A 106,877-nucleotide genomic window follows, 5' to 3' on the forward strand; every position below is an offset into this window, starting at 1 on the left:
TGAGTTGACTATATCTAATACTGCAGTCTTCTCTTTACTATTATTTTGATATTTTCTTTTGGCTGGTTTTTAAAAAAAGCAAACCTTGTAGTCACTCAACCATTAGATATTAATATCTTCAAATTATTTTATTTTATTTTTAAGAAATGGAATTCATTCATAGAATAGAAATAGCGTACATTGAACGATATTAATATCTTCGAATTTTGTTTATTTTGTTACTGTTATAGTTATGTTTTTATTATATTGTAGATCGATCATTGTTATTAAAACACACAATGCATTGCAATTTATATTTCTATAGAATTAGTTTTTGTTTGCAATTTAGGTTTTTGTTTTTATATTTGGAATTATGAAAAAGGAACTTCTTTTGCATAGACTGCATTGCAGTTTTGCACACAGTCATTGCAGTTTCCATTTAATAACAATTGGCTAAATTGTTTTATCATTGGATATTGGTATGATTTTTGAAGTTAATGGAAATTATTCAATTGTGTTATCAATGGATATGCCTTTTTGACTTTGTTTAGTTGCATGTTTTCATGATGGATTTGATTTTTTACATTGTAGATTGATCATTATTAAAATACACAATGCATTGCAGTTTATATTTTATAGAATTGGTTTTTGTTTTTGTTGCAGTATATGTTTTTTTTTTTTTTTTTTTTGCAATTTATGTTTTTGTTTGCTATTTTTGTTTACATCATTGATATGTACATTGTTTTGTTATGCATAACTATAGAGCATGAAGGATTTGGTACAAATCTTGCGCGAATCAATGTTGAAATGAATTTTTTTTTTTAACTGTTGATTGTTAATATAAATATTGCGTAACTGAACAAATATCACAAAAACAAGGTTAATGTAGTGGTTTGTGAATGAGGATTTTCTCCTTTGAGAGTCAAGGTTTGAGTCCCTTCAAGCACACAAAATTTTCTATTTTTTTAGGGTGAATAAAGAGCAATGAAGTGAGAGGCGGCTAGCTGGTGATGGGCAAGAGGCGGTAGGTGGCAAGTAGTGGTGGCTCGACAAAAGGGGTCGCTGGAGGTGGACATGTACCATAGTATGATTGACTTAGAAGGAGTGGCATTTTATGTAATTTTGAGGTTCTTGACTTCAAATGAAATTATGAAATTCTTTAAATAAACTTCAGTTGCATTCCTTGTAATTTATAGGGATTAATTTCGTATCTATCACAATAGGAAACTCTATAATAGCTATAAACCAAAACTCCCTAAAATATATTGTCTTCAGATTTTTTGAAGTGCCACTAATAGCTAAAATAGTCATCATATACTATTTTCGTCCTTGAATTCGAAAAATTGTTATGGTCGTCTTTCAACTATATACCTCGAGTTTTAGACCTTTATGTCAATTCTATCAACTTTTCAATTAAATAGAGGGCTACGTTTGTCTTCCCATGTGCTGGATTCTTAATCAGCAATGCCCTGTCAATTGCCTCTCAATTTCCGTCTAATAGAGTGTCAAACTCGAACCCTAATGTCATGTCAGCTGTCTGTTTAGGTTTGGGTTCTATCTTCTGTCTCATTTAGGTGGATTCATTTCATCTAAACTTTAATTTTTTTATATTATTTTATATCATGTTTAGTCTTGTAAATTAAAGTTAGTCTTGTAACTCTTTATTTATCATTTAAGTGCTCCGACTTTTGTCCTCCTTAATATTTAGCATTAATCTAATATTACCAACTCCTCAACAATATTGTCACCGCATCCACCCCCACAAATATCACCATTTTAGTATGGTCGTCATCGCACCACCACCATCATCGACAACAACCCCCAACAACATGATCACCACAACCACTCCCACTATCATTATCGTCGTCATCATTTCAAAATTTCCACACCCAAACGACTGTTCAGAAAATAATAATAATAATAAAAAGAACCCACGAGTTCCACACCCAAACGACTGTTCAGAAAATAATAATAATAATAAAAAGAACCCACGAGTGAAGTCATTTTGGTCAACCCTCCTCCATAGTCATCCATCTATCTTGAAGTCAAAATTCAATGGTTGACATTCAAATTTAGATCAAATATCCTAATAGGGTATTAATGTCAACCATGGAATTTTGATCCGCTAATTGGCTATAAACTCCGGTACCAATAATAGATGTTGTTGTGCCTAACACACTATTCATGTCCACTTTCTTTGAATCAGATTCTTGCTTAAGGTCTCCTTTGAATCAGATTCTACTAAAAAACCATCAATAATGTAAGAATATATATATATATATGTATGTATGGTAGTGTTTTGGTGCTACCTAAACATAATATGTTAGTTTATGTAGATGGATTAATTACCAGCACGTAACTGCGACGACCATTCGTCTTCGTCTCTCTCTAAATTCCTCTTAAAACAAAAAAATAAGAAGAAAAAATTAAAAATTAAAAAACTCTCCGCTTATACTTTTCTCTCCGACTTCTCTCAAAATCTCCCGATATGGACGAGCCCGACTCCGACCAACCCGCGGCGCAACGCTTCCAAAACGTCGTCGTCATGCGCCACGGCGACCGCATCGACAACTTCGAGCCTCTCTGGGTGTCGCAGGCAGCGAGACCATGGGACCCGCCTCTGATCCAAGCGGGCAAGGATCGGGCCTTCTGCACTGGCACGAAGCTCCGATCCGATCTCGGATTCCAAATCAATCGGGTCTTCGTCTCGCCCTTTATACGCTGCATCGAGACCGCCGTCCAAGTCGTCACCGCTCTCTCCGCCAGCGAACACCCTAGTCTCTCCAAATACGAAAGCGACCAGCCCCTCCCTGTCGATCCTTCTAAGCTCAAGGTGGGCCCCACCATATTTTGTTATTACATGTTAGGATTGTGTTGCTTATTGAATGAAATTTGTATATATATATATATATGTGTATTCGGTCCTGTTCTGATAGTTTGCGTGCATAATAAGATATACAGTAATTTTTCTTTTTGGGGCACAACAATATGTGACGTAGATCGATTGAGAGAGTTTTTTGCTTTTAAATTTTTAAATTTTTTATTTTAGTTTTTATATAAGCGATATTGAGGGTGGGGGGATATGAACACATAATCTCAAGCGCAGGGTGACTGTTCTTAATTGGGAGAGTTATGTATATAAATTGACAATCATGTATTAGATGTCTCACATATTATCTTATCAGACTCTGAATCAAAACTTATGTTTTAAGAGTTGTACTTTATGTTTTGACAACATAACATGCTAGATATTGATGAGGCTAAGAAAAGTGTTGTATAGACACAAGCTTAGTATATTTAAGCTTGGTGATAATAATATGTGGAGTAACAATGGCATGTAGGATTCAATCTGTTTGTCCATTTTACAGGTCTCAATTGAATATGGGTTATGTGAGATGCTGAACAAGGAGGCCATCCGTGGCGACTTGGCTCCAAAAGATGGGCAACGATGGGGTTTCAATATAGCAGAGCTTGAGGCTTTGTTCCCTGCTGGGACAGTGGATCAAACTGTGGAACGAGTGTACAAAGAGGTATATGGAAATTTCTTGGTGTATATAAGGACATAAATGAATTTTGCTTTGCCTAATGGAACCTCTTCCTGTGGTTGACTCCAGTTGCCCCAGTGGGGAGAGAGTGTGACGGGTGCACGGGCTAGATACGCTGAGGTCATTCAGGCCCTTGCAGATAAATACCCTACAGAAAATCTGCTCCTTGTCACTCATGGTAGGCCTCATATGTGGTTCAACTCTTTCTTGAATGTTTAGTTTCTCTTTTATGTTTTTGGAAATTTTCGGCAGCTTTTCATATTTGTTCGTTAGTAACTCCAGCAATGTGTTCCTCTTCCCGAGGAAACGCCTTTCGAATCTAAGCTAAAAGCATCTTTGTGCAGGTGAAGGAGTTGGTTCATCAATTTCTTTATTCCTGGAGGGCGCCACAGTTTATGAAGTAAATTACTGTGCATATTCAGAACTAAGAAGGCCTGTCTTCGACAAAGACCAGCCAACAACTGCTGGGAAGTTTGAGGTAGTGAAAAATCTTCGCCAGACTGGTCTCAGTTACTCGCTTGAAATTGCGGATACAGTTGATTTAAGCTTACCATCAGAGTAACGACCGTGTAATATTGCCTTCTTTCTAGCGTGCTTGACTGCATTTTTACACCAAAACTCCAATTATTGGAATTCATTCCAGGGCTGGATGGTTTACGAATTGATCAGACAATAGTTTCTCTTTTACGTTTTCTTTTGCAACTTCAGTTCCATGTCTTTGCGACCAGGCTAAGAAGGCTCAGGTTCGAAAGAACTGAAGCAAAAGCTTCTTTTTTACTTCAGAACAAGTTCCCTTCACCCCTCCGCCCCCCCTTCTTTCTCCTTTATCAATATGATCATGTGCTGCTTCAATCACTAACTGAAAAATGACTGAAACCTTCTTCAAAGAAAGTTCTCATAAGTGTTTGAGTTACATTACATGCAAGCATAGTACCTTTCTTTAAGAAGCAACTATCATGCCTGTTGGACAAAGAATGGCAGAGGCAATTTGACTTGCTATTATATGTAGTTCAATGTCTAGTACAAATAATGGCAGTAACAATAAATTATCATGCCAGTTAGACCTTGTCAATTTCTAGCTAAAGAAACTAATACAAAGTTAGTGTTTAGTTTCCACATCCTACATGCAAACTTGAAGTTACAAGGTTACTGTCATTCAATGCTGCTCTGGTGAGTTTGGAAGCAGTTCAATCTGATCAAACATGTCTACTGGTAAGTCGTCGAAGACACAGTCCGGGGTCATGGGATTGCCAATTTTGTCCCTTTCACCATTTCCACAACTTCCTACCGGTTCAAGAAATGGGGGCTCCATGAGAAGTTGTTCTCCTCCATTTCCAAGTTCAGAAGCAACCAGAGGAGTTAACATGTCGAAATAGGGATCAAATCTTGCCAAGAGTTCTTGGGTTTCTAATGAGAATTCTAGGTCTGTTTGGGGTTGTGGGTTCTGCAGGAAAGGGATTAGCGGTTGGGGCTCAATCCATGGATTCTTCTCAGTTGGGGCAAGCTCTTGTTGAACAGGGTTTGCTTCAAGAGCAAGTAACTTGGGCTTAACAAGATCTGGTAGTGGCACCATTTTGATAATCTCGGAGTTCCCAAAGCAAGTTGGTGATGAGCATGATTGAGCCTGTGATGATGATTCTCCCTCTGATGAACAACTGAACTTCGGAGCCTAGAGAGGAAGAAAAAAAAAAGATCCAATTACACAATTAACAATTAATTAAAACTTAAATTTGTAGAAACCGTAGGTCCATAACAATAATAACGACATCTTTTCGTCAAGATTTATTCATCTGGCTTCCATTTTTTTGTTCTTGTAACTCTAACTACCAAAACTTGAACAAATTAAAACGTCTAAATGGGCTAACATGAAAATGCAATCAATTCCAGACAGAATATTTCAAGTGCATAAGTAGAAAAACTTATTTTCTTTCTGTTAAAAACCCTTCTCTAGATGTGCAAATGACATCAATTGCAGTCATTACCAAAAATGATTAAAGAAAAATGAAAGATAGTTGTCATTTACACATCCAGAAAACCAATATTAGGTTTTTCTTCTTTCTAGAAGTAACATGTCATTTACCTCCAAAGTGAGAACCTCATCATAAACAGGGCCTTCCCTTTTGTTTTTGTGTGACTTGGAGGGTGTGGGTGCTGATGCCTGCAGAATCCTAGCCAGCCTCTTCTGCCTGCTACTCCAAAAATTCTTGACATCATTGTCAGTCCTCCCAGGCAAATAGGTTGCTATTCTTGCCCATTTGTTCCCAAATTGTGCTTGCAAATCTATCACCACCCTCTCCTCCTCTAATGAGAATTTGCACCCACTGAGAAACAAACACAGATTCCAAATACAATTAGCTAAAAAACCCAACAACCCATTTTTAAAATCTTAATCACCAACAAAAACCCAATAGCCCATTTTTAGAAATCTTCATCATATTATCACATAGCATGCGCATGAAACAATGTACCAGAAGCAACAACTAAAACAGAAAGAGAAAATGAAATGGTGGATGATGAGTTGGGTTACTTCTTCAAGTTGGGTCTAAGCTTATTGACCCAACGGAGACGGCAAGACTTGCCAGTCCTCTGCAAGAGGCCTTTGGATCGAATGGAGCTCCAGTCTCTTGGGCCACACTTCTTCACATGGTTTAACAGAACTTCATCTTCCTCTGCTTTCCATGGCCCTTTCCTTATACCCTCTTCTATTCTACCCTCCATTCAGAATTCTTTCTCCTTTCTCAGACACAAAGGGAGTTACTTTGGTCACTTTCTTTGCAAAAGTTTTTCTATAAGTTGTGCAGCACTCTCTGTAATTTTCTTATCGTTTGTGTAGTGGCGGTTAAGGCAGTTACTGATGCCATCGTCCACTAATTAGCCCACATTCGCACTTTTTTCTCTGTTTCAAAAATCATACCGGTGAAGTTACGAAAATGGCCCTCTCTTAGTTTTTAATTTTAATTTCCAACCATCAAAGCAAAGAGCCCTGTTTCTTTTGACATTTTTACCTCAAATTTAAAAAAAAATCAAATATCAAATATTTCCCGGGAAATTAAACATTTATTTGGTAAGACTGCTTGAAGATTTCTAAGAAGAAGCCAATGGTGGCTTCACCCCATGGCACCCCAATTTGAACCCAGGGTCGAACTCCAATGTAACCAAACAAACAAACAAAAAGATTTCAAAGAAGAAAAAAACAGTTTCAAAACCAGCCATTATAATAATTTTCCTTTTCCTATTGACAGTGGTTCACATGGCTAAATGCCATTCCTTCACAAAAATAATATAAAGAGATACATTTACTACTTCCACTGGGCCAAGATATCTTGGCTTTCAAAGTTTCCTTGAAATGTTGTAAAGCTCAATTGTAAGTTAGCAGCCATATAACTTGGTACAACAAATCAGGTCAACGAACAAAAAAGCTTCAATTGGATCTATTGAAGAGTATATACATGAAGAAAACCCTACAGCTAACTAAAGCACTAATATTTTAGCTCATCTGTCACAAGTTTGTTGGATGCCATACTCGTCAAAAGGCATCAGCAGTCTCCATTGAAGTCGTTCCCTCAGCAGAAGTAGTATTGATGCCTTTGGCAACTGGTTGGCTGATCACCCCATTGTTACTGTTAATGCTTTCAGCACCGTTTTGAAGTTTAGTCCTAGTAAGATGAGATTCAGTAATTAAAGACGGCTTCTCAGAAGAAACAGTTTCAGTATCCCCATTCTCAACAGGCAGACGTTCGTCGTTGTAACTTGATGTTGATGAGCATTTAAGCAATGATTCTCCTGGTACAACCATCAAAGTGCCAACTGCATTTGAATACTGACTACAATCAGAACCATTTATCAAGTTGTCACAAACCCCATCAATTGTGATAGCATCATCAACTGATGATTGGTGATTACTTGTGCTTCCATTCTTGCTTTCAATTTCTGTTCTATCACTTTCTGAAGCTTCAGACACTTCAACCACTTGTGATTCAACAGGCACAGATGCAGATGGCAAAGTCTTGCTATCTACGATATTGTTATTAGATGCTCTAACAGTGGGCTCAATATCATTGCAGTGGAGATCATTTGGATCGGTTACTGTGCATTGTTCTGCAAACTCCATTCCATTTTTTCCTTCAGTTTCCATTCGTTCATTTCCTGTTATGACACCTGAAGTTTCAGCTACTTCAACCACTTGTGATTCAACAGGAATGGATGCAGATGGGGAGATCTTGTTATATACAGTATTGTCATCACATGTCTTGCAAATAACAGTGGGTTCAATATCATGGATGTGGTCATCATCCGGATGGGTTACTGTGCATTGCTCCACAAACTCCATTGTTGAAGAAGGGATATCAATGTCCTCATCCATCGCATTTTCTTGCCTATTTCTATTTAAGATATCATCCTCATATCCAGTTGTATTAGTGAGAGCATCATCTGCGGAAGCTAAATCTTCAGTCTCTGCGTTAAACAATGACCTTTGTCTGCTTCCCGAGAAGACACTGCTAGACACAACCTCATCAACAGAATATAACCCAGGTGGGGAAATACAGATGGATGATGGGTCAACATCCATCTCATCACAAGATACTTCTTCTCCACAACTCTCATTACATATGCCATTTCCACATGCTACCTGATTACTCTGTTCAGTACCCAATTTACCCTTGGTTCTCTCAGCAGTGACATGTTCATCCCCACAATTATTCTCGTTATAAGATACTACTTCCTCATTTACTAATTCTCGATCTTGATCAGCAAAAGATGTCACATCCATTGTGGTATTGCAGCTTTCCAAATTAACTAGTCCATTTAATTGATTCTGTACAAAGACGGCTAAAGAAACAGCATGATCACGAATCAAAGAATCATGAGGTGGGCAGTGCAGCATATCAATCAAGGCCTGGTGGTACTGCAATAGGCTTATAGATGGCATAGCCGACTTTTTCCGACAGACACTGATAACTTTCAGTACATGCTCGCACAGGTTGCCCATTTCTGCCCAACTGCAGTTGCAAATACCGAACTGTGAACCAGGGTTCCAAACAAGATAAGCCTTATCTTGATCAAGCTGGTTAATAACTTTTGCACATGTACCTTCCATGACTACATTGGAGTCTGGAATCTTCAATGCTTTACGCCAAGATGTTAAACCACTCACCCATTCATCTTTCCAATATCGAGCAAAATCATCCTTCTCAGAATATTCATCAAGCCAGAAGTAGGAATGTACTTTTGTACCCAGCTTATCAACCAACCAATCAACTCGTGTGTACACACTAGGTTTCTTCTCGTTCAGCAACCTAAGCTTTAGTTGGTTGTGGTAGAACTCCATTGCTGCACAGGTTTCCTGGCTAGCAAGAGGAAGATTTTGTAGAGCAGAGATCCACATCCCTATGTCAAAAAACATTTTTCTTGAATGAGTAATTCAAAATAAAGCAAAATTAAAAAAAGGCTCTTTTAATAGAAAGGGGAGAAAGAAAACAAAAAGGCCGCTATCTGCAAGACTAAATATTATATTGAACCGACGCAATAAATTGATCTTCTGCCAAATAAAGACTGCTTTACAATCAGCAGGCCAATTCTTAGCATATCAAATTCCCCTGTATACAAATGGATATATATTACACGGAAAGCATATACTAAATTATATATTACACAAACACACGCACACATGAACATCCACACATTTATGCGATTATATATGTAAAATTTATGAACATATGTATGTATGCATATATATGCATGTTAACCTGTACGCATGCCACACAATCAAGTCAGGGCAGGTCTTAAGAAATACATACATAGACATAAATGTAAGTATGTCAAGATGAAAACCAATTAAAAGGGACATGTTAGTTCATATCACAGGGCAAAATATACCTCTACTTAAGATGATAGTGACCAACCTATTCTAGGATACCAGGTTGCCTTAAAGTAATCCATAAAATCTGATTCATCTAGAAAATCTTCTATGAAGTCCTCAAACAAACCCTCAGTTCCTCGTTGCTGACAAATGTTATCCATTGCCTGATGAAACCTTCTTGATATTGTAGCTCGCATCTCATTGTCCACACATTTCTTTACTAAGTTTTTATGCCATGCATGACGAACGCGCCAAAAGCTTATCAACACCGAGCACTGAAATACATCCCTGAATACAATGAAAAAACATTATTCATTTAGCTTCAAATCATGCAAGTATTTATCCATTAAAACAAGAAAAAGAAATACAGCTCTAGATCATGTCAAAGTGGCCTGCTCCATTTTGAAATAGTTGCGGCTATTGCCACTGGCCCAAACCCCAAAAGGTCACCTCATAAAATTGGATAAATAAATAAGATATATTTATAGCCTTCAACCTTGATTTTAAACATCGTTTGACAATAGCAAGGCTATGTGTTGAGATTAAATCACTAGTTGTCAAAACCAAACAAATCACACAATACTAGTGCATCGACTGGACAGTCTGATCAAGTCAAGAGATTGGGCATTAATTTCAAGGAGAGAATCCCACCTGCTTATAATATTAAACTGAAAACAAATCTTCTAATCATAAGTAAACAACTGAAATGGAATACATGGAAACAGGTTAATAAGTGGTGATGTAATTGGGTTCACACTGCCACTTCTATGGAAAATGATCTATGGACTGTGATCAGCGAATACAATCATCTATTGTCAGTTTGAAGTTTGGACAAGGACTGAGAAGCCAACCTGATAGTGAGCACATCAGCTAGCGGATCATCCACTATGAACCCAGCCAACTTCCATGCAGGATCTTTCGTTTGAACTCTATTGTAAAGAGCCCTCATCCATTTATGGGCATTGGAACTTTCGAACTTTGGAGCCACTATCCAAGCTACTGGAATGGCCTTGTTGTCGTCGTTAAATACAAGGAGACTGTGAACTGAATACTATATAACATCCAAACATGAACATATTCAGTTGCACATTCTATTAACAATTGCAGTTAACAATAAAAGGTTACACAAACTAAACGGACCTTCAATTTGTTTGTTCCAAACCTTGAATCTGAAGCTAGAAGGCTACGATTTCCAAAGCGAATCATCTGTTGCAACTGCCAATCTGTTTGAATTCCCAAAGTGAAAGGGTCCACATCAGAGAAATCCTCATAGTAGAAAACATTACTCTGATGGTTTTCCACCCACATGCTAATGCTAACCGCATCATCTGCATCCAATTCATATCTAGAACGTCGAATGATCCTCTCCTGTCTCCGAACGTACCTATGGGTTAAAAGATCATCACGATTAGATGGACCGCCCTGTTTCTCTACTGATTCATTGTGTCTCTGCATTATAGTCTCCACAGAGACCCCCACATATAGCAAAGATAGCACACGAAGACGTAGGTCCTCAGAGATGTATGGGGCAAACATAGCACGCGTTCCAGCAGCCATCTTGTCTTGCGGGCCATGACATGGCGCCCCTTTCTTATCCACATGCTTATCCTGATTATATATGACAAGCGCCACTGAGGGTTCAGCAATTAAGCGTTTCACGATAAAGTGGCAGGTACATCCTCTCTTGGTGTTTGGTCGACCAGCATTTTTCTTCTTTGGGAGATAAGTAGTCCTGCTAGGTCGTACAACCCCACCCTTCCTATGGTCATCAGGACCAAAGGAACACCAATATCTACACATTTAAAGAAGATAATTTAAGATGATAGAAGGCAGGAACGCTGGCTAGAATGGACAGAGGAAAAAATGTGGAACTTACAGAATATATTCAAGAACACCATCAACCTTTGGTTTGTAAGGCGTCTTTGCCTGCCGCCGCCTCCTTGCTTCAACATGAAATCTTGTTGGACATTCTTTGTTCGCTGATTCACCCCTCAAAAAATCATCAACTCTAGCAAATGGAATTAGAGCAACTCTATCTTTATTGTCACGCCAACCTTCCACCTTTGACCACACAATATCAGCAGAAGAAAACTCCAGTGTTGGTGGACTCTGAACAGGAAGGGACAGAATCTCATCCCATCTAGCCATCTACCTACAATGGATAAAACAGAAATGATACACTTAATAATGGAACACTAATACACCAATGTTCATGCTACCAGAGCACTCAATTAGCAAAAGCCAGATGTTAACCTTAAAAGCCCAACTTTAAAATAAACTACTTCTTAGGCAACAGTGAATTCGGCTCAACTCAAGTAAACCAATCAGTCTAATTTTAAGTCGAGAAGAAGAGGCTGAACCTGGAAATTCCTTCCGAAATTTCTTTTCGTGTTCTTCCTTCTTCTTGAGTTGGTGCCGCCGTTTCTTTTAAAATGGGGAAAACCTAGCCTTCTCCTCCCTGTCCAGAGGAAGAGGCTGGGTGTGATTAAAAAGTTTTAAATTTTCATTTTTAACAATGATTACCTGCCGCCCTGAGCTCAATTACAAATTATCTATGTTGAATTAAACAATTACAAGCACACCCCAAACCCGATTAAAAGATAAAACCAAAGAGCACAGAAAGATTACTTTAATTCATGCAATAACTCTCATGCCAAATAAAAAGTCCAAAACTTCAGCAAACTTTTCCTGTTCCTGTAAATTCTTTCTCAGAAATTTCACTTCTTTTATTTTCAGGAATTCTCATAAATCGAACACAGTTGAAAAGCCCAAATAAAAGAGAAAAAATGTAACTTCTTTTCAGATAAAGCGAGCTCGCTAACCTTCGCAGACTCAAACTGAGCTATATGGCTATATGCACACATCACGCAATATACACATATGGACAACTATGTATGCAAATATGTTTATACTTTCGGGTTAGGGTTTTAGAATTAGGGTTACCTCGTCGGGGAAATGAAATAGAAAGGGAGGTTGCGCTGCCTGTGGAGATTGCAAACGGACGGAGAAAAGGACTGAACCCCAAAAACCCTTTCGTCGTACACTTTTTTTACTTCTTTTTCTACTACTTGTTATTTTATCTAACTTTGTAGTATTTGCAAAACAGGTCAACTTTTCTCAATAATTCATTAAGCGATCTCTACACATAAGGGTTCGTTCGTCGTTTGCTCGCGTCCTAGAGATATTGAACTTTTTGGTGCGTATTAGTCAAGTTTACTTGATATTAACATAAATAATTAGATGTAAAATGAGTCATATAATTAAAATTAGGTTGAATTGGATTTGAAAAAATTATCTCAACTTTTATCCCATTTCTCTTATATATTGTGGTCCTTAAATCATAAAACCATGTAGAATTCATGTAATAAATATTTTCCTTTAATAAATATTTTCTTAGATTCGTTTTTATTTATTTATAAATAGAACATTAATGTGGTGAGATAATGAATACTTCTCAATGAGTTTGGGAACTTCATCTTACAAATGGAAAAGAGTGATTATGTGAAGAAAAATATATATTCAAGATGAAAATCCAACATAAAGGTGTTGGTTTTATATAATAAAATTGAAATTGAATTCGAAACCTAAAATTATTACAACCAAACAATGAAAGGTTATTCGTCTCTTGTCCTCTGATGTACCCCAAGTCCAGTTCTTATGTTTGCACCCAGCTCTACTAGATCCTCCACCTGTAAAACAACTTACAGACTGTGAGTACATGTATCATTTGAGGTACGCATCACAATAGCGGATCCGAACACATCACAGCAACCTAAACGATAGGATATTCACAAATCTGCGTTAACAATGGGCCCGATAATTCACCCACAACAAAGCAATGCCGCTACAATGGGTTAGCTACAATTATGTATCTAACTCACCACAAATATATATCATTCTCGCATTCATGTGAGTCTAATACGAGACCTATTTGAACTAAGTGGAGACAACTCCCATTGAATCAAAGGCTCGTTGGTAATTTCCTTGACTTTCCACTGGATATCTAACTATATGATCAATTTTCTAATCTTTAGACAGTAAGGATTTATGTAAGACTTTAAGGTGTTATCTCAGCTCTTTTAGGACACCTTCATTAATTACTAAGTAGCGTCCATGTTTTTGAGAAAAGGTAAAACAAGTTGCAGATAGAATCAGGACCGAACAGTCTCAGATATCAAACCTGATAAATTGTTCCACTCTCGGTATTGCAACTAGGAAACCTATTCAGATCAGGGTAGAGGGCTGAAAGAAGTTTAAGAGTAAGGTCTAAACTTGGCAAACTTACACAAGGTCTAAACTTAGGTAAAGAGAGGACTCCAATGGCCGTGAGGTTTCAAAGAGAAAAAGGGATAGACAGTTTAAAGGATCTACTCCACAAAACCGCTAACAAAAGCTAATAAATTCAGCAACAAACCTGGCTAAGTTAAAACATAATGAATTCGGCTCAAAGGCTCAATGATAAACTGTAAAATAGTCGGTATCCAGTCTCGAGAGTAGCTCAAGTTAAGAGGTCCACACTCTAGATATAAGTTGTACCAAACCTGACCTCCCCCTCCTCCACGAAAATATCTGAAAGGAAGAAGACGACGAATAGCGGATGGAGAAAAGTCTCAAAACCATAAGAACACAAAAGGAAGAGCAATTGTAGGTACATGAGAGGTACAGCCCAAATCCAAAACATCTAAAAACTGATAAAAAGGGAGTCTAAAAGAGAGAAGGATTGCTGGACTAGCTATCCATTCAAAAAGAGCCCACAAGGGAAAAAAATGCTCATATTCATCACAGCAACTCAATGCACCACATGACACAGCCCAATTCCCTGTACTCCTTTCTTCACCAAAATGTTCCTTTCAAGAAGACAACATCAGTCTCTATAACACTACATTCCCATTACCGAAAAATGCAAATCTATTTGTCATCCACTTCCTTTTCTGGTTTTTTTTTTTTTTAATAGTTTTTTTCCCTAAGCAATCAGAATAATCCTTCACTTCAAAGTTCAAAATGAACTGACCCTTACACTTCTGTTATTCAGTAAAACTGCTATTCAAAAGCATTTTGCTTCATTGCATATTATTAATATTAAAATTTGACAAATGAAATTCTGAATATTTGCAAATGCCAATGATAGAAAAACAGACAAATAAGAAAAGCAAGACAAGGGCGTATATATTTGCAAATACCATCCAATCAGAGGGACGTAATTGTAATTACAAAGAAATAAATACACAGATACATGCCACACTGATACAACTTGTAGCAAATTGCAGTGCTTCACTCACAGTGAAAACATTTCCCAAAATGACTGATATACCCCTAAGAATCTGAGACACAGAGAGAGAGAGAGATGAGAGCTAACCTTGCGGATTCCAGAGGCTTGCAGGCCAGCGACGCCGGCGGTGGCGATGGAGCCGACGTAGAGGGACGCAACGGCAAAGGCCTTGAAAGGCATCGTCGTGGAGTTTCCAGCGCAACCTCTCCGGGACGACACCACAGCCCAACCCAACTGGCCCGCGCTGGCCCCGGCCCACCACAAGTGAGAGCGGGACCCACCGCGACCACCACTTCCTCCACTCTCCAGAGTCTCCTCCTGCATCTGCGATGATTATAAAGCAGCTGGTTTTGATTCGTTTGGAATGATTCAATTCAAGTAATGTATTTGATTGTGTTGGGTTCAACTGTTGAAGTGGGCTTTTCTTTATCTTGGGACCAAAAAAGATTGTGGGCACAACTATTGGGCCTACACATAAATATTGTCATGAATTTGGGCTTACTAACGATGTTGTCGACAGGTTTTTATTGGGAAATAACGCTTAATGCCACTGCAATCCAAACTTTATCTGAAAATACCACCTTTTCCCACATATTTTGCAAATATAACCTCTAATAACATACTTATTGTCCACTTACTGCACACATAACACTTTTTCTCAATTTTTGTTTTCTTTCTCAGCTCTCTCTCAGCTCTCTCCCTCTCTCTCTCTCTCTCTCGTGCAGCTCTCTCTCTCTCTCTCTCTCTCTCACGCAGTTCTCTTCCTCTCCCACCGCTGCCTGTTAAGTCGTTCTGCCTAAGGTCGCAGCTGCTTTCAACCTCAAAGCTCAACCCCATCGCTAACCTCAAATAGGTACTGTTGATGGTCATTTTCTTAGAGTTTAGAGGTTTCTCTGAAATTGGTTTAGGGTTTAGAGGTTTCTTTGAAATTGTAAGATTTTGATGATTCCTTGTTTGAAACAGTGAATGGGTTTGTTCTTTGTCGATTGATTCTTGCATTTGATTTGAGATTTGCTTGTTTACTGTTGTTGTTTTGCTATTGTTATTCATGTTGTATTGTTGTTGTATTTCATTGCTACATTATATTCCAATCACAGTATGAAAGAACACCGGCAGATTTGAAATGCGGGTTTGAAATGTTTTTCAAGATATCCCGGACATTGAATGCTTTAGCAAATAAGTTTGGGGTGGTGGTTCTGACCAACCAAGTAGTGGATTTTATTTAGCTAGATGATGGAATCAATAGGGTGAGATTGGGAAACTTGGAGTGCTTGCATACATCAGGCTGACGGGTGAGTCCAACTTTGGGACTGGCTTGGGCACATTGAGTTAATTCAAGGGTGTTCTTGGCAAGACATGAGGAATTTGTTGGGGTTAACAGTCCTAATGTTCCTTTAGCAACTATATCCAGTCAAACACATAGGACACTTCACCTTGTATTTGCCCCACATTTACTTCACCTTGTATTTGCCCCACATTTGCCCCATGTATCGTCTGAATTTGTAATCACAAAAGAAGGTGTAGTAGGAGTATCACGGTAACTGCCTAATAATTGCATTGGAAGGACTTTAATGTTGGGGATCCATTTTGAGTTACATTCTAGGCCCTTAAATTTCGTACATACAAAGTTTACATTACAATAGCAATACCACTACAATAAAAGTACAATATAATGCAATCTTAAGGCAATAAAATGGCAATACGATAGCAATACTATCAATATAAATAGGGAATACACCATGTTGTATAGCAATGCAACCCAAATTATGCAAATTTAACAAAATTCACAATCCACATAACACCAAACCCACCACAAATAAAATTCAAATTGACAGTACCTAACAAACTAACACAAATCATATTGTCTAAGATACATTAGGGAGTGGAATATTGTTTTTACAAGTGATTTTATTGTAGCCTGTGGAACTGCAACTTGAGCACTTTCTTCTAATGGTGCCCTTTCCTTGCGAGGGAATCCTTAGCTTCTTCCGCCTGCCTGGCATGACCTTTGCCATGCGAGGTAGCACAACTCGACTTTGGACATCTTTAAGAATAACCCACATTCCCTGAGGCTGTACCGGGTAGATGGTATCCGAATAAGCATCCAATCATGTATTTCGAGTGTAATACTGAGAAGCCTTGGAGTATACAATTAGTTTTAAGAAGCAGCAAACTGCAACTACATGCTTGCAAGGTAGTTGCTCAAGCTTAAACTTCCTACAACTACAACTGTTGTTCGTCAAATGTAAGAGGCTGTCCATATCACTGTCCACAACATTATATTGTATGTTATTTAGTTTAACGACATTCATCCTTGCAGCATCATCCAACCTATTCCTCAACTTCTTCTGGCCAAAATTAGGGCACAATGTTGTTGTGCATTTCAAAACCAACTCACGACGTTCAGTGAACCATTTGACAAGGAGATTAATAATTTCCCCTATCAAATGAACCAATGGCAGCATCCTTGCAAACCTACGGACTGAGTTGATTGACTCCGCAATATTTGTTGTCATTACATTGTAGCGGCGTCCATCCATGTGAGCTCTAAATCTATTTGTATTACCAATCTTATGCACACGATCGAACAGTTCAGCAAATGTGATGGTCCGTGGTACTATTATGTCTTTTGAGTCACCCCTTTCATATTTGCAGAACAGAGAGATGAGAGGATGAAATGGGTTTCGAGGAGTGGCGAACAATAGAGAGCACTAGGAGAGGAAGAGCTGCGAGAGAGAGAGAGAGAGAGAGAGAGAGAGAGAGAGAGAGAGCTAAGAGAGAAAACAAAAATTGACCAAAAGTGTTATGTGGGCAATAAGTATGTATTTATAGATTATATTTGCAAAATATGTGGGTAAAAGTGGTATTTCCATATAAAGTTTGGATTGCAGTGGCATTCAGAGCTATTTCCTCTTCTTTTTTTTGTCCGGAATATGTTGTCAAAAGGTTAGTGTAAAATATTTGATCACGTGAATGGCGTGAAAATTAATACATGTCATAGGCTGTTCCACTTCCAATTAGCGTTTGGTTTATGTAGCTGTTATGTATGCGGGCTCTGTAATTACAGGTGAAATCCGTGAAAGATTTGTTTCTATCTAAATAAACTTATTTAATTTCGGCATCAATTTTATCGCCCGAATTTGTTATAAATGTCACCCCCAACTTGTTAGATACAAGTCATATTTTGCTCATATAATCTAGTTACTAGTTTAGAACTTGAGAGCCAATTTTCAAGTTTTAAGTGGGATGGTCACCAAAAAAAAAAAAAAAAAAAAAAAAACAAAGTGAGTAAAGGAAAGGGAAAAGAAAATTCGGAAACGATTAAAATTAGTGAAAGAAACTTATTTCATTATAGAAATGGGTGGCATGGGAGAAATTGATGCACGAGGGATTTGGTTTTGTAACATTTTCCTAGCTGGGATGGATGCAAGGTAAATTTATTTACAGACGTTAGTTGCTTGTTTCTTTTTTTCGTGGTTTTTATCAAATTTGTCGAGTGATTAATGCTACTGAAGAAAAGAAAAATTCTTGAGTCCTTATTAGATTTGTAGCACAAATGCAAATAAAAGATTGCTTTCATGTTCACCAAACAGTCAATGTTGTGGCTCATCGATCGTTTGGCTAAGTTGGGTTTATTTTCAGATCATGATATGTTTTATTTATTTATTTTAGGAGCCTCCAGATGTAAACTCATGTTCTTCTCGTTGATCGTAACTCGTCTTAATCTTTCAAGTGTGTTGACAAATTTCCTTAAAAAATAATTGCCAAGATGAAATAAATTTACTTAATTTCTTTTTCACAGATGAAGCGCATGAGCAACCCATAGAGATCAGTCATTGCTTCATCACATTGCTTTATGGAGGAGTTTATATAAAGCAACCCATGCATTCATTTGAGTACCCAAAATGGATTAAGCGACTGAACCTCAAAAAGAAATCATCAAGTTCAAAGAGATTATTATCAAGTTCCGGATCCATTGTAAATCACAATATCTTAGACAATCAATTAGTATTATTTTTTGTTGTTGATAAAAACAATATTTGGGGAGGGGGAATCAAACCTAAAACCTCGGGTGCAGGGGTAAATACTGTTAACCACTTGAGCTACAAGCCCCTTGCATCTTAGACAGTCAATTATAGATATAGCTATAAGACTGGAAAGTGATTATATCACATGTATATAAATACATGTGAAAAGTGTAGCAACAAATAATGGAGATTTATTTACCTACTTTTTCCCAACACAGTGTAAATTCAATTTAAAACTTGAATACTTTTTCTATGCCTCTTTTTTTTTTAATTTCTCATACGTCCGATCTTGATATATAATGGTTGTTGCCATGAAAACTGCTGGTACTACAGAAAATGCTCAAAGCCCTGTTAGGTCACCTGCATATGTTGATACTCATTTAGCTCCTATCATGGAATCTTTTTGTAAATTGTAACTATACTAATTAAGTACAAAGAGTATACAATCTTCCTCTAAAAATATGAGGTCATGTAGAAATCACGGAATCATGTTGTAAGATGAGAACGAATACACCCAATTACACTCAAATAAGTTAAAGAATAATGATGGAGGCCACATTTTTGTAACACATTTTAATACCAAACAATGTGGTAAGACATAAGTCGAGAGAGGTCAACTCTTGCACTCCCTTCCCCTTCCCAAAGAAAAAAGAAACACTAAAATTCTGACTGAATGCATGACAGGAAACAGATGTGTCTGATGATGATGTTCCCCATGAAACTCATCATTTATTTATTAGTCAAATGGTATCTAGTCTTGCTTTATGTTTAGTTCATTAGAAAATAAACAACTACAATGTAACAGCTTGGGAACTTATTAGACGACATATTTAAAGAAAATAAATTATGGTTTTACCGTTGTATGTACATATAATCAACCACCATTTTTAAATAATGTCGTCTTTATATACAATCAACGACGGTATTTAACCAAATATCGTTGTCTTTACCATATATAAGGACGGGTTTCCAAAAAGCGTCGTCTTTTCATCAAAACAACGACGGTTTTTAACAAAATAATGTCTTCTTTATAGACAATCAACGACTGTATTTAACACAATACCGTCGTTTTTAACATATATAACGACGGTTTTCCAAAAAGCATCGTCTTTGCATCAAAATAACGATGGTTTTTAGGAAAACCCGTCGTCTTTACATGAAAACAATGACGGTTTTTAAGTAAAACTGTTGTCTTTACAGATTAACAACGACGGTGAAAAACCGTCGTAGTTTGACATTCAAAAGATGTCGGTCGATTTAACGACGGTTTTCAAAGCATCACAACGATGGTGGATTGTCGTCGTCTATTTCATTTTTTGTAGCAATGGCACCTGTGATTTTGTCTGTATTAAAATCATGGGTCGCATGAACTATACTAGCTAGCTAGACAGCAATCACAAGATTGTTGCTTTGATACCATACTAAAATAAGGGAAATAATTGTGGGAATTTTCTGTATTCTTCTCCTTGTAAAAGGAGCACACACACACACACACACACACACACAAACACACATATATATAGCACATTATGCCTCGAAGGCCAAGTAACCTTGGAGTTTAAGTTAAATTATAACTCCTAATTCTATTTACAGTAGAAAATCAGAAATAGAAAAGGAAACAAATTACAATAAATCAATACAGAAACATCAACTCACGCGCCAACAATTCCCTATAGCAAATGAGGAAATTAAGTTACACCAATATGATTACGATCATTTTTCTTTGGAATGTTTAGGAACATTCAAATGACCTTTGTTTAATCATATTCAAAAATTTCATTATTTTACAATTATTATTTTTAATGAAAATCATTTAACAATAATGACAACAATAGTGGGTGAGATGGAGTCGTGTATTTTCTAGCTAAACTTATTTGAAAGCCTCTTGATGCAGGGGAAGTGCATGCTAAAAATCAAATATAGAATATTTGATCACGTGAAATGACATGAAAATTGATATGTTCTTTCAATTATCTTTTTAGTTTCGTAACAGCTATATGTGTGGTCTTTGTAAATTCAGATGAAACATGTGAACGACTTGTCTGTAGCTAAACAAACTTAACATGTGAACGACTTGTCTGTAGCTATACAAACTTAACATGTGAACAACTTGTCTGTAGCTAAACAAACTTATTTAATGCCATCATCGGCTTTATCGCCCAAATTTATATATAAGTGCCTCCCCAAATTTCTTTCCTAGTACAAAACTTAAATATTGCTCATGTATAAGGTTCTTCCTTCTGTAATGGCTATCATTTTAGAACCCAAGAGCCAGTTTTCAGGTTTTAGTGGAAGGAGATGGAGAACGAAAGGGAAAATAAAAATTGAGGCACAAGTTAAATTAGTAAAAGAATACTCCATTGTAGAAATGAGTGGCATGGGAGAAATTAGGGGCTTTAAGATCCTCCTAATGGGCCTACAAGGTACATTTATTTGCTTGTTACTTGGTTCTTCTTTTTTCTCAGTTATTGTCAATTTGCTCTTGATTCATTATTAGATTTAGCATAAATGCCAAATAAAGATCATGTTTGTGAGACCTTGGAAATTTTATGGTGCTTAAAAACTATTTGTAGAATTTTGAAGAAAATATTTTGGATCTGATTAAAGGAAAGTACATGTGTTTATGAGTTCGTAGTATCTTTTGGAGAATTTTTAGGAATTCGGCTGAATTTTTTATCTCTTCTTTCCCCATGTAGTTGGTGGTTCCAAAGAAAAAAGAAAGGGGGAAAGGATGGTTTTTAGCTGGAAACGTGAGCTCCTACTTCACGAGTTTCTCTTTCCAGAAACCCATTCTCTCCCTTCTTTCTCCTTCAAACTTCTTTATACCATAACTTTCATTCTACAACTCCAATTCTTGCGCCGTTTTCGCCTTTAGGATCGTATGAATGAGCTCTACAAGATAAGGTAAACCATTCTTGGATTTGGTTAAGTTTCGAAAATTTCCTCTTTCTGAGTTAGTGACTGATTAAGCTTTAATCTCTTGTTTCCAAGTGTGGTTTGGGAGAATGGTGGTCACTAGGCAGTTCATTGAAGGTTGAGGATTACTTTGGAGCTGTTAAGGTAAGATTTTGTTTGCCATACTTGCTGCTGGAATTCTAGTACTGTGTACATTGATTTAAGTAAGATTGTGTAAGAGATTTCGGATGTTATTTGATGATATGCGAAGTACACTAGGTGAAGAATCTAGTTAATTAATTGCCAAGATGAAATAACTGTTAAGTGCGTTGACAAATTTCCTGAAAAAATAATTGCCAAGATGAAATAAATTTACTTAATTTCTTTTTTATAGATGAAGCGCAAGAGCAACCCATAGAGATCAGCCATTGCTTCATCACATTGCTTCATGGAGGAATTTATATAAAGCAACCCATGCATTCATTTGAGTACCCAAAATGGATTAAGCGACTGAGCCTTAAAAAGAAATCAAGTTCGAAGAGATTATCAAGTTCCATTGTAAATCACAATATCTTAGACATCCAATTATTATTATTATTTTTTGATACAAGTCATATTAGAGCAGGGAGAGTCGAACCAAAGACCTCAGGTGCACGAGTACATATTCTTAACCACTTGAGCTACAAGCCCTTTGCATCTTAGACAATCAATTATGGATATAGCTAAGACTGGAAAGTAATTATATCACATGTATATAAAAGGGTAGCAACAAATAACGGAGATTCATTTTCCCCACCTTTTTTCCACCACAATGTAAATTCAATTTAAAACTTGAATGCTCTATGACGTTTTTTTTAATTTCCCACACATGTCCAACCTTGATATATAATGGTTGTTGCCATGAAAACTGCTGGTACTACAGAAAATGCTCAAAGCTCTGTTGGGTCACCTGCATCTGTTGATACTCATTTAGCTCCTGTCATGGCATCTTTTTGTAACTATACACTCACTAATTAAGTGCAAAGAGTATACGATCCTCTTCTAACAATATGCGATCATGTAGAAATCACATAATCGTGTTGTGAGATGAGAAACGAATACACCCAATTACACTCAAGTAAGTTTATGACATATGTCTTACCACATTTTAATACCAAGCAATGTGGTAAGACATAAGTCGAGAGAGGTCAGCACAATCAACATTGAAACAACAAACGCTTTATAATTTTAATAGAAAAGTTTATATAGATTCAAATTTTCATTGAAAAGTTGGGTTTAATCCTCGGATTTGGCGACTTTGATACAAGTCCTTTGACTCTTGTGCCACATAGTATTACATTCATTTTTTAATATATTATGATGTAATCTTTTTATTTTTATTTTTTAAAATCTTTTTTTGTTCCAATGCTGCCCATTATCCCTTGAATCGAGTAATAGTAATTTATGTGATAATAATTAGCCATTTATGACTTTTGTCGTTGAATAGAGAAGGAAAGAATTCAAAATTTATATTCAGAAATTCAATTACAAGAATTTAATGCATTAAATTTAGATTTTCAATTTGTTTTCCTTATTTACTTCAAGGGTAATATCGACACAGCAACAAAAGTAATAAATGTCAAATAACTTATATCTAGAACAAAAAACGTGTGGACTAAATCCAATAACAGCTAATCGTTTTGGACCTAGATAAGAAGCCTAAATTGTACCAAGATTGGACAGAAACGAGTAGTTAGCGATTACTAATGAAATTACAATTGGTTAATTAGCATTGAGCATTTATATTTTACTTTATATAAGTTGATATCAAGAAAAGATATCAACTTCCCTGCAATCCTTTATTTTATGGTACATGAGGAGCTGATAGGATTTATGGGGCTTACCAAAGTTCTTGCACGTGCTAGGCTTTGAGTTGATAAAAGAAAGTCTTATTTACACCAATGCCCCCTGAAATTATGATCAAATCTCATATTGCCCCTCAAATTTAAAGTGGCTCACTTACCCCGCTTGACTGAGTTTTGGTAACCCACTTTGCCCCCTGCCGTCAACTCCGTCCAAAAGTCTGATAACTTTGATGACGTGGAAGGGGTGTTTTTGTAATTTCGTACACATGAATCATTATCCACCAATTAAATGGGTGATGTGGCAAGTGGAGCCCACCTCCACATAATTAAATATTCTAGTAATTTAAAATAATTAAAAATTAAAATACAAACATAAAAAATTTCTTTAAAAATTCTTTAAAAAATTTTAAAAATTTTAAACACAGAAAGAAAAAAAAATCCCCACTCTCTCATTCTCATTCTCTCTCTCCTCATCTCTCCCTCCCTCTCTCTTTGCCTCTAGACGCGCCCCATCTTCCGACCATCTTTTCAAAAACAAAACCCCAAACAGCCGCCAATTAGTCCTGTCTACGGCATATGCCCACCCACCACCTTCTGCAACAAATCCGATCCAAACCCCCACCCAATCACACAACCCACAACACACCCAGAACTTGAAAATTTTCTCCATAAATTTCAGCAGCCCCACCCCATCTCCGACCACCTCCTTACCCCAACTCCAACCACCTCTGCCCCCGAAGATTGCCCACCATCAACCTCTAGCACCCAACCCCAAATCACACACCCCCTTTCAACCACCATTTAAGCCATACAAACCCCAACCACAGATTCAACACTCTTCGCCCTTCTCTCTTCTTCTCTCTTCTTCCTCTCTCTCCCTCTCTTTTTGTTTTTTTTTAATAACCAAAAACAATAATTAATCCATATGCAGCAAACCAATGAAAACCTTTACAAATGGAGTGCATATGCAGACTAAAAGGGTGCAAGCATAAGCTCAAAGCCATCTGCAATACTATTACTATATCTCCTGCAAATCAATAGATCCAGATAGACAATTTTGAAATTCAACATTCCATTACATGGGCAAAACAGTATAAAATCAAACCTCATAGCCATCCAATGAGATCCCATAAGAACCTATCGAGTTATCAACTAACCATAACATCTAACCCTCATGTGTCAAACATTACAAACAAGGTCTGAAACCCATTTCCATTTCCTCCTCCACTCTCCCTCCTTTCAAACACATTTCCCATCGTCAATTTCTTCGCAACGCCTCAATCAAAGAGTTGTTCTGGGTAGGTCAGGGCTATTGGGTTTGAGGGTTGGGGAAGTGCGTAGGTTGGGGAGATCGAGGTGGGGTTGTGTGGGTAGGGAGGCGACTGGGGGTTGGGTGTGTAGGGTTGAAACAAGGAGGAGGAGAAGAATGCTGCTGGGTTTGATTTTTTTTTTTTTTTTTTTAAATTTAATTTTTTTAATTGAAGATTTATTTATTATTTATTTTGTCCACATGGAATCCATGTCTTTAAAAAATTGGGCTCCATTTGCCCCTCGCCTGCTCAATTGGTGGATAATGATTCATGTGTACGAAATTACAAAAACAACTCTGCCACATCATCAAAGTTAACAGACTTTTGGACGGAATTGACGGCAGGGGCAAAGTGGATCACCAAACCACAGTCAAGCGGGGTGAGAATGCCACTTTAAGTTTGAGGGGGTAATGTGAGATTTACCGTAGTTTCACGGGGCACTGGTGTAAATAAGCCTAAAAGAAAAGTTCATTGCTAGAAATTGTACACCCAGTTTCTCTCTTTATGGCAGCAACCATTCATGGATTTATAAGGACTGCTAAGAAATATATTATAAAATATTCCTTTGAAAATTTTAAACCACTATACTTAGACGGTCAAACATAAATGGGTAAGATTGCAAAGAAATCATCAAATAAAGATTTCATTTGCATGCTCTTTTTTCCACTACGTTTAATTTATTGGTAATTACACGTAATGAACTAATTCATGTCAGATATCTTTCCTACGAAAATATGCACAAGCATGCTCCACCGTGGGATATGGGTTCATTTGGAGTACATCGCTTCGAGCCTTGTCAAGTTGATCATTTAATCCAACCAAAAAAGTATAAACCCGATATTCTTGAATAATTTCATTATACCTCTTGTTCACCGACTCACACTGCATTGGGTTAGGACGACGAAAGTCAATCTCTCTCCACAAACCATGGAGGGTATTGTAGTACGTTTCAATAGAGCCACATGATTGTCTCAGTCTGGATACTCACCTTTTAAGATCATACATCTGAAATATATTGGTGCATCAAAGTAAGTTGTGGCAATTGCATCCCATATTGCTTTTGCAGTGGGAAGGTGAATAAAATTACTAATCAATTTCGGCTCCATAGAATTGATTAGCCATCCTTTCACAATAGAATTTTCGGTTAGCCATTTGTTGAACCTCGGGTCTATCTGGGAGGTTGTGGTAGTTCTTCATTTATATATCCTAATTTGTCTTTGCCTGAGATATGCATCTCAACGACTTGGGACCATATGGCATAGTTGGCGCCATCCAACTTGATGCCAATCTGTGCAGCGGAAGATTCATAGGTTATAGTATGAGTTGGGATCTGGGTCGGGGCCTGATTCAGTAACTGGGTCATTTTGGAGATCCATTCTTCTAAGATCATGTGGAAGGTGGTAGAGGAGTTGGTGGAGCTGCCTTCATGGGATGTGATTGGCAAGCCTTGACCACCCATGGCGGTGACGGCTAGGATTTAAGTAGAGCAGCAACCATAAGATCGTTGCTTTGATACAATGCTAAAATAAGGGAAATAATTGTGGGAATTTTCTGTCTATTCATCTCTTTGTAGAAGGCACATATATATAGTACATTATGCCTTGAAGGCCAAGTAACCTTGGAGGCTAAGTAAAACTATAACTCCTTATTCTAATTACAATAGGAAATCAGAAATAGAAAAGGAAGTAAATTACAATCAATCTATACAGAAACATCAACTCACACCAACAATTCCCTATAGCAAATGAGCAAATTAAGTCACACCAATATGATTACTATCATTTTTCTTTGGAATGTTTAGGAACATTCAAATGACCTTTGTTTAATCATATTCAAAAATTTCGTTATTTTACAATTATTATTATTAATTGAAATCATTTAACAATAATGACAACACTAGTGGGTGAGATGGATGGAGTCATGTATCTGATACAAAACTTCCAATTTATATGAAAATTTGCTTATCTTCTTAGCTTTCCCCTGACCATTATTCCACTGGTGAGTCGGGATCAAAATTCTGGCCTCCTAACACCCGACGCATTGGATGTATTGCTTGAGTTAATTATGGTTCTGTTAGTGAATCTTTGGTGGGCTATGTTTTGAGGGATATTTGGCTTTGGTTTACTAACCTATAGGTGTTTGGTTCTTCATGGTGGTGATTGGTGGTTTGCCCATCTATAGTCGTGGAGTTTTTCTTTACTGGTGGCGGCTTGGAGTTTCTCTTTGGTTGTGGCGGCTAGGTTTCCTCTTTTTTATTATTTTTTATTATTTTTTTAATGTATTTTATGTTTAATGTGGGGTTTATGCTGAATGTGGGCGTAATGCCTCTTATTGGGTTATATGCCTTTATGTGGGCTAAATTCCTTTTTGTTGGCTTTTGCCGTTTTAGTTTTTTTTTTTTTGCTCGGGAACATGATCTTCATGCTATACTATGATTGTTTTAGCTAGATTTGTTCCTCTTTGTCCTATTGGTTTTCTGGCAGGTGTTTTTGCCTGGCTTTATTTGTATTGTTCTTTGCCCTTTTTGGGGATTGCAATGAATTGGAACTTCGACAAAAAAAAAACCCCCCGACGCATGAATTTTGTAATTATTAATTTGTAACATTTCTTCTTTAAAAAATAGTTTAATGCAGAAGATTCTATGACATGAAATCTTATAGATATTAAGAACGTGACGTATAGTAATCAATTAGCGTCTAAAAAAAATAAAAATTAAGCATGCATTTTCTTTGTGTATTCACGCAAAATTAATTAAGGATTTGTTTTCAATTCGACAAACTTCATTGAAGTTTGTCGCCAAACTAATCTCTTTAAAACAATGGACTTAAAGGTATTTTGAAAATTTTCTTTATCTAGCTAATCTTATTTGAAAGCCTCTTGATGCACGGGGAAGTGCACGTTAAAAATCAAATTTAGAATATTTGATCACGTGAAATGACATCAAAATTGATAAGTTGCTTCAGTTACCTTTTCAGTTTCGTAACAGCTGTATGTGTGGTCTTTGTAAATTCAGATGAAACATGTGAACGACTTGTCTGTAGCTAAACAAACTTATTTAATCCCATCATCGGCTTTATCGCCCAAATTTATATATAAGTGCCTCCCCAAATTTCTTTCCTAGTACAAAACATAAATATTTCTTCCTTTTGTAATGGTTATCATTTTAGAACTCGAGAGTCAGTTTTTAGGTTTTAGTGGAAGGAGATGGAGAAAGAAAGGGAAAATAAAAATTGAGATACAAGTAAAATTAGTAAAAGAATATTCCATTGTAGAAATGAGTGGCATGGGAGAAATTGATGCAAGAGAGATTGCTCTTGTAATGCAGCGCAAGGTACATTTATTTGCTTGTTACTTGCTTCTTCTTTTTCTCAGTTATTGTCCATTTGCTCTTGATTCATTATTAGATATTGCATACATGCCAAATAAAGATCATGTTTGTGAGACCTTAGAAATTTTATGGTGTTTAAAAAATATTTGTAGAATTTTGGAGAAAATATTTTGAATGTGATTAAAGGAAAGTACATGTATTTATGAGTTCGTTGTATTTTTCGAAGAATTTTTCGAAACTCGACTGAATTTTTGGTGAATTTTTGGAGATGTAGGTAAACCATTCTTGGATTTGGTTAAGTTTCGAAAATTTCCTCTTTCTGAGTTAGTGACTGATTAAGCTTTAATCTCTTGTTTCCAAGTGTGGTTTGGGAGAATGGTGGTCACTAGGCAGCTCATTGAAGGTTGTGGATTACTTTGGAGCTGTTAAGGTAAGATTTGTTTGCCATACTTGCTGCTGGAATTCTAGTACAGTGTACATTGATTTAAGTGAGATTGTGTAAGTGATTTCGGATGTTATTTGATGACATGCAAATACACTAGGTGAAGAATCTACCTTGGGCTGAACCTACAGAGAGAACTCAGAGTAATTTTGGGTTGAAGTGGAAGTTGGGTAAGTTTCTACTTTCAAGCTTGTGGCCTTGGTAGTTGCGTGTGTTGGATAATTATGAGTTTGTTGAGGATAATAGTCATTTTATCTTAAATTTGGGACTGTTTTGGTGTTTAAAGCTGATTAGAACTGAATGCCAAAGAATGAGATGGATGTTGATGAAATCTGCATTTATGCAGAAATCCGAGTTATGTATTCTGTTCTGGACAAAAATAGACATTTCGATGAGTATTTCAATTCAAATCTGATTTCATTCAAATTGGAGTTAAATTGGATTTTTGGCAAATTTTCAAAGTTGGAATTATTCTGCAGAAAACAGAAAACTCTGCAGGCCTATTCTGTTTTGGATTTAGCCTTTGTCTTGCTTCCTTAACTCGGAATTCAATGAAATTTTGATATGTTGAAGTTTTATATGTCTACTTGTGATCTGGAAATTTTTACGCCATTTCGAATCAAAATGGATTTTTAGTGATTTTCCAAAGTCAAGGTGTTCCTGCCTAAGTTGTTAAACAAAACTGAAGTCTCTGTTTTTAAACGAAGTCTTTGATTTCTTTTATAAGTCCAGAGCAGAACCACATGATCAGAGACTATCCTAAGAGCTAGAATTGTCCTAAGAAGTGGATAATCTGGTTTAACAAACCCAAGAAGTGGAAGTGGGTTGTAAATCAAAGTGATAATGTGAGTTGGAGTTTGATGTTGATCCTTGTTGTTTATAGGGATTTCTGACTCTCTTGGAGCTCTACCGTGGTGTTTGGTTTTACGGTTGCGTGGACACCAGGTAGGGGGTCTTCACGCCTTTGTTAGAGGTTTTCCTGTGTATATGTATGTAAATATTGATACGTAAGAACTCGGCATCGTTTTTTGGTTGCTAGTATGCATGTCAGGGAAATGGATTTGATTTTTCTAGCATGCCCTTCTTGTGATACAATTGATACTTAATTTGTGACCTCAGAGTGAAAGGAGCCGTGTGACGACATTGGGTTTCGATCCCCTAAACCTCCGGAGGGGCTTGTACGGACGAACTTGTACTAATGTAAAAGGTACGAGTTTATGTGGTACGGTGTTAAAAGGACACTCCCACTAACCCTTACTGTTGTGTTGAGTTAATAATCAGGTTAGTTGTTCTGTTGGAATCGGTCCCAGAATTTGTGGTTATTGAGGCCTCGTATAGAACTTGAGAGCCAATTTTCAAGTTTTAAGTGGGATGGTTAAAAAAAAAACAAAGAGTGAGAAAAGGAAAGGGAAAAGAAAATTCAGGAAACTATTAAAATTAGTGAAAGAAACTTATTCCATTATAGAAATGGGGCATGAGAGAAATAGATGCACGAGGGGTTTGGTTTTATAACATTGCCAAATAATATATAAAGGCACAAGCTTTTCCAACCAGTCTTAAAAATTTATTCTGCCACTCCTGAGGCTTAATTGCCATTGAAAGTACATTACTAGATTGTTTGTCTCTTGTGTCATAAGTTTTACAATAAATATGTCTTAAAAAAATCGGAGTAGCTTTAACCTCTCAAATCATAACACATGATTTATGTGAAAGTGAATTTATTTACTTACACACGTTAGTTGCTTGTTTCTATTTTCCGTAGTTTTTATCAAATTTGTCGAGTGATTAATGATACTAAAGAAAAGAAAAATTCTTAAGTCCTTATTAGATTTGTAGCACAAATGCAAATAAAAGATTGCTTTCATGTTTGCCAAATGGTCAATGTTGTGGCTCATCGTTTGGCTAAGTTGGGTTTATTTGCAGATAATGATATGTTTTATTTATTTATTTTAGGAGCCTCCAAATGTAAACTCATGTTCTTCTCGTTTATCTCTACTCGTCTTAATCTTTCAATAAAACCCTATTGTCTTTCAGAAAAGGGAAAAAGGGAAAAATCAATTTTGAGGTGTCACAGTTTAGACTGTTAAGTGCGTTGACAAATTTCCTTAAAAAATAATTGCCGGGATGAAATAAATTTACTTAATTTCTTTTTCACAGATGAAGCGCATGAGCAACCCATAGAGATCAATCATTGCTTCATCACATTGCTTCAGGGAGGAGTTTATATAAAGCAACCCATGCATTCATTTGAGTACCCAAAATGGATTAAGCGACTGAGCCTCAAAAAGAAATCATCAAGTTCAAAGAGATTATTATCAAGTTCCATTGTAAATCACAATATCTTAGACAGTCAATTAGTATTATTATTATTTGATAAAAATGATATTAGGGGAGGGGGAATCAAACCTAAGACCTCTGGTGCAAGGGTAAATACTCTTAACCCACTTGAGCTACAAGTCCCTTGCATCTTAGACAGTCAATTATGGATATAGCTATAAGACTGGAAAGTGATTATATCACATGTGAAAAGGGTAGCAACAAATAATGGAGATTCATTTACCTACTTTTTCCCAACATAGTGTAAATTCAATTTAAAACTTGAATGCTTTTTCTATGACTGTTTTTTTTAAAATTTCTCACACGTCCAATCTTGATATATAATGGTTGTTGCTATGAAAACTGCTGGTACTACAGAAAATGCTCAAAGCCCTGTTGGGTCACCTGCATTGTTGATACTCATTTAGCTCCTATCATGGCATCTTTTTGTAAATTGTAACTATACTAATTAAGTGCAAATATACAATCTTCCTCTAAAAATATGCAGTCATGTAGAAATCACGGAATCATATTGTAAGATGAGAACGAATACACCCAATTACACTCAAATAAGTTAAAGAATAATGATGGAGCCCACACATTTTAATACTAAACAATGTGGTAAGACATAAGTCGAGAGAGGTCAACTCTTGCACTCCCTTCCCCTTCCCAAAGAAAAAAGAAACACTAAAATTCTGACTGAATGCAGGACAGGAAAAAGATGTGTCTAATGATGATGTTCCCCATGAAACTCATCATTTACTTATTAGTCAAATAGCATCTAGTCTTGCTTTACGTTTAGTTTATTAGAGACAGATATAAAAGCAGTCTCTATAGAATGCTATTAGGAACTGATAAAACAGTCCCTATAAAATGTTATTGGATACGGATTAATAACTTTTATAATTAATTATTTGAATAAAGTAGAGAATAAGGCAATGAAAAACTGAAAACCGTGAGTAAAATCCTCCATCATTTCCAGTAAGGCACGAACCAACACAAAGACAGCACCAACTGTTTGTGAGGTAAAATACCTCTAGGCCGAGCTAGGCTAGAGCACGGTGTTAGTGGTCGAGTTGGGCTAGAGCACGGTGTTAGTGGTCGGGCCTAGTCGTCATTTATTTTTCCACCCTGACGCGTGTGGGCTTGTGGGCCCATTGGTCCATGAGCTCGGGCCCGGTGCACATGAGGTTGATTTACGTGGTGTTCACTCAAACACTCGACTGACATAAGCATCGGAGGGTCCTTGGCCGGCACCACTCCGGTGTCACCTGCTGAACCTTTTTCATTTTATAGGTTCTGGAGGACGACTTGGTTGGTCACGCTGACCTAGTCTGGAAGAATTTCCCCACCTTGATCTCGAAGAGGTCATCTTCTGTTAAACCAATTTTATGCCTCAACACCAACTAAAGACTTTATACATATATAGTCTACACCATTCTTTCTTTTTGTACCCCTCTTTTTCCATCTAAAATTTTGACACGCCCATATACCCTCTCAGATTTTGGTTTTCAATTTTCTTCTCTTTCTTCAGGCAAGCAAGTCTCGCTCTCACTCTCACTCCTCACTCTATCAACCCTATCTCGTTCTCTCTCTCAACTCTCGATCCACCTCCTCCCTCATCTCTCTCAATCCCACTCAGGTCCTCTTCTCTCTCGGATCTCTCTGCCTCTCTAGGCTTTAATCTAAGCTATGAAAATCCCTAAGCTTTCGATGTTTGGGTGTTTCTAATTTGGTGTTTTTGGACTGATTTAATTTGTCGGTATTTGATATTTGGACTATTTTGTTTTGTTGTTGCTATATTTTTGGTTTTGATGTTATTGTTGCTAGTATAGGAAAGAGAAGATTTGAAAGAAAAAAGGGAGAGAAATAAGAGGGAAGGTATTCTACTGTTCTGTTCTTGTGCATTTGATTTGTTACTGATTTTTTCTTTATTGGCACCTGTGATTTTGTCTGTATTAAAATTATGGGTTGCATGAACTATACTAGCTAGCTAGACAACAATCACAAGATCGTTGCTATGATACCATGCTAAAATAAGGGAAATCATTGTGGGAATTTTCTGTGTATTCTTTTCCTTGTAAAAGGCACACACATATATATAGCACATTATGCCTTGAAGGCCAAGTAACCTTGGAGTTTAAGTCAAATTATAACTCCTAATTCTATTTACAATAGAAAATCAGAAATAGATAAGGAAACAAATTACAATTAATCAATACAGAAACGTTAACTCAAGCGCCAACAATTCCCTATAGCAAATGAGGAAATTAAGTCACACCAATATGATTACGATCATTTTTCTTTGGAATGTTTAGTAACATTGAAATGACCTTTGTTTAATCATATTCAAAAATTTAATTATTTTACAATTATTATTTTTAATGAAAATCATTTAACAATAATGACAACAACAGTGGGTGAGATGGAGTCGTGTATTTTCTAGCTAAACTTATTTGAAAGCCTCTTGATGCAGGGGGAAGTGCATGCTAAAAATCAAATCTAGAATGTTTGATCACGTGAAATGACATGAAAATTGATAAGTTCCTTCAATTATCTTTTTAGTTTCGTAACAGCTATATGTGTGGTTTTTGTAAATTCAGATGAAACATGTGAACGACTTGTCTGTAGCTAAACAAACTTAAAATGTGAACAACTTGTCTGTAGCTAAACATACTTAACATGTGAACGACTTGTCTATAGCTAAACAAACTTATTTAATCCCATCATCGGCTTTATCGCCCAAATTTATATATAAGTGCCTCCCCAAATTTCTTTCCTAGTACAAAACATAAATATTGCTCCTGTATAAGGTTCTTCCTTTTGTAATGGCTATCATTTTAGAACTCAAGAGCCAGTTTTCAGGTTTTAGTGGATGGAGATGGAGAAAGAAAGGGAAAATAAAAATTGAGACACAAGTTAAATTAGTAAAAGAATATTCCATTGTAGAAATGAGTGGCATGGGAGAAATTAGGTGCTTTAAAATCCTCCTAATGGTCCTACAAGGTACATTTATTTGCTTGTTACTTGCTTCTTCTTTTTTCCCAGTTATTGTCAATTTGCTCTTGATTCATTATTAGATTTAGCATAAATGCCAAATAAAGATCATGTTTGTGAGACCTTGGAAATTTTATGGTGCTTAAAAACTATTTGTATAACTTTGAAGAAAATATTTTGGATGTGATTAAAGGAAAGTACATGTGTTTATGAGTTCGTAGTATTTTTTGGAGAATTTTTAGGAATTCGGCTTAATTTTTGATATCTTCTTTCCCCATGTAGTTGGTGGTTCCAAAGAAAAAGGAAAGGGGGAAAGGATGGTTTTTAGCTGGAAACGTGAGTTCCTACTTCACGAGTTTCTCTTTCTAGAAACCCATTCTCTCCCTTCTTTCTCCTTCAAACTTCTTTATACCATAACTTTCATTCTACAACTCCAATTCTTGCGCCGTTTTTCGCCTTTAGGATCGTAGGAACGAGCTCTACAAGATAAGGTAAACCATTCTTGGATTTGGTTAAGTTTCGAAAATTTCCTCTTTCTGAGTTAGTGACTGATTAAGCTTTAATCTCTTGTTTTCCAAGTGTGGTTTGGGAGAATGGTGGTCACTAGGCAGCTCATTGAAGGTTGAGGATTACTTTGGAGCTGTTAAGGTAAGATTTGTTTGCCATACTTGCTGCTGGAATTCTAGTACTGTATACATTGATTTAAGTAAGATTGTGTAAGAGATTTCGGATGTTATTTGATGACATGCGAAGTACACTAGGTGAAGAATCTAGTTGATTGCCAAGATGAAATAACTGTTCAGTGCGTTGACAAATTTCCTTAAAAAAAATTTGCCAAGATGAAATAAATTTACTTAATTTCTTTTTTACAGATGAAGCGCAAGAGCAACCCATAGAGATCAGCCATTGCTTCTTCACATTGCTTCATGGAGGAGTTTACATAAAGCAACCCATGCATTCATTTGAGTATCCAAAATGGATTAAGCGACTGATCAGAGCCTCAAAAAGAAATCAAGTTCGAAGAGATTAATTGTCAAGTTCCATTGTAAATCACAATATCTTAGACAGTCAATTATTATTATTATTTTTTGATACAAGTCATATTAGAGGAGGGAGAATCAAACCTAAGACCTCAGGTGCACGAGTACATACTCTTAACCACTTGAGCTACAAGTCCTTTGCATCTTAGACAATCAATTATGGATATAGCTAAGACTGGAAAGTGATTATATCACATGTATATCAATACATGTGAAAAGGGTAGCAACAAATAATGGAGATTCATTTTCCCTACCTTTTTTCCACCGCAATGTAAATTCAATTTGAAACTTGAATGCTCTATGACGTTTTTTTAACATTATTTCCCACACATGTCCAATCTTGATATATAATGCCCAAAGCCCTGTTGGGTCACCTGCATCTGTTGAAACTCATTTAGCTCCTATCATGGCATCTTTTTGTAACTATACACTAATTAAGTACAAAGAGTATACGATCCTCTTCTAACAATATGCGGTCATGTAGTAATCACAGCATTGTGTTGTGAGATGAGAAACGAATCACTACTAAAAAAAACCCCTTGCGCAACCAAACTTTGCGCAACCAAACAAAATTCGTCGCGCAAAGTGACTTTGCGCGACAAATATAAATCATCGTCGCTCAAAGTCTTACGCGACTCAATTTTGCGCAACGAAAAACAAATCGTCGCACAAAGTCACTTTGCGCGACAAAACTTTGCGCGACGACAAAGAATCGTCGCGAAAAGTAACTTTGCGCGACGAATACTAGAATTCGGTGCACAGAGTTTTGCGCGACGAATAGTGATTCGTCTCGCAAAGTATTTACAAAAATAAATAAATAAAAAATTATTTTTAAAAATTTTTGGATGCCTTTGCGCGACGAAATAATAATCTTCGTCTCGCAAAGTCTTTACTAAAATTAAATAAAAAATATAAAAAAATTTGGATGACTTTGCGCGACGAAATAATAATCTTCGTCTCGCAAAGTCTATACAAAAATAAATAAAATAAAAAAATTATTTTGTTAGAAAAATATATTATTGTAGTTCGGATTGGGTTTTTGTTAGAAAATATATATTTTAAATTGACGATCAAATTGGTTCATTGTATTCATATAGGGTCAAGGAATGTAGCTATAAAAAATCATCAAAATCGGAGTTAAAATAACTGTTTAATCGTGATTTTTGTTTATAACCATCGAAAAGTTTTGTCCAATTACGTGATCTCTGAATGTTTATTTTTTCCGATTTTTGGGGTATACGATCTCTAAGTATAAAAAAACAAGTTTGACGGTTGGATCGTTGAAACTGGTTTCATAGAATACATATGCTATTAAAACAATATATTCACTAACAATTAAGAGTTTATTTATACTTTTGTTAAATATAACATAAGATTTTGTGGTATCCACTAGTGTAAATATTTTAAATTGACGATCGAAGTGGTTCATTGTATTCATATAGGGTCAAGGAGTGTAGCTGTAAAAAATCATGAAAATCAGAGTTGAAATAACTGTTAAATCGTGATTTTTCGTTTATAACCGTCGAAAAGTTTTATCCTATTACTTAATCTCTGAATGTTTATTTTTTCCGATTTTTGGCGTATATGATCTCGAAGTGTAAACAAACAAATTTGACGGTTGGATCGTTGAAACTAGTTTCATAGAATGCGTATGCCATTAAAACAATATATTCACTAACAATTAAGAGTTTATTTATACTTTTGTTAAATATAACATAAGATTTTGTGGTATCCACTAGTGTAAATATTTTAAATTGACGATCGAATGCAATCATTGTATTCATATAGGGTCAAGGAGTGTAGCTGTAAAAAATCATGAAAATCAGAGTTGAAATAACCGTTAAATCATGATTTTTCGTTTATAACCGTCGAAAAGTTTTATCCTATTACTTAATCTCTGAATGTTTATTTTTTCCGATTTTTGGCGTCTATGATCTCGAAGTGTAAACAAACAAATTTGACGGTTGGATCGTTGAAACTAGTTTCGTAGAATGCGTATGCCATGAAAATAATATATTCACTAACAAATAAGAGTTTTATTTATACTTTTATTAAATATAACATAAGATTTTGTGGTATCTACTAGTGTAAATATTTTAAATTGACGATCGAATGCAATCATTGTATTCATATAGGGTCAAGGAGTGTAGCTGTAAAAAATCATGAAAATCAGAGTTGAAATAACCGTTAAATCGTGATTTTTTGTTTATAACCGTCGAAAAGTTTTGTCCTATTACTTAATCTCTGAATGTTTATTTTTTCCGATTTTTGGCGTATATGATCTCGAAGTGTAAACAAACAAATTTGACGGTTGGATCGTTGAAACTAGTTTCGTAGAATGCGTATGCCATGAAAACAATATATTCACTAACAAATAAGAGTTTATTTATACTTTTATTAAATATAACATAAGATTTTGTGGTATCTACTAGTGTAAATATTTTAAATTGACGATCGAATGCAATCATTGTATTCATATAGGGTCAAGGAGTGTAGCTGTAAAAAATCATGAAAATCAGAGTTGAAATAACCGTTAAATCGTGATTTTTCATTTATAACCGTCAAAATGTTTTGTCCTATTACTTAATCTCTGAATGTTTATTTGTTCCGATTTTTGGCGTATATAATCTCGAAGTGTAAACAAACAAATTTGATGGTTGGATCGTTGAAACTAGTTTCGTAGAATGCGTATGCCATGAAAACAATATATTCACTAATAAATAAGAGTTTATTTATACTTTTATTAAATATAACATACGATTTTGTGGTATCTACTAGTGTAAATATTTTAAATTGACGATCGAATGCAATCATTGTATTCATACAGGGTCAAGGAGTGTAGCTGTAAAAAATCATCAAAATCAGGGTTGAAATAACCGTTAAATCATGATTTTTCGTTTATAACTGTCGAAATGTTTTGTCCCATTAATTGATCTCTTAATGTTTATTTTTTCTGAATTTTGGTGTATATGATCTCGAAGTATAAACAAACAAGTTTGACGGTTGGATCGTTGAGTAGCTTTAAATTTATTTATTTTGTACGTATAACACTTAAGAAATTGAATAGTATATGTATTTATTACTAGCTTTAAATATTTTTTAAGACTTTGCGCGACCAATTGGTATTTCGTCGCGCAAAGTATACTCTCAAAATTTGGGCGTGTACCAAAAATGGGAATTTTTTAAAAAAAAAAATTTCGACTTTGCGCGACCAATATATAAATATTCATCGCGCAAAGTATACTCTAAAAATTTGGCGGGCACCAAAAATGGGATTTTTAAAATAATAAAATTTTTTTGACTTTGCGCGACCAATATATAATTATTCGTCGCGCAAAGTATATATTCTAAAAATTTGGCAGGCACCAAAAATGGGATTTTTTAAAAAAAATTTCGACTTTGCGCGACCAATATATAATTATTCGTCGCGCAAAGTATATATTCTAAATATTTGGTGGGCACCAAAAATGGGATTTTTTTTTAAAAATTTCGACTTTGCGCGACCAATATATAAATATTCGTCGCGCAAAGTATACTCTAAAAATTTGGCGGGCACCAAAAATAGGACGCGGGAATATTTTGGTCGCGCAAAAGTTTGGGCGACCAGAAATTCGTCGCGCAAAACTGAAAAAATTTGGCGGGCACCGAAAATGGGAATTTTTTATTTAATTTTTTTTAAACACTTTGCGCGACCAATATATTGTTTCGTCGCGCAAAGTGATACGTTCTTTAAAAGCAAAATAACTCCTCCACCATTTTCTCAATGTCTTCTAAATCCTACCATTTCTCTCTTTCCCACTCCCCAAATCCTACCATTTCTCTCACACTCACTCATCTCACTTGATCTCTCATCTCTCTCTTCACTATCTCTCTCTCTCTCTCTCTCTCTCTCTCTCTCTCTCACTCACTCTCTCATCTCTCTTTTCATCATCTCTCACTCTCACTCACTCTCTCATCTCTCTCTCACTATCTTCTCTAATTCTCTCACACTCACTTCTCTGTAAATTTTAAATTTTTTTCATTAATATGTGTTTTTGGAGTTAGTTTTGAGTTTATGCCAATTATTTGTCATTATTTTATGTTATTGTTTTGTTATTTGACAATATTTGTTTTTTTTTTTTTTGTAGGGAATTGTTGAGGCTTTGATGGCTAAAGTTGAGGATTTGATATAAGAGGCTTGTAGATTTTATTATTGTACTTTGTTAATTTAAGTGTACATTTTGAATATTATGTATATTGGATAATTTGACCACTATTTTTCTTATGTAATTTTATTTTGAATATGTCAATTTAAATTAAAGTAATTAAGAAAAATAAAATCATACAATTAAATTAAATTAAAAAAAATTAATATAATGAAATTGATATAAGAGAAATAATAATAAAAAATGTCAAAAACCTTGCGCGACAAAATATTTCGTTTAAAATTTTCAAAAAACAAAAAATTTAAAAAAAAAGAATATTTCGTCGCGCAAACCTTTGCGCGACGTTCACATTCGTCGCGCAAAGTACACTTGCGCGACATTAACTTTCGTCGCGCAAAGTATTTAATATTCGTCGCTTAAAGTAATTAATATTCGTCGCGCAAAGTTGTTATTGTCCGTCGCGCAAAGTTTTCAGGATTCGTCGCGCGAAGTAATTAATATTCGTCGCGCAAAGTTGTTATTTTCGTCGCGCAAAGTCGTCATGATTCGTCGCGCAAGTTGTTATCCTTCGTCGCGCAAAGTGGCTTTGTGCGACGAATAATTTTCGCCGTCGCGCAAACCCTTTCTCCACGAGTTTTGCGCGACAGAACTTGCGCGACCAAAATTTCGTCGCACAAACTTTGCGCGACGAAATTTTCCTTTGCGTGACCAAAAATCATTCGTCGCGCAAAGTGTTTTTTGTAGTAGTGAATACACCCAATTACACTCAAGTAAGTTTATGACTTATGTCTTACCACATTTTAATACCAAGCAATGTGTGATAAGATATAAGTCGAGAGAGGTCAACTCTTGCACTCCCTTCCCCTTCCCAAAGAAAAAAGAAACACTAAAATTCTGACTGAATGCACGACAGGAAAAAGATGTGTCTGATGATGATGTTCCCCATGACACACATCATTTACTTATTAGTCAAACAGCATCTAGTCTTGGTTTACGTTTAGCTTGTCCCCATTTGATCGTCAAGCGAACCAGGATTTGGTTTAAGTACTTTAGTTTAACACATCACTTTTCCACATCTCGACTGTCAACGGATCCAAGTTTTGGATCTGGTTCCTTTTGTGAACCCTAATTTTTTGTTTTCAATGGGCCAATGACAAGCCTAGCTCTCGCTAGCTAGCAACAGGCCAAGCAGACAACACATGTGGTAGCTCAAGAAACCTCAACCACCGGCAGAGATGCCATTGCATTTCCCCGAGTAAACTTGCAGGTTCTTTTTGCTCCACTCATTCTGCTACATTTTGTTTCTACTGCAGAATTGGCTATACTGAAGATTGCTTAATTTGCTTTCTATAAGGATTTCAGTTTATATAACCGAAAATATATTTGTGTTAATTTGCTGTTTCTTATTTACTTCAAATTTAGGAACATAAGAGGTACTTAGGAGATGAGAATAAAAAAATTCAATGGAGCTCGAAGATCCAACGAGTTGAAGACGTATAGATGGCCCTTCAATCTGATGAATTTACCTTTGAAATGTAAACAAAACACATTGAAAATTTATGAACTAGCTAGGAACTTGTCTATTGACATTTTAAACTCGTAGTACTAGAATTCTAAGTTAGTTTTAGATTCTAATTAATGCATCCGGATGTGGTACTAACGACAAAATTCTAGAACATTTGAATGAATGATGACATTCTTAAATACTGGAATTTTGCTGGTGAAGCAGACTGTCACTTCCTATGTAGTAATAATTTTAGTTTCATTGTCACTAGGAAAAAGACGACTTCATATATGGAGGATCAGAGAGCAGAGACTGAACCAGAATGGGCCGACGCGGTACCATTTTTCTACCAGCCTGACAAGAGGTGTATCTATAGGGTTCCCAATAAACTCCGTAAAGTAAATGAAGCAGCATACACTCCTCAATTAATTTCAATAGGCCCTTTCCACCATGGCAAACCAGAACTCAAGGACATGGAGAACCATAAAAGAATATATTGTGAGAATTTTTTCACAGGTACTTTAAGGAGTAAGGAGGAACTAAAAAGTTTCATCAGAGATCGTCAAGGAAAGATTCTTAGTTGTTATGCAGGGACAATTAATCAGGGTGACAATTTCGACTTTTCGGAGGTAATTCTAGTTGATGCCCTCTTCATCATTCAGCTCTTTATGATGGATTCTGAAAACCCTGAAAATGATTATCACATTTTAAGATCACGGTGGCTGAGGAAAGCTGTAGAGCAGGACCTCATACTGTTAGAAAATCAGCTTCCTTATTTTCTTCTTCAAGACCTGTACAACTTTGCCATGCCGGTCTCTTGTTTTTATCCCCGCAGCGAAGTGCAAGCACAAGAACAGGACAATAGACAACAGAGATGTTTTGATCTTGATAAAATATGTTACTGCTTGCCTTGCCGTGGTAGAAGCCACCTCAAAGATCATTCTGTGTTAACTGTTGAAGCCGCCGAATCTGTTCATCCCTTTCTCAAGCTTACATGTGAGTTCTTCAACAGTTACAGTAAAGGAAAATCTGTCAGGAATGGAGTAACTATAAAACATTTCACTGATTTGGTAAGACATTTTTTGTGCCCTGCAGAAGAAATGACTTGGGTAGATACTCCTATAAAAAATATATATGACGCGAGAAAGTTGAAGGCCGCGGGGGTGAACTTTAGGCTACTTAAAGAAGTAGGGTTTGTCATTAAAGGAGATGAATCCCACGATTGTAATTTCAACTTAGCATGTTTTACAAGTATGGACTTGAAGCTTACACTATTCTGTGTCAAGGATGAGACAGAATGCGTCGTCCGAAATGTCATGGCGTTGGAGCAGTTTCAGTATCCAGACTCTGCTTATATTTGCGAATACTTTTTGTTCATGGATAAACTTGTGGACACTGTGGAAGATGTGAATTTGCTGATTGAGAGTGGAATTCTTGTTAACAAGATAGGCTGCAACGAAACTGTGGCAAACCTGATCAATAAACTCTGTGTGCAGATTATGGATGATGTATCCTGCTATGGTGGTGTCTGTGGGCAGCTTAATAAGCACTACGGGATCAGTTTTTGGAACCGTCATGTGGCAATCCTGAAAGGAGTTTACTTCAAGGATCTTTGGACAGGCAGCTCAACTATACTTGGACTTTTTGTCCTGGTTTTCTCAATCATTGGAACCATGAAGTCGCTTGAACATAATCTAATTTAAGCTTCATTTGTAGTTCTTAGTAGAGGTTCATCCAGCATATGTAGTTTAATCAGAATTGTGTCATAAGTTATTTTGATTAGATTTTAATTTTTGTAACTGATGTGTGTGCTCTCTATATTATCACGTTCGACCGGTGAAAGATTTGTCTGATTTCTGGAACTGCTACATATGCAATCTATTATGTATTTTCACGCAAAACTAGTGAAAATTTTGTTTCAAGTTCTGTATATGTATATCAACTTTTGGATCTTGCACAAGAGCCCAAAAATCTAAGTGTTGCAGATAAAATCTGACCAAAAACATTACTATATATTTCGATAGCTTTCTTGTTCCACTTTGGAGAGGAAGAAAGGCAGCGCAGGTCATGGTTTGCATTGCAGGTGAAGTTAGCAAGATGGGCTTCCCATCCGTATCACTTTGATGAGAAGCCCCTCTTGCTTCACTTTTGGCAGATGCAACCTTGATATTCATTCGGAACTAAGCACAATCAACATTGAAACAACAAACGCTTTATAATTTTAATAGAAAAGTTGATATAGATTCAAATTTTCATTGAGAAGTTGGGTTTAATCCTCGGATTTGGCAACTTTGATACAAGCCATTTGACTCTTGTGCCACATAGCATTACATTCATTTTTTAATATATTATGATGTAATCTTTTTATTTTTATTTTTTAAAATCTTTTTTTGTTCCAATGTTGCCCATTATGCCTTGAATCGAGTAATAGTAATTTATGTGATAATAATTAGCCATTTATGACTTTGTCATTGAATAGAGAAGGAAAGAATTCAAAATTTAAATTCTGAAATTCAATTACAAGGATTTAATGCATTAAATTTAGATTTTCAATGTGTTTTCCTTATTTACCTCAAGGGTAAAATCGACACAGCAAAAAAAGTAATAAATGTCAAATGACCTATATCTAGAACCAAAAACGTGTGGACTAAATCCAATAACAGCTAATCGTTTTGGACCTAAATAAGAAGCCTAAATTGTACCAAGGTTGGACAGAAACGAGTAGTTAGCGATTACTAATGAAATTACAATTGGTTAATTAGCATTGAGCATTTATATTTTACTTTATATAAGTTGATATCAAGAAAAGATATCAACTTCCCTGCAATCCTTTATTTTATGGTACATGAGGAGCTGATAGGATTTATGGGGCTTACCAAAGTTCTTGCACGTGCTAGGCTTTGAGTTGATAAAAGAAAGACTTATTTACACCAATGCCCCATGTAAGTATGATCAAATCTCACATTGCCCCTCAAACTTAAAGTGGCTCACTTACCCCACTTGACTGAGGTTTGGTAACCCACTTTGCCCCCTGCCGTCAACTCCGTCCAAAAGTCTGATAACTTTGATGACGTGGAAGGAGTGTTTTTGTAATTTCGTACACATGAATCATTATCCACCAATTAAATGGGTGATGTGGCAAGTGGAGCCCACCTCCACATAATTAAATATTCTAGTAATTTAAAATAATTAAAAATTAAAATACAAACATAAAAAATTCTTTAAAAAATTTAAAAAATTTAAAAAACAGAAAGAAAAAAAAATCACCACTCTCTCATTCTCATTCTCTCTCTCCTCATCTCTCCCTCCCTCTCTCTTTGCCTCTAGACGCGCCCCATCCTCCGACCATCTTTTCAAAAACAAAAACTCCTATCAGCCGCCAACTAGTCCTGTCTACGGCTTATGCCCAGCCACCACCTTCTGCAACAAATCCGATCCAAACCCCCACCCAATAACACAACCCACAACACACCCAGAACTTGAAAATTTTCTTCCATAAATTTCAGCAGCCCCACCCCATCTCCGACCACCTCCTTACCCCAACTCCAACCACCTCTTCCCCCGGAGACTGCCCACCATCAACCTCTAGCACCCAACCCCAAATCACATACCCCCTTTCAACCACCATTTAAGCCATACAAACCCCACCCACAGATTCACCCCTCTTCGCCCCACTCTCTCCTTCTCTCTCTTCTTCCTCTCTCTCCCTCTCTTTTTGTTTTTTTTTAATAACCAAAAACAATAATTAATCTGTATGCAGCAAACCAATGAAAACCTTTACAAATGGAGTGCATATGCAGACTAAAAGGGTGCAAGCATAAGCTCAAAGCCATCCGCAATACTATTACTATATCTCCTGCAAATCAATAGATCCAGATAGACAATTTTGAAATTCAACATTCCATTGCATGCTCAAAACAGTATAAAATCAAACCTCATAGCCATCCAATGAGATCCCATAAGAACCTATCGAGTTATCAACTAACCATAACATCTAACCCTCATGTGTCAAACATCACAAACAAGGTATGAAACCCATTTCCATTTCCTCCTCCGCTCTCCCTCCTCTCAAACCCATTTCCCATCGTCAATTTCTTCGCAGCGCCTCAATCAAAGAGGTGCTTTGGGTAGGTCAGGGCTATTGGGTTTGAGGGTTAGGGAGGTGCGTAGGTTGGGGAGATTGAGGTGGGGTTGTGTGGGTAGGGAGGCGGCGGGGGGTTGGGTGTGTAGGGTTGAGACGAGGGGGAGGAGAAGAATGTTGCTCGGTTTGATATTTTTTTTTTAATTTAATTTTTTTAATTGAAAAGTTATTTATTATTTATTTTGTCCACATGGAATCCATGTCTTTAAAAAATTGGGCTCCATTTGCCCCTCGCCCTCTCAATTGGTGGATAATGATTCATGTGTACGAAATTACAAAAACATCTCTGCCACGTCATCAAAGTTAACAGACTTTTTGACGGAGTTGACGGCAGGGGCAAAGTGGATCACCAAACCACAGTCAAGCGGGGTGAGAATGCCACTTTAAGTTTGAGGGGCAATGTGAGATTTACCGTAGTTTCAAGGGACAGTGGTGTAAATAAGCCTAAAAGAAAAGTTCATTGCTAGAAATTGTACACCCAGTTTCTCTCTTTATGGCGGCAACCATTCATGGATTTATAAGGACTGCTAAGAAATATATTATAAAATATTCCTTTGAAAATTTTAAACCACTATACTTAGACGGTCAAACATAAATGGGTAAGATTGCAAAGAAATCATCAAATAAAGATTTCATTTGCCTGCTCTTTTTTCCACTACGTTTAATTTATTGGTAATTACACGTAATGAACTAATTCATGTTAGATATCTTTCCTACGAAAATATGCACAAGCCTGCTCCACTGTGGGATATGGGTTCATTTGGAGTACATCGCTTCGAGCCTTGTCAAGTCGATCATTTAATCCAACCAAAAAAGTATAGACCCGATATTCTTGAATAATTTCATTATACCTCTTGTTATCCGACTCACACTGCATTAGGTTTGGACGACGAAAGTCAATCTCTCTCCACAAACCATGGAGGGTATTGTAGTACGTTTCAATAGAGCCACATGATTGTCTCAGTCTGGATACTCACCTCTTAAGATCATGCATCTGAAATATATTGGTGCATCAAAGTAAGTTGTGGCAATTGCATCCTATATTGCTTTTGCAGTGGGAAGGTGAATAAAATTACTAATCAATTTCGGCTCCATAGAATTGATTAGCCATCCTTTCACAATAGAATTTTCTGTTAGCCATTTGTTGAACCTTGGGTCTATCTGGGAGGTTGTGGTAGTTCTTCATTTATATATCCTAATTTGTCTTTGCCTGAGATATGCATCTCAACAACTTGGGACCATATGGCATAGTTGGCGCCATCCAACTTGATGCCAATCTATGCAGCGGAAGATTCATAGGTTATAGTTTGAGTTGGGATCTGGGTCTGGGCCTGATTCAGTAACTAGGTCATTTTGGAGATCCATTCTTCTAAGATCATGTGGAAGGTGGTAGAGGAGTTGGTGGAGCTGCCGTCATGGGATGTGATTGGCAAGCCTTGACCACCCATGGCGGTGACGGCTAGGATTTAGGTAGAGCAGCAACCATAAGATCGTTGCTTTGATACAATGCTAAAATAAGGGAAATAATTGTGGGAATTTTCTGTCTATTCATCTCTTTGTAGAAGGCACATATATATAGCACATTATGCCTTGAAGGCCAAGTAACCTTGGAGGCTAAGTAAAACTATAACTCCTTATTCTAATTACAGTAGGAAATCAGAAATAGAAAAGGAAGTAAATTACAATCAATCAATACGGAAACGTCAACTCACGCCAACAATTCCCTATAGCAAATGAGCAAATTAAGTCACACCAATATGATTACTATCATTTTTCTTTTAGGAACATTTAAATGACCTTTGTTTAATCATATTCAAAAATTTCATTATTTTACAATTATTATTTTTAATTGAAATCATTTAACAATAATGACAACACTAGTGGGTGAGATGGAGTCATGTATTTTCAATCTCTAATACAAAACTTCCAATTTGTATGACAATTTGCTTATCTTCTTAGCTTTCCCCTGACCATTATTCCACTGGTGAGTCGGGAACAAAATTCTGGCCTCCTAACACCCGACGCATTGGATGTATTGGTTGAGTTGATTATGGTTTTGTTAGTGAATCTTTGGTGGGCTATGTTTTGAGGGATATTTGGCTTTGGTTTACTAACCTGTAGGTGTTTGGTTCTTCATGGTGGTGATTGGTGGTTTGCCCATCTACAGTCGTGGAGTTTTTCTTTACTGGTGGCGGCTTGGAGTTTCTCTTTGGTTGTGGCGGCTAGGTTTCCTCCTCCTCTTTTTTTTTTTTTTTTTTTTTTTTTAATGTATTTTTTATTTTATGTTTAATGTGGGGTTTATGCTGAATGTGGGCGTAATGCCTCTTATTGGGTTATATGCCTTTATGTGGGCTAAATTCCTTTTTGTTGGCTTTTGCCGTTTTAATTTTTTTTTTTTCTCGGGAACATGATCTTCATGCTATACTATGATTGTTTTAGCTAGATTTGTTCCTCTTTGTCCTATTGGTTTTCTTGCAGGTGTTTTTGCCTGGCTTTATTTATACTGTTATTTGCCCTTCTGGGGGATTGCAATGAATTGGAGCTTCGACCAAAAAAAAAACCCCCCGACGCCTGAATTTTGTAATTATCAATTTGTAACATTTCTTCTTTAAAAAACAGTTTAATGCAGAATATTCTATGACATGAAATCTTATAGATATTAAGAACGTGACGTATAGTAATCAATTAGCGTCTAAAAAAAATAAAAATTAAGCATACATTTTCTTTGTGTATTCACGTAAAATTAATTAAGGATTTGTTTTCAATTCGACAAACTTCATTGAAGTTTGTCGCCAAACTAATCTCTTTAAAACAATGGGTTTAAAGGTATTCTGCAAAATTTCTTTATCTAGCTAATCTTATTTGAAAGCCTCTTGATGCACGGGGAAGTGCACGTTAAAAATCAAATTTAGAATATTTGATCACGTGAAATGACATCAAAATTGATAAGTTGCTTCAGTTACCTTTTCAGTTTCGTAACAGCTGTATGTGTGGTCTTTGTAAATTCAAATGAAACATGTGAACGACTTGTCTGTAGCTAAACAAACTTATTTAATCCCATCATCGGCTTTATCGCCCAAATTTATATATAAGTGCCTCCCCAAATTTCTTTCCTAGTACAAAACGTAAATATTTCTTCCTTTTGTAATGGTTATCATTTTAGAACTCGAGAGTCAGTTTTTAGGTTTTAGTGGAAGGAGATGGAGAAAAAAAGGGAAAATAAAAATTGAGATACAAGTAAAATTAGTAAAAGAATATTCCATTGTAGAAATGAGTGGCATGGGAGAAATTGATGCAAGAGAGATTGCTCTTGTAATGCAGCGCAAGGTACATTTATTTGCTTGTTACTTGCTTCTTTTTTTTCTCAGTTATTGTCAATTTTCTCTTAATTCATTATTAGATTTAGCATAAATGCCAAATAAAGATCATGTTTGCGAGACCTTGGAAATTTTATGGTGTTTATTTGTAGAATTTTGGAGAAAATATTTTGAATGTGATTAAAGGAAAGTACATGTGTTTATGAGTTCGTACTATTTTTCGGATCTCGGCTGAATTTTTGGTGAATTTTTGGAAATGTAGGAGTATTGAAAATCAAGAAATGGTGTGGCTAAATATTGGGCGTCAGATCCTTGACTGGTAATCTGATCCTGCGACTATCCTTGGGCCAGGTAAGGGACACGTGTCATGTTGAGTGTTGACGACTTGAGCCAGCTTAGCATAGGTGTCGCTGGAATAGGATTGAAAGGACAGGTGTTGATCTCTTCTTTCCCCATGTGTGTGTTAGTGATTCGAAAGAGGAAAAAACAGGGGGAAACAAGTTTCTCGAGTTTCTCTTCACGAGTTTCAGCCACTTTCCCTGACGCAAGGTCGGGGTCGTTACGAATAGGACAAATATACACCAAGCCTTTGAAGGATGAGGTTCCAGTTCAGCTCCTACTTCACGACTCTCTTTCCAGAAACTCATTCTCTCCCTTCTTTCTCCTTCAAACTTCTTTCTACCATAACTTTCATTCTACAACTCCAATTCTTGCGCCGCTTTCGCCTTTAGGATCATATGAACGAGCTCTACAAGATAAGGTAAACCATTCTTGGATTTGGTTAAGTTTCGAAAATTTCCTCTTTCTGAGTTAGTGACTGATTAAGCTTTAATCTCTTGTTTCTAAGTGTGGTTTGGGAGAATGGTGGTCACTAGGCAGCTCATTGAAGGTTGTGGATTACTTTGGAGCTGTTAAGGTAAGATTTGTTTGCCATACTTGCTGCTGGAATTCTAGTACAGTGTACATTGATTTCAGTGAGATTGTGTAAGTGACTTCGGATGTTATTTGCCAAAGAATATGCATTTATGCAGAAATCTGAGTATGTGTTCTGTCTGGACAAAATGACCTAGTTCGTATTTATGTTTTAAACTGGGTTTTTTATGGGTGAAAAATAGACATTTCAATGAGTATAAAGGCAAAAAAACTGGGTGTCTGGCACAAAAGAAAAACCCAGTTTTATTTTGTTTTTGCCTTTATACTCATCGAAATGTCATCATTGGAAAGATAGTCAACACCCAGTTTAAAACTGGGTGTCTGGACTGGACACATTTCGATGACTATCTTTCCAATGAATCTTACACAAGAAAATAAAGGAAAAAATAAAATAAAATAAATGACTTTTGAGGTATAGATGCCCACCACAGTTTAGCCTGTTAAGTGCGCTGACTAATTTCATTATATATATAGAAATAAAAATAAAACATTTTCAATCAAATAGATGAATAAAAATTCACTAATTTCTTTTCTACAGATGACATGAAAAGAGGATTCAGACCAAAATTCATTCTCCAGCCCGAAGTCAAAATCTGCGTCTGCTAAGCTCTGCAGGAAATGTGGCCACAGTGCCAGAATCCTTGTAGCATCTAAAATTTGGTGCCCCAATTTTATATTTTGTTGTTACATTGGAGGGATTCGAACCTGAGTAAGGAATAATCCAAAGCCTTTCAGGCTCAGAATTTATAGCAAACCACAGCACCAAATTATGGAGATCCTATGTTCACTATAATGTAAATTCTGTTAATAGGGTAACATGTCATTAAGTAACAACCCGCGGCTTCATGAAGTTTTAAGTATTGGAGCAGATGATAGACGAGCATTGAGCACTACATAAAACTGAGAAGACGGCTAGAATAGATGAGCAACGTAATAGATAACCCGCAAATAAGAGAAAACCGAGTGTCTTTTGATTCAGAATTGGAAGGGCTTAATTATTGATTGGCCCCATGAAACTTAATTGTATTCTCATTTTTCTCAATGAAATTCAATTTGTGTCTAATTTTACCTCATTTCTGTATGTTCTGCTTAGAGTTTTGTCATTTCCAATGTCTATTAATTATTGTTTTTAGATAAAAACAAATGTTTATTGATTGTTTAAAAAGAAAATTAGTACATTTATGCTATATGCATGCAATCTCATCCATTGCTCAATCTCCCTCTCTACCCCTTACCCACATAAAAAAAGTCTTTTTTTTTTTTTTTCTTTTCTTTTTTGTCAAAGTTAAAAGTCTTATAGTTATTTTTATCAATTGACAGATAGGAAATGGCAGATAGTAAAAAGTCTTTTTTTAGTTTGGTTCACAGAACGGATTTCTTAAGGGATGAGAAATGGCATATTTCTTTCCCACGTTTGGTAATACCGGGAAAGTAACGGGAGATTTCACTTTATTTCCTTTCCCATATTTGTTTTGAGTAGGAATGGAAAACAAAGTTTGTATAATTTTTCAATTATATTAAATTAAATAAAAAAAGAGTGCATTTAATGATATATTGTAATTCTAAATTGTTAATAGGGACAAAATAGTCATGAAAAATGTGCATTGAATGTTGACTCATTTTCTCAAACTTTTCCATGAGGAGGGAAAACAAAACCCAAGTTGGGAGGAGGGCTTTACTTTTTCTTCTACTTTCTCATGTGCTAGGTAACTATTTCCCATGCCTAGACTTACCAAGCATGGGAAAACAATTGATTTCCCATTCCTAATCCTCCTTTCCCATAAACCAAAAGGGGTCTAAGTTTTTTTTTTTTTTTTTTTCCTTTTTCATATGGGACAGATAGGTATGCAATTATATATATCATAGGAATTGCCATGAAAATTCAGAAGCCAGTTCAATTAGGTTTCCGCTTTATTTGGCCATTGGCCAGCATTCTAGTATAGTTTTTGTCCAAAGTATGAACTACTACATTTTATATATTTTTAGAGAGAATTACTAGAAGGTAGGAGGTACTTGGCCGCCACCCTGGCGATAGCCAATCAAAATTTGAACTTGGTTAGTTTACTTAACGCTAGTCTTTGTTTAAGTTAAACTAGCCTCTCCACATGCGCTTCCGCGCCTGCGAGAGGCTTTTTTAAAAAAATTTAAATTTATTTTAGAATTAAAAAAGATAATGGGTAGTTGTGTTCCATAAAAAGAGGATCCATTATCTGAATTTTCTTTTAATTTTAATTTTAATTTTTTTAAATATGAAAAGTGTGAATTTACCATATTATCATCATTTAATTAATAATTTCAATTCTTAATGTTTGCATTAACCAAGGGCATTTTCTAGTATTTTGAATGTTTCACCATTCTCTACATTTTGCTTTATATATATAGATTAAATAAAACGTTTAAATCCCCTCTGCTTTTAGTCTTTGTTTAACGTTAATTAATTTACACTTGCATGCTGTGATCAGGCACGAACCTTAGTACAACCAGGCCCGGCCCTGGGCAGGGGCAAACAGTGCGATCGCCCTGGGCCCAATATTCAGAGGGGCCCAAATTTTTTTTATAGTAAGTATTATATTAGATTATTATAATTATTAACTGATTTAATATTTTGAAAAGAAAACAAAAAGACCAACGATGGTCTGTTCCACTCTTCAAGAAGAAGAATATTTGCATCTATTCCATTCCACTGCTCAAGAAAAAGAACGAAGAAGAATATTTGCATCTATTCCATTCGAAGAATATTTGCATCTATTCCATTCCACTGCTCAAGAAAAAGAACGAAGAAGAATATTTGCATCTACTCCATTCCACTGCTCAAGAAAAAGAACGTTTGCATCTGGGGTACAGCCCGGGGGCTTTTATTTTTTCTCAGCTTAAATTAACATTTAGCCCGGCTGCAAGAAGAAAGAAAAGAGAGATGGAGCAGACGGAGAGAGAAGAAAGAAAAGAAGAAGAGAGGAAGAAGGAAAAATAATAGAGAGAGAGAGAGAAGGAAAAATAATAGAGAGAGAGAGAGAAGGAAAAAGAATAAAACAAGAGAGGGAGAGATTAAAAAAGAGAGAGACGAGAAAATAGAATAAAAAAGAAAGAGGGGGGAGATTTGTGTTGGGATGAGATGTGTTTTTAATTTGTCAGGTGCACTGCCCAACAAAATGTGATGTTTTTATTTTATTTTTACTTTCTTTTTTAACTTCAATTTGAACGTGGTTAGTTTACTTAACGCCAGTCTATGTTTAAGTTAAATTAAATAAAACCTTTAAATTCCCTCTTGTTTTAGTCTTGGTTATCACAAAAAGTCCCTAAGGTTTACGAAACTATCAGATTTCATCCTTAATGTTTTTTTTTTGTCATTAGTGGTCCTCAAGGTTAGTATGTATGATCACAAATGGTCCCTGCCGTTAGATTCCGTCAAAAACTCCGTTAGTTTGCTGATGTGGCATATATATATATATCACAAAACATCCCTGAGGTTTACACACCTATCACAAATGGTCCCTGCAAATTTTTTTAATTTTTTAAATTTAAAATTCATAAAATTTTGGTTTTATTTTTTAAATTATTTTAAAATATATATTGTATTTTAAATACACATGACACTATATTATTTTAGATGTGGGCTCCACATAGATGCCACATCAACAAACTAATGGAGTTTTTAAAAAATAATTTAAATTCATAAAATTTAAAAATGAAAAAACCAAGGGTTTAGGGATTATAAATGGTCCTTAAGGTTAAAATCCTTATATAAATGGTTTTTTCATTTTTAAATTTTATGAATTTTAAATTATTTTAAAAAAACTTCATTAGTTTGTTGGTGTGGCATATATGTGGAGCCCACATCTTCAAAAATATAGTGTCATATGTATTTAAAATACAATATATATTTTTAAATAATATAAAAAAGAAAACCAAAATTTTATGAATTTTAAATTAAAAAATTAAAAAATTTCGCAAGGACCATTTGTGATAGATGTGTAAACCTTAGGGATGTTTTATGATATGTATATATGCCACGTCAGCAAACTAACGGAGTTTTTGACGGAACCTAACGGCAGAGACCATTTGTGATTATACATACTAACCTTGAGGACCACGAGTGACACAAAAAAACATTAAGGATGCAATCTGATAGTTTCGTAAACCTTAGGGACCTTTTGTGATAATAAGCCTTAATTAATTTACACTTGCAGCTGCATCTTCTTCCACGTCCTTGCTCAACTTCCCTGTGATCAATATAAATATAGTAGACCGATCGATGGATTAAAAGCCTACAAGAACTTCTGAGTTTAGCAACTGTAAGATACCTGCTGTTTCCGTTTTCAGCATAATCGAAACTTGCAGCAGGTTCTTTACTCCGATCCATTGATTTTGCTACATTTTAATTTGTTTCTATTTTCATATATGTTGAGGGTATATGATATATCTCGTATATAGAATATAGAACGAGTTCTGATGCAGCTAGTGAATTTTTTTTATTTTTTTATAGAATATATAAATCTTTTTCTTGGATTTATTTTGTTATTGCAATCTTTCGCTTTGTACTCTTTGGATCTTGAGATATTAAATAATTTCTAGCACCAAATACTTAGGTTGTCCCTGAATGTGAAACCCTATCTAAAAAATCCTTGAACGCATATCTAAAAAATAGACATTATCATCATTAAACTACATTGCAAGAAGATGATACAGCTTTGTACCATTTAAGGTTGAAGCATTTGAATTTTACCCTTGCCTATTTATTCAAACTAAAGAAGTATCATTTCACGTGCCATATCATTTACATGTTAATTTGTGAATCCTTTGCTAGATGCTTTGCTGGAAAATTTAATTACAATCACTTTTGCAACTAATAAAACACTGTTTTATTCTTGTGGTCACTAGGACAAAGATGATGGCTTCACAAATGGCGAAGAAAACTAATCAGAGTGAAAAAAAATGCTACGTTTCTGTTGAATTCTCGGAGCAGTGGTGTATCTACCGGATTCCTAGCAAACTCCGGAATGTAAAAAGTGAAGCATACACTCCTCAATTGATTTCAATAGGCCCTTTCCACCACGGCAATCCGAAACTGAGGGATATGGAAAGACATAAAATGAGATATTATGAGAATTTCTGCCAACGAACTTGGAAGACAAAGGAGGAACTAGAAAACTTCATCCGTGAGAAACAAGAAGACATTCTTCGTTGTTATGCAGGGGCCATTGAGCCAAACTTCATCCGTGAGAAAGAAGAAGACATTCTTCGTTGTTATGCAGGGGCCATTGAGCCTGATATTGACTTTCTGAAGGTAATTCTAATTGATGCCTGCTTCATCCTTGAACTCTTTTTCAAGAACGTTAACTGTCAAACCGAAAAGAAGGAAAATTATTACCTTTTAAGATCGCCATTGCTGAGGAAAGCTGTAGAGCAGGACCTGATACTCTTGGAAAATCAGCTTCCTTATCCTCTTCTTCAAGCGCTATATGACTTTGCCATCCCCACCAATTCCAGTTCCAATCCCGGAAAAAATGTTCAGGAGAAAGAAGAGGCGGATGACCTGCACAACTGCCTGCCTTGCTTCCAGCCTTGTTTTCCAATTTCCCACTCGACCCCTTCTAGATCTGATGATCATCGTATGGAGATTGAGAAAACCGAACATGCTTATGATCACCCCTGCTTCCAGCCTTGTTTTCCAATTTCCCGCTCGACCACTTCTACATCTGATGATCATCGTATGGAGACTAAGAAAACCGAACCTGCTTATGATCACCCCTTTCTAAAGCTTACTTGTGAGTTCTTTAAGGAATACACGAAGTTACAACCCATTAAGAATGAACAAGTGAAACATTTCACTGACTTGGTAAGATATTTTATGTGGCCAGAAAAAGAGATTATGCGGACAGAAAACATGAATTGGGAAAGAAATGGCGAGTACATCCGTACCAAAACTATATACGACGTAAGAAAGCTGAAGGAAGCAGGGGTGAAGTTTAGGCCAAATGAAGGTGAACGCTACGTCATAAAGAGAGTTGAGGACCACAAATGTAATTTCAAAATGGCATGTTTTAGAAATATGAACTTGAAGCTTACAAAATTTCGGGCAAGGTATGGGGAAGATTGCATTATTCGAAACGTGATGGCCTTGGAGCAGCTTATGTACCCAGAGGAGGCTTATGTTTGCAGTTACTTTTTGATGCTGGATCAGCTTGTGGACACTGTGGAAGATGTGAATGCGCTGATTGAAAGCCATGTTATAGTTAACTTGCTAAGCAGCAGCGACGCAGTGGCGAAGCTGATTAATTCACTTTGTCAGGAGATTATGGTTAGTGGAACCTGCTATACAAATATCTGTAGTAAGCTTAAGGAGCACTACGAAACCAGCTTCTGCAACCGTAACATTTCGATCCTGAAACGAGTTTACTTCAAGGATCTTTGGACGGGCAGTTCAACTATACTTGGACTCTTTGTGCTGGTTTTCTCCATCATTGTATCCATCAAGTCTCTCATGAAGTAAAGCTTGATTAGTTTCTAGTCTGATTATTATTTTAAATAATTAGCTCAAGTGGTGGGCTGGGTAACTGTTGCATTCCTAAAAGGACACAAATTAATGTGCAAACAACCAATTAAAAATACCCGCAAGTGCACGAATCTAATGAAGTATAGATTATGTAAGTACGGGGTCGATCCCACGAAGAACTTGTCGGCTTCCTATAAGTTCTAATTTGAGTATGTAAAGTGTCAAACAAAGTAGGGTAAATATTTAGTTATGCTAAGATACACTCATATTATTATTCTTCTCCAATATTGAGGTATTTATACAAGTACAAAGATGTGTTAACCCTAAATAAAATAGGAAATATATCTAAATTAAAATAGGAAGTAAATCTAAATTATAATAGGAAATAAATCTTAATTATAATTGGACTAGACAAATAGGTAAGTAACTAAAATCCTAACATAGTAAGGAACCAAAATCCTAACTAAGTAAGGACTCGCCAACATTGCCCCTCAAGTTGGGCAAAGATATTTCGCACGCCCAACTTGACAAGCGAGTCACAGAACACCATACTTGAGAAGCACCAATTGTAGAGAAGGTCTTTTCGTCAACCACGAGTGAAACAAGTGACAAACTAAAGCAAAGTTCGCAGCGGAAACACAAGAGCAAACCCTAAAAAATAGGGCACATAGAAGAATACATAAAAGTAGAACACAGAAACCCTGTGAGCACGGCAGTAGATAAGGCAAAACACAGAAACTCTGTGAGCATAGCAGTAGGTAAGGCAGGACACAGAAACCCTGTGAACACGGCAAAAGCAAAGGCAACCAAACCCTAAAAATATGGTAAGGCAATGTAAGGCAAATAAAGGCCAAGCAAAGGCAAGGTGACATGGCATGGCAAAGAAAGCCCAGATAAGGCAACAAAACCCTAAAAATAGGGTAAGGCATGACAAAGGTAAAGCCTTACCTTAAAAATAGGGTAAGGCAAGGCATGGCAAGGAAAAGCCAAACCCTAACAAATAGGGTAAGGCAAGGCAACGAAAGTCAAGAGCAAAGGCAAGGTCAACGGGCATGACCACAGCGGAAACACAGCAGTAAAGGCATAAGCAACAATACTGGCACCAACAAGAGCAACAAGGCAGAGACATAACAGGCATTATCAACAGCAATACAAGGCATTGGCACCAGCAACAGCAGAGACAACTTCTCTTCACTCCCCTTCTCCCCCTGAAGAGAAGGGGTCGATGGAGCCATATGATCAATGGTACTTAAGTAACATGCACTGACTAACACTGAGATTTAGCAGCGGTGACAATAGCAAGGTAGGCAACGATGACGGTAACAAGGTAGACCGCGGCGGCGGGCTAGGATTATAAGCTAGATGTATAGTGTAACGGAAATAGGTAGTGTTTAAGGTTAGGGTTTTTTATGTTGTAGAGACAGATCAAAACACAGCAACATGGCATCAGTAATAACCATAACAACGGCAACATCAACGGCAACGGTAACATCAACGATAGTAGTAGAGGTAACGGCAACGGCAACAGCAACAGTTCTTCCATATCAACTTTAGCTAATTCACATAGACACAACTTCTCTTCACTCCTCCTCTCCCCCTAAAGAGAAGAGGTCGTCAGAATCAAGAAATAAGTAACATTTTCATGGGAATATGTCAAGCTAATAGGGATATGTCAATAAACATATCTTTTTCACTCCCCCTCCCCCCCTTGAAGAGGAGGGGAGGAGAGCACTTAAATTGCAAGGAGAACGCAAACACAGGTCACAAGAAAACCTGGCTCTGATACCATGTCAAACAAAGTAGGGTAAATATTCAGTTATGCTAAGATACACTCATATTATTATTCTTCTCCAATATGGAGGTATTTATACAAGTACAAAGATGTGTTAACCCTAAATAAAATAGGAAATATATCTAAATTAAAATAGGAAGTAAATCTAAATTATAATAGGAAATAAATCTTAATTATAATTGGACTAGACAAATAGGTAAGTAACTAAAATCCTAACATAGTAAGGAACCAAAATCCTAACTAAGTAAGGACTCGCCAACATAAAGAACACTTACTTGACACACCACAAATGCACAAATACAAAATGGAAACTAAAAATAAGTAAAGAAGTGTAAAAGAAATGAAACAACACAAGAAAACTAAAGAAAAACACAAACATCATTTTCTATCACCATTTTATCACCACTTTATCACCAGTGAACAGTGCTAAATAGTGCGTGAACAGTGTCTGGCGACTGGTCGTGAGGTAAAAGCGACCGGTCGTTTTTGGGCAGAGTCAAAACTCAAATTTTGACGTGATGAGCGACCGGTCGTCAGGTAAAAGAGACCGGTCGTTTTTGCACAGAGTCGTTTTCTCTGTTTTTCAGTTTCGACCTCTGTCCAGTTTTTGACCTATAACTTTCCAACCGTTTGTCCAAAATTCACGTTCTTTATACGGTTGGATTCAACACAGAAAATGCAAGAACACAACGCAGACAAAAAGTCCAAAACAATTACGAAAACAAATAAAATCAGTGACAAAGACACAAAACGTGTCAAACACACAACTCACACACACATTTTGGGGGGGGGGGGGGGGGTTTGGTTTGATTCAAGTGACCTATTTCTATTGCATGAAAGTAAATGAACTCTAAATTTAACAAGAATGGCATAGATGAGTTATCAAAATGTGAAAGTACCAAGTAACAAACACTAGGGTTTCGGAATCTACCCTGGACAATTCTACCCATGTTCATGGATACTCAAGTGATGAACTCTAAACGTGTTGATGAAGATGTTCGCAATCAAGACCAGTACTAGTGGCTCAAGACGCATTGATTCTCTCTAATATACGTAAAGTGCAGTACTAGTGCTACAATGCTTGTGCCTTCCCTATAACCGAATCTAGGTGTGCTTAGTACTTTGATTCAATTACAAGAAAAACCCATTAAGTTCAAAGAGAATATGAACATCACAAGACTCCTAATAGCATGGTGTTTACATTAGGTATTCAAGAAACCAATTCACATGGATGATTCTTACTTCATCCATTTATTGCTTAGGATAACATGAAGATACACATAAAACCAACAACCTCAAGAAGCGTGCTTTCAAAGATGATCAATCAAAGAAGAACACACATCAAGGATAGATTAATTTGGTGAATTGGAATTCATCAACAATATCTAGAAATTCATGCACTCAAGCATCAAAACAATAAGGTAATCATGTTTAGGGCTTCAACCTAAGCCCTAGCTATGGAGTTTAGTTGCTCATACTTATTCCAAATACAAACTCAAAATAGAATTAGAAAGAGTTTACAGATTTTGAGAAAATTGTGAAAGCTTTAAGGTCTTCAATGGTGGAAGCTTTCTTCTCCACTTTGCTTGGCTGCACCTTGGCTTTCTCCTAGCTCCAAGCTCTCCAAAATCTGCTCCCAATGTGTAGAATGATAGAATGGATTGGTTACCCACGTTCAAAAGCCTCTCATACTTCAGATTGCACTCACCTTTCCCTTGCCCATCAATTTACAGCTCACACTTTGAATATAAAAGTCATTCTTTCCTCCAAAGCCTTCACCCATTGTCTCCTTGCCATGATGAAGCTTTGTCCTTGAAAATATGCTCTTTGCCTCAGAAAATATCTCTTTTACTAAGGTAAATTCTTGTTACCAAGTGTTATGGTAACAAGAATTATCAAGTGACACATTGGAGGTAAAAGCTGGACAGTTTCGGATTTCCAGAGCTGTGGTAACATGCTGGATTGGTTGGATAGGCAATACTTGTCCAATGGAGCTCAAATTTGGATATGTTGTAGTTAACATCCATTGGAACAAGTTTCATGAAGATCTTCACCTCATCCGAGCACCAGAGCATGTTGATCCCAGGCCAAGAAGTTGACCTACGAAAATGAACAAAAACAGAAATTAAAACCAATAATGCCCGTTTAGCTCATTTTCATTCTAACCAAGGTAAAATCTAAGAAAACACAAAAAGGAAGTAAAAAGCTATAAAATGTCAAGAACTAACTCAAAATAATAGGTGAATAACATGAAAAATCATGTGTAAAAATGAACCGAACAGTAACTCGTGTTATAGCTTTAATAATTTAAACTCTCTAGAACACTTTTATAGCTTTGTAAAAAAAATATTTCCAATAAGTGAACAGTTGCATTTGCTTTGATCTTAAGCAATTAACAACGTTTCTCAAGATTGATTCCACATATTATTCTCTATATAAACAGATTAAGATAATTCTATTTTGAAAGTTAACATGCCATATTAAGAAATTATTTTGCATTTGTCCCTTTTTTTTTTTTTTTTTTTTTCTGGTTTGAAGTATTTTCTAATGAAACAAGGAAAATTCATGGCTAGGTCCCTAAAAAAATTTATCTTTTTTTTTTCTTTCCTTGAAAATGGATGGAAAATTGGATGGTGTTAAAGTCAGAAATCATAGATTTCGAAAAATTTAGGTGACATTTACAAAAATTCCTTTTTTTTTTGGACTGTTCTTTAAAAAAATAAAAAAGAAGAAGAAGAAGAAGGCAGTTATCTATTTGAAATTTTGAACCCAGCAATGGTCTTTTCAGCATGTGCTCCAAATCCAACCCACCGGACCGCCATATGCGATGACATGTTTTTTCCTTGCTTAATCCAATCCGTATGACAGCAAAATTACTTTCTTTTCTTCTTTTTTTTTCCTTTTTCTTTTTCTATCTGATCATATATATCTTCAATATTCTTTCAATGCAAATAGATCATAAAACTCTACTCTACGTAGATGATGTTGATTAGTGAAGGAATTAAACACGTCATTACATTAAAACACAAATTAAGCATCTCAACAAGTAGATGATATATATTTCTTAAATTCAGAATCTGATGCATCCATCAATCCATCCATTCCTAGTAATTTAGTTATAGAATTGATCATCTGTAGTATAGTGTAAACTAATGGATTAAGCTGTAAAATTGGTATAGAGTGATATTATGCCGGAATTAATAATTCTATTAATTATACAATATACTTATACAGGGAGAATGCAAGCCTAACTAGGGAAATACACAGAGCCTAACTAGGAAAAGAATTGTACAGCAATTCTAGGAAAAGTAAAACAATTACAGAGAAGTTTTTCCTATTCTAGTTCCCGTAGAATCGGCTATTGATTACTTTCCAATACTCCCCCTCAAGTTGGAGAGTGGATATCAAGAACTCCCAACTTGCCTAGCATGGATAAGAGAAGGGATCTTTTTCCAAGGGTTTGGTGAACATGTCTGCTAATTGATGCGAAGAAGGTATGAACTTGGTAGCGATTGCACCATCCTGTATCTTGTCTCTGATGAAGTGGCAATCCATCTCTATATGACGAGTTCTATCATGAAAGACTGGATTAGCAGCAATATGTAGTGTAGCCTTGTTGTCACAATGGAGAATTGCGGAAGATGTAGGTCATGTAACAGGCTTCGTAGCCAAGTGAGCTCGCAACATGCTCCTGTCATAGCTCGATATTCTGTCTCTGCAGAAGATAATGAGACGGTTTTTTGTCTCTTAGTCCTCCAATTCCCAAGAAATACGCAATACCCAGTCGTGGATCTCCTTGTCATAGGGCACCCCGCCCAATCAGAATCACAATAAGCACGTAGCTTCAAGTGATTTCCAGCTAAAAAAAATAGACCTTGCCCTAGGGCATTTTTAAGATACTTGAGTATCCTTAGAGCTACTTCCATATGCGACGTTCGGGGTGCATGCATAAATCGACTAAGCATATTTATTGCATATGTGATGTCGGGTCGTGTGATGGTTAAAACAATGGACTTAAAGGTATTTTACAAAATTTATTTATCTAGTGAAACTTATTTGAAAGCCTCTTGATGCACGGGGAAGTGCACATTAAAAATCAAATTTAGAATATTTGATCACGTGAAATGGCATGAAAATTGATAAGTTGCTTCAATTACCTTCTTAGTTTCGTAACAGCTGTATGTCTGGTCTTTGTAAATTCATATGAAACATGTGAATGACTTGTTTGTAGCTAAACAGACTTATTTAATCCCATCATCGGCTTTATCGCCCAAATTTATATATAAGTGCCTCCCCAAATTTCTTTCCTAATACAAAACATAAATATTGCTCATGTATATAGGTTCTTCCTTTTGTAATGGTTATCATTTTAGAACTCGAGAGTCAGCTTTTAGGTTTTAGTGGAAGAAGATGGAGAAAGAAAGGGAAAATAAAAATTGAGATACAAGTAAAATTAGTAAAAGAATATTCCATTGTAGAAATGAGTGGCATGGGAGAAATTGATGCAATAGAGATTGCTCTTGTAATGTAGCGCAAGGTACATTTATTGCTTGTTACTTGCTTCTTCTTTTTCTCAGTTATTGCCAATTTGCTCTTGATTTATTATTAGATATAGCATAAATGCCAAATAAAGATCATGTTTGTAAGACCTTGGAAATTTTATGGTGTGTAAAAAATATTTGTAGAATTTTGGAGAAAATATTTTGGATGTGATTAAAGGAAAGTACATGTATTTATGAGTTCGTAGTATTTTTCGAAACTCGACTGAATTTTTGGAGATGTAGGAGTATTGAAAATCAAGAAATGGTGTGGCTAAATATTGGGCGTCGGATCCTTAACTGGTAATCTGATCCTGCGACTATGCTTGGGCCAGGTAAGGGACACGTGTCATGTTGAGTGTTGACCACTTGAGCTAGCTTAGCATAGGTGTCGCTGGAATAGGATTGAAAGGACAGGTGCTGATCTCTTCTTTCTGTTGGGAAAATGGCTCACCTAAGGATACAAGGTTGGTTTTGGCGCTGAAAGGAAGATTTTGAATCTGCCTAAAAGCGACCGGTCGCTAGGCATTTGCGACCGGTCGTTTTGAAGCAGATTCGAAGTCTGGAGCAACATCAACGAGCGACCGGTCGCCAGTTCTTTGCGACCGGTCGCAGGAAGCTAGCGACCGGTCGCTTAGCATTTGCGACCGGTCGTTTAGAAGCAGATTCAAGGTCTGGAGGAAAAACCAAAAGCGACCGGTCGCCAGTTCCTGGCGACCGGTCGTCCCAGTCGTGCTGTGACGATTTCTTACGCGTTTTCAACAGTGTTTTCAATGGCTATCGCTTTCCACAAGATTTCAGAGGCTTAGTGGGTCACTTCTGAGTTAAATGAACGTTGACTACCTGCTGGATAGTTGGGAGAGCACTCATGGCTAATTGGTTATCTTATTTCAAAGATATCACTCTCCATTTTCTGGTGTAAGTGGGAGGTGGCTGAGTTGGATTCTATTTACCTACTTGATCTGACATTTAGTCTAAGTGGTGACTAAAGGGAAGAACGTGGAGGACAAGCTGATATCTTATCTCTTGTCTATTGGCTTGTGTAGGAAATGGGGTGAAGTAAGATAACACAAGAGGAGAAAACAAGTTGAATAATTGTAAGTGGAAGAAGCTGGTATTCCAAGTTGAGTTAGAGCTGAAGTTTTAGTAGTGTGTTCAGAAAAACTAAGGGGAGAGCAAGAGAGTTCTCTAAGTGTATCAAGGTGTTGAGCAAGGGTGTGAGAGAAACAGATTGTGAGGGTAGTGTTCTAAGGGGGTTTCCTTTGTAAACCAAAGTTGTAACCTATCTTCATTAGTGAAATTTCTCAAGGTGATCACCAAAGAGGATGTAGGCAATTTGCTGAACCTCTATAAACACTTGTGTCATTTGTGCTTGGTTAATTTCTGTGTGTGTGTGTAAGACTCATCCATCATTGAGTTCTTTGTCCAAAGTCCATCAACAACAAGATCTTAAAAGGGCAGCGAGTTAGTCATTAATTCTCAACAAGTGGTATCAGAGCTGTGTTTGGCAGCTGGAGCTAGTTCTTCTCTTGGAGTGCTAGTGTGTTGAAGATGGCAAGTGACATGGAAGCTGAGAGTGGTAGCAGTTCACAGCATATGAAGCCACCACAGGCAGCAAGTATGAAGGTGGAGTTAAAGCCTTTCACAGGGAAGGAGAACTTCACTCTTTGGCAACGAAGGATGAAGTCAGCTCTTACACAACAACAGCTCCATGTAGTGTTGGTTGGCAAGGAGAAGAAGCCAGCAAGCATGACGGATGATGAGTGGGGAGTTCTTGACGAGTTAGCCAGAGGAGCTATCGAAAACTATCTCTCCGATGAGGTGCTCATCAACGTGATAAAGGATACAGCGAAGCAAACATGGGAGAAGCTCGAAGAGATGTTTGCAGGGAAATCGTTGTCCAACAAACTCTTCCTCAAGGAAGAACTCCTGAATCTTAAGATGGAGGAGGGAGGAAATCTAATGGAACATCTAAGTAGTTTCAATAGATGTGTTGCTGACTTGCAGAGAATGGATGTGAATTATAGTCCGGAGGATAAGGCTCTCATGTTGTTGACATCCTTACCTTCGTCCTATAAACACTTCCGAACCACTCTTATGTTCGGAAAGGTTACTCTTGATTTTGAGCCTGTGGTGCAAGACATCATGACACACCATAGGATGACTCAACGTTCGGGAGAAAACTCTCAAGGTGAAGGTCTAGTTGCAAAGACCGGAGAGAGAGGTCGTTCAAAGAGGCGTGAAGGCAAGAAAGGCAATAGAGGAAGGTCCAAATCCAAGGCGAAAGATGGTTGTTTCGAGTGTGGGTCAAAGGAGCATTGGAAAAAGAATTGCCCCATATGGAAGGAGAAGAAGAACAAAGGGAAGAATGCAGCAAACACAGCGGAGGATGTCACGGAAAGTGATGGTGAGCTTTTGTGTGTTAATAGCAATGTTAAAACAAATGCATTGGCTAATTCTTCAAGGTGTTCCTCTTCCGATTGGATTTTGGATTCCGGATGCTCATATCATATGTGCTCAAACAAGGAGTGGTTTGACACGTATGAGAAAGAAGATAGCAGTGAAGTGATGATGGGGGATGGCTCAATGTGTAGAGTCAAAGGAACCGGTACAATCAAGGTAAAGATGCATGATGGGGCTGTTAGGACGCTTGGAATGGTAAGGCACATTCCAAAGTTGCGTAAGAATCTCATTTCCCTTGGAACTCTTGATAAGAATGGTTATTCATTCAAAGCAAATGGAGGGAAACTCATAGTCTCAAAAGGTTCACTTGTGATTATGAAGGGTGAGATTCAACCTAATTGTCTATATAGGTTGTGTGGTACAACAATCATAGGTGGAGCAGCTGTATCTACAAGCAAGGACTCGGAAGATGAAACTCAGCTTTGGCATTTGAGGCTAGGGCACATGAGTGAGAGGGGCATGCAGGAACTACACAACAGAAAATTGTTGAAAGGTGTTCAAAGTTGCAAGCTTGAGTTCTGCAGATTTTGTACCATGGGAAAGCAATCAAAAATAGCTTTCAAGCAGCGAAACAAAGAGGAAGAAAGCACGGGTGTGCTAGATTATATTCACACGGATGTATGGGGGCCATCACCGGTTAAATCGAAGGGTGGAGCTCGCTATTTTGTGACTTTCTTGGATGATTTTTCCAGGAAGGTTTGGGTCTACTTCATGAAGGAGAAATCTGAGGTCTTCACCAAATTCAAAGAGTGGAAGGCGGAAGTAGAGAACCTAACCGGAAGAAAGATCAAGATCCTAAAGAGTGACAATGGTGGTGAATATAAGGACAGCAAGTTCCTTGAGTTTTGCAAAAGTGAAGGCATTAAGAGGCACTTTACCGTGAAAAAGACACCCCAACAAAATGGAGCTGCGGAGAGGATGAACCGAACTCTCATGGAGCGTGAGAGATGTATGAGAATTCATGCAGGGTTGCCCGAATCTTTTTGGGCAGAAACGGTTAACCACGCTGCCTATTTGGTTAACCGATCGCCTTCAAGAAATCTTGAGTTCAAGTGTGCAGAGGAGGTATGGTCTAAAAGGTCAATCGATTATTCGAATCTTAAGGTGTTTGGGTGCAGTGCATATGCACTTATTCCTAGTGATGAAAGATCCAAGTTGAAGCCAAAGTCTCTTGAATGTATTTTCATTGGATTTGAGAGTGGTGTGAAGGGCTACAAGCTGTGGGATCCAGTGAACCACAAGAAGATACTCAGCAGAAATGTTGTGTTTGATGAGAAGACCATACCTATGAACAAAGTCAAGAATTCAGAGGCAAAGGAGGATGTTGTTGAGAAAGAAACAACCTTTGAAGTTCCACTCGAGAAGGTGTCAAGAAAGACTACTCAGAAACAGCCAACTGAAGACGTTCAGGAGGAGGTGGAGTCCGACATTGAAGAGGAAGAAGCTGGGCAGCATCAACAACACACTCAAGAAGAAGAAGAGGCTCAAGAACAGGTGGAGCCATCATCTATAGCTCGGTCCAGGCCCAAGAGAACCATCAAACCACCTCAAAGGTTTGGATGGGAGATGGATGCAGTTCACTATGCCCTAAATGCTAGTGAAGAAGAACCAACCACGTTCCAAGAAGCTGTTGAGAACAAGGAACGGGAAAGTTGGATGGAAGCTATGATGCAAGAGATGGAATCTCTACACCAAAACTCAGTTTGGGAGTTAGTTCCTAAACCCAAAGGTCGCAAGGTTATTGGCTGCAAATGGGTGTTTAGGAAGAAAGAAGAAATGCATGAGAAGGGTGCCACCTTATTCAAAGCTCGGTTGGTGGCAAAAGGATTCTTGCAAAAGGAGGGAGTTGATTATGATGAAATCTTCTCTCCGGTGGTGAAACATACTTCTATACGACTACTACTCTCCATAGTAGCACAAGAGGACATGGAGGTGGAGCAAATGGATGTGAAGACTGCTTTCCTTCATGGTGAATTGGAGGAAGACATCTACATGAGCCAACCTCAAGGGTTCATTGAAGCAGGGAAGGAAAATCTGGTTTGCAGGTTGAAGAAGTCTTTGTATGGACTGAAACAATCTCCAAGGCAGTGGAACAAGTGCTTCGATTCTTACATGATGAAGATTGGGTATAGAAGATGTGAATCTGATTGTTGTGTGTACTCTCATGCATTCAAGGATGGTAACTTCATCCTTTTGCTTCTTTATGTTGATGACATGCTAATTGCATGTAAGGACATGTCAAAAATCCAGAATTTGAAGACATTACTTGGAAGGGAGTTTGACATGAAGGATCTTGGTGCTGCACAAAAGATCCTAGGAATGGAGATAAGGAGAGACAGAAAGGAAGGCAAGTTGTGGCTGTCACAAAGCAAGTATATTTCCAAGGTACTTGAAAGGTTTAATATGATGGATTGCAAACCGGTGTCTACTCCTTTGGCGGAGCATTTTAAGTTAAGTGCAAAAGAATGTCCTTCTACGAATGTGGAGAAGGAGGAAATGAGTAAAGTTCCATATGCAAGCTTGGTAGGGTGTCTCATGTATGCAATGGTGTGCACACGCCCCGACTTAGCCCAAGCCGTTAGTGTGGTGTCAAGGTATATGGCGAATCCTGGAAGGCAACATTGGACAGCAGCAAAATGGATTCTCAGGTACTTGAAGGGCACCAAAAGGCTTGGGATATTGTTTGAAAGACAACAAGGAAAGGCATGTGTGTCGGGGTATGTAGATTCTGATTATGCAGGAGATCTAGACAAGAGGAGATCCACCACAGGATATGTCTTCACTTGTGGTGGAGGACCGATTAGTTGGAGAGCAGTGTTACAATCGGTTAGTGCCTTGTCTACTACGGAAGCGGAGTATATGGCTTTAACGGAAGCTTCAAAAGAAGCGGTATGGCTGAAGAGATTGGCAAAGGAATTCGGGATAGCTCAAGACTTGGTGGTGATTCTAAGTGACAGTCAAAGTGCTATTTGCTTAGTGAAGAATCAAGTGTTCCATGGGAGGTCCAAACACATTGATGTGAGATACCACCGGATAAGGGATTGGGTGAATGATGGAGACATCACAATAATGAAGGTTCATACAAATGAGAACGCTTCAGATTGCCTAACAAAGCCAGTCACAACAGCTAAGTTCAAGCATTGTTTGAGCTTGCTCAATCTTGTTACATGCTAAAGATTGAGGTGGAGTTCTTGAGAGTTATTAGGACGATTCTCAAGACATTACAGATGTCCTAGAAGGCAATGATGTCCACAAGGAGTATTAGGCTCGCCATGGTGGAGATTGTTGGGAAAATGGCTCACCTAAGGATACAAGGTTGGTTTTGGCGCTGAAAGGAAGATTTTGAATCTGCCTAAAAGCGACCGGTCGCTAGGCATTTGCGACCGGTCGTTTTGAAGCAGATTCGAAGTCTGGAGCAACATCAACGAGCGACCGGTCGCCAGTTCTTTGCGACCGGTCGCAGGAAGCTAGCGACCGGTCGCTTAGCATTTGCGACCGGTCGTTTAGAAGCAGATTCAAGGTCTGGAGGAAAAAACAAAAGCGACCGGTCGCCAGTTCCTGGCGACCGGTCGTCCCAGTCGTGCTGTGACGATTTCTTACGCGTTTTCAACAGTGTTTTCAATGGCTATCGCTTTCCACAAGATTTCAGAGGCTTAGTGGGTCACTTCTGAGTTAAATGAACGTTGACTACCTGCTGGATAGTTGGGAGAGCACTCATGGCTAATTGGTTATCTTATTTCAAAGATATCACTCTCCATTTTCTGGTGTAAGTGGGAGGTGGCTGAGTTGGATTCTATTTACCTACTTGATCTGACATTTAGTCTAAGTGGTGACTAAAGGGAAGAACGTGGAGGACAAGCTGATATCTTATCTCTTGTCTATTGGCTTGTGTAGGAAATGGGGTGAAGTAAGATAACACAAGAGGAGAAAACAAGTTGAATAATTGTAAGTGGAAGAAGCTGGTATTCCAAGTTGAGTTAGAGCTGAAGTTTTAGTTGTGTGTTCAGAAAAACTAAGGGGAGAGCAAGAGAGTTCTCTAAGTGTATCAAGGTGTTGAGCAAGGGTGTGAGAGAAACAGATTGTGAGGGTAGTGTTCTAAGGGGGTTTCCTTTGTAAACCAAAGTTGTAACCTATCTTCATTAGTGAAATTTCTCAAGGTGATCACCAAAGAGGATGTAGGCAATTTGCTGAACCTCTATAAACACTTGTGTCATTTGTGCTTGGTTAATTTCTGTGTGTGTGTGTAAGACTCATCCATCATTGAGTTCTTTGTCCAAAGTCCATCAACAACAAGATCTTAAAAGGGCAGTGAGTTAGTCATTAATTCTCAACACTTTCCCCATGTGTATGTTGGTGGTTCATGAGTTTCTCTTTCCAGAAACCCATTCTCTCCCTTCTTTCTCCTTCAAACTTCCTTCTCCCATAACTTTCATTCTACAACTCCAATTCTTGCGCCGTTTCCGCCTTTAGGATCATATGAACGAGCTCTACAAGATAAGGTAAACCATTCTTGAATTTGGTTAAGTTTCGAAAATTTCCTCTTTCTGAGTTAGTGACTGATTAAGCTTTAATCTCTTGTTTCCATGTGTGGTTTGGGAGAATGGTGGTCACTAGGCAGCTCATTGAAGGTTGTGGATTACTTTGGAGCTTTTAAGGTAAGATTTGTTTGCCATACTTGCTGCTGGAATTCTAGTACAGTGTACATTGATCTAAGTGAGATTGTGTAAGTGATGTCGGATGTTATTTGATGACATGCAAATACACTAGGTGAAGAATCTACCTTGGGCTGAACCTACAGAGAACTCAGAGTAATTTTGGGTTGAAGTGGAAGTTGGGTAAGTTTCTACTTTCAAGTTTGTGGCCTTGGTAGTTGCGTGTGTTGGATAATTATGAGTTTGTTGAGGATAACAGTCATTTTATCTTAAATTTGGGACTGTTTTGGTGTTTAAAGCTGATTAGAACTGAATGCCAAAGAATGAGATGGATGTTGATGAAATCTGCATTTATGCAGAAATCTGAGTATGTGTTCTGTTCTGGACAAAATGACCTAGTTCGTATTTATGTTTTAAACTGGGTTTTTTATGGGTGAAAAATAGACATTTCAACGAGTATAAAGGCAAAAAAACTGGGTGTTTGGCACAAAAGAAAAACCTGGTTTTATTTTGTTTTTGCCTTTATACTCATCGAAATGTCATCACTGGACTGGACACATTTCGATGACTATCTTTCCAATGAATCTTACACAAGAAAATAAAGGGAAAAAAAATAAAATAAAAGACTTTTGAGGTATAGATGCCCACCACAGTTTAGCCTGTTAAGTGAGCTGACTAATTTCATTATAAAAAATAAATAAAAAACATTTTCAATCAAATAGATGAATAAAAATTCACTAATTTCTTTTCTACAGATGACATGAAAGGAGGATTTAGACCCAAATTCAGCCTCCAGCCCGAAGTCAAAATCTGCGTCTGCTAAGCTCTGCAGGAAATGTGGCCACAGTGCCAGAGTCCTTGTATAATCCAAAGCCTAGAATAGATGAGGAACGTAATAGACAACCCATCATATAAGAGAAAACTTAATTGTATTCTCATTTTTCTCTTGCATACTAGTAAAAAACAATCCTTGCACGATGAAAAATTCGTTGCACAAATTCTTGAGCGACGAAGTGTGTTTCATCACGCAAAGTCTTTACAAAAATAAATAATAATAATAAATTATTTGTCTTTACAAAAATAAATAAAATAAAATAATTATTTTTTAAAATCTTTGCATGACGTAATTCAAATATTTCGTCGCCTAAACCAATTTTTATTATTTATTTTTATTTTGTATGCATAACACTTAAGAAATTAAACGGTATATATATTTATTAAGTAGCTTTAAATTTATTATTTTAGTTCGGATTGAATTTTTGCTAGAAAAATATATTATTGTAGTTCGGATTGGGTTTTTGTTAGAAAATATATATTTTAAATTGATGATTGAATTAGTTCATCATATTCATATAGGATCAAGGAGTGTAGCGGTAAAAAATTATCAAAATCGAAATTGAAATAACCGTTAAATTGTGATTTTTCGTTTATAACCGTCGAAAAGTTTTGTCCTATTACTTAATCTCTGAATGTTTATTTTTTCCGATTTTTGGCATATATGATCTCGAAGTATAAACAAACAAGTTTGATGGTTGGATCGTTGAAACTAGTTTCATAGAATGCGTATGCCATCAAAACAATATATTCACTAACAATTAAGAGTTTATTTATACTTTCGTTAAATATAACATAAGATTTTGTGGTATCCACTAGTGTAAATATTTTAAATTGAAGATCAAATTCAGTCATTGTATTCATATAGGGTCAAGGAGTGTAGCTGTAAAAAATTATCAAAATCGAAGTTAAAATAACCGTTAAATCGTGATTTTTCATTTATAACCGTCGAAAAGTTTTGTCCTGTTACTAGATTTCTGAATATTTGTTTTTTGCGATTTTTGGGGTATACGATCTCAAAGTATATACAAACAAGTTTGACGGTTGGATCGTTGAATGGTGTGTGTATATATATATATATTTATTTATTTATTAAGTAGCGTTAAATTTATTTATTTTGTACGTATAACACTTAAGAATTGAATAGTATATATATTTATTAGTAGCTTTAAATTTATTATTGTAGTTAGGATTGGGTTTTTGTTAGAAAAATATATTATTGTGGGTTTTATATAAATTTTTTTTTTTGAATTTGAAGGGAGTAAAGTCACATTTTTAGTAAAATTTATAATTATATATATTTTTTTTAAATATAACAATGGGGTCGTTGTGCAAAAACCAATAGCACGACGTCATAATGTAAACATGCGTCAGGCAAACAAATTAATTTTTTTATTTAATTATATATTATAAATTTTAAGCTATAGATGTTTTCATAAGTTTTTATTATTTTTTGAAAACTTTGCTCAATGAATATCAACGTCGCCTAACCCTTGTTTACTTATTTTTATATTTTATATTGTTAAACTAAATTATTTCTTTATTGTTTATTATTTTCTTTGCGCGATGAAAACACATTTGGTCGCCTAAACCTTATTTATATTTTAAATCGTAACATAAAATTATTTTATTTTTTATTATTCATAACAATTATTTTTATAAATATTGCGCTACGAACCAATTTTTCATCTCACAAAACTTTGCGCGACCAACAATTCGTCGTTCAAAACTCTAAAAATTTGGGCGGGCACCAAAAATGGGGGGCAGAAATTTTTTTTAAGACTTTGTGCGACCAATATTTCGTCGTGCAAAGTGATATGGTTTTTAAAACCAAAATAACTCCTCCACCATTTTCTCAATGTCTTTCTCTAGTCTTACCTCTCCTCTCTCTTTCCCTCTCCCCAAATCCGACCCTCTCATCTCTCTCTTCACTATCTCTCACTTAATCTCTCATCTCTCTTTTCACTATCTCTCACTCTCTCATCTCTCTTTTCACTATCTCTCACTCACACTCACTCTCTTATCTCACTCTCTCTCTCTCTCTCTCTCTCTCTCTCTCTCTCTCTCTCATTCTCTCACATTCACTTCTCCCTCTCATTCTCACTCTCTCTGTCTTTCCAAAAGGTATATTCTCTCCAAATGTTAAATTTTTTTCAATAATATGTGTTTTTGGTGTTAGTTTTGAGTTTGTGCGGGGTTTGGGGTTGAGTATAGGGTGAGGATTGGAGTTTGGGTTGGATTTGGGGTATAACAATTGTTAATGTATGAATTTTGATTAATTCTTTTGGCTTCCCTTGACATTTTTGTAATAGGACTTTTATATGTATTTATCAAGCTCAAGGATAGATTAAGATTAGCATCTCTAAGTGTTCTTAAATCTCATCTATCCTATGGAGGTTCAAGCAATTTGACAAAGGTAAAATCATGCATTGCATATCATGCATTAAAACTGTTTTCATAAAAGTTAACTAGTCATCTTTGTTCAGTGCGATTTCCAGCTGATTAAATATCTGTTTTGTCCTATTCTCTTTTTCTCTCCCTGCTGCCATGTGTCAGTCTGACCTAAGGGATTCTTTTGTCTGTAAAGGCAAGTGGATTCCCAATTGGGAAGCCGCCTCTTTTGTGTGGAAGTTTTGGAAAGATTGGCTTGCCATCTTTCTCTTCTTCCTTCTCAAGAGTAAACCATTTATTTCAACTATGAGTTTTTCTAATTGATTTCTTTTTGAAAAACTGCTTTTGAAATATGAATCTGCATCTAGCTATTTAAATCATTCTCTCATATTGATCTAGATCGGATTCGTGACTGATTTCTTCAAGAGTATGGTTTCTTGAAGAAATTGGTCTTTCTCCCTTGAATCCAAAGTTTGGTTTCGTTCTAAGTTGGAGCTTGCAAGGTAGTGCCATGGGATGATCGAGCTGGAGAAGGAGCTGCCATTGCCATGATGAACTGAGCTTCAAGCTTTGCTAAGTTGGAGAAGAAGATTGCACAAAGGAGGTAAAGCTCATCTTCCTAAATAGATCTAGGTTTTTGCTTGAGCTTGCTTGTATTCCTTTGTAAGAATCTTTTTTCTACTTAGTAGATTTCCTAGTCGGTTGATGACTCCCAGTTTTTCCCAATGGTGGGTTTCTGGGTAAACAAAACCTGTTTTGCATATCTGTAAATTTATTTGGGTTTCTGTTCTTGGTGGTTGACTAGTCATCTATATCTGCTGTTTGCTGTTTACTTGATATTGATGACTTCACACACTTTCACCATAGTTGTTGCTAGCACAGGGGATGCCTAAATTAATGGGTCCTTCTGAGTGCCTAGGTTGTCACTAGTAATCTTCTAGGACTGCAAGTACTCTGTGGCATACTCTGTGTGTTCTCTTGCTTGTTGACTTGTTGTGTCTTGTTTGTTTAGTTAAATTTACCCCTCGTCACCTAAGTATCAATTTCAACAATTTTAGGGGATATTATGCCAATTTTTTGTTATTATTTTATGTTATTTTTTTTGTTATTTGACCATTTGTTTTTTTGTAGCGAATCGTCGAGACTTTGATGGCTAAAGTTGAGGATTGGGACACTATCGAAACATATCCTCCGCCACTACCACCACAATAGGCTTGTATTAGGATTTTATTACTATACTTTGTTAATTTATGTGTACATTTTTAATATTATATATATATATATATATATATATTGGATAATTTGATCACTATTTTTCATATGTAATTTTATTTTGAATATGCCAATTTAAACTAAAGTAATTAAAAAAATAAAATCATACAATTAAATTAAATTTAAAAAGTAGAAATTTGAAAAAAATAATATAATTAAATTAATGTAATAGAAATAATCAAACAAAAAGTTAAAAACCTTGTGCGAAAAAATATTTCGTCGCCCAAACTATTAAATTAGTTTATTGTAATTATAAAATTTTAAAACACAAAAATTAAAAATTTTGAAATATTTCTGCGTGACGAAGATTAGGTTTCGTCGCGCGAAGTAGCTCTGAGCGACGAAGATTAGGTTTCGTCGCGCAAACCCTATCTTCACGAGCTTTGCGCGACCAACAGTTCGTCGCACAGGTTTTGTGCGATGAAATTGTATTTTGCGCAACAAACTTATTTCGTCACGCAAAGTATTTTTTGTAGTAGTGATGAAACTCAATTTGTGTCACTTTACCTCCTGAAACTCAATTTGTTTCACTTTACCTCATTTCCATATGTTCCGTCTAGAGTTTTGTCATTTCCAATGTCTATTAATTATTGTTTTTAGATAAAAAATAAATGTTTATTAATTGTTAAAAAGAAAATTAGTACATTTATGCTATATGCAATCTCAGCCATTGGATACTTTTCAATCTAACGATCATAAAGTGTGCCATGATGTGTATAAAAAAATGTGCCATAATGTGCATGCAATCTCAGCCATTGGATACTTTTCAATCTAACGATCATAAAAGTGTGCCATAATGTGTATAAAAAATGTGCCATAATGTATATAAAAAATGTGTGTCCCTCCATCCTAACCTATATATATATATATATATATATATATATATATATATATATATATGATTGTTCAATCCCCCACTCTACCCCTTACCCACATAAAAAAGTCCTCTTTTTTTTGTCAAAGTAAAAAGTCTTATAGTTATTTATATCAATTGACAGATAGGCAATAAGTTTTTTTTCTTTTCCTTTTCCATATGGGACAGATCGGTATGCAATTATATATATCACAAGAATTGCGATGAAAATTATAGTATAGTTTTTGTTTTCAAGTCCAACGTGTGAACTACTGCATTTTACATATTTTTGGAGAGAATTACTAGAAGTTAGGAGGTACTTGGCTGCCACCCTGGCGATAGCCAATCATCTGCTTGAGTGTTTTTTTTTTAAAACTCTCAAAATTTGAACGTGGTTAGTTTACTTAACACCAGTATTTTTTTAAGTTTGCTTTTAGTCTTGGTTTAACTTTAATTAATTTACACTTGCATGCTGTGATCAATATAAATAGTAGAACGTACGATGGATTAAAAGCCTACAAGAACAAGATTGTGGTGATCGAGGAGTACTCAAGAACTTCTGAGTTCAGCAACTGTAAGATATACCTGCTGTTTCCGTTTTTTTGTTGTTTTGACAATTAAAAAAGAGAGGACACATATCAATTTGTGGTTGAGCCACAATAAAAGATAAGGTGAAGTTCCTCCTTATGGGTAAGGAGGGAAATATAGAACGAGTCTTTATGCAGCTAGTGAAATTTTTTTGAGAATATATAAATCTTTTTCTTGAATATATTTTGTTATTTGTACTCTTTGGAATCTTCCTTTTAGGATCATTCTTTTGAATCCTGTTATCATCATTTTAGTTTTATCGAACAGACTATGTTTGCATACTAGTTCCTGGTTTTTAGTATGATATATTATACGTACAATTATGTATATAGAGCCTATTTAGAGGGAAAAACCCAAAACTAGCTACTTGTCATTTTCTAATTAGTTTTATGGGTAATTATATAATATATCATGCTAAGATGGGCCTATTAATGAAAAGCCTTATCATTTATAGGTTCGTGAAAGCTTTTTGGTGCATGTAAGACTGTTGATGAACAAATTACAAAAGTGAATCCTTTCCTAGATGCTTGGCTGGAAATTTAATTACAATCACTTTTGCAATAATAAAACACTGTTGTATTCTTGTGGTCACCAGGACAAAGATGATGGCTTCACAAATGGCGAAGAAAACTGATCAAAGTGAAAAAAAATGCAATGACCCTGTTAAGTTCTCGGAGCACCGGTGTATCTACCGGATTCCTAGCAGACTCCGGAATGTAAAAGATGAAGCATACACTCCTCAATTGATTTCAATAGGCCCTTTCCACCATGGCAATCCGAAACTGGGGGACATGGAAAGCCATAAAAAGGAATATTATGAGAATTTCTGCCAGCGAACTTCGAAGAAAGAGGAGGAACTAGAAAACTTCATCCGTGAGAGAGAAGGTGACATTCGTGGTCGTTATGCAGGGGCCTTTGAGCTTGATATTGACTTTGTGAAGGTAATTCTAATTGATGCCTGCTTCATCCTTGAGCTCTTTTTGAGGAACGTTAACTGTCAAACCGAAAAGAATGAAAATTATTACCTTTTAAGATCGCCATTGCTGAGGAAAGCTGTCGAGCAGGACCTGATACTCTTGGAAAATCAGCTTCCTTATCCTCTTCTTCAAGCGCTATATCACTTTGCCAACCCCACCTATTCCAGTTCCAACCCCGGAAAAAATGTTCAGGAGAAAGAAGAGGCGGATGACCTGCAGCACTGCTTGCCTTGCTTCCAGCCTTGTTTTCCATTTTCCCGCTCGACCCCTTCTGATGATCTTCCTATAGGGATTGAGAAAACCGAACCTGCTTATGATCACCCCTTTCTTAAGCTTACTTGTGAGTTCTTTCGGGAATACACGAAGTTACAACCCATTGAGAATGGAGTACAAGTGAAACATTTCACTGACTTGGTAAGATATTTTATGTGGCCAGAAAACATGACTTGGAAAGGAAATGGCGAGTACATCCGTACCAAAACTATATACGAAGTAAGAAAGCTGAAGGAAGCAGGGGTGAAGTTTTGGCCAAATGAAGGTAGTGAACGCTTCGTCATAAAAAGAGGTGAGGACCACAAATGTAATTTTAAAATGGCATGTTTTAGAAATATGAACTTGAAGCTTACAAAATTTAGGGCAAGGTATGAGGTAGAATGCGTTATTCGAAATGTGATGGCCTTGGAGCAGTTTATGTACGCAGAGACGGCTTATGTTTGCAGTTACTTTTTGATGCTGGATCAGCTTGTGGACACTGTGAAAGATGTGAAAGTGCTGATTGAAAGCGAAGTTATAGTTAACTTGCTAGGCAGCAGCAACGCAGTGGTGAAGCTGATTAATTCACTTTGTGAGCAGGTTACGGTTAGTAGATCCTGCTATGCAGATATCTGTAATCAGCTTAAGGAGCACTACGAGATCAGCTTCTACAACCGTAACATTTCGACCCTGAAACGAGTTTACTTCAAGGATCTTTGGACGGGCAGTTCAACTATTCTTGGAGTCTTTGTGCTGGTTTTCTCCATCATTGGAACCATTAAGTCTCTCATGTAAAGCTTGATTGGTTTCTAGTCTGATTATTATTTTAAATAATTAGGTCAAGTGGTGGGCTGGGTAACTCGTGTTATAGCTTTCATAATTTGAACTCTCTAGAACACTTTTATAGCTTTGTAATGAAAATATTTCCAATAAGTGAACAGTTGCATTGCTTTTTTATCATAAGCAATTAACAACGTTTCTCAAGATTGACTCCACAAATTATTCTCTATATAAACAGATTCTGATAATTCTATTTTGAACGTTAACATGCCATATTAAGAAATTATTTTGCATTTGTCCCCTTTTTTTTTTTTTTTCTAGTTTGAAGTATTTTCTAATGAAACAAGGAAAATTCATGGTTAGGCCCCCAAAAAAAATTTATCTTTTTTTTTTCTGTTGAAAATGGAAATCTTAATAATGGATGGAAAATTGGATGGTGTTAAAGTTAGAAATCATAGATTTCGAAAAATTTAGGTGACGTTTCTCTTAAAATTTTTTTTAAGGTGACAAATTGAAACTGAGGTATAAGTTTAGGTGACATATCAACAAAAAATCCTTCTTTTTTTTTGGACTATTCTTTAAAAACAAAGAAATAAATAAATAAATAAATAAGAAGACAGTTATCTATTTGAAATTTTGAACCCAGCAATGGTCTTTTCAGCATGTGTTCCAAATCCAACCCACCGGACTGCCATATGCGATGACATGTTTTTTCCTTGCTTAATCCAATCCGTATGAGAGCAAAATTACTTTCTTTTCTGTTTTTTTTTTTCCTTTTTTTTTTCTATCTGATCATATATATCCTCAATATTCTTTGAATGCAAATAGATCATAAAACTCTACTCTACGTAGATGATGTTGATTAGTGAAGGAATTAAACACGTCATTACATTAAAACACAAATTAAGCATCTCAACAAGTAGATGATATATATTTCTTAAATTCAGAATCTGATGCATCCATCAATCCATCCATTCCTAGTAATTTAGTTATAGAATTGATCATCTGTAGTATAGTGTAAACTAATGGACTAAGCTGTCAAATTGGTATAGAAAGATATTATGCCAGAATTAATAATTCTATTGATTATACAATATACTTATACAGGGAGAATGCAAGCCTAACTAGGGAAATATACAGAGCCTAACTAGGAAAAGAATTGTACAGCAATTCTAGGAAAAGTCAAACAATTACAGAGAAGTTTTTCCTATTCTAGTTCCCGTAGAATCGGGTATTGATTACTTTCCAACACTCCCCCTTAAGTTGGAGAGTGGATATCAAGAACTCCCCCTTAAGTTGGAGAGTGGATATCAAGAACTCCCCCAACTTGCCTAGCATGGATAAGAAGGGATCTTTTTCCAAGGGTTTTGTGAACATGTTTGCTAGTTGATGCGAAGAAGGTATGAACTTGGTAGCGATTGCACCATCCTGTATCTTGTCTCTGATAAAGTGGCAATCCATCTCTATATGACGAGTTCTATGATGAAAGACTGGATTAGCAGCAATATGTAGTGCAGCCTTGTTGTTACAATGGAGAATTGCAAGCTTCTGGATGTGGAAGATGTAGGCCATGTAACAGGCTTCGTAGCCAAGTGAGCTCGCAACATGCTCTTGTCATAGCTCGATATTTTGTCTCTGCAGAAGATAATGAGATGGTTTTTTGTCTCTTAGTCCTCTAATTCCCAAGAAATACGCAATACCCAGTTGTGGATCTCCTTGTCATATAGGACACCCCGCCCAATCAGAATCACAATAAGCACATAGCTTCAAGTTATTTCCAGCTAAAAAAAATAGACCTTGCCCTGGGGCATTTTTAAGATACTTGAGTATCCTAAGAGCTGCTTCCATATGCGGCGTTCGGGGTGCATGCATAAATCGACTAAGCACATTTATTGCATATGTGATGTCGGGCCGCGTGATGGTGAGATATATCAAGCACTCTACCAATCTTTTAAACTGAGATGGATCTTCGAGTAGATCACATGTATCAGAAAGTTTGGTGCCTTGTTCCATGGGAAAGGCTACCGATTTTGCTCCCGAAATGCCACTGTCTTTGAGTATGTCAAGGGTGTATTTTCTTTGTGAAATACATATGCCCTGTTTTGAACGGGAAACTTTAATCCCTAAAAAAAACTTGAGATCTCCAAGGTCTTTTATTTTGAACTGTGATTGTAGAAATTGCTTAAGAGATGAGATTGCTATTGATCATTCCCAGTGATTAGTATGTCATCAACATAAATCAACAAGACTGTAAACGATGTACCTTTCTTGCATGTAAAAAGGGAATAATCTGTCTTGGATTGGATAAACCCAGCAGCCAATACAGCTTCAGTGAATTTGGCAAACCATTGCCTAGATGCCTACTTGAGCTCATAGAGTGATTTGTTAAGCCGACACACAAGATTCTCCCCCTGTCGCCAGAGACCAGGAAGAGGTGACATGTAAATTTCTTCATGGAGATCTCCATGCAGAAAAGCATTGTTAACATCTAACTGGCTAAGGGACCAATTTTGAGCAGCGGCAATAGCAAGCAAACAATGTACAGTAATGAACTTGGCCGTGGGTGAGAAGGTATTGTGATTATCAATCCCCTCAGTTTGAATATATCCTTTGACCACGAGGCGTGCCTTATAGCGTTCGATGGAACTGTCAGATCAGTGCTTGATTTTGTAAACCCATTTACAACACATGGGTTGGTTGCCGGAGGGCAAAGTAGTGAGCGTCCATGTGTTGCTGGATGTTAAGGCCTTAAGTTCAGTGCGCATAGCTTGTTGCCAATTGGGATGTGCAGTAGCCTCTGTAAAGCAAGAAGGTTCCATACTACTACTAACAGTTGCAATAACGAGTACCTTTGTGCAGGATCGGCGGTGAGGAAGACGAAAAAGTGGGTCTGGGTACTAGTACGTGATTAAGAACATAATATTTTTGCCAAACGGGGGCTTGTTTGGGACGCTCAGAGATTCTGACAGTTGGATTGGTAGAAAGAAGGGTAGTAGGTGGAAGAGGTGCGGGTTGTTCTGGGTTTGTAATTGCAGCAGATGATGGTGTAGTAGGACTGGTTGGAGAAACAGGTGGGTCCACAGGAGAAAAATAAGAATGGTTGGCTGGAGAGTTAGGTGTGGCTGGAGAGTTAGGCGTGGCTGGAGAGATTATCTCATCTTGGCTTGGAAGTGTGGAATTGGGCTCAGGGGAAAATATGGGTTAGATGGAGGAAAGTCATGTGGGCCGAAGGTTGGATGGCATAGATCAAGGTCTGCGGTGTGGGTAGGATAGGTAATTGGACTGATTTTGTGGTTGGGCTGATGGTGTGGAAAGGGAAATGATGCTAAAAAAAATTAACATCCCTGTTGATGAAAAATTGTGGGTAGCGAGATCATACAACTTGTAAGCCTTTTGCCCACTAGGGTACCCAAAAAAAAATGTATTTTTTTTGGCTCGAGTATCAAATTTGGATGTGGGATGGGTGTTAGTGGCAAAAGCAAGACACCCAAAGACTCTCATATGTGTATAGGAAGGTGGTTTGCCATATAATTTTTCAAAAGGGGTTTGTTGGGCAAATAGCTTGGAAGGAATTCGGTTAATGATTTGAGCAGCGGTAAGCACTCCTCCCCAAAATCGAAGAGGAAGGTGGGCTTGAAAAAGTTAAGCCCGAGCCATTTCAATTAGATGGCAATGTTTGCTTCTACGACCCCATTTTGTTGAGGCGTAAATGCAAGATCGTTGGTAAATGACCCCGTTATCTGCGAAAAAATCGCGAAGGGAATAAAATTCTCCCCCATTGTCCACACGTATTTGTTTGATTTTGGTGTTGAACTGTGTTTGGGTATAGGCAAAAAAAGATCGAAGGTGCTCGTGTTTCACTTTTATGGTGCATGAGAAAAACCCATGTAAACCTTGTAAAATCATTCACCACAATTAAAAAATAGTGTACCCCAGATAAAGAGGCTATTTTGTGCGGGCCCTAAATATCATAGTGAATGAGTGCGAAAGGATGTGAGGAGGAGATGGAACTAATCGAAAATGGGAGTCGTGTCTATTTGGCCAATGGTCAAATATCACAAAGATCATTTGAAGAACAAGGGAATTTTAACAATGTTTTGGACATAAAATTTAAACGAGCAGAAGATAGGTGACCTGAACGGCTATGCCATAAATCTGCGGAGGCTAAAGCCAAATGACAAGATGGATTGGATTTATTTGGAGAGGAATTTGGAGAAGCCAACGCTACTAGATAGTACAAGCCTCCATGTCGCTTACCTAGACCAATCGTCCTCCTTATAGCCAAATCCTACAAAACACACCATTGTGGAAGAAAGTTACTGAACAAGTTAAATCCTCTGTAATCTTACTCACAAACATCAAGTCAACTTTGAATGTGGGAACCCCCAACACATCTTTCAAAAATAAATATGAATTTAGTGGCAAAGTGCCAGTAGCAGTAATTGGAGCCTGGTCTCTCTTGGTAACTTTACGGGTGGTATGGTGGAATGCTTCACATTTGTGAGCAAATGAGGGGAAGACGTGATATAATCCGTCGCCCCGCTGTTAATGATCTAATCAAGTGTAAACAAACCTGAATTAGCAATATTCGCTTGGGAATCAGGCTATGAATCACTTTCCTTATCTTTCATCACTGAACATATTTGCTTATATTGTTGATTGGTAAGGTTGGGCATCACGGCTTTCACATAAAAAAAACTAGGATTTGCATCCACATGGTTTGCTGAAGAAGATTTGTTGCAGCCGCCACCTTCTTTTGATTTGTTATTACCTCCTCCTAATTTGTGCAGTCTATGCCATGAGGGATAGCCATGCAACTTCCAACAAGTTTCAACAGCATGGTTTGTGTCCCCACAATAAGAACAAAGAAGTGATTGTTGGCTGAAATTGGAGTTGGATTGCGACTGATTCGGCCTGGACTGCTGCTGTTGCTGCTAGGTTGAATGCTGATGTTGTTGGCCTATGCTAGGCTGTTGATTATTGTTAGTCTGCTGTTGTTGCTGACTGTACCGCACCACCATCGTTGCGCTTTCAACTACAACCCGTGCAGAACCTAATTCTCTCTGTTTTTCCTCTTGCGAAACCAACGCATATGCTCTATGAAGGCTTGGCAAAGGATTCATGAATAAAATCTGCCCCCTTACCGCACCATATAATTCATTTAAACCCATCAGGAACTGCATGAGGGCGTTGCATTCCTCTCGTTCATGATGCTTCTTCATAGCACCACATGAACATGACGGCGAATCGTTGTTGGAAGCCAATTCGTCCAACAACCCTTTCATTTTGGTGAAATAGCTAGCAACGGACACCTGCCTTTGATGGAGTGAAGCAATATCTCGTTGTAGTTGGAAAATCCTCGGTGCGTTGCTTTGAGAAAATCGCTCCTTGAGGTCCTCCGAAATCTCATGCTCTATTGTCGAGTAGATGACAATACTGGCGATCTCGTGTTCAATGGAATTAAGGATCCATGAGAGCACCATATCGTTGCACTGCACCCATCAAGAGTAGTGATCTGGATTGCTCTTCTCGGATGGTGTTTGCATGGTCCCTTCAACAAACCCTAGATTATTTTTTGTGCCAAGGGATAAGCAAATTGACCGGCACCACATTGTGTAATTATCTCCGTTGAGAAGTTTGGGAACAAGGACCATACCCGGATGGTCACAGTGATGAACAAAGTGAGGACTGCTGGCGTCATTTGCCCCACCATCCTTGGAGGCACCAGAACCTCCGTCTTTCTTTGTAGGCTTGCTTTATTCGTCGTCTCCCATGGAGAATAAGCGAAACAAGAAAAATATCTAAATTGTTGGTTGAAGAGAATGACGGAAAAAAAACCCACAAGAGTTAGGGTTTCCTTTGCTCTGATACCATGTAAAATTGGTATAGAAAGATATTATGCCGGAATTAATAATTCTATTTATTGTACAATATACTTATTGTTTGTGCCTAATAAATCTCGGTCAAGGAAGCTGACCGAAGGAGGCTGGCCGAAGGAACAGCAACTCGGCCCTAGCGTCTATCCACGACCAAGTCATCGTTCGCTTCCTTTGGATAAAGACAAGTGAGCTTGTAAATCAAAGCCATCACGGCCTCGGTAATATTGGCCGAGGACAAACTCCTCAGATACATGGCCAAAGTGGGAAATTCAAGTGGCATCATGGTCCCACGCTTCATTTAATGAAGTAGTGCCTCTGATCACAGCAGGAAGCCCATAATCCACGTAGGAGCATTTAATGAGCCAAGAAAGAGGGGACGTGATTGAAGTCAGATATGGTGAGTAAAATCAGGGATTAGGTGCGAAAATCCCATGATTTTGTAAGGCTAAGCCACCAACCATCAGACCAGGGCATTAAATGCTCCTCCAAGGGCCGAGATGCAGAGCCCACCACCAGGGCGGCGGCCTGGGTTTATGGGTGTCACACCACCATGCTTCACGTTCCCAAATGCCGACTCGACTGCCCACCAGCTCTGATCAACCACACCATGCAGATTTTCAGCTTCATTGTCTCCTCAAGACCTTCTCTATAAATAGCAAGCTCCAACTACATTTAAAGGGTTCAACACCAAATACAAGCCTCCCACGGAGCAGATTATATTTTCCTGTCATTTACTTCTTGTCATTTACATTCTTGTAATGCCATTTCAATACATTTACTTGCTTTCTTAGGAGTAGTGGCAGTTTGTAGGAAAATCCATTCATCAATATATCATACGACCTTTGATTTTCAAGGCGCCGGAGCACCATCTTTGTTACTCTTTCGTTCATCCCATATATCATACGACCGTCGCCACCCAGTGACGCGCCGGAGCACCACCTAAAACCACCATCAGCACCACCATCAACGGCCTTGTAGTTCAGGTCGTGAACCTAACGGCCGAGATCAGTTCCTCTCTCGGCCACAATCGTTTGATTAAGAGTCAAGACTCAAACAGGCGCATCACTCATCTATCCATCCAATCAACTCATCCTCAAACGCACGGTAAACCGTGCTGGCACGCCCGCACACAAACCACACCATACCCAAGAAGGACGACCTGTGTTGACGCAGATCCACTTGGCCCGGAGCACCAGGCCGTAAGATTCGCAAACAACCAACACTTTTTGGCATGCCCGGTGGGACTCTTGTAATATTAGGAGCCTTATGGTGGAAACTAGGTCACAAGCAAAGCTCAAGAACAAGAAAACCGAGATGACTTTGGAAATTCCAGAGTCAATTTCGCCAATATCGACCGAGATCGAGCAAACGGCAAGCGTCTCGGTCAGCGTTCCGATAGTGACGGCCCGTACGGTCGAAGCCATGGAAGAGCACTCGCAGATGGAAGAGTTGATGGCCAGGTAGACCTACAGGATAGAGACCTCCTTTATGGCCACAATGGACAGAATTTCGTCGGATTTGCAAACCCTCTTTCAAGAGAGGATGCCGATTGCTTCACCCTCGACTCCTCCTGGAGCCGGGCAGAGAAGCCAGGAGCGCGAGAGGGCCGAGCCTTATGGTGAAGGCAGCAGCCTTGGTGCTATTGGCCGCATACCAACGTCAAGCTATGGTCTGCATTTTCAGCCGCCAATGAATAGTTGGGGGCAGTCCCATCAAACATGGGCAAATCCCAGCCCGACCTACTTGGCAGAGACGCCGTATGGCCACATCGAGATAGCTGTGGTGTTAGGACAGAGTGGCCCCACGCACTCCACTGTCCAACAACTCGGCCATGTCCATACCTTGGCCTCCTAAACACAGCCCGGCCCGAACAATGCGTCCACGACATCATTTCAGCAGTACGGCCAAAATACTATGGCCGTTGTGCAGCCATTGCAGACGCCGATATTCCCGTTGGGTTCCCAGCTTCAGTACGGTTCGGCCTTCCCGACGGCAACACAGACGTACTCAGGCTCCCACCACCAGAGTGGCCCAAACCGGCAGCAGGTGGCCACGCCTTTGCGGCAGGTAGACCATACACATTCTGGCCAAGCCCATAACGCTTACCAAGTGCAGTTCGGCTCAGTCGCCATGATCGAACCCCCTGTTCAAATGGTCCAGCAAACGAGGCCACAGAACGAGGCGCAACAGGTACAGCGGCCGTTCGCGGCCCAGCTGGAGCCGCCCCCCCAGGGTCTTCAAGCCGAAGACGTTCGGCGAATGATCGAGGACGGCCTGGCTCAAAGACGGCCGAAGGCACCAAGGTATACTAAGCCGTACCCACCAAAGATTGACCGAACCCTCCTTCCCCGGAACTATCGACTGCCAGAATTCATGTTGTTCTCCGGTGACGGACATACTTCTTCCATCGAACACATAGGCCGTTTCATGACCCAATGTGGGGAGGCTGACTCAAACGCCCAGAAACTCCGATTGTTCGTTCATTCCCTTACCGGCACAGCGTTTTCTTGGTTTATAAACCTTCTACCGAATTCGGTAAGGGATTGGGCTGACATGGAAAGGATCTTCCATGAATATTTTTACCAGACTAATCGGGAGATAACCGTAGCCGAGCTGGCAAGGATGAGTCAGGCCTCGAACGAGACACCCCGTGATTATTTGCAGCGGTTCAAGACGTGCAGGAATTGGTGCCGAACGAACCTACCAGAAAGGGAGTTCGTCAAAATGGCCGAAGAAGGGCTGGAATTCGAATATCGGAAGAAGTTCCAGATACGCATCCTTGTTGAAGGAAGAAATGCAGAAGAAAACGGCCTCAAAAGGGATGTATTACAAGAACCCCATTGTCGGCTACGCCAAGGCAGACGGCCCAGTCGAGACCAAGGACGGCAAGATTGAAATAAGCTCGGCCGAAGTCAGCCTAGACAAACCATTCATCTGTAAGGAACTTGTCAAGACCGACAATAGCCGAACCAAGATCCCCGAGGCCAAGTTTGCGGCCGAGAAATGAAGGCCTACACCTTCGACCTGATGAGGGCCGAGGGTATCTTCGATCTACTATTGACCGAAAAGAAGGTTAAATTATCTTTCGGTCATAAGATTCCAAAGGCCGAGGAGCTCAAAGGGAAGACATTCTGCAAGTACCATAGCTCCTGGTCCCACAGCACGAACAACTGTATCGTCCTACGGGATGTTATTCAGAAGCTGATAGACGAGAAGAAACTCTAGTTCTCAGAGAAGGCCGCCATGAAGGTTGACGCCGAGCCGTTCCCTCCGCCGGTCATCAACATGGTGAATGCCCAGTTTCTGGCCGAATATAGGGAAGTGCATCGGCCCGGTAAGGCCACGGCAGGAAGCTCGTCGTCAACAACAAAGCCAGCCAAAGAAGAGGAGTTATCGCCCAAACCAGAGCTAGTGTTTTGCTACCGATGCAAGAATGAGATCGGCCGATCCAGGGCGCAGTCAGCCCAGGTCGAAGGTTCCAAACACCTGAAGAAGACGACGGCTACGGACATACGACCGTCTTTCTTAGCTAGCACTTCTGTAACCAGGGAACCTACCACTAAGAGCCCGGAAGCAGGGCGTCCTCGGCAAGACAAGGACCCCCGTGGGGTAGCAAACATCCCCAAGGAGCCAAAAGCTGCGGCCCCAGACAGGCTAGACGAGGGTATCGTCGATGTTTACCGCGGAAGGGACCCCCCATTCTCGGCCAACGGTCTATCCTTCCTCATAGAGTTCCACAAAGATCACTCTGCCACTGACCTTTATGGTATGGTATCTGAAAACCGAGAGATCGTGGAGCTGGCCCTTAAGAATACGAAGGCAGAGGGGCTCCTCATTACCAAAGAATTTGACACAGCCATCAAGGCCGTATACCAGGCAAGCCGGGAGGCTAGAGCGAAGGGGATGCTGGGCTACTGACCTAACGTAGGAGGATTGGAGGCCAAGGCTCCTTTCAGCAAAGACAATCTGGAGTACCTTCGCCAATACTTTACTGTAATCCCAGCCGATTCTATCTTCGGTCTGACGGCCAAGGAAAAGGTCCGGGTCAGCCGACTAGACGAGTACCTAACGGCTAGAGATGCGTTGACTAAGGCTAAACGAGCCCTCAAGGGGAAGTCCAAGGTTTCGGGCCTCTCTACGGCCAAAACTCCCACGAGCAACATCCCTGGGACCGCGTATCCTGTGATTAACGGCCTTGCTAGTCCCTTCTCCGGTATCGAGGCCGACGATGACCCCACATTAGGGATCTCCGATGAGGAATACGAGGGGATTCTTGGGATGGTTGAGGAGAGAGCCCTCACCAAGGATTACTGCACGGCCGAAGAGGAAGCTGATAAAGGAAACTTTCCCGGGCCGAAAGAAGTGAATATAAACATGGTGTTGGTCTTACCTGCCGAGTTCACGGCCCCAGGGGGACAGAGCAGCGGCCTGGACAATGACGTGTTAGAAGAGCAGTCTGATCAGAGGCCAAAGACAAAGGAGGAATTATTGGTCGTAGCTTTTAACGAGGTTATACCCAGGGATGAACCGAACAAGTAACGGCACTTGAAGCCATTATACATCTCGGCTCATGTCGAGGGGATGCCCATGTCCAAAGTCTTCGTTGACTGCGGTGCAACGGTCAATATTCTCCCATATTCCCTGATGAGAAAGCTAGACAAATCAAATGAGGACCTTATCCCTAGCGACGTGGTCATGAGCAGCTTCGTCGGCGATAAATCCAAGGCCATTGGGGTATTGCCGTTGAAAATCACTGTGGCCGACCAGACGAGAGTTGCGGCCTTTTACGTGGTCGAGTCCAGTGTAGACTACAACATATTGCTCGGTCGCGATTGGATTCATCAGTCCGGGTGCATACCCTCTTCCCTTTTTCAACTATTGTTCTTTTGGGACGGCCAGAAGGTATCCATACACCCGGCTGATGAGAGACTGTTCGAAGCCAACGCCGTACAAGCCCGGATCTACGATGACGACGTCGGATGGGTCGTCCTCACCGGCCACGAAGCAAGCGGCTGACCAACCAGGACAACGGCCCAGAAAATGCTGGAGCTAGGAGCCGAGAATGTCCGACAGGATTCTGCGCGCGAAGTATTGATCGACCTTACTAGCCTCTAGATGACAGACAAAGCCACCAAGGAAGAGGGAGCTGCGGCCGTGACCGAATTGCTAGAAATACTACTGGAGCATTGGGCGGAAGAATCCTTGCGGCCGAACTCACCTATCAACTTGATCGAGTTCCTCCATGAATCAGATGATGAGGACGTCTTGACCATCGACGACTTGGAAACGGTGCCTGCCAAGATAGAGGATGACTACCCTGAAGTTCAGGACCCTTTACTAGAAATAAATGTAGGGACGGAGGCCGAACCACGGCCTCTTTTTGTGAGCCAACTTATGAATCCTGAGTTCAAGGCCGAGATTATCGGCCTGCTCCATGAATATAAAGATTGTTTTGCTTGGGATTATCACGAGATGCCTGGACTGCCGAGAGGTTTGGTTGAGCATGGGTTAAAAATCAAGGAAGGTTTTAAACCGTTCCAACAACCACCGAGGTGATTCTCGACCGATGTACAACTAAAAGTCAAAGAGGAAATTGAACGGCTCCTAAAAGCCGGCTTCATCCGTACGGCTCGGTATGTTGAATGGTTGGCTAACATCGTGCCAGTTTTGAAAAAGACCGGGGCTCTGAGGGTTTGCACCGATTACAGAAACCTAAACCTCGCGACCCCCAAAGACGAGTATCCCATGCTGATGGCTGATCTCTTGGTGGATGGGGCCGCGAAGCACGAGCTCCTTTCCTTCATGGACGGCCACGCTGGCTACAATCAGATCTTTATCGCCGAGGACGATGTCCACAAGATGGCGTTTAGATGCCCAGGGGCTATCGGAACCTACGAATGGGTAGTCATGCCGTTCGGTCTGAAAAACGCCGGTGCAACATACCAACGGGCTATGAACCTCATTTTCCATGACCTTATTGGTCGAATCGTCGAAGTCTATATTGACGACGTGGTCGTTAAGTCTCTATCCAAGGCTGACCACGTGCGGCATCTCCGTCAGGCATTTGACCGGATGAGAGTGCACGACCTGAAAATGAACCCCAAGAAGTGCGCATTCGGTGTCACGGCTGGGAACTTCCTCGGTTTCTTGGTCCATCAGCGAGGGATTGAGGTGGATAAGAATAAATCCAAGGCTATTATGGCCGCACCTCCACCAAAAACCAAAAAAGAGCTCCAGTCCTTTCTCGGCAAAGTCAACTTCTTAAGGCGCTTTATATCCAACTTGGCAGGAAAGATCCGGCCATTGACCCCCTTGCTCAAGCTAAAAGATGTGGAGAGATTCGTATGGGGGGCCGAGCATCAGACGGCCCTCGACGAAATCAAAAGATATTTATCTCAACCGCCGGTTCTTATGCCACCGAGAAGGGGGAAGCCCTTGAGGCTCTACATCTCGGCTTCTGAAGGCTTTATCGGCTGTCTATTGGCCCAGAACAACGAGTCTGAGCGAGAACAGGCCGTGCACTATCTCAGCCGCACCCTTAACACGGCCGAGCTAAACTACTCACCCGTTGAAAAGCTGTGCTTGGCACTCTACTTCGCGGCCACTAAATTACGACATTATATGCTCCCTTCGGTCGTCCAGATCATCTCTAAGACCAATCTTATTAAATATATGCTCACCAGACCAATCATACGCGGCCGAAGTGGTAAGTGGACGATGGCTTTATCAGAGTTCACCTTCCAATATGTGGCTCAGAAGTCGGTTAAGGGTCAGGCCCTCGCTGATTTTCTGGCTCACCACCCGGCTCAAGGGCAAGAGGAAGAGTTGGAAGTCGAGATCGGCATGGCCTGCATGGAGAAGAATTACTGGACCATGTACTTCGACGGCTCAAGTACCGAGACCACATCTGGGGCCGGGGTTGTGATCGAGTCACCTCAGGGGCAAAGGTGGCAATTCGCGTTCCAACTTGATTTCAAATACACCAATAATCAGGCCGAGTATGAGGCACTCATCATCGGCCTCGAAATTCTAAAGGAAATGAAGGCGACTCACGTTTTGGTTTACTGCGATTCTCAGCTGGTGATCAACCAACTGACCGGGGAATACCAATGCACGAGCGAGAATCTAACCACATATTACGTGACGGCCCTCAACACGGCCGATGAGTTTTCGAGAATCTCTTTTGTCCACGTGCCGCGGGCCGAAAACCACGAGGCTAATGAGATGGCCCAGGTGGCGTCAGGTGTAAACATTCCGGACGGCGACCACGACCGTGTGATCAAAATTGGGAAGCGCACCTTGCCGGCTTTGGCCGAACAAGGAATGACGACGCAAGTATCTCCGGTCGAAGTCACCAATAAGGTTAGCACGGCCGAAACAGATTGGCGCTACCCTATAGTCAAATATTTGCGTGACCCCTCAGGCAACCACGAGAAGACAACACGGTTTTGGGCTCGGTGTTATTTACTTTACCAGAACGAGCTATATCGAAAAGGGTCAGACGACCTATTGCTCCTATGTCCCAGTACCAAAGACGTTCAGGTGATTATGCCCGAGTCTCACAAAGGGATTTGCCTCACCCATCAGTCCGGCATCAAGATGAGGTGGTTAGTTCGGAGGCACGGCTACTATTGACCGACAGTTTTAAAAGATTGCATAGAATATGCAAGGGGATGCATTAAATGTCAAATCTACGGCCCCATACAAAGGGTACCGGCCGAAGCCCTTCAGCCGGTCACCAAACCATGGCCGTTCAGAGGGTGGGCCGTGGACATCATCGGTATAATCTACCCGACCGCGTCTAACCAACATGCATGGATTTTGGTGGCGACCGACTATGTTACTAAATGGGTCGAGGCCGAATCCTATCGGTCAATATCTAGCGCACAGGTAGTTAAATTCTTTGAAAACCACATTGTCCATAGGTTCGATATACTTGAAACTGGAGTAGTTGAGCATGTTCTTCCCCTTGCTCCCAGCAAGCTTGGCGACCGTGGGCCACGCGGCCTTAAAGCTCCGTACAGCCTCAGGGGCGACTAGTGCGGCGTTTACTTCCACGTAGAGAGGGGAGAGGCCGGCCATGTCCAGAACGGTCGGCGTCAACATACTAAACCGAAGGTTCATGGTGTTCGTGGCCGAAAAACAGAAACACAGAGCCCCGGCTAAAAGCAACCGGTCCATGACGAGTGGTCGGTCGAACAATTTGATCAAGTGGTAGATGCCTTGATCTTTCCACTGTTGGCCGAAGAAGTGCTCCATCCTCGACAGCCATTTCTCCCAGTCTGGGGTCGAGGTTGGCAATTGGGGCTGCGGCCAAGCGACGTTCCAATCCTGGTAGTCCCCCCCATCAAAAGTTGAGAGGTCAACCAAGTTGTTCTTTAGGTGGACAGCCAGCCTCTCTGGCATACCACCCTCCAAGGAAGGGCCGAGGACGCAGGAATCAGTGGCGGCGCCGTCGTCGTCAGTCCAAGGCATAATGATATTGGGTAGAACCGAGCCTTGGATTTCTCGGCATATGTCTTCGAATCCAGTCTGGAAGACTTGAGACTAAGCTTCAACAGATGAAGAGGTGCTGGAGGCCATTGGGACAGATTGAAGTTAAGTGTTTTGAAGGAAAGAAAAGAGAAGAATGAGCATGAAGAACACCAAAGAGCTGGGAACCCAGAAAGAGGTTCAAAAGGTTCGTGAACTTTCTGAGGAAACAGAAGAAACGACTGGGTTGCTTACAAACAGAGAGAAGAGTTCTGAAGTTTGGAAGTTCGAAAAAGGTTGGAGAGTTGAGAAAGAGTTTTGGCAGAGTTTGGGCGTCTGAAAATTCTGAAAGCGTGAGGAGGAATGAAGAAGGCTGGGTTTTTATACTAACACACGGGTCGAGCTGGTAGAAGAAAGCCTCATGGGTAATATATTCGGAGGTGGTGGGCATTCCACTGTCTTCGAATTTCCTTCCCTTCCATACTGTCAAGTGTATAGCTTCCTCTTCCCCCTGGCCGGCTGATCACTTAAGGGCCTTCCCAATTGGGTTCCATCTTTTTGGACCCTTGTCTTTGTTTAAAGAAGGCGGTGATCTGTTTGCCGATGAATTGTGAGCCATTATCGGTGACCAGCGATTGTGGGCATCCAAACCGGCAGATGATGTTTCTCCAAATAAACTGTTCCACGTCAGCTTCTTTAGTAGAGGATAGACCCGATCTTCCTGAATAATTTCATTATACCTCTTGATATCTGACTCACACCGCATTGGATTAGGACAACGAAAGTCAATCTCTCTCCACAAACCTTGGAGGGTATTGTAGTATGTTTCAATAGAGCCACATGATTGTCTCAGTCTGGATACTCGCCTTTTAAGATCATACATCTAAAAGATATCGGTGTCATCAAAGTAAGTTGTGGCAATTGAATCCCGTATTGCTTTTGCAGTGGGAAGGCGAATAAAATTACTAATCAATTTCGGCTCCATAGAATTGATTAGACATCCTTTCACAATCGAATTTTCTGTTCGCCATTTGTTGAATGTTGGGTCTTGCATTACTAAAAGGACACAAATTAATGTGCAAACAACCAATTAAAAATACCCGCAAGTGCACGAATCTATTGAAGTATAGATTATGTAAGTACGGGGTCGATCCCACGAAGAACTTGTCGGCTTCCTATAAGTTCTAATTTGAGTACGTAAAGAACACTAATTTAACACACCACAAATGCACAAATGCAAATTGGAAACTAAAAAATGAGTAAAGAAATGTAAAAGAAATGAAACAACACAAGAAACCAAAGAAAAACAGAAACAGCACTTTCTATCACCCTTTTATCACCTATTTATCACATGTGAACAGTGCCATGAACAGTGACGACCGGTCGTGAACAGTGACGACCGGTCTTTTTGGGCAGATTCATGTGCGACCGGTCGCCTGAACAGTAACGACCGGTCGTTTTTGGGCAGATTCGTTTCTCTGTTTTTCCAGTTTCGACCTCTGTCCAGTGTTTTGCCTATAACTTTCCAACAGTTTATCCAAATTTCACGTTCTTTATACGGTTGGATTCAGCACACAAAAACAAAGAACACAGCGCGGACCAAAAGTCCAAAACAGTTACGAAAATAAACAGAATGTGGTAAACAAGACACATAACGTATCAAACACACAACTCACACACACATTGGGGGGGGGGGGGGTTGGTTTGGTTCAAGTGACCTATTTCTATTGCATGAAAGTAAATGGACTTTGAATTTAAATGAGAATAGCAGAGATGAATTATCACAATGTGAAATAAAAATGTAACAAACACTAGGGTTTCGGAATCCACCCTAAACAATTCTACCCATGTTCATGGATACTCAAGTCATGAACTCTAAACGTATTGATGAAGATGTTCGCAATCAAGACCATGGGTCGTGGTTCAAGACGCATTGATTCTCTCTAATATACGTAAAGTGCATGGTTCGTGCTACAATACTTGTGCCCTCCCCATAACCGAACCTAGGTATGGTTCGTACTTCGATTCAATTACAAGGAAAACCCATTAAGTTCAAAGAGAATATGAACATCACAAGAATCCTAATAGCATGGTGTTTACATTAGGTATTCAAGAAACCAATTCACATGGATGGTTCTTACTCCATCCATTTATTGCTTAGGAAAACATGAAGATACACATAATCCCAACAACCTCAAGAAGCATGCTGTCAAAGGTAATCAATCAAGGAAAACACACATCAAAGATAGATTAATTTGGTGAATTGGAATTCATCAATTGTTGTCAAGAAACCAATTCACATGATGCTCACTTAAACAAGTTCAATCATTTGTTGCTAATTAGAAATTATGTTCTTGGTTATCTTACACAACTTCTCAACTTTAGCTACATGCATACAACCTAAGGTGATTAAGCAAAGGAAGCAAACACACATCATAAGATTCAATTAGTGAATGGGGTTCATCAACAACATCTAGAAATTCATACACTCAAAGCATCAAAACAATAAGGTATTCATGTTTAGGGCTTCAACCTAAGCCCTAGCTATGGAGTTTAGTTCCTCATACTTATTTCAAATACAAACTCAAAACAAAACTAGAAAGAAGTTACAGATTTTGTGAACATGGGAGCTCAAGGTCTTCAATGGTGGAAATCTCTTCCACTTCTTGCTTTGTTGCCCTTGTCTTCCTCCTTGAGCTCCCTAGCTCCAAGCTTCATCTCCAGCTCCAAAATCTCTGCAAATTGTGGAATGATTCTGATTGCAATGGCTGATGCTCTTTGCACTCCTCTCTCCTCCTTTCCAGCTTTTACTTTTAGTATTCTATTGCCAAAATCTTCACCCATCATCCTTTGTCTCCTTTGTCATGATGAAGCCTTGACTTCACAAAGATGCCAAATGCTTCAGAATATATCTCTTTTACAAAGGTAATTCCTTGTTACCAAGAGTTATGGTAACAAGAAATTAAGATGACACAAAGGAGGTGAAAGCTGGCCAAAATCGGATTTCCAGAGCTGTGGTAACATGCTGGATTGGTTGGATAGGCAATACTTGTCCAATGGAGCTCAAATTGGATATGTTGTAGTTAACATCCATTGGAACAAGTCTCATGAAGATCATGACCTCATCCGAGCACCAGAGCATGTTGATCCCAGGCCAAGAAGTTGACCTACGAAAATGAACAAAAACAAAATTTATAACTAATAATGCACTTTTAGCTCATTTTCATTCCAACCAAGGTAAAATCTAAGAAAACACAAAAAGGAAGTAAAAAGCTATAAAATGTCAAGAACTAACTCAAAATAGTGGGTGAATAACATGAAAAATCATGTGTAAAAATGAACCGAACAGGTCCGTCTGGGGAGGTTGTGGTAGTTCTTCATTTATATATCCCAATTTGTCTTTGCCTGAGATATGCATCTCAACGACTTGGGACCATATGGTATAGTTGGTGCCATCCAACTTGATGCCAATTTGTGCAGTGGAAGATTTATAGGTTATAGTATGAGTCGAGATCTGGGTCTGGGCCTGATTCAATAACTGGGTCATTTTGGAGATCCATTCTTCTAAGATCATGTGGAAGGTGGTAGAGGAGTTGGTGGAGCTGCCTCCATGTGATGTGATTGACAGGTCTTGATCACCCATGGCGGCAACAACTAGGGTTTAGGTAGAGCAGAAATCACAAGATCGTTGCTCTGATACAATGCTAAAATAAGGGAAATAATTGTGTGAATTTTCTGTCTATTCATCTTCTTGTAGGAGGCTCATATATAGCACAATATGCCTTGAAGGCCAAGTAACCTTGGAGGCTAAGTAAAACTATAACTGCTGATTCTAATTATAGTAGGAAATCAGAAATAGAAAAGGAAACAAATTACAATCAATCAATACGGGAAACGTCAACTCACTCCAACAATTCCCAATAACAAATGAGGAAATTAAGTCACACCAATATGATTACGATCATTTTTCTTTGGAATGTTTAGGAACATTCAAATGACCTTCGTTTAATCATATTAAAAAATTTCATTATTTTACAATTATTATTTTTAATGGCAATCATTTAACAATAATGACAACACCAGTGGGTGAGATGGAGTTGTGTATTTTCAGTCTCTGATACAAAACTTCCAATTTATATGATAGTTTTCCTATCTTCTTAGCTTTCCCTTGACCATTGTTCCACTAGTGAGTCGGGAACAAAATTCTGGTCGCCTAACACCTGACGCATTGGATGTATTGGTTGAGTTAATTTTGGTTCTGTTAGTGAATCTCGGGTGGGCTATGTTTTGAGGGATATTTGGCTTGGTTTGTTGACCCACAGGTGTTTCCTAACCTACGTATTTTAGATCTTCATGCTATACTGTGATGGTTTTAGCTAGATTCGTTCCTCTTTGTTTCATGTTAGTTTTATGGCCTGTGTTTTTGCCTAGCTTTGTTTGTACTGTTCTCTACCCTTTGGGGGGATTGCAATGAATTGAAACTTCGACCCAAAAAAAAAACTGACGCATGAATTTTGTAATTATCAATTTGTAAGATTTCTTCTTTAAGAAATAGTTTATTGCAAAATATTTTATGACATGAAATCTTATAGATACTAAGAACGTGACGTATAATGTTCAATTAGCGTTTAAAAAAAATTTAAGCATGCATTTTCTTTGTGTATTCACGCAGAATTAGTTAAGCATTTGTTTTCAGTTCGACAAACTTCAAAATAATCTCGTTAAAACAATGGACTTAAAGGTATTTTACAAAATTTCTTTATCTAGCTAAACTTATTTAAAAGCCTATTGATGCACGGGGAAGTGCACGTTAAAAATCAAATTTAGAATATTTGACCACGTGAAATGACATGAAAATTGATAAGTTGCTTCAATTAATTTTTTAGTTTCGTAACAGCTGTATGTCTGGTCTTTGTAAATTCAGATGAAAAATGTGAATGACTTGTCTGTAGCTAAACAAACTTATTTAATCCCATCATCGGCTTTAACCCCCGAATTTCTTTCCTAGTACAAAACGTAAATATTGCTCATGTATATAGGTTCTTCCTTTTGTAATGGTTATCATTTTAGAACTCGAAAGCTAGTTTTCAGGTTTTAGTGGAAGGAGATGGAGAAAGAAAGGGAAAACAAAAATTAAGATACAAGTAAAATTAGTAAAAGAATATTCCATTGTAGAAATGAGTGGCATGGGAGAAATTGATGCAAGAGAGATTGCTCTTGTAATGCAGCTTAAGGTACATTTATTTGCTTGTTACTTGCTTCTTCTTTTTCTCAGTTATTTTCAATTTGCTATTGATTCATTATTAGATTTGGAAATTTTATGATGCTTAGAAACTATTTGTAGAATTTTGGAGAAAATATTTTGGATGTCATTAAAGGAAAGTACATGTGTTTATGAGTTCGTAGTATTTTTTGGAGAATTTTTCAGGATTCGGCTGAATTTTTGATATTTTCTTTCCCCATGTGTGTGTGTTGGTGGTTCCAAAGGAAAAAAAAAGGGGAAGGGATGGTTTTTTGCTGGAAACGTGAGAACCCATTCCTTCAGTTCCTGCTTCACGAGTTTCTCTTTCCAGAAACCCATTCTCTCCCTTCTTTCTCCTTCAACCTTCTTTATACCATAACTTTCATTCTACAACTCCAATTCTTGCGCCGTTTCCGGCTTGGATTTGGTTAAGTTTCGAAACTCTCCTCTTTCTGAGTTAGTGACTGATTGAGCTTTAATCTCTTGTTTCCAAGTGTGGTTTGGGAGAATGATGGTCACTAGGCAGCTCATTGAAGGTTGAAGATTACTTTGGAGCTGTTAAGGTAAGATTTGTTTGCCATAGTTGCGGCTGGAATTCTAGTACAGTTTACATTGATTTAAGTGAGATTGTGTAAGTGATTTCGGATGTTATTTGATGACAGGCGAAGTACACTAGGTGCAGAATCTACCTTGGGCTGAACCTACAGAGAACTCAGAGTAATTTTGGGTTGAAGTGGAAGTTGGGTAAGTTTCTACTTTCAAGTTTGTGGCCTTGGTAGTTGGGTGTGTTGGATAATTATGAGTTTGCTGAGGATAATAGTCATTTTATCTTAAATTTGGGACTGTTTTGGTGTTTAAAGCTGATTAGAACTGAATGCCAAAGAATGAGATGGATGTTGATGAAATCTGCATTTATGCAGAAATCTGAGTATGTGTTCTGTTCTGGACAAATGACCTAGTCCGTATTTATGTTTTAAACTGGGTTTTTTATGGGTGAAAAATAGACATTTCGATGAGTATTTCAATTCAAATCTGATTTCATTCAAATTGGATTTTTGGCAAATTTTCAAAGTTGGAATTATTCTGCAGAAAACAGAAAACTCTGCAGGCCTATTCTGCTTTGGATTTAGTCTTTGTCTTGCTTCCTTAACTCGGAATTCAACGAAATTTTGATATGTTGAAGTTTTATATGTCTACTTGTGATCTGGAAATTTTTACGCCATTTCGAATCAAAATGGATTTTTAGTGATTTTCCAAAGTCAAGGTGTTCCTGCCTAATTTGTTAAACAAAACTGAAGTTTCTGTTTTTAAACGAAGTCTTTGATTTCTTTTATAAGTCCAGAGCAGAACCACATGATCAGAGACTATCCTAAGAGCTAGAATTGTCCTAAGAAGTGGATAATCTGGTTTAACAAACCCAAGAAGTGGAAGTGGGTTGTAAATCAAAGTGATAATGTGAGTTGGAGTTTGATGTTGATCCTTGTTGTTTATGTTGTGAAAATGGACAAACACTTTCACTCACTCCCCTAATGATCTTGTTGTTGATGGACTTTGTGACACACACAAGGATGGATGAATCACACACACACACACTTGAGAAACCAACCAAGCACAAAGTGACACAAGTATTTTAGAGGTTCAGCAATTGCCTACATCCTCTTGGTGATCCTCTTGAGAAATTCACTAATGAAAGAATAAGTTACAACTTTGGTTTACAAAGAAACCCCCTTAGAACTCTATTCTCTCCCAAGCTCTCTTTTCTCTCTCACCCCTTGCTCAACACTTTGATACACTTGTGAACACTCTCACAACTCTTGGTGTCTCCCCCCTTTGGTGTCTAGACTACTCAAGACTCAACTCAGCTCTCTCTTGAACTGATTGCCCTCTCTCTCTTCCTCCCTTGGTAAGTTAAACCACTCTTGGACACACTAGCTCCCAGCTACTTGTCCACTCCTTGAGAAGTAAAACCACACTTGCTGTCTTGCTTCCTCTTCCCTTTAATACACAAGCCTTTGGACTTAGGAGAAGGCTCCATCTTTTCCTCCCACGTTCTCCCCTTGGTTTCCAGACTTGGACCACAACTTGGGCAGAACAAAGGCTAGGCATAGATAGCTGCAACTTCAGCCACCCTATCTAGAGCTATAGGGTAGGTACTCTTTGAAACAAGTCAACTATCCTCATTCAATGGTGCTCCAGCTTTTCCAGCACCTTGCTAGACATCCTAGAACCCATAAAACTCCTTGGAAGCTCGAGGGATTAGGTAGGAAACCAACACATGTGAAGACACCTTGAAAAACGCATGGAAAAAACAGCACAGCAACACTGGCGACCGGTCGCAGATACATTGCGACCGGTCGCTGATACCTTATGGATACATTGCGACCGGTCGCGGATACCTTGCGACCGGTCGCTTTCTGCGATTTCTCCAGCCTTCGAATCTGTGTAAAAACGACCGGTCGCCCAAACCTTGCGACCGGTCGCTCACTCGTTCACTTGCATACTAAATGTGAGCCATTTTTCCAACAGTTTATAGGGATTTCTGACTCTCTTGGAGCTCTACTGTGGCGTTTGGTTTTACGGTTGCGTGGACACCAGGTAGGGGGTCTTCACGCCTTTGTTAGAGGTTTTCCTGTATATATGCATGTTGTAAAACCAGGCCCTAGGCTCTAAAAGCCTACAGAGGGGGGGTGAAGTAGGCTATATGGTAATAACCTACCTTTTTAAATTTTAAGCCCAGCTAAGAAATAATAAGCGGAAACTGGATTGATACAGACAATACGACGTATTAATACATACATAAACTCTTGTGATTTTGGATCAATACAGTACAACGCGTATTGATCCACGTTAGTGTGCTGAAGTCATTTGAACAGAATGCAGCAAGTACAACAATGGCAACATGAATATAAACATACACAAAGAGTTGTTGACCCAGAAACCCAACAAGGGGAAAAACTGGGGGCACCAAGCCAGGAGAGATCCAATAAGCTCATTAAGAGATACAAAGAAAAGAAGGAAGACTTAGCTCAATCTATCACCTATAGGCAGCTTCAATCACCCTTACAGCAAGCACCAATTCCTTTATCTCTTAGCAGCAAATCCTCTCAAGAGCACCAAGCTCAAGTTGCATATGTATGAAGTGAGTTATGGTTTCACAGATTCATCTATCTCAATCACAAAGTATGATTGAGCTAGACAAATGAAACCTAAGTGTTGTGATGATTAAACTAGAAGTAATGAACTTGAAGCAAATAGTTTAATTCAACATAACAACAATGAAACAAAACATTCAGCCACAATAAATATGAATCAACGTTGGAGACAATCTATGTGTATGCAATCATACACATACTCTCAAGTGTTCAAGTGGCTGAAAATAAATGGGGATGTTTTTGAATGCTCAAGAGCACATATGAAAATTCTTTTAAAAAACAAATAAACATATCTGCTTAAGGTGTCTATGGGAATGAGCAGAAATTGTTTTACATAATCTGGAAAATCCCTCACGGAAGAGAAGAGATGTTTTAAAAACTGTTCCAGCTTGTTTTTGCAGAGAGTATAACTTTGAAAAACATAAGTAAGTTTCAATGCATGAATTTCTCCTCATCCCCGAATCTGTCCAACAGGTAGCCTATATAGAGAGCTTTAAAAACATATTTTAATTTAGCTACTGTCCTAAGCAATTCAACCAAGGAGCTGTGCAAGACACAAACAGCAAGCATAGAGAATAAAACAGAAGGCATGTGATTGTCTTTCTTAATAAACCCACGGAGCTGTGCAAAACACAAACAGCAAGTCAGCAAAAGAATAAACAAAAACAAGTGATGTCTTGTTTACTAAACACAAGAAGCCACACCTGGGACAAGGTCTGAAGAGAGGAATAAAAGGTAGCTTATAACCCATCACTTGGATAAGGTGGTAGACAAAGTGAGATGACAAGATTAGGGAATGAGATAACCAAGGAGCATGGGTGTCGCAAGTTCCCATTTGAAACAGCAAGTTTATTAAAATAAAAGACTTTTTTATAGGGAACAAGAGTATGGGTTATTAAATAAACACAAGCAAGCTTCCTAGAAGGCAAAGAGCCGTTTGGAAAGGGAGTAAAAATACTCTCAAGTTTTTGTCAGATTTTAGGAAGGGAAGAATTAAGAAATCTGTCAAAGCTGTAAAAGACAGACGCATAATGGATTAATACTTTCATAGAAAGTATTAATACAAAGAACAGACAACAGCATGAATGTACGTTGGATTAATCCAAGTGAATATGGATTAATCCATGTGAGCAATGCAAATGATTATACCTTTTGATCTGCAACGAGGAGACTTGGAAGGCCTTCAACCTACACTGATTCTAACCTAGAATCTAATTAATATTACAAAGGTTTTGTTTGTTTAAGAGAAGAGCCAAAATACAATATTGGTTCAAATAAAAACCTTACACGTAAATATTGATACGTGAGAACTCGGCATCGTTTTTTGGTTGCTAGTATGCATGTTAGGGAAATGGATTTGATTTTTCTAGCATGCCCTTCTTGTGATACAATTGATACTTAATTTGTGACCTCATAGTGAAAGGAGCCGTGTGACGACATTGGGTTTCGATCCCCTAAACCTCCGGAGGGGCTTGTACGGACGAACTTGTACTAATGTAAAAGGTACGAGTTTATGTGGTACGACGGTGTTAAAAGGACACTCTCACTAACCCTTACTGTTGTGTTGAGTTAATAATCAGGTTAGTTGTTCTGTTGGAATCGGTCCCAGAATTTGTGGTTATTGAGGCCTCGTATTCTATCATCTTTTGCAAATATAATCTTGTTACTAGTATAGAACTTGAGAGCCAATTTTCAAGTTTTAAGTGGGATGGTTAAAAAAAAAAACAAAGAGTGAGAAAAGGAAAGGGAAAGGAAAATTCAGGAAACTATTAAAATATTAGTGAAAGAAACTTATTCCATTATAGAAATGGGGCATGGGAGAAATAGATGCACGAGGGGTTTGGTTTTGTAACATTGCCAAATAATATATAAAGGCACAAGCTTTTCCAACCAGTCTTAAAAATTTATTCTGCCACTCTTGAGGCTTAATTGCCATTGAAAGTACATTACTAGATTGTTTGTCTCTTGTGTCATAAGTTTTACAATAAATATGTCTTTAAAAAATCGGAGTAGCTTTAACCTCTCAAATCATAACACATGATTTATGTGAAAGTGAATTTATTTACTTACGTTAGTTGCTTGTTTCTTTTTTCCGTAGTTTTTATCAAATTTGTTGAGTGATTAGTGATACTGAAGAAAAGAAAAATTCTTAAGTCCTTATTAGATTTGTAGCACAAATGCAAATAAAAGATTGCTTTCATGTTTGCCAAACGGTCAATGTTGTGGCTCGTCGTTTGGCTAAGTTGGGTTTATTTTCAGATCATGATATATGTTTTATTTATTTATTTTAGGAGCCGCCAGATGTAAACTCATGTTCTTCTCGTTTATCTCTACTCATCTTAATCTTTCAATAAAACCCTATTGTCTTTCAGAAAAGGGCAAAAGGGAAAAATCAATTTTGAGCTGTCACAGTTTAGACTGTTAAGTGCGTTGACAAATTTCCTTAAAAAATAATTCCCAGGATGAAATAAATTTACTTAATTTCTTTTTCACAGATGAAGCGCATGAGCAACCCATAGAGATCAGTCATTGCTTCATCACATTGCTTCAGGGAGGAGTTTATATAAAGCAACCCATGCATTCATTTGAGTACCCAAAATGGATTAAGCGACTGAGCCTCAAAAAGAAATCGTCAAGTTCAAAGAGATTATTATCAAGTTCCATTGTAAATCACAATATCTTAGACAGTCAATTAGTATTATTATTTTTTGATAAAAATGATATTAGGGGAGGGGGAATCAAACCTAAGACTTCTGGTGCAAGGGTAAATACTCTTAACCCACTTGAGCTACAAGTCCCTTGCATCTTAGCCAGTCAATTATGGATATAGCTATAAGACATGGAAAGTGATTATATCACATGTATATAAATACATGTGGAAAGGGTAGCAACAAATAATGGAGATTCATTTAGCTACTTTTTCCAAACACAGTGTAAATTCAATTTAAAACTTGAATGCTTTTTCTATGACTCTTTTTTTTTTAAATTTCTCACACGTCCAATCTTGATATATAATGGTTGTTGCCATGAAAACTGCTGGTACTACAGAAAATGCTCAAAGCCCTGTTGGGTCACCTGCATTGTTGATACTCATTTAGCTCCTATCATGGCATCTTTTTGTAAATTGTAACTATACTAATTAAGTGCAAATATACAATCTTCCTCTAAAAATATGCGGTCATGTAGAAATCACGGAATCATATTGTAAGATGAGAACGAATACACCCAATTACACTCAAATAAGTTAAAGAATAATGATGGAGACCGCACATTTTAATACCAAACAATGTGGTAAGACATAAGTCGAGAGAGGTCAACTCTTGCACTCCCTTCCCCTTCCCAAAGAAAAAAGAAACACTAAAATTCTGACAGAATGCAGGACAGGAAAAAGATGTGTCTGATGATGATGTTCCCCATGAAACTCATCATTTACTTATTAGTCAAATAGCATCTAGTCTTGCTTTACGTTTAGTTTATTAGAGACAGATATAAAAGCAGTCTCTATAGAATGCTATTAGGAACTGATAATAGAAACAATCCCTATAAAATGTTATTGGATACGGATTAATAACTTTTATAATTAATTATTTGAATAAAGTAGAGAATAAGGCAATGAAAAACTGAAAACCGTGAGTAAAACCCTCCATCATTTCCAGTAAGGCACGAACCAACACAAAGACAGTACCAACTGTTTGTGAGGTAAAATACCTCTAGGCCGAGCAGGGCTAGAGCACGGTGTTAGTGGTCGAGTTGGGCTAGACCATGGTGTTAGTGGTCGGGCCTAGTCGCCATTTATTTTTCCACCCTGACGCATGTGGGCTTGTGGGCCCATTGGTCCATGAGCTCGGGCCTGGTGCGCATGAGGTTGATTTACGTGGTGTTCACTCAAACACTCGACTGACATAAGCATCGAAGGGTCCTTGGCCGGCACCACTCCGGTGTCACCTGCTGAAGCTCTTTCATTTTATAGGTTCTGGAGGATGACTTGGTTGGTCACGCTGACCTAGTCTGGAAGAATTTCCCCACCTTGATCTCGAAGAGGTCATCTTCTGTTGAACCAATTTTATGCCTCAACACCAACTAAAGACTTTATACATATACATTACATAGTCTACACCATTCTTTCTTTTTGTACCCCTCTTTTGCCATCTAAAATTTTGACATGCCCATATACCCTCTCAGATTTTGGTTTTCAATTTTCTTCTCTTTCTTCAGGCAAGCAAGTCTCGCTCTCACTCTCACTCCTCACTCTATCAACCCTATCTCATTCTCTCTCTCAACTCTCGATCCACCTCCTCCCTCATCTCTCTCAATCTCACTCAGGTCCTCTTCTCTCTCGGATCTCTCTACCTCTCTAGGCTTTAATCTAAGCTATGAAAATCCCCAAGCTTTCGATGTTTGGGTGTTTCTGATTTGGTGTTTTTGGACTGATTTAATTTTTCGGTATTTGATATTTGGACTATTTTTGTTTTGTTGTTGCTATATTTTTGGTTTTGATGTTATTGTTGCTAGTATAGGAAAGAGAAGATTTGAAAGAAAAAAGGGAGAGAAATAAGAGGGAAGGTATTCTACTGTTCCGTTCTTGTGCATTTGATTTGTTACTGATTTTTTCTTTATTGGCACCTGTGATTTTGTCTGTATTAAAATCATGGGTTGCATGAACTATACTAGCTAGCTAGACAACAATCACAAGATCGTTGCTCTGATACCATGCTAAAATAAGGGAAATAATTGTGGAAATTTTCTGTGTATTCTTCTCCTTGTAAAAGACACACACACACACACAATATATATATATATATATATCACATTATGCCTTGAAGGCCAAGTAACCTTGGAGTTTAAGTTAAATTATAACTCCTAATTCTATTTACAGTAGAAAATCAGGAATAGATAAGGAAACAAATTACAATTAATCAATACAGAAACGTCAACTCACGCGCCAACAATTCCCTATAGCAAATGAGGAAATTAAGTCACACCAATATGATTACGATCATTTTTCTTTGGAATGTTTAGGAACATTCAAATGACCTTTGTTTAATCATATTCAAAATTTTCATTATTTTACAATTGTTATTTTTAATGAAAATCATTTAACAATAATGACAACAACAGTGGGTGAGATGGAGTCGTGTATTTTCTAGCTAAACTTATTTGAAAGCCTCTTGATGCAGGGGGGAAGTGAATGCTAAAAATCAAATCTAGAATGTTCGATCACGTGAAATGACATGAAAATGGATAAGTTCCTTCAATTATTTTTTTAGTTTCGTAACAGCTATATGTGTAGTCTTTGTAAATTTAGATGAAACATGTGAACGACTTGTCTGTAGCTAAACAAACTTAACACGTGAATGACTTGTCTGTAGCTAAACATACTTAACATGTGAACGACTTGTCTATAGCTAAACAAACTTATTTAATTCCATCATCGGCTTTATCGCCCAAATTTATATATAAGTGCCTCCCAATTTCTTTCCTAGTAGAAAACGTAAATATTGCTCATGTATAAGGTTCTTCCTTTTGTAATGGCTATCATTTTAGAACTCAAGAGCCAGTTTTCAGGTTTTAGTGGAAGGAGATGGAGAAAGAGAGGGAAAATAAAAATTGAGACACAAGTTAAATTAGTAAAAGAATATTCCATTGTAGAAATGAGTGGCATGGGAGAAATTAGGGGCTTTAAAATCCTCCTAATGGGCCTACAAGGTACATTTATTTGCTTGTTACTTGCTTCTTCTTTTTTCCCAGTTATTGTCAATTTGCTCTTGATTCATTATTAGATATAGCATAAATGCCAAATAAAGATCATGTTGAGACCTTGGAAATTTTATGGTGCTTAAAAACTATTTGTAGAATTTTGAAGAAAATATTTTGGATGTGATTAAAGGAAAGTACATGTGTTTACGAGTTCGTAGTATCTTTTGGAGAATTTTTAGGAATTCAGCTGAATTTTTGATATCTTCTTTCCCCATGTAGTTGGTGGTTCCAAAGAAAAAAGAAAGGGGGAAAGGATGGTTTTTAGCTGGAAACGTGAGCTCCTACTTCACGAGTTTCTCTTTCCAGAAACCCATTCTCTCCCTTCTTTCTCCTTCAAACTTCTTTATACCATAACTTTCATTCTACAACTCCAATTCTTGCGCCGTTTTCGCCTTTAGGATCGTATGAACAAGCTCTACAAGATAAGGTAAACCATTCTTGGATTTTGTTAAGTTTCGAAAATTTCCTCTTTCTGAGTTAGTGACTGATTAAGCTTTAATCTCTTGTTTCCAAGTGTGGTTTGGGAGAATGGTGGTCACTAGGCAGTTCATTGAAGATTGAGGATTACTTTGGAGCTGTTAAGGTAAGATTTTGTTTGCCATACTTGCTGCTGGAATTCTAGTACTGTGTACATTGATTTAAGTAAGATTGTGTAAGAGATTTCGGATGTTATTTGATGACATGCGAAGTACACTAGGTGAAGAATCTAGTTAATTAATTGCCAAGATGAAATAACTGTTAAGTGCGTTGACAAATTTCCTGAAAAAATAATTGCCAAGATGAAATAAATTTACTTAATTTCTTTTTTACAGATGAAGCGCAAGAGCAACCAATAGAGATCAGCCATTGCTTCATCACATTGCTTCATGGAGGAGTTTATATAAAGCAACCCATGCATTCATTTGAGTACCCAAAATGGATTAAGCGACTCAGCCTAAAAAAGAAATCAAGTTCGAAGAGATTATCAAGTTCCATTGTAAATCAGAATATCTTAGACAGTCAATTATTATTATTATTTTTTGATACAAGTCATATTAGAGGAGGGAGAATCGAACCAAAGACCTCAGGTGCACGAGTACATACTCTTAACCACTTGAGCTACAAGTGTTAGTCAAGACATAAACAAGACATAGACAGCTTTCCTAAAACAAGGAAAAGCTTGTCTATCACATTTCCACTTTTCCATGTTTATAGAAACACCTTTCCATGTTTACATTTCCATGTTTTAGGGAAACACAAATCCTGGAAATAATCCTTGCTTTGTGATCTTGTTTGTAACTAATAGTTAGCTAGCTACATTTGTATAAATCTCCTCAAGATAGTAATACAAGCAGCTGATTGGAATTCTCTGCAAAACATATCATATCTCATATTCTCCACACTCTCAATTACACTATCTTTGGCATGGTATCAGAGCAATCGATTTTGGTTGCCTCTGCATAACCTTGTTCTTCCCTAATCTCTACCTATCCTTGCCCATAATTTGCTGTTATATCATTCCTATCTCATACTTTGCCTTACCTTAAAATTGGTTGTGATCACAATCCTAATTTGTGCTCTTGTTTGCTGAAGTTCTAAGCTTGTTTGCTTAAACCTT

At 38.0% G+C, this 106,877-nt stretch overlaps 11 protein-coding genes and 3 long non-coding RNA genes across 15 annotated transcripts; 10 read left to right on the plus strand and 4 right to left on the minus strand.

Moving 5' to 3' along the window:
- The first annotated feature begins 2,273 nt into the window (after positions 1–2,273).
- Positions 2,274–4,312, plus strand: LOC110755338 (Phosphoglycerate mutase family protein). The gene is made up of 4 exons (XM_021956516.2): positions 2,274–2,812; positions 3,348–3,509; positions 3,594–3,702; positions 3,869–4,312. Exons 1-4 carry the CDS (start codon positions 2,468–2,470, stop codon positions 4,084–4,086), a joined length of 834 nt encoding a protein of 277 aa, XP_021812208.1. The 5' UTR covers positions 2,274–2,467; the 3' UTR covers positions 4,087–4,312.
- A 368-nt stretch (positions 4,313–4,680) lies between these two features.
- DUO1 (myb-like HTH transcriptional regulator family protein) lies at positions 4,681–6,392 on the minus strand. The gene is made up of 3 exons (XM_021947107.2): positions 6,052–6,392; positions 5,605–5,845; positions 4,681–5,193 (listed from the first exon to the last, which is right to left on the minus strand). Exons 1-3 carry the CDS (start codon positions 6,240–6,242, stop codon positions 4,681–4,683), a joined length of 945 nt encoding a protein of 314 aa, XP_021802799.1. The 5' UTR covers positions 6,243–6,392.
- Positions 6,393–6,719: 327 nt separating this feature from the next.
- LOC110746885 (zinc ion binding protein) lies at positions 6,720–12,479 on the minus strand. 2 transcript variants are annotated; one of them, XM_088248908.1, is made up of 7 exons: positions 12,328–12,479; positions 11,745–11,842; positions 11,261–11,536; positions 10,525–11,176; positions 10,236–10,435; positions 9,428–9,672; positions 6,720–8,912 (listed from the first exon to the last, which is right to left on the minus strand). In XM_088248908.1, the coding sequence occupies exons 3-7, from the start codon at positions 11,530–11,532 to the stop codon at positions 7,051–7,053; spliced, it is 3,231 nt and encodes a 1,076-aa protein (XP_088105034.1). In that variant the 5' UTR covers positions 11,533–11,536; positions 11,745–11,842; positions 12,328–12,479; the 3' UTR covers positions 6,720–7,050. The 2 variants fall into 2 exon arrangements, with proteins under 2 accessions (XP_088105034.1, XP_021802804.1); XM_021947112.2 differs by lacking the exon at positions 11,745–11,842 and having other exon boundaries at positions 12,328–12,453.
- Positions 12,480–12,881: 402 nt separating this feature from the next.
- Positions 12,882–15,019, minus strand: LOC110755407 (StAR lipid transfer-like protein). The gene is made up of 2 exons (XM_021956604.2): positions 14,741–15,019; positions 12,882–13,073 (listed from the first exon to the last, which is right to left on the minus strand). The coding sequence occupies exons 1-2, from the start codon at positions 14,975–14,977 to the stop codon at positions 12,999–13,001; spliced, it is 312 nt and encodes a 103-aa protein (XP_021812296.1). The 5' UTR covers positions 14,978–15,019; the 3' UTR covers positions 12,882–12,998.
- A 5,882-nt stretch (positions 15,020–20,901) lies between these two features.
- LOC148296816 (uncharacterized) lies at positions 20,902–22,186 on the plus strand. Its single transcript, XR_015834081.1, has 4 exons — positions 20,902–21,104; positions 21,378–21,585; positions 21,673–21,741; positions 21,971–22,186. It is a non-coding gene; the product is annotated as an uncharacterized LOC148296816 (long non-coding RNA).
- A 5,685-nt stretch (positions 22,187–27,871) lies between these two features.
- On the plus strand, positions 27,872–31,069 carry LOC110766452 (uncharacterized). Its single transcript, XM_088249527.1, has 6 exons — positions 27,872–28,061; positions 28,420–28,488; positions 28,601–28,670; positions 29,384–29,445; positions 29,620–29,707; positions 30,658–31,069. The coding sequence occupies exons 1-6, from the start codon at positions 27,882–27,884 to the stop codon at positions 30,990–30,992; spliced, it is 804 nt and encodes a 267-aa protein (XP_088105653.1). The 5' UTR covers positions 27,872–27,881; the 3' UTR covers positions 30,993–31,069.
- A 2,561-nt stretch (positions 31,070–33,630) lies between these two features.
- On the plus strand, positions 33,631–35,113 carry LOC148296817 (uncharacterized). The gene is made up of 3 exons (XR_015833410.1): positions 33,631–34,304; positions 34,393–34,461; positions 34,686–35,113. It is a non-coding gene; the product is annotated as an uncharacterized LOC148296817 (long non-coding RNA).
- Positions 35,114–40,065: 4,952 nt separating this feature from the next.
- LOC110755448 (UPF0481 protein At3g47200-like) lies at positions 40,066–42,424 on the plus strand. Its single transcript, XM_021956652.2, has 2 exons — positions 40,066–40,265; positions 40,774–42,424. The coding sequence occupies exon 2, from the start codon at positions 40,793–40,795 to the stop codon at positions 42,203–42,205; it is 1,413 nt and encodes a 470-aa protein (XP_021812344.2). The 5' UTR covers positions 40,066–40,265; positions 40,774–40,792; the 3' UTR covers positions 42,206–42,424.
- Positions 42,425–47,790: 5,366 nt separating this feature from the next.
- On the plus strand, positions 47,791–49,966 carry LOC110755458 (uncharacterized). The gene is made up of 5 exons (XM_088249428.1): positions 47,791–47,970; positions 48,113–48,150; positions 48,441–48,720; positions 48,808–48,876; positions 49,432–49,966. The coding sequence occupies exons 1-5, from the start codon at positions 47,791–47,793 to the stop codon at positions 49,438–49,440; spliced, it is 576 nt and encodes a 191-aa protein (XP_088105554.1). The 3' UTR covers positions 49,441–49,966.
- Positions 49,967–53,793: 3,827 nt separating this feature from the next.
- On the plus strand, positions 53,794–55,383 carry LOC110755477 (UPF0481 protein At3g47200-like). The gene is made up of 2 exons (XM_088248637.1): positions 53,794–54,494; positions 54,606–55,383. Exons 1-2 carry the CDS (start codon positions 53,794–53,796, stop codon positions 55,381–55,383), a joined length of 1,479 nt encoding a protein of 492 aa, XP_088104763.1.
- A 13,135-nt stretch (positions 55,384–68,518) lies between these two features.
- On the plus strand, positions 68,519–69,802 carry LOC148296818 (uncharacterized). Its single transcript, XR_015833550.1, has 4 exons — positions 68,519–68,678; positions 68,779–68,834; positions 68,947–69,014; positions 69,587–69,802. It is a non-coding gene; the product is annotated as an uncharacterized LOC148296818 (long non-coding RNA).
- Positions 69,803–75,386: 5,584 nt separating this feature from the next.
- On the plus strand, positions 75,387–76,793 carry LOC110755468 (UPF0481 protein At3g47200-like). Its single transcript, XM_021956681.2, has one exon. The coding sequence runs from the start codon at positions 75,387–75,389 to the stop codon at positions 76,791–76,793; it is 1,407 nt and encodes a 468-aa protein (XP_021812373.2).
- A 4,919-nt stretch (positions 76,794–81,712) lies between these two features.
- On the minus strand, positions 81,713–82,261 carry LOC148296819 (uncharacterized). The gene has a single exon (XM_088248638.1). It carries the CDS (start codon positions 82,259–82,261, stop codon positions 81,713–81,715), a length of 549 nt encoding a protein of 182 aa, XP_088104764.1.
- Positions 82,262–87,238: 4,977 nt separating this feature from the next.
- Positions 87,239–87,673, plus strand: LOC148296820 (uncharacterized). Its single transcript, XM_088248639.1, has one exon. It carries the CDS (start codon positions 87,239–87,241, stop codon positions 87,671–87,673), a length of 435 nt encoding a protein of 144 aa, XP_088104765.1.
- The last annotated feature ends 19,204 nt before the right edge of the window (positions 87,674–106,877 follow it).

The sequence above is a fragment of the Prunus avium genome, chromosome 2 (genome assembly GCF_965620075.1).
Source record: "Prunus avium chromosome 2, drPruAviu1.hap1.1, whole genome shotgun sequence".
Taxonomy (NCBI): Eukaryota; Viridiplantae; Streptophyta; class Magnoliopsida; order Rosales; family Rosaceae; genus Prunus; species Prunus avium.

What these genes read in the sequence shown, in the direction of transcription:
- LOC110755338 (XM_021956516.2), top strand. Translation starts at nt 2,468, where the DNA reads ATGGACGAGCCCGACTCCGACCAACCCGCGGCGCAACGCTTCCAAAAC. An exon ending in TCGATCCTTCTAAGCTCAAG is followed by an intron (nt 2,813 to 3,347) that starts GTGGGCCCCACC and finishes TCCATTTTACAG; the next exon opens with GTCTCAATTGAATATGGGTT. An exon ending in TGGAACGAGTGTACAAAGAG is followed by an intron (nt 3,510 to 3,593) that starts GTATATGGAAAT and finishes GGTTGACTCCAG; the next exon opens with TTGCCCCAGTGGGGAGAGAG.
- DUO1 (XM_021947107.2), bottom strand. Translation starts at nt 6,242, where the DNA reads ATGGAGGGTAGAATAGAAGAGGGTATAAGGAAAGGGCCATGGAAAGCA. An exon ending in CTTAGACCCAACTTGAAGAA is followed by an intron (nt 5,846 to 6,051) that starts GTAACCCAACTC and finishes TTTGTTTCTCAG; the next exon opens with TGGGTGCAAATTCTCATTAG. An exon ending in ATGAGGTTCTCACTTTGGAG is followed by an intron (nt 5,194 to 5,604) that starts GTAAATGACATG and finishes CTTCCTCTCTAG; the next exon opens with GCTCCGAAGTTCAGTTGTTC.
- LOC110746885 (XM_088248908.1), bottom strand. Translation starts at nt 11,532, where the DNA reads ATGGCTAGATGGGATGAGATTCTGTCCCTTCCTGTTCAGAGTCCACCA. An exon ending in GGTGTTCTTGAATATATTCT is followed by an intron (nt 11,177 to 11,260) that starts GTAAGTTCCACA and finishes TTAAATGTGTAG; the next exon opens with ATATTGGTGTTCCTTTGGTC. An exon ending in GCTGATGTGCTCACTATCAG is followed by an intron (nt 9,673 to 10,235) that starts GTTGGCTTCTCA and finishes CATTGTATTCAG; the next exon opens with GGATGTATTTCAGTGCTCGG.
- LOC110755407 (XM_021956604.2), bottom strand. Translation starts at nt 14,977, where the DNA reads ATGCAGGAGGAGACTCTGGAGAGTGGAGGAAGTGGTGGTCGCGGTGGG. An exon ending in AAGCCTCTGGAATCCGCAAG is followed by an intron (nt 13,074 to 14,740) that starts GTTAGCTCTCAT and finishes GTTGTTTTACAG; the next exon opens with GTGGAGGATCTAGTAGAGCT.
- LOC110766452 (XM_088249527.1), top strand. Translation starts at nt 27,882, where the DNA reads ATGGTTATCATTTTAGAACTCGAGAGTCAGTTTTTAGGTTTTAGTGGA. An exon ending in CTCTTGTAATGCAGCGCAAG is followed by an intron (nt 28,062 to 28,419) that starts GTACATTTATTT and finishes CTTGTTTCCAAG; the next exon opens with TGTGGTTTGGGAGAATGGTG. An exon ending in AACTTGTACTAATGTAAAAG is followed by an intron (nt 29,708 to 30,657) that starts GTACGAGTTTAT and finishes TCTTTTTCACAG; the next exon opens with ATGAAGCGCATGAGCAACCC.
- LOC110755448 (XM_021956652.2), top strand. Translation starts at nt 40,793, where the DNA reads ATGGAGGATCAGAGAGCAGAGACTGAACCAGAATGGGCCGACGCGGTA.
- LOC110755458 (XM_088249428.1), top strand. Translation starts at nt 47,791, where the DNA reads ATGGTTATCATTTTAGAACTCGAGAGTCAGTTTTTAGGTTTTAGTGGA. An exon ending in CTCTTGTAATGCAGCGCAAG is followed by an intron (nt 47,971 to 48,112) that starts GTACATTTATTT and finishes GTTTATTTGTAG; the next exon opens with AATTTTGGAGAAAATATTTT. An exon ending in TTGAATGTGATTAAAGGAAA is followed by an intron (nt 48,151 to 48,440) that starts GTACATGTGTTT and finishes GATTCGAAAGAG; the next exon opens with GAAAAAACAGGGGGAAACAA.
- LOC110755477 (XM_088248637.1), top strand. Translation starts at nt 53,794, where the DNA reads ATGGCGAAGAAAACTAATCAGAGTGAAAAAAAATGCTACGTTTCTGTT. An exon ending in TCGACCCCTTCTAGATCTGA is followed by an intron (nt 54,495 to 54,605) that starts TGATCATCGTAT and finishes TGATCATCGTAT; the next exon opens with GGAGACTAAGAAAACCGAAC.
- LOC110755468 (XM_021956681.2), top strand. Translation starts at nt 75,387, where the DNA reads ATGGCGAAGAAAACTGATCAAAGTGAAAAAAAATGCAATGACCCTGTT.
- LOC148296819 (XM_088248638.1), bottom strand. Translation starts at nt 82,261, where the DNA reads ATGGTGCTCTCATGGATCCTTAATTCCATTGAACACGAGATCGCCAGT.
- LOC148296820 (XM_088248639.1), top strand. Translation starts at nt 87,239, where the DNA reads ATGCCCATGTCCAAAGTCTTCGTTGACTGCGGTGCAACGGTCAATATT.